Below are 144,179 nucleotides of genomic sequence, written 5' to 3'. Positions count from 1 at the left end.
GTAGAGAAATCTCTGGACAGTAATGTAGTGGAATTGCAAAGTAAACTAAATCTAGAGTATATCCAGGATCTAGGCTGGGAAGGAGGAAGGATAGCAACTGATAAGAACCTACGGCCACAATGAGAGTAGTGTCCACAAAACATGTAAATACCACAAAGGCTTCACTACAGGCTTGCTATGAATCATGCATTAATGTAGGTTCTAAATAAATAAAGAAGACCTGCTGAAGGAATGAACAATGATGATCACATAAATAGCTCAACAACTGAAGTAAAGGTGATGTGGAATATTGAGTTTGTTAATGGTAAGTTAAGTAGTGGCTGTCATGTCTTAAGAACTGAAAAATCTTGTACCACAGTCTAAACAGTTATGAGCACTTAGCATGTTACACTCAGTTGTGCCTAAATTAAAATTTCATATTCTGAGGAAACTCTCCAGTAAGGTGAATACCTTTAAATACAGAATAAAACCTCCAGAATGAATGGAATTAAATAAGGAAATTAAATTTGTTTTCACAGCACTTGACATACTTTCTCTGCCAAGCATTTCTATTTGCCAAACATTTCAACTCTTTAACATATATTTAACTGGTAAAGAAGCTGATCATTAAAGTAACACCATGCTCAGCATAAACCACCACACAAGAAAACACTTGTTTACAGTGCCAGTGCAGATTACACTGCTAAACTCACTGAGAAATCTACCTGTGATATAAACTACATTAAAAAAACACACACAGTCCACTCAGTCCATAAACATATGCACTTTTATTGCACAGTGTTCAATTTTCTATTCCTGTATGGTTCATTTAAATGTACAAGCTGAGCATGAATTGTAAAGTTAGATGAAAAATACATGTTTCATTCATGAAGCATTTTAAGAAATTAATTCTGCAAAAAGTAGTGTACAAGTTCAGTGAATCTGGCAAGATATATCTGCAGCAGTTACTGCTGTTATAGATGCAATGGACAAATGCACATACTAAATAGAGCTAATGTTCTATAACTGCCAGCTATGCTACATTCACTGAATGCCTCTGGAGTTACTGCTTCAAGTAATATAATCAGTTACTCAGTAAAAGTTAACTACATTTTCCTTTACTGATAATACATGCAATTTCAGCTCTCTCTTCTTCCTACATTTAATAGCTCATCTCAAAACTATGCTCAATATTTTATTTAAAATTCACTAAAATCTTTTTCTTCATTTCAGGGCAGCACCAACAGCATTAACAAACTTAACATTGTCAATAGAAAGCACTGTTACAAACTGCTGTACATGAGAATAAAAAGTTAACTAAAAATACTTACAACACTGTTCGGAATGTTACACCGGCTTTCGCGTGGTGTAATGAAGTCTTTCAGGAAATGTAAAACATCAAACTACCAAACTCTTGGCCTGTATACAGCACTGGATGAGCCACTGCTCTCGCTCTGGCCTGTTTTATTCAGTTCAGCACCATAGTGAGACCACAAAGTTGAGAATTTGGCCTTGCAGTCATCAGCGGTAATGCCTTGCAAGACCTCGGCCACTTTTGTTGCTACATGTTCCAAATACTCTTTCCTTGCATTCTAGAAAAAATACAAGATTTGTCGATAATACTTCTCTACACGTTTATGTATCTACTTGCACCTATAAGTAGTATAAAGATACAAGGACCACAAAGAACGTTACAGACGTTACAAGTTTACCTTGTTGGGGTACAGTGAATGTTCTGCATCTATTAGAACGTTTTTGCCCTGATATGCAGAAATCATGGCAATGATGAAATTCTTTGTCCATTCCATTTTTAAAAAATAACACGAAATTATAAAATACAAATAATTTATATTCATATATACTGTGACAATACCAAAATATGAGCAACATTTATTAACAATCGATGATGGATACTCACTATGAGAATTGTGCTCAAAAATGTTCTGTCTGTCTTTTGCTGTAAATCCACAACTGTAAACAAATATGGCACGCCTATTCCTTCTGTGCATGCGCAGTATTCCGCATTCTCCGAATTTTAGAACTCCGCACTCGGCATAGAAAATATTAGATACAGGCTCCCAGGTAGGCGTTTGATACAGTTCCGCACTGTCGCCTGATAAACAGAGTAAGAGTCTACAGAATATCAGAACAGCTGTGTGGCTGTAATGAAGAGATTTAGCAAACAGAACACAGCATGTTGTTCTCAATGGAGAGACGTCTACAGACATCTAAGTAATCTCTGGCATGCCACAGGGGAGTGTTATGGGCTCATTGCTTTTCACAATACATATAAATGACCTAGTAGATAGTGTCAGAAGTTCCATGTGGCTTTTCGCAGATGATGCTGTAGTATACAGAGAAGTTGCAGCATTAGAAAATTGCAGCGGAATGCAGGAAGATCTGCAGCAGAAAGGCACTTGGTGCAGGGAGTGGAAACTGACCCTTAACATAGAGAAATGTAATCTATTGTGAATACATAGAAAGAAGGATCCTTTATTGTATGATTATAAGATAGCGGAACAAACACTGGTAGCAGTTACTTCTGTAAAATATCTGGGAGTATGCGTACAGAACAATTTGAAGTGGAATGATCATATTATTTGGTAAGTGTGATAGCGTTACGGAGATGTTTAGCAAACTCGAGTGGCAGACTCTGCAAGAGAGGTGTTCTGCATCACAGTGTAGCTTGCTGTCCAGGTTTCGAGAGGGTGCATTTCTGGATGAGGTATCGAATATATTGCTTCCCCCTACTTATACCTCCCGAGGAGATCACGAATGTAAAATTAGAGAGATTCGAGTGCACACAGAGGTTTTCTGGCAGTCGTTCTTCCTGCGAACCATACACAACTGAAACAGGAAAGTGAGGTAATGACAGTGGCATGTAAAGTGCCCTCCACCACACACCGTTTGGTGGTTTGTGAATTATAAACGTAGATGCAGATGTAGGTGATCATTGACGTCACTGATCCGCTCGAGTCGTGGTTGGCTCCTGATTTACACGCAGACCCTCGAAGCACACACTCGAATCAAGTAGTCAATTTTCAGCGGAAAGTCGTCCGTGTAAAACAGGTTTTATTAACTGTGAAGCTGCTGGCATCATGTATTAGCTCAGCATAATAATGTTAACTGTGGAATCTCTTCCAGATGTGAATTATTCTAGGCATACTTTGGCCAAACTGTACTGGCCCTTCAAAGTTCTGTTGAAGCCTCTTAATAAATTAACATTGTTCTCTGACCCAGCAGAATTGTATTGGCTCTCTCATCCACAAAGTGTTACTGCCCTAGGTCTGCCACCCTGTGTCACTTGCAGCTAGTTGGCATCTACAGGCTGTTCAGAAATTCCTGTGACAAACTTCAAGGACCTGTAGGGGGAGTGGATAAACAATATTTTGAATATCAACCTGTCAGGAAACATATTGTTTCTGTTCTAAGACAGCTTGAGTGAAAGGAAGTGCAACTCATGATAATTGGAAATGGTCCTGCAACCTCAATCTTCCTAAAAACTTGTCAGACCAGTTCTTGAAAGCTGTATCACTGAATGTCTGTCACGAAATGTGGTTTCAGCATGATGGGCACCACTTCATCTCAGACATGCAGCTCACACACACATCAACAGACAATATGGTATAGTGAAAAATGGATAGGCTAAGTTGGTCCAACCGCTTAGCTGACACAATTGACAGATTTAATTCCTGTGGACTATTTTGCATGGGGTCATATGTAAAGTTTTTGACTCCCGTAGAGACAGGAGGAGGATCTACTGGCATGGGTTCTGGCTGTTGCACCAGAAACTGAAGAGACATTAGTGGGATGGAGCGTACAACATGCTTCAGAAGTACAATGTCAGTAACATTAGTGGTCACAACATTGAGTTGCTGTCATAATCCATCGGTACTGTCTTTTAAGTACATTATGCTTGGTTCTTTTTCGTTTCGGAATAATGTAAACACATAATGTAAAAAGTGTTAATACAAATGTGCTAAAGTGATAAATGGATGTTTTGTTAAGTTTCCTTTTGAATTTTTATCTAATAATTATACTGCATCACACCTAATTAAATTCATCTACCAGAAACAGAAGAGCTAGACATCTGAAATGAAACTATTGCACAATAGAAACAGCATGTTTCCAGACATGGGTTGCTATTCAAAATGTTACATACTCAATCCCCTCTAAAAGTTCTCAAAGTTTGTAATGGGAATTTTGATCCCCTACTCTTTCACAGTTTACTGTTCTGCAGACTCTGTATTCCATGCTCTTATGTCAAATATCTCTCCCTTCAGTCCAGACTAGAGTATAGACTTGATATAAAGAAACATCTCTGACACAGCCAATGTGTCTACTTCACAGCAAATTAAAAAAATTGTTGCTTACAAGAAATCATAATACTGAAATTAATTTCTGACAAATGAAGACATTTACATTTGTGGAAGAGTACTGAATACAAAACAGTACTGTATCAGTGTCACTGTTCTGTTGTTAACTTTAGAGGAAACTGTTTCTTCTACAGTACATGCCTAGTGTATAAGGAAGAACACTTTGATTCCAATTTTTGTGTATGGTTTCGAAAAGAAAAATTAAGTTTTGGTGAAATATATGAGAAAGGATCTGTGGCTTTGATTTTCGCTGGGTGTAGGCCAAGAGCCAAAGGTTTGGGTTGTCAATCCCCAGTCATTTTAAAAATTTTTCATTTGTTGCCCCTTTCACCTTTACCAGAGATTTATTAGTGGGGAAAATGTCCTTTTGCTCTGTGACGTGGTGTTCATATTTTGGTCACGGACAGTTTTCTGTTAATGGGTTCAATGAGGATTATGGAGTTAGCACAGTTGGCACAGAGAAGTGTAAATTGACATGGTTCAAAATTTATAGGTTTGAGTCTACCAGAAGACCTGGCATTGGACCTCATAATGGGCAACATCTACTTCACCAATGGTGAGGAGAGCTACATTGGAGTCTGCACAAAAACTGGGACAGAATGCACTGTGCTCATGAACGAGGATGTCCAGAAGCCCAGAGGAATGTCTCTTGTGACATGGAATAGGTAAGGGTGGAAGTGCTGCTCTTGCTATGTCACGTTACAGCTAGGGTGATATGTAGGTATCTCTTCAATGGATGTGAGGATACTATGAGATGTTTAGCACCTAACCTTCCTAATAAGGTACATGACGCACTCTTTTAACTGCCTGTCATGATGGGCAAAAAATGCCTCCAGATCACACTATGCAAGCATCTTCATCTCTCTATATGCTACGTCCATTTGAACATACTAAACTGTATTCAAGCCTTGGTCTCTCTTTTATTATTATGCTCTTACATTTCCTTCCAGTGCCAAATTACTCTGATGCCTCAGTATGATCCTTCCATGTAATCACTTTACAAATGCTAGAAACGTAGGTTTGAAACAAATACTAACAAAGAGATAGAGGGGCTGGCCAGTACTTACCTCAGCTCAGTACAGACAATAGATACACAAAACAGAACAGAACATTTTTATCCTATCTTTTGGAACTTTGTTCCTTCGTCAGGGAGGAGAGAGGGGAAAAGAAGGGGAAGAAGGAAAAGTGGATTCAGTTACTCACAACCCAGGTTATGAAGCAACAGGAGAAAGGTAAACAGGGAGGGTAGCAAAGATGGAGGCATGGGTGTCAGAGGGAAGCCATAGATATTCTACTGTATGTACTGTGCCAGCTTCAAACCAAAGAGGATGCATATACAAGTGAAGAGGTATATAGTAAAAGATAAACACAACTATGTAGGATGAAAAGATGTGTGAATGGCTAAAGAGGAAAGGGAAAGAGGAGAAGACTGAAGAGTAAATGGGAGTGAGGTTGGATAATGTAGGTTCAGTCCAGGGGTTTGGTGGGATGAAAGAATGTGTTGCAGTGCAAGTTCCCATCTCCGCATTTCCAAGGGACTGGTGTTGGGTGGGAGAAGCCAAATGGCATTTACAGTGTAGCAGGTTCCTAGGTCCCTAGAATTATGGTGGAGGGCATGCTCCACTACTAGGTATTGGACATCTCCTAGGCGGACAGTTCGTCTGCACCCGTTCATGCGCTCAGCCAGTTTAGTTGTCGTCATACCTATGTAAAAGGCTTGGCAGTGCAGGCATGTCAGCTGATAAATGACATGTGTTGTTTCACATGTGGCCCTGCCTTTAATTGTGTATGTTTTACCAGTAGCGAGGTTGGAGTAGTTGGTTGTGGGGGGATGCATGGGGCAGGTTTTGCAGCGGGGTCGGTTACAGGGGTAGGAACCGCTGGATAGAGAAGGTGGTCTGGGAATATTGTAGGGTTTGACAAGGATGTTACGGAGGTTAATTTGGGAAGTCATTTTGCTTAATTATCTTCTAGGAACCAGTGAAATGTTTTTGAAATGCTCTTCTGAAATAACTTTCTCTGCTTCCCTTGTTCAAGCACATGGCTTTCTTTAAATTGTTCAATGGCTTCTACTGACCTCATAATTGCCCTGTATGATGGAATGTACACCAATGTCCTTTCAGAGGTACTGAGAAAATACTAATCTCCAAAAACACACGAGAAAGTGGGGCATTGTTGCACAGAAACTTGAGGCTTCATAGTGTTTTCTGCACGCTGTTGAACTCTTCTCTCATGCTTCATTTTTACTCATCTCATTTGAACATCTGTTAAAATTTATTCACAGTGACGTTTTCAAACTTCTGATAATGCTACATTTGAATCTAAATTATTTTTAATTTACTATACATGCAAAAGATAAAAAATTTTCCATATTGCTAGATTTCTTGTTTTCAGATTCTTATAGTGTATTGAAAAGCAATCATTTTCCTATGGTCAATAAACACTTTTCCCAAAAACTATATAGTCATAATTTTTATCTACAGTGTTCAAATACTAAAATCAAGTTATTTTTACAATCCATTAAAATAGGTTTGGAGGCTTCGTTTTTCTGTTTATTAGATGCATACTTCTATTTAACTATCCAAGTTTAAAGCATACTTTCTCTAAACTTTCTGGTCTATTTTCAGAATCAGGATCTTTGGACCCCCCATGACCATGGACCTTGCCGTTGCTGGGGAGGCTTGTGTGCCTCAGCGATACAGATAGCCGTACCGTAGGTGCAATCACAACGGAGGGGTATCTGCTGAGAGGCCAGACAAACGTGTGGTTCCTGAAGAGGGGCAACAGCCTTTTCAGTAGTTGCAAGGGCAACAGTCTGGATGATTGACTGATCTGGCCTTGTAACAATAACCAAAATGGCCTTGCTGTGCTGGTACTGCGAACAGCTGAAAGCAAGCGGAAACTACGGCCGTAATTTTTCCCGAGGGCATGCAGCTTTACTGTATGATTAAATGATGATGGCGTCCTCTTGGGTAAAATATTCCGGAGGTAAAATAGTCCCCCATTCGGATCTCCGGGCGGGGACTACTCAAGAGGATGTCGTTATCAGGAGAAAGAAAACTGGCGTTCCACGGATCGGAGCGTGGAATGTCAGGTCCCTTAGTAGGGCAGGTAGGTTAGAAAATTTAAAAAGGGAAATGGATAGGTTAAAGTTAGATATAGTGGGAATTAGTGAAGTTCGGTGGCAGGAGGAACAAGACTTCTGGTCAGGTGACTACAGGGTTATAAACACAAAGTCAAACAGCTTAGTGAACGCATTATTGTGGCCAAGATAGATACGAAGCCCACACCTACTACAGTAGTACAAGTTTATATGCCAACTAGCTCTGCAGATGACAAAGAAATTGAAGAAATGTATGATGAAATAAAAGAGATTATTCAGATAGTGAAGGGAGACGAAAATTTAATAGTCATGGGTGACTGGAATTTGAGTGTAGGAAAAGGGAGAGAAGGAAACGTAGTAGGTGAATATGGATTGGGGCTAAGAAATGAAAGAGGAAGCCACCTGGTAGAATTTTGCACAGAGCACAACTTAATCATAGCTAACACTTGGTTTAAGAATCATGATAGAAGGTTGTATACATGGAAGAACCCTGGAGATACTAAAAGGTATCAGATAGATTATATAATGGTATGACAGAGAACCACTTGTATGAATATCAAGAACTCAGATGGCAACCCAGTTCTAAGCAAAGAAGGGAAAGCAGAAAGGTGGAAGCAGTATATAGAGGGTCTATACAAGGGTGATGTACTTGAGGACAATATTATGGAAATGGAAGAGGATGTAGATGAAGATGAAATGGGAGATACGATACTGCGTGAAGAGTTTCACAGAGCACTGAAAGACCTGAGTCGAAACAAGGCCCCCGGAGTAGACAACATTCCATTGGAACTACTGACGGCCATGGGAGAGCCAGTCCTGACAAAACTCTACCATCTGGTGAGCAAGATGTATGAAACAGGCGAAACACCCTCAGACTTCAAGAAGAATATAATAATTCCAATCCCAAAGAAAGCAGGTGTTGACAGATGTGAGAATTACCGAACAATCAGTTTAATAAGCCACAGCTGCAAAATACTAACACGAATTCTTTACAGACGAATGGAAAAACTAGTAGAAGCCGACCTCGGGGAAGATCAGTTTGGATTCCGCAGAAATACTGGAACACGTGAGGCAATACTGACCTTACGACTTATCTTAGAAGAAAGATTAAGGAAAGGCAAACCTACGTTTCTAGCATTTGTAGACTTAGAGAAAGCTTTTGACAATGTTGACTGGAATACTCTCTTTCAAATTCTAAAGGTGGCAGGGGTAAAATACAGGGAGCGAAAGGCAATTTACAATTTGTACAGAAACCAGATGGCAGTTATAAGAGTCGAGGGACATAAAGGGAAGCAGTGGTTGGGAAGGGAGTAAGACAGGGTTGTAGCCTCTCCCCGATGTTAATCAATCTGTATATTGAGCAAGCAGTAAAGGAAACAAAAGAAAAATTCAGAGTAGGTATTAAAATCCATGGAGAAGAAATAAAAACTTTGAGATTCGCAGATGACATTGTAATTCTGTCAGAGACAGCAAAGGACTTGGAAGAGCAGTTGAACGGAATGGACGGTGTCTTGAAGGGAGGATATAAGATGAACATCAACAAAAGCAAAACGAGGATAATGGAATGTAGTCGAATTACGTCAGGTGATGTTGAGGGAATTAGATTAGGAAATGAGACACTTCAAGTAGTAGAGGAGTTTTGCTATTTGGGGAGCAAAATAACTGATGATGGTCGAAGTAGAGAGGATATAAAATGTAGACTGGCAATGGCAAGGAAAGCGTTTCTGAAGAAGAGAAATTTGCTAACATCGAGTATAGATTTCAGTGTCAGGAAGTCATTTCTGAAAGTATTTGTATGGAGTGTAGCCATGTATGGAAGTGAAACATGGACGGTAAATAGTTTGGACAAGAAGAGAATAGAAGCTTTCGAAATGTGGTGCTACAGAAGAATGCTGAAGATTAGATGGGTAGATCACATAACTAATGAGGAGGTACTGAATAGGATTGAGGAGAAGAGGAGTTTGTGGCACAACTTGACCAGAAGAAGGGATCAGTTGGTAGGACATGTTCTGAGGCATCAAGGGATCACCAATTTAGTAGTGGAGGGCAGCGTGGAGGGTAAAAATCGTAGGGGGAGACCAAGAGATGAATACACTAAGCAGATTCAGAAGGATGTAGGTTGCAGTAGTTACTGGGAGATGAAGAAGCTTGCACATGATAGAGTAGCATGGAGAGCTGCATCAAATCAGTCTCAGGGCTGAAGACCACAACAACAACAACAACACCTTTGGTCCCTCTAAGTTTTCTATCTTCTAATTAACAGCTAAAATGTAATAGATGAGTATTTTGTGTATGTATAGTTTTTGTAATTCTTGCACCTATAAATAGGGATCATGCACAAAGCATAAGTCATCACACAGTTGTTGACGTACAAATCTATCAGAGTTGGGGCCTAGCAATGAACTTATGCACAATCTGTTTCTTCATATAACTCGTCAGTGCCCCAGAATAAAATTGTAAACATGTAGTTTTCAGAGAGTGTGAAGCTGGTATTCACTACGCCTTATAATGCCTGCGTTAACACTTTAAAAGCTGTGTTAAGCCTCTCAGATTATGTGAAGTGTTGACCTGTGGTATTTTATCTGGAAAGTACTATACACAATCCAATCTTAGGATTAGAGCACTGATGAATGAAAGTGAACTTGTAATACACCACTGGATTGTGAACAAACATCTTTTCAAGACTGACAACAAGAACTACAAAATGTGAAAAGTTAGGAATATTACAACATGAAGCAGAAACATTCTGCAGTACCCATGAATTTTCAGAAATTATCTTACTAGACTCTTTTTGTATATTTTTCCAGAACACAAACTTAAGGATGTAAATTCCCCTTACCTGTAATGTTTAACACAGAGTAGTTTTGAGTTTTCCAGTAGGTACACAGATGATAGCGTCCTGTGTAGTGTTTCAAATATTTTCTCAAATATTTGCTGAATCTGAATCTGAATCTGTATGAGTTGTTTTTTGAAGTCCACTGTTAATTTTTAAAGTTATCCTTAGACTAATCAGTTTGTGTTTAGTGTATTTATAAAAAAACTGCTTCGAATGGTGGCTTTTGCCTGTTAGTGACTACAACACTTTGCACACTTGCTGAAGGGTGTGACTTCTCCTGGAAAGCCCTATAAAAATGAAGCTAAACATATACCACATGTCTAAATGTCCAGTGTAAAGAAAGCACAAACCTGTATTTCTGTGATGAAAACCATAGCTAATAAACAAGTAACTATAAAACCTGCAACTCAGTGATATTTGTGTTAAAAATGTAAACAAAATGTATTTTATTATCAAATCTCATTAAAATTAAAAAAAGCAGCTGTTTCAAAGACTGACTACTACTTTTGTCTGTGATGTTTAAGAATTAAATCGCTTTGGTATTCTGACACGCTAGGTATTTGACATACGTATTTTCTTTTGTAATATATGGTTAAAAGTGAATTTCTCCTGTTCCTACTCAAAATCTCTTCCTCTCTGGGGAAACATTTAAGTGAAAAATAATTTAAAGTGTAGTCTGTAGAAGGTTGGCCATCTGGCTTTTGTTGTAATGATGCACAATCAGCCACTACAAAATATTTAATTAGATATTAAATATTGGCTTCACCCTCAAATTAACATTATAAATACTTTGCATATTTATAATTTTCAAGCATTAATATTTGCAAAGTTCATTTTATCAGAATTTTTATGGGCTTGCATGGACATATTTAACTGCAGTAAGCAACAAGACTTTGGTTTATTTCACAATGTCTGTGAGATCACAATTGAATTTATTTCTGTCACGGAAATGCTTAACATCAAATGCCATCTTGCTATGAATAAACTTATTTTTCATGAGTACAAATCTTTACTCTACATAGGTTGCCTCTCTTCACAACAACTAATTTAATTGGTAATAACAGTAAAAGTTTCGGGCTACTTCTGATATCCTCTAGCGAGTGGCAAGTTTTGCTAATGTAATTAAACCATTACAAGCAAAACTCTATCCATTTTTACTAATACTTGTGCCTCCATAGCAACCTTAATTACCATTAGCATAAATGTAAACTGTATTTGTGACTGTGCAGAATATATGTGGTGCCAACATTGTAATAAATATCCTTTACTTTTTTCGCCAACAATCCCGACCACATTTTAGATTAAAATCAGAACATCTTAATATGAAAGAAGAGAGGGAAAATATAAGGCTCTGTTTTATGATGGGATTTATGGAGCAGTGTTCAAGCAAATGAATGGAATGAATACTGCACAAGAGCCAGTATGTAACATGATCAATGAAAATTCATGACAACTCACTTCTTAGTGCTTTCTGACACTGGTGTTGCACTCTTTAATGCTGTGATCTATCTTCACTCTTATCTGAAATTTAAGCTATAAGAAGGCATTGGTAAAATAAAAACATTTCCTGCTTCCATACACTGATAGTACATCCTTAATTATGGAACATTTAATGTCATATGTTAATCATCTACTATGATATATTGCAGTAAGTAGTTGAGCTGTTTATTTTCAGTCACTGTGTCTTCCATTTGTGTATTTACAGTCTGAGTAACAGCTTTAATCATTAGTCACAACATGGAAGGATGGGATGGGTATTGTTTCAATTTTCTTGTCAGCAAAGAGGTAGTCACAGAAGCAAACAGTTCCATTTCTTCTGTAATTCTGTGTGTAAATTCCCTGTTTCCACTCCTGATTTATTACATTTCTAAGTGATAAGTGTATAAAATGTTCTCATAATTGAAAGGTGTCATTTTTTCAGTTTGAAACAGTATAGCAAATTATTTCAGTGAGTTCCAGAGTCTCAGCTGCAGAAAACTGACTGCACAGTTCTAAGGGTGTGTAACTGGTAACAGTATACCTGCACCATATATAAACAGTACCACTGGAACAGGTGGTGTTGAAGATACAAGCAAATCGTATGAAGTAATTCCTTCATATTTGGAGTCTCAAAATATCTGCATATCTCACTCATTTCAACAACAGTACACACATAATTTGTGACAAAATATGAGTGGGTGTGTAAGGGAGACAAGATGGGTGGCTCATTGTGGAAAGAAGTGCAGAATGTAAGAATGAGTAAATCATAGAGAGTGTCCATGTCTAAAGAGTAGTGTATTTGGGTTGGTCCAGTCTGTGGAAGTAAACAAGCTCAGTTAACACCACTGATTAAGATACATAAACATAGGAATTCCAAAGTTTATTTAATTGCATACAGACAAAGAAAAAAGAATGTTGTAAAGGACCTTGTAGCAGAACAAGGGAAAGAAATTTTTTAAAAGTACAAGATATGTTTCACACAGTATATTTTGTAGCTACAGCTTAACCATATTTGGTCTTCCAAAACCTTGTAGATTTGCAAAATGAAAACAGCCTCCACATGGACAAAGCACTGTTGGCTCAACAGATTACTACACAATAACTGCATTGCAGAAACTGAGAGACAAGCTCCGTTCACAATATCAAAGAATTCCAGTATGTGATGATGTATGTAGTTCACTGAACTTCAGAAAATATATGCAGAAACAATAGACCTCGAACTTTCGAAATTTCTAAGTATGGTTTTTCTTCAAGGTATTTGAATGACAAGTGGAGCATGTAGTGATGGTGTTAGTGTAATGCTAGATAAAAATTTTAGTGTTTTATAACTATTTAAGCACAAGTACAAAAAGGTATTCAAATGGCATTGTGCCAGTGCATTGAATTGATTAAAACAAGAAATTTCCTGTAAATAATGTGCATGTGTTGTTGACAAAATCTGAAAAGGAAAAATTAAACTGGCATCACAAATGCTATAAAACCGGTAAGATTGTCTCACCTTACTCTTACAATTTCTATTAGCAGCATGTGACGTGTGCCTAAGTATAAAAATTTCCATTATGAACCCCTAAAAAGGGATGCATAATTCACATGGAAATTATTCAGATTTTGGGTAATATGGTTGTGAATTGCAAGATCTATCCTACTATTACAGGCATGCATTCCCACAGACAATTATTGAAACATTCACTGGGAATGAGTTCTCCATCTCTTACTATTATCAACCATGTTTTTGTTAGCTAAGTATCTATAGACAGATTTTATAACATTTGCTATTGACATTGAGGGGGGGGGGGGATGGTTGTGTCTATATTCATTGGCAGTTACACTAGTTCTCCAATACGTGGCAACTTGGAGCCTCTGGACAGAGAGAATGACAGAGATCCTCTATTAACAGCAGCAGGAACTGCCATAAACTTTAATTAGCATGAGATATGGGCCTCACAAGACTTCATTCATGTGTATAAGTTATAAAAACACTCCATCCTTGGTACAATTGATTGTATGACTTACTGGTAGCTAAGCATGGAACATACTTGTATTAAAACTTGCAGTACCTGGTTTCAAGATAACAGTGCACTGAAAATTTCTGACATGTCATGATTACTGCTAAATGTCATTAACATTGCATCAATTTAATCTTCCAAAAGGTGCTATCATGACACAGGACACTAATTCACATGATGAGGTGCTAACATAATGGATAATGTCGTAGTTTATGCAGTTGACATAGGTTATTTTCCTGCTACATGAAAATATTTTGTTCTTAGTGTTAACACATTCTGGTACTTTATTAGGAATGTAATGAAGTATGTTCTGCAATATTAAATGTTATTTGTGTTTCCATCTGATTTGAAAACAGATAATGAAATAAATTTTTGGTAAATTCAGAGTATGGGGCTAGGCAGAAACCTGAGGACAGTTTAAGTTACTGTGAGTGAAAGAAACAACAATAAAATTTGTATTGTTCCTAGTTACAGAGTAGATCATAGCTCCTGCTGTTGTCAATGTTGAGTGTGATGTCATACTTGCAGAAATTCTTGTGAAATGGGTGCTACCCTATTTCCAATCACAAAGAGTAAAATGAAAACAGTGCTGTAATGATGCTCAGCCGTTGCATACACTCACTTAGCACCAGGCTGGCCATCTTGCAAAGCAGAGGTCAAAGAATAGACATTCACATATTCTGGAGTGTAACTAAAAATGATGAGTAAATTAAGTTGGTCAGTTTCCCACATCATGGATCCCTTAAATATGGTTACTTTCACATAAATTTTGGTGGATGTTATTCTTGAAGCTGTCATCTTGTTTGCACAACTCATTTACCTGGCATATTCAAAGATCAAATCCCATATAAACAATTTTATTGTATTCTCACTAGCCTGTAAGTATTTATGAAAAACTGTAGAGTTATTGATTTGTATTGTTTCTAACTGCATAGAAACTGTAATCTCATTTACTCAATGGAGTTAATAGTGTACAACCTAATATTTGGCAGAGATGTTGCTTTGATTTTTGTGCACAATACTTTGATGGCATAACTATCTTCAGGTTTCTGGGAGTTTGGCTGTTTTGTGTACTGGCCACCTGAAATCCAACAAGACTGAACTATTGAACAGGCAATACAGTCAAAGGCAAGAATGCTTGAGAAAGAAGAGACAGAGATTGAGGAAGTGCAAGTGTCCTAATTATATTTCCCAGAAACTTTTCTTGGTGTAAGAAGAGCAAAATAAGGGAAAGAATGTTGGCTATGTGTAGATACCTGAAAGTAGCTGAGTAAAAAACAGTTGTAGATGTAATTTACGTGTCGTAAAGCACACTAATCTCAGCCAAAATAGTAACACAGTAGCAAGTATTGCAGCCTGTTTTCCACCCTGTGATCAAAACCAGATTTTTTTCTTTACTTCTTCTTTTTCCATGAGGTATTCCCAAATGTGATAACCATTTGAGTAGTAAAAGAGTTACATTAATTGTAAAGTTCAACTGGATTTGCGTCACACATTTATTATACAGGGTGTTCATTTTAAGTGATGACATTGAAATATCTCAAACTACACATTAGATCAAAAAAGTTACAATTCCAGTTTGTTTAAGAGTGAATATCCAACAATACCCCACTCGATCTGCCCCCTTTTGTGTGTGAGTGGCAGGGACCTACTTTGCAATGATCTGCAGTTCCCACTGAATATTTCAGATTAAGATTCTAAAGCAAAATCTGCATACATTTTATCTCAAGCAATTTCTTCATTTTGTCGCTGATGGTGATATAATTGAAGGGATAAAAACGTGTATAGTCACAATTTATAACATGGTACTAAGTGGCCCTTCGGTGTTCAATGAATCATAAGGCCCCAACTACTTGCTGTGGGGGTAGCACAGGCCTAGATTAACTTTTAATTGGTAAACCCCTTAGCAGAATTTTATTCCTCAGACATAATGAACGAGGGACTACTTGATGTGCCACCATGACTGTGTAGCAAACTAAGACTTATCATAACTGTCAGTAACACCCAGTTAAATGTTTGTACAGTATTTGAAGGTGTTACAATCCTTTTAGTTTCATAATATAAGAATGAGATGTTTTATTCTCGTGTCTAGTCTTCAGAAAGACTTTGAGCACTCCCTTGAATGATGCTGACCACAGAAAAATTTGAAACACATTTTGAATACCATGAGCATTGCAAGAATGCAGGTTTGCCAGTGACATTTCTCCATATGAATTTCACTTACGAAACAGAATTAAGATTGAAGATTTCACACATGGGCAATAAATTGACTTGCAAACCATGTGTAATGGATCATCACTTTTCTAGAAACATCCATTTGTTAATCATTTTTGGTAAAGATACACAACATGATTTTCACAGAAAAGTTTCAAACAATTTTCTTATTGATTTATTCTTCTTCCTCAAATTTATTCAGCAGCAAACATGGCCAATGCTGTTTCAGTATGCAGTGGAATATATTTGTGTAGTAAACTTATGTGGGTCAGGGTAGAAAAACAAAAATACAAGTAAGTGGGGTTTCAAACACAGGGCACAAAATGTGAAGCTGTGATGCTTGCCACTCTGCCACCACTTCATGTATTACTTATGCACTAAAAGGTACATAATGTTCCTGAAACTTTGACTGTCATTTACTCAAAACAGTAGAGTGTCTACACAGGTAAGTAAAGTGTTCGCTTATTTTGACCACTCTTAAACTGAATGAAGTTTCTGGGAAATCAGGGTGTGGCACTTGCTATGTTCTCCTCGTAAGGTAGAAGCTATCCTTTGTAATATTGATGACCTAGGTCTCCAAAATCTGGATGCATATTATATTCCATGTGAATGTTGCATCTGTTAGCTGTGGCAGACTGCCTGAACAGGTAAAGAAAGGTGCAAGGAACACCAGTGACTGACTAAAACAGAGCAAAGCAGCTGTCACCAAGCAGAGCCTCGAATATAATTGTGAAACGAAATATGAAACTAGTATGGTGGTGGGAACAGTCACCGGAACAGCATAGTTTATATATTGAAATAAAGACATCAGGGAACCTGTTACACTAGACAGGGGGATCAATTTAAATAATGCTCGGTATATGGCAATCAGTGCCCATAACATTTTCCAGAGTTAGAAATTCTGAATTTGCAGTTGACAGGATCAATGCTAGCTCTTAAAAAAAAAAAAAAAAAAAAAAAAAAAAAAAAAAAAAAAAAAAAAAAAGGACATATCCATCAAATGGTATAGTACAGTTCAGGAATGTAACTCAGCTACAAGTAAGTGAGAGACTAAACAATACTTCAGTCTGGTCCAAGCAGTGAGCACACAACAGCAAAACTCTGAGCACCTGAAAGACAGCTGGGTCTATCAATGAAATATGGTGCACAGAATGGAAGCACAATTAATCATAAAACATTGGTACCTAGAAACATATTTGCTCAATTTTGTTTTCTTTACTTTTGTTTTTACTTCTTGTTTCTTTACTTTTGTTTTCTTTACTTTTTACACATTTCTAGCATTTGTAGACTTAGAGAAAGCTTTTGACAATGTTGACTGGAATACTCTCTTTCAAATTCTAAAGGTGGCAGGGGTAAAATACAGGGAGCGAAAGGCTATTTACAATTTGTACAGAAACCAGATGGCAGTTATAAGAGTCGAGGGACATGAAAGGGAAGCAGTGGTTGGGAAGGGAGTAAGACAGGGTTGTAGCCTCTCCGCGATGTTGTTCAATCTGTATATTGAGCAAGCAGTAAAGGAAACAAAAGAAAAATTCGGAGTAGGTATTAAAATTCATGGAGAAGAAATAAAAACTTTGAGGTTCGCCGATGACATTGTAATTCTGTCAGAGACAGCAAAGGACTTGGAAGAGCAGTTGAATGGAATGGACAGTGTCTTGAAAGGAGGATATAAGATGAACATCAACAAAATCAAAACAAGGATAATGGAATGTAGTCTAATTAAGTCGGGTGATGCTGAGGGAATTAGATTAGGAAATGAGGCACTTAAAGTAGTAAAGGAGTTTTGCTATTTGGGTAGCAAAATAACTGATGATGGTCGAAGTAGAGAGGATATAAAATGTAGGCTGGCAATGGCAAGGAAAGCATTTCTGAAGAAGAGAAATTTGTTAACATCCAGTATTGATTTAAGTGTCAGGAAGTCATTTCTGAAAGTATTCGTATGGAGTGTAGCCATGTATGGAAGTGAAACATGGACGGTAAATAGTTTGGACAAGAAGAGAATAGAAGCTTTCGAAATGTGGTGCTACAGAAGAATGCTGAAGATTAGATGGGTAGATCACATAACTAATGAGGAAGTATTGAATAGGATTGGGGAGAAGAGAAGTTTGTGGCACAACTTGACCAGAAGAAGGGATCGGTTGGTAGGACATGTTCTGAGGCATGAAGGGATCACCAATTTAGTATTGGAGGGCAGCGTGGAGGGTAAAAATCGTAGAGGGAGACCAAGAGATGAATACACTAAGCAGATTCAGAAGGATGTAGGTTGCAGTAGGTACTGGGAGATGAAGAAGCTTGCACAGGATAGAGTAGCATGGAGAGCTGCATCAAACCAGTCTCAGGACTGAAGACCACAACAACAACAACAACAACTTTGTTTTATTCACATTTTGTCAGTTGTGACTTCCTCTTACCAACAAATTTAATGACACTGTCATCACAGGGTAAGTGTTCCAGTTCCAGCTATGCCCAGGTCCATGGTTTGCTTTGTTGAGTAATACATTAGAGCCAATTATACTTAATTTAAGTGCTTCACTGTCCAAATGTTACACAGAAATTATTTTCATGTGTCCCCTTTTTGTTTGGAAGTGCACTTGGCTGTGATAATAAAACTTGTGGCTTTCTTGATTAACACATGTTATACTGATATCAAAATATAAGGTTAAAAATTCTTTCAGGATTGATACACCTCAACCAACAAAAATAATGTTCAATTCTGTAAGTTGGCAAGGTGGAACCAAAGTCCTACAAACTTAAACAGTTCTTTGTTCTTGTTTGAATCTAGGGTTTTCAAAGAAAAATGTTGGTTTGAAAGTCTTATCAGGATGACAAGACTTTATAGTATAAACAGATAGATAAAAAATTGACTCACCAAGCAGTGGCAGGGGAACAGACACACACAAAGGATTTACTTTTACAAGCCTTTGGAGCCAGTGGCTCCTTCTTCAGGCAGAAGGGTTGAAGGGGAAGGAAGAAGGGTGAAGGAAAAGTACTGGAGAGGTTTATAAAAGGGGTTCAGAAAAGTCACCCAGTACCCAAGGTGAGGGTAGATACTTTGGACAGGATGAAAAGGAAATACTTATTGTTGGGACTGCAACGGACAAGATTCGAAAACCGGAGAGCTTAAAGATGGAAGACAGGGTAATATGCAGACAGATTACTGCTTAATCATCATCCAGGAGTTAATAAGACTAAAAAGCCAAGTGCATTGTACATAACAGAGGTGGAGAGGGCAGTGAAAAATTGACAGGTCAGACAACGAAAGATGTAGAAAACCAAAATGGAGTGAAGCAAAGAGTAGTTACAGTGAACAAATGCTGAGACAGAAGAAATTAACATAAATTAAGGCCAGGCAGGTGATGAGAACCAAGGACATCTGCGGAGGTCTGAGAAACTGGTGTCTGGAGGAAGAATTCAGATGGTGCGTGTGGTGAAGCAGGTCCCCAGATCACGAATGTCATGTAGTAGAGCATGCTCTGCAACAGGATATTGTGAGTTGCCAGTATACACCTACGCCCATTCATCGTAATTGATAATTTGGTGGTAGTCTTGCCGATGTAGAAGACATTGTTTACTTAACAGCTGGTATATGACGTGTGTCGTTTCTCAGGTGGCTCTCCCTTTGATAGTGTATGCATTGCCTTGCCTTGCCTTGAGAAGACAAGGCTTTCTGATTACGAAATGTGCTGATGCTGTATACTTGGGTAAACCACTGTAACAAGTTCTATAGGGGTGCACTTAATAACAGGTGGGCCTCACACTCATGGCCTCTCACTGCTCAGTGACACGTGTGATCCAGTAGCCAGTACTGAGAGAGAATCGCAGACAGAAAAACAATTTCTCACATCTCTCATTTTGTTCAATTTTGAGTATGTTATTTGCAGGGAACAAGATGTTTTGCAAGAAGTAGCAACTGAAATATTCGAAAGGAAAACATGAATCACTAATATCACTGACGGCAACATTTTTAATGCACAAACATAACTGTACTGTTTGTAACTCGTAGTTATTGCTTAAGGATGTGGCTACAGTGCATACTTTGCACACTACTCTAGGTCAGACATACTGAGATAATATAGTGAGGCCAGTGACAAAAGTTAACTTATGATGCTGATACAGGAAACTTAACTCAAAGCTGCTATGCGGGGTCACTCCAAAAGAAATGCACACCATTTTCTTAATATCCATCTTTTATTCTACATGTTTGAAAGTTGTACACTGTGTAGATACATCCTTTAGGAAGAACATTTTCTTTTCTCCACATAATTTCCATCCCTCTCAACTGCCTTGCACCAGCTTGGAACCAGCACCTGTATACCCGCACAGTTAAATTCTGGACCCACCTGTTGGAGCCACTGTTTGGCAGTGTGCACGAGGGAGTCATCATCTTCAAACCTTGTTCCACGAAGAGAGCCTTCCAGTTTCCCAAAGAGATGATAGTCACATGGAGCCAGGTCAGGACTGTAAGGCGGATGTTTCAGTGTTGTCCCTCCCAGGTTTGTGATCGCTTCCACGGTTTTTTGTCTGACGTGGCCATGCATTCTCGTGCAACAGAAAAACATGCCGCTTTTGCCGATGTGGTCAAACACGACCCAATTGAGCTTGAAGTTTCTTCAGTGTCATCACATATACACCAAAATTTATGGTGGTTCCACTTGGCATGATGTCCACAAGCAAGAGTCCTTTGGAATCGAGAAATACCATAGCCATAACTTTTCCAGCAGAAGGAGGCGCTTTGGCGCTCGCTAAACGAACCTGTGACGAAACGCGCTGCTCTCCTCTGGAACTACTGAATAGTGGCTGGGAATCTTGTTATGAATATCAACAATAGACTGGCTGTAGAAATCGTCTTACTGATTTTGTGATTGATGAAATACAACAAGATTAGGTGGGATCCTAGCATCTTATGGTTCTTGTTATGCTGAGCTTTAAAACGTACGTAGTCATCCCACTATTGAGCAGTGTTTACGGTACAAGCGTTATAGCTCGCGAACGACGGAGAAGAAACTTATTGGGGCAACAGCTGTGAGGTGGGAGGTAATGAAAAAACACTAAAAATAAGTTACGAGAAGTGTGCGGTGGACGCACTGGACTTGCACATCTAAATCACTCGTAGCATCAGTGTGCGTCCCCGTGTACGTATTCTGGCAGACGACATTTCCAACGTTCATTCCCCTGTCTGCTGTCGTAGAGTTAGACTTGGCATCCCTGTCCGTGGATGTGTGACTAGTAGTGGTAGACTACATTCTGAACAAGTGGTTCTGTAGCCCCTGCTGTGACAGTGTTACAGTTGGAAGGTCTCTGACGCTGTTGGTGGATGATGCGGTCGTCTGTAAGGAAGCAGCGACGCCAGAAGGCGGTGCAGATTTGCTGAATCACCTGCAGAGGATTAATGAACATTGGAGGCTCTGCCAGTTGACGCTGAACGTAAATAAATGTAACATATTGTAAACATAGGAAAGGAAATCCACTGCTCTAAAACTGCATACCTGATGACAAATTTCTGCAAGCAGGAAGTGGAATCACCATCGAAACCAATTACTAGCAAAAGGGGATGCCACAAACATTCGTAGGGAGAATCTTAAGGAAACGCAAACCATGCACGAGACATGTGGCTCACAAGGCGCTTGTGCGACCGATTCTAGAGTACTGTTCATCAGTGTGGGACGCTCACCAGGTGGGACTGGAGGAAGAGGCAGGGGAGATCCAAAGAAGAACGGCGCGTTTCGTCACGGGACCTTTTGGTCTGCGCGAGAGAGAGCGTCACAGAGACGGCCAACAAACTCGAGCGGCAGACGCTGCAGGAGAGGCGCTGTGCATCAGGGAGAGGTCTGCTGCTGACATTCCGAGAGAGCATTTTCCGCTAAGACTCGCACTACACACTACCTCTCCCCCCTCACACATCTCGCGAAATGGTCACAGCGAGAAAGTTCGAGAAGTTAAGAGCTGATACTTGCTGCAACCATTTGTCCAGTGGTTGTTCTGTAATTTTGTAATCTTACAGTGACTGGTCTCCCTGTGTAGGTACTCGCACTACGTTACGCCTGTCCGTGTTGAGGGTCCGCTGCGGCTCCCTGCACCAAAGCCTGCACCCCCTGCAGTTTTCCACCGCCGCGACTCCCCTGTGTACAGCAGCGAAAGCATGAAGTAACTCCTGACGTCATCTACTACGTCATATATATATAGCGAAAAGTAACGGTCCTGTAGCACTCCCTTGGGGAACACCCTAAAAGCCAATACTACACTTATGCCCCTAAACCGTAGACCTACGCACCAGCGACCCAAGCGTGCATATCTGTAACTACAGGCTGGTTCACGTAGAGCTGTTACGCCATCCACGCGGGACATACCTGGCGCGCATGCGCAGTAGACAGTGGTAACGCGAGAAACGCAAACACGACTGTCTGATCTGTTGTCGAGTCGTTCGTTCTTCCACGTGAAACACGAGGGGGGCCGTGTGACGTATTGGAACGTCATCTGCTCGAATTATTCGTGTCACTCAAGGTTCCTCTTTCATAAGAAACTGTGTATCATTATTTATCAAGTAGTTGTTAATTTCTTATGTAGGTTACTACTGTTCTGAATTACAGACTCAACACTTAGTTTTACATTACGGCACTGGCTTACACAGCTATATGTGTTCATACAGCATTTTCCACATGCAGGACTCACTTGTTTTTGCAGCTGTTGCCCTGGCAGTGACAGTAAATCTTCGGACTGGGGCAGAACGGCGACGGAAACAGAAAGCCAGATGTTGTTGGTGAGTTCGATCCTGGTTGAAAAGAAGCGACAAAAGCATGGGATTAAATTCCCTGCTTACGAAAGAACCGAGGCTCGAAGTATACGCATGAATTACGGACCTTCGTGAGGATGGACATGGCCTATTTCGAGAAGCTGCTGTCTGTGATAGAAGATAGAATTAACAAGTGTGACACAATCATAAGGGAGGCTATCTCACATTCTTGAAACTAAGAATAAAATCATATGTTTATACATTTGGTGATTATACCAGCCTGCATCACCAATAAAATACCGGTAAATGCACTGTTACGATGCAGGCTGGATGTAACACTACGTTTCCTGCTGACTGGGGAATCTTTCAAGAGTCTGGCTATTAACCACATAATAACACAGCCCACCATTTAAAAACTTGTTGTCGATGTATGCTCTGCAATTTGCAGCACAACTTAAAGTTGTACTTGTGTTAATTTTCCAAGTTTGGAATGTATATATACACAGAGGGGTCCAAAAATGTATCCACTGTTTAAAAGTCCATAATCGGCAAACTAATTGACAGAGTTGTCTCATCTTTGGTAGTGTAATAGTTTGTAGTTCCGGCAATCGCCACACAAGCGTTGTATTGCGTCGTTTTGTTTTGTCAGATGGCAGTCGACAGATAGTCAGTGTTTTGTTCTTAGCTGCTCCTAGTTACCCGAGTAAACGTGGCTGGCGCAAGGCTTACATTCGATGAAAGGAAGTCAGTTTTGAAGAGGTATTTCAAGTAAGAAAACATTAATGATGTCCAACGGCAATGGCGAAATGAGTATCAAACAGAACCACCGACACGTTTAACGATTCGACGCATTCGAGACAAATGTGAAGCCGAGGGCTGTGTTACAGATGTACACAGACAACGACCTGGACGACCTGTAACAGTAACAAGTCCGGCTAACTCCCGCCGCGTGTTACAACAGTTCACTCGCTCACCACAGAAGCCTGTGAGGCAGCGTGCCCGTGAAGCTGGAGTGAGTCGCTCGAGTGTTTGGCGAATTTTGAAGACAGCAGAGTGGAATTGCAACATCCCACGATTGCTACACGCAATGAAAGAGGACGACGCAGACCGTAGAATGGAGTACTGTGAGTGGTTTACTAACATCGTGTGCAAGGATGAAGAGTTTGCAGAGATGATTGTGTGGTCTCATGAGTCACAGTTCAAACTCAGTGGCACAGTAAATCGCCACAATTGCATCTACTGGGCCGCCGAAAATATGAGACGTCAATGTAGACAAAGCCGTGAATTTGCCAGGAGTAAATGTGTGCTGTGGGTTGTCTCACCAGGGCTCGATAGGGCCATTCTTCTTTGACGGCGAGGTGTACCTTCAGAAGCTTCAGACATCCATTTTACCTGCCATCCGAGACTTGTATGGAGACAGAAGAGTTTACTTTCAACAAGATGGTGCCCAAGCCCACTACCAAAATCGTGTTAGGGCGTATCTCGTCGAAAATCTACCAGGAAGATGGATAGGCCGTAGAGGTGACGTGAAGTACCCACCACATTCCCCAGACCTAACTCCTCTGGACTTTTACCTGTGGGGAACACTAAAGGGCGTCGTTTATCGACAAAAGCCTCGCACATTGGATGAACTTGGAGAATCCATCGTACATCCATGTGCAAATATCCAACTGAACACGTTGCAGTCGGTAGTTGGTGCTGCAGTTCGGCGGCATCGTTTGTGTGTGGATGTTAATGGTGACCATTTCGAACACCTACAGTGATATCTTTAAGATGGACTTTACGCTACACTTTCACCAAAAATGAGACAACACCGTCAATTAGTTTGCAAGTTATGGACTTTTAAACAGTCGATACTTTTTTTTGGTCCCCTCTATATATACGATCTACTCAGAGTTTTGCAGTCCTCGTCTGTCGCACTGTGCCAAAATGCAACGACTTTCTCCCTTTCAATTCCAGTTTCTGTTTTCTGGCATGCTGAAATCGAGCAAGAGATGCTATCAAATCAAACCGGAACTTTCGTAAACTAGGAAATTACGATACAAATCGTAAATCGCCGTATATGCATATTACTCAGAAGAAAACGACTTCCGATGTAGCTTAATACGATACAGTGGGTCATAACTCACCTTCCTCGCTGTATGCCTGATTTAAGGCGCTTAACGCCTCTTTGCTGCATTTCATTTCTAGAATACGAAGCTATCAATAGAAAAATCCTTTCTCAAACGGCTAGTATGAAAGAGTCTACTGCATTTATGAAACCTGCTTACTGAAAAATAAAATGTGTAAGATCCCCAACGCGAAAACTTCCCAACACGAAAATCTGAATTTAGCCGCTGGACACCTAGCAGCAACCAAACAACAAGCAGTAAGCACTGTGGGTAATGTGTCCGCTAAATTTCGTAGTTTCACCCGTTCTACCGCTAGATGGCTGTCGCGCTAGACCAGTACCATTCGCGGCGAATCCTCGTGTAATGCCCGCTTAAGTTACTTTTACGTCCGAAGACTCCTCTCCGTTCAGGATGATACGCTGTGTTCCGTTTGCTGGGCGCTCTTCTGTCCAGTCACACAGCTGGTGTCATATTCCATACGCTTGTTATTTTGTTGATCAGGCGGCCGTGCAAAACTGTATGGAATGCCTTTCGTAAGACAATGAAAAATTTTGGGTGAAAAGTAGATGCTCTTGTCCCATAGTGGGCAATGATTTTGGAAGAAGGCATAGACATTCGAATCGCGCAGATTTATGGAACAACTTTATGATGTCCAGTAGTGAAATGAGGCGGATGGCTAAGTTTAGAAGAGGAGATAAGGATTACAATTTTTTATTCGTTTCACATAGTGATCAAGAAAACTAACAAGGGAATGTTCCAATAAGACAAGTCGAAACATAGCCCTCTAATTTTTTTCACAGGAAGAAGGCAACGAAAGAAATGCACTGTCAAAATATTAGCTGGTAAGAGACACTACCAAAAAAAAAAAAGGAAAAAAAGTTGAAAATTGCCAAATGCGTTGCGCGCCAGGCGGTGGTAGATATGTACACCCCTACTGATGCTGCAGCAGCTGCGCATGCGCAACACAGCCGACATCGGTGGTGCATTTATAAACAGGAAACACGACACAACCCCAACTGTAGTTTGTAAAGGACGTCTCAGGTAACCTTTCCTTGATAGTTTCTCGGACACTATAGTACAATGTTACTATTCTCTGGAATTAGCCACTCAAGAAACATGTATTACAAATTATCAGTTGTATTTTGCAGTATTGGGAACTACTGAGAATAAAGATAGAGCTGAGTTAATATTTAGTGAGATTCGGGAAGGCACGCCTACTAACAGAAGATTTTTTTTTGTTCTTCTTTCACAATAATGTGGATTCGAATTAACGTTCTCAATTTAGCAACGATGAAATATGGACAACGTGGCTTCCAGCCGAAATGACCTACTTCTCCTGAGGATGCGCATATTTGTCATTTGTCAGTTGATTTCCTTGACATTCATTCGAATGATGTCGACATTTCGTTTGAAACTGTGGATACGTGAGAAGAAATACGAAATAACGGTGGCGATTCCGTGAACTGTGGTTGGGACGACGTCTGCAGTGCCAGTAACAGTTGTGAAGGAGAATACCTCCCGAGTCTGGAAACAACACACGTACTGCAACAGCTTGCAGCGACAAACAGAAGGCAGCCAAGTATCGGTCAGACGAAGGACGGGAAAACGCTCGAAGTTACGCAGTGTGCGAAGGCGTTTCCGTTTCGTACAATCTGGGCGTGAACTGTGGAAGTGGAAGAAGGAATTAGAGGAAGTGAGGAATGTGTGGCAAACGGAGGCCCCAAACCAGCTGAGTGGAAAACCTGTCGGGGGGAGATGGGGGACTGGCCGGATGGAGAGGCTGTGCGCCGTCAGCGGCGGAGGTGTGCGGGGCTGCAGCCGGCGCGGCCACTGCCGGCTCTGGGCCTCTGGCCGGCCGGCTGCGCGGCTTCCAGGAGTCGCACAGAGCAGGAGGCCGCAGAACCACCGGGTTTACGTCACGTGACCGTGTGGAGCAGCTGCCGGTGGCGGGCAGTGCTGCACGGGAATTCGCGGCTGACTTGAAGGCGAAACCTGCCGCCGTCGCCGCAACTGGTGTTTACAGCGCCGATCAGTCGGGTTTGGTGAGAGAACTGCGTGCGGCCCGCTCTTTATCGTGTCGGGGTGGAAAAGAGGCGGAGGCGGCTGCCCACTCAGTGAATGCAACGACACATTCTTGTACGGTAATGTCGGCGGTAAGTGCGGGCGGTTTACTGTTTCTGCAGCTGTACATCTGTCTGCGAGAACCGCAACACAAAGTAGGGACCAAAAATAGAGAATCGACTGTCTAGTGCCAAAGATTTTGTGATCAATGTATCAAAATCTGTGACAATGGGAAAGAATAATTTCCACCATTTCGTTCGAGAAGTATTCCTACCAGCTGCAGAAACCAATGCATTGCTTTCGTTGCACTCATGTTCTGGACATAACGACGCGTCTGTTTTTGTGGTGGGTGACGAAAAATGTGTGGACGTAATGTGGATTCCGCCTGGAATCACTAGTGCGATTCGACCTCTCGATAAAGGATGTTTTCGACAGTGGAAAGCATTTTATCAGGAAATTACCGGACAACATCATTTCCGATACCTCTGTCTCGTTTCAGGTTTATCAGCGGAAGAGTATTCTTAAGCTACCGCCATTCGTGCATCGCCAGTTGTCTTGGCCACACTTTACGAATTACGTCAGTCACGCCTGGAATGAAGCGCAATATGCAGAACAATGCCCGGGACCACTTCTGACTCCATCCCAGTCCGGTCTAAATAAAACTAGTGGTCGCTGCATCAACATTTCCTTTGTCCGGTTTGTTTCTGACAATCAAGTGACACTTTGCATTTTTGTGACGACTACACAGAATAAACAAACAACTGTTACGCTGATAGTGAAATGTACAACATTCGATCATCATTGCAAGCAATGGCCTACAGGAAATGTTATAAAATGTGGTACTGCAAGACACATTCCAGTTCAACAAGTTACAAGTCCTCACTGATGGAAGTCGCCTGCCACATCAGACACGGCCATGATTTTATTCTCTCTGCTAGCCACTGATACACGTGCAAGAGTGCAACAGCCGGTATGAAGTTATTCAGACAGTTGTGTGCACAGTTCAAGGCAGGTTTCCACAGCGGCAGACGGGCTGACGAGCACGAGCGGCAGAGAACCCGCCCGGCAGGCCTCTTGCAGGTGTCTCTGGCGGCCGCACTGCAGCTGCTGGCGCCTCCCTGGCCCTCCCCTGTCACCTGATCGCAAAGTGGACACCTGCAGTTTGACGTGGAGTCCCAACCACGTGTCTTTCGTGGCCACTCCAACGTCTCAGGAAGTGCATGCTCGGTTAGAAATCACATTGAAAGCAGTTGTGGTCTGAACGGGATTTGATCCCGCTCTCTCTGGATCACGAAGCGGGCGCTTTGCCACTACATCATAGATCTTTTAGAGAAAAAAAAGGAACAAAAAAGAATGTGACCATTAGACGTTACAAACCTAGTGGAAACGCTAGCTGTGTCGCCTCCTCTTCAGATGATACTCGAAGTCGGTAACTGGCGGTCTGTTTGTAATTTCCCCTCAGTGGTAGTGAGAAGCCAGGGAAAGACGGCAGCCGACATACGAGGAAAACTTTGGACCAGTGGTAACGAGAGATGGAGATGCGACTCCGTTGCAAAGAGCACGATCTCCGCGCATGTCACGCTTCCGTACAAATTGAGACACTTAAATTCCTGCTTCCCTGCTCCATTTTGGATGCTCCGTCAAGAAGAGTGCGCTTGACACGCAAAATAATCCTCACTGAACACCAAAGTTTCGCGTCGTGGCTGTAGCAGGACGGAGCTGTATCCTGTGTGGCGAGTATTAGCTCCAGAGAGTAGAAACCAGTAAGACAGCGTTCACAGGCAGTTCTCCTCCGTACAGACGGTTCCAGCCGCACACCAGAGAACGGCCTCCCTCCAGGACGACAACGCGCCACCAGCAGCCCCCGCGTGGAGGCGGCGTCGGCGCCGCCCCCGACTGCAGGCGGACCGCGGCTTCGGCGGCGGCTGCCCCTGCGTAGCACAGACTTGTTCGTCTCTTACAATGCAGACTGACTATTCTGTATCCCGCCCGTTGCCTGCGACACGTATCAAAGTTGAGTAATCGTAATTGTGTTTCGCAATGAAATTGATTCGTACGAGTTGTTTGACTGTTTATGTCTAGCGAACCGAGTATGTAGGATTCCTAGACACAACGTAAGCCAGGCTTCAGGTGCTCAGAATTGCAGTCTGCGTGTCCAGCGCTAGCCGGGCAGGGCTGTACAAACCGCTGTCGTAAGCTGCTCTCGGCGCGGCAAAAAATGGTGCACCGTAACTTCAACATTTTTTTACAAAATACTTGCAGTGCTCCTTAGCAGCTAAAAGTTTGGCAATCCATTTCTTTCGATGTTTTCTTCCTCTGTAAAAAATTTCAGAGTGGATTTCGACATGTCTTACTGGACTGTTCCGTTGTAAGTCATAGTTTGTGTATACGCCCTGAATATGGAGCAGACTGCAGCAGAACTTCGAGACGGAAGACGTTACAGCAGTGGTGACCTGCAGCCAGCACAGGTCACGTGACCGGCTTGTAGAGGCAGGAATAAAGCGGGAAACAGGTACTCGTTTGGCGCTTCTAACCCGGAGCGTAAGAAACGGTCTGACAGATGTCCGTCAATTGTGTGTCTTCAAGGTGTAGCGCAAATATATTATAACAAAAGGTAGACACAATAGAATCCAAAACTCTTTGTTTCGTCATAAAAGGGTGAATCTTTCAGGGTACTAAATGTATTATATAGGAGAGAAGAACACGACGACAAGCTCACTAGGGTATACGCCATGGTGCGAAATCGCTCGCGATAAATTCTTCGCGGCTGTCCGTGTTGTGACGTCACCAAAGTCTGTCGTGGAGAGAGCACTTCCGCTATCCGTACTTACTGGTACAACGTCGCAAAAAAACCTGTACAAATACTCACTAAGGCTTTGAAAGGATTCTTCCCTACGTGTTGCACGGCAGCAAAACATTTTCGTATTGCGATCAGAAAGCCGGTGACCGAAATTTCGTATAACATCTCGTCGCATGGAAAAGCGCCACTATTTTAATCTCTGCCACCCCATCTGCGGTATCGTATCCGTGACACTCCCCCCACTAATTTCGCGATAGTGAAGAAGAACTCTGAAAATGACCAGTTGTTGCTCGATACAGTCTGGAGATGGTTATTACAACGTTTACAATCTCCCTGCCGCGCGGTTACACAAGAATATGTCAGCAGGATCGCAAAAGATGGGAGGTAAACTACACAGCGGTCTAAGCCGGCGTGTCGAGATTCCAGAAGCACTACGGCTGGTCCCGTGTAGCGGAATGACGACGAGAAGAACGCATCAGAAGCGCACAACACAGAAGGCGGGGTCCTCAAACAAAACTTATTTTCTGATCTGAGGGGAAAATGAAAAATTTCCGCAACAGGTATCGCGAGCTACGTAAGTGAACAAGGAGGTTGGAATGCACTCTAGCACGCAACCAAACCGACAGCGGAAACTGGTGTAACGAAACGTTAAAAGTTCACCGCCTCAGGCCTAGCTGTTTTGTGCATAAAAAGCCACACTGATGCGGTATCTGACTACCAAGTAGCAAATTTAAGGCATTTGCAGAAGACGGTAGGAAGGCGAATGAGGTGTGAAAAAGTTGCATTGGTGAGGCATTTGATTTTTTTAAAACAGGTTCCTTCAAACCACGCACTTAGTATAGGACATTTCGTGAGCAGAAAGTACTAGGAAGACAAGGGACGCGTGAAACAGTTTACCTTTTCAGAGCCTAAGCTGTTTTGCGCTTAAAAGGATGCGTCGGTGTGATATTAAGACGGCCGTTGTGGCCGAGCGGTTCTAGGCGCTCCAGTCCGGAACCGCGCTGCTGCTACGGTCGCAGGTTCGAATCCTGCCTCGGCCATGTATGTATGTGATGTCCTTAGGTTAGTTAGGTTTAAGTACTTCTAAGTTCTACGGGACTGATGACCTCAGATGTCAAGTCCCATAGTGCTCACAGCCATTTTTCGAACTTGATGCAAACAGGTGTGACGTCACACTCCTCGGCAGCAGTTTATTGTTATGAGGTACTCCACAGTCTTCGTCCTGAAGCCTTTGACACATTTTGGCGTTTATCAGTTCTTACCAGTCAAACTTACGGAAGTTTGACTGCAGACTAAAATAACGATAAATTCGCGGCATTTTAAATATACCACGTTTTTCCTAGTTTTCTTCCGGATGAAAAAATTCCCGGGTTTCTCGCGGATTTCCCAGTTGTCACGTATCGCATACACCGTGAAGACGCAATCGATACCTTCACTGCGCGATAGCAATGGTGATCTTTTTGATGACAGCGCCACGAAGGCAGAGTTACCAAACCGTTTTCCGAATTTCTTTCACAGGAGAGGACGAAGTAAACATTCCAGAACTCGAATCGAGAACAACTGCCAATATGAGTAATTCAGAAGCAGAAATTCTTGGTGCAGCAAAACAGCGTAAACCACAAGGAAGGCAAAGCTTGCGGTCCAGATTGTATACCAGTCTGTTACTCTCACAGTATGCTGATACAATAGCTCCACACTTAGCAACCATATACAACCGCTCGCTGGCAGAAAGCTCCGTACCCAGCAGAATGGAAGGTTGCGCAAGTCACACCAATAGCCAAGGAACGGGATAAGAGTAATCCACTGAATAACAGACCCACATCACTAACCTCGGTTTGCAGTAGCGTTTTGGAACATATACTGCACTCGAACACTATGAACCACCTCGAAGAATACGATTTATTTAGAAACAGCCAGCAGGCATTTAGAAAATAAAGCTCTTGTGAAACACAACTAGCTCTTTATTACCACGAACTAATGACTGCTATTGACAAGGGACGTCAATTTGATTACGTAGTTTTTAGGTTTCCATATCGCTTTTGCCACCGTCCCTTCTGGTTAAATTGCGCACCTGTGGAGTTGTGTGACTGGATTCGTGATTTCTCGTTGGAAAAGTCACAGTTCTTAGTAACTGCCGGAAAGTCATCGAGTAAAACAGAAGTAACGCCTGGCGTTCTCCAAAGTCAGAGTTAAGAGGCCCTCTGCTGTTGCTGGTCTCCGTACACCACTTACGAGACAATCTGAGCAGTGCTCTTAGACAGTGTCTAGCTGGTGCAGCCACTTACCGTCATGCAATGTCATCAGATGACCAAAACGAATTGCAAAATGACTTGGACAAGGTATCAGAATGGTGCAAGGAGTGGTAATTGACTACAAATCATGGAAAGTGTGAAGTCGTCCACATGAGCACGACAAAGAAACCACTAAGACGATAAATCACAAAAATCTGAGGGATATAAATTCAGCTAAATACTTAGAGTTTAAGTTGTTTATACCTTAAACTGCAACGATGACATGGATAATGTTGTGCAGAAAGCAAGCTAGAGACTACCATTTACTGACAGAAGAAGTAGAAAACGTGACAGGTACACTAAAGAGACCGCCTACACTACACTTGTGCGCCCTCTTCTCGAGTACTGCTGTGCAGTGTGGGACCCGCCTCAGACAGGATTCACGGAAGAGATCGAAAAAGTTCAAAGAAGGGCAGGTCGTCTTGTATTACCGCGAAATGGGCGAGACAGCGCTACGGATATGATACAGCAATTAACATGACAGCCGTCAAAACGAAGCCGTTTCTTGCTACGGCAGGACCTTCCCATGCAATTTCAGTCGCCAAGTTTGTCCTCAGAGTACGATAATATTTTTTTGGCGCCCACCTACACAGGTAGAAATGATCTTCATAATGAAATAAGGCAAGTCAGAGCTCACACGGGGAGATGTAAGTGTTTGTTTCTCCCGCAACTGTTCGAGAGTGGAACGGTAGGGGAGTAGCTTAAAGGTGGTTCGATCAACCCTCCGCCAGGCACCTAAGTGTGAATTGCAGAGTAATCATGTAGATGTAGATCAGGATCTGCACGGCCCCTCTCACACTGGACATGAGCCACACTCTCAGAAAGAATGTTACCTCCTGCCTGCTGCTACTTCCGTGGCATCGCGCAACACGCCCTTCAGCTGCCACCTTTCTGTTTAGCAGCGCGCAGTCTGTTTTCCGACTAATCGTCCAGTCACCTACGTTTACTGTTTACGTTATTCGCAGTCTGCTCCGAAGTATTTAACGGGTTCGTCTGCAGGCATCTGAGCAGAGTTATCGAAATGAAAGATATCGCATCCTCCAGCCACGCCACAGCACCCTCTAATGTAACAAATACGAGTCGCAGAGCGGGGACTTCGAGTACATCAATTACCACGTTACGTGTTTTACGGCGAAGCCCTCCAAGCTTTGGAGTCTTCTGCAAGTAGCGGAAACCGGTAAATACACCTGTTGCACATGAATAATAGTGGTAAACGAAATGAATGGTACTTATTCTCGGTAATTCCTGTAGTTCCCATCGCTAGTGGAACCAACACGACAATATCAGTCAGCTTTTAGAGTAATTTACCCGAGATTTTAGGGGCAGAGCGCACCGAAGTCAGGTTCCTGATACAGAGAACAATTTTTACCCGATGTCTTACTTCCGTTGTGGGAAAGTGTATTTGCTGCTTCTTAAAGGTCACGCATTTTCTTTGGCCTCCAGGATTCTCACCTCTTTTTTGGTTGATTCTTTTACTGGTAATTCAGGGTGTAAAAATATGCTTTCCCCCGGGTGAAAATACACTTTTTCCGTGCTAAGTGACGGTAGGTTTCCAGTAAATTTTCCCTCGGAACTGTAAAACTTATCAATCCTTTGAATGGTTTACGGTTTATACACTGGCGTGGAACTTCCTGGAAAAAATGGAACGGGGAGAGAAGTTTTTGAACGGCCTTTCATTTGCAGCAGCATATAGGCCTACGCTGCATATTTTCGTATTACGAAACTATAAATTTGAATTGCACCAAACACGGCACCCTAGTTTCCGGAGCTTTGAAATCGAGATTGCGACGTCATGGCACGTGACTTGGCCAGCCGATGACAGCAGACATTCAGAGCATAGGACACGCGCTGTATTAAGCCAATAGCAATCACCTACGTAGCGCGAACACACAAATAGGAAAAGTTAGGGGTTTACATTAAAATATGAAGTGTAGCAACAAGAAAAGCCAAACTTTCACATACAATATAGATGTTTATTGCGTGTGTTGTACTTTGAGGTACGTCGCACAAATTTGCCAGTAAATTTAAAATACTGACGTAAATGTCTGGTCTTCAGGGCTCGAAACGAGAGTCGAACGCTCTGTTTTTTTAAGACATTCATCCCACTTCCTCACACGCAACGTAATTCATCCTGCGTAGAAGCATATTTACTTTGAAAGTAACACTTTTCAAACCACCATTCACAAAACTATCCCGAGACGGTCTCAAATACCTTCGGCTTAGCAGTAGGCAGAGAGCGCCAGATAACAGGCATTACTGCGCGTGCGCAGCTGCAGTGACGTAGGAAGGCCGCGTGTTTGTGTGTATAAAGCACAAAGAGGTGTTACATTACGCCATAAAAGAAACAGGACGTCAGAGGATACTCCGAGTGCATCGGAATTTCGTAAACTATACTAACGTGAATACTTCGGTCTGAAGTGCACACTGTCCAGATTCACAATTAAGTAGATCCCACCTGACATTAAGCTTTTCGGTGTGGTTTTTGGGACGTAAGTTTTCTTTCAGTAGCAGTACTGTAGCATCTCATGTTTTTTTTTTCTCTTCATTATGACATAATGCCATACATGGAAACGTGCACTTTACATTCAACGAACAGCTGTGGAATGAAACACTTCGTTTCAAATAAATTGACTTCCTCAGCGAGAATAGTAACGCCAGATTTGTGTAGCAAACTGACAACAATAGCTTCATAGTTCTGCAAAGCAATTAATGCTTGACTGCCAAAAACTTTGAAATAAAATCCAGAAAAGTGAAACTAATAATATATTTTTGCCTTCAATAAATATGTTAATGTATTTTAATTCGCTTCATAGCTCCCGGCCACAGAAATACGTTTTGTGTTCATTAGACGTGGGAGCTGTATATGAAGAGGAAGCAGCCAAATCACTGAACGCAAACACGGGTCACGTGGACACTACCCTCCCCCCCCCCCTTTCGCTGCAACTCAGATAACTATGCGCATGCGCGAATGCGGCAGCCAGGGCGCGCAGTACAGCTAACGGCCGGAGCAGTCCGAGCAGCGGGGGGCGGGGGAAGGTAGTGCTCGCAGGCGAGTCAACTGCGCATGCGCATCAGCCCGCTGGCGACTGCCCAGATGAACCTGACGTAAGCAGCTGTGACGTCACGCTCACAGAAAGGAGTTTATTGTTACAAAGTATCACATCGTCTTCGCCCCAAGGCCTTTGACATATTTTTAGCTGTGTTTTCTTGTCGTAAATGGCGCATTTCCTTTGCACCTAAAGATTTATTTTTTTCCCTCCCGTTCATGTTTCATTGCTGCAGTGTTATTCTCCAGTAGCGGGATGGAATTTGCCACAGAATCAGTTCCCACCAGCCAAAATTACAAAAAATTATCTGAAAACTAAAACAATGAAAAAATTCACGGGTTCCTCCCAGATTTCCGGTTGTCCTGAGTCGTATACAGTCTGTAATTTTTGAACACCCGTTCTTTGTACAAATATTTACTCGTTACTTTTCTTCCGAACGCTTTTTTACGCGCAAGACCCCCATTTGGTACGAAATCTCCGTACATGTTTCTGAATGTAGCCACGACTGGGAAGAAAGCAATAATGACACCGTAACTTCCCTCCCGAGACTGCTGCACTTAACTATTTCCTGTACGATGTTAGTGAGCCGACGCACCGCAATCCCTCCTGCTTGTTCTTCGTACGTCTCTCGCTGATATGGCCACTTGGGCAGTTCTTGCAGCAGAACGGATAGCTATTTAGATGCAAGCAGGCGATCTGTGTGTACAATTTGGTGGTGAGAGTAGCTAACCGATTTGTAGTAAATTCCAAGACGCCATCACAGTACATTTATTAAAAAATGCAGTAAAACAGTTAGCATTTAAATAGATGAAACGGTTCACATGAAGTTACTGAAAATCGGGACGTGTGTGTGTGTGTGTGTGTGTGTGTGTGTGTGTGTGTGTGTGTGTGTGTGTGTGTGTGTGTGTCGCAGGAGTTTGAAGTCTGACATGTGCTGAGATGAAATCTTGTTCAGAGCCCAAAGGCGACACTGCAGTTCTGAAAATAACTCTTACAGTAAATGGCGAATATATAGATGTATGATTGAAAACAGGTTCCCCTTTTATGCTGAAACACTAATTTTCTTGTTACCTAACCATGTTTAGGCACCTCTGTGCCATACCCAGTGGACATCTGATTATTGTAAGCTGTAGAAAGTGAACATATTTTATGTTTTAATTGATCTAACAAAGACAGGCCTAAAGAAAGTTTTTTTTTCTTCTTACCGTGATTTTTACATTACGCAGTTTAGCAGGACTATCTGTATGGTGTCCTGCACTGCACACCTCTTGATTATTCAGCGACGTAATTTTGGCGTCAAAACATTTAGCGTATACATGTTATTGCTCAATTTTTTTGCGACATCATTCTTTTGCGTTCTGAGGGCACTGCACGCACAAACACACGTTGTGTTTTGCTAAAGCCGTTAGCGTTCAACTCTTCTCGAGAGTATTTGGCGACGAATTTGAATTTTGGTTACACTATCGGCCTCTCTCTCTCTCTCTCTCTCTCTCTCTCTCTCTCTGTGTGTGGGCCTGTTTCTTTTCTCCCTACTAATTTGTTGGTTTAATTTCTGGATCATATGGGACTTGCCACTATTTTCCTCTGGTATATGTTTTATTGTGTGTAGCTGCTTTGTGTGATGGTGTTTGCTTACGGATGTTCTGTTCAGTCTGTGGAGTCCGAATCTGAAGCTTGTGCAGCACCGGGTGATTCGGCGGTTTGTGAACGGCGATGCTTCGTGGCTGTCCGTTTCCCGACTATTGTGAAGCCATGGTGTCGTGTTTCTCTTTCGAACGGCGATATTCAGAAAATTTAGTGTGTTTTATGTTTCCGATCATAGCCTGGTGTGAATGTGTGGGTCTCAGTTGTTTGTCTCGCCGTGTAGCGGTTACACACGTGACCGCCTGCTGCGCCACAGGTGGGCCCTGGCGGCCGATGCTGACTGAGGGGAAGTTGCAGGTCCGTCTCGCAGCCGAGTACTGGAGGCTGGCGGGCGCGAGTCTCTGTCGCGGCCCCACGGCTGGCTCGCGAGCCTTCACCCCAGCCACTCACCGTCACGCCGCGCGGCGAATCCGCTGCCGGCGCATGCGCGGGGAACGCCTTCCCGCTCGCCGCCGCCACTGCTGCTGTATTCTGGACTGTTCCCTTAGCTGCAGCGTCACATTGAAACCTGAAATCTGGAAAAATCGATAAGGAAAGGAACCTCACACGCTCAATGCAGCCAGTTCCCTTTCGACGTCAACATTTTATGAGTCTTTCACATCGCTTGACACTTTATATAAGAACCTCTTCTGTGCACAGTGGACATGTATCTCTTCCCTATGTGTAACCACCAGGTATTCGCTCCAGTGTAGCACTGTTGTCGGAGGAACCGTGTTTTAAAAGTTAGTTGTCGTAGTGCGTTTCGTTTTTGAAATCCCCACTGCTCGTTCGGTCAATTTTATTAAACAACGTAGACTCAGGTGACGAAAGTTAGGAAATAACGACACGCTCATGTACAGATGGCGACAGTATGGGAAAGTGTGTAATTTACATCGAGAGTCAGATCTACATTTGAATTAACGTAACAGCAAGTCGCTCATTAGAATCTCACCAGCAGCTGGAAGCACTTGCTCGATTAGTGGGCCAAAGTAGAGAATTTTATTTATTTTAGTTTTCGTCATAGTGTCAACTCTACGAATCTGCCTGATGTGTGACTCGTTCCGTGTGCAGTGTTGCCTGGTATGTGGTGTAACTCTTGCTGGCAATGTGAGGCTGCAATTAAAGACGGCAAGTATTTGCGTACTGCAGATACATAAGTGAACTCGGCGTGAGATCGCAACTGAAGACACATTCTGACTGGACGACTTGTGTGCCAGTAATCTGAGTATGGTGCAGTTTATGCTGGTGTAACATAGCACCACGCACGCTAGCAGCATATAGTTTCCAGTAATGGGGTAATGCAGTGGTCTGGTCCGAACAACGAACGTTAGTGCAGCTGCGTGATGTGGTAGACAACCAACAATATTGCGCCATTCGTGTCTTCAAAGAGATTGAGTGCTGACGTTATCTTGAGAGAGACAGGTGGTGCTTAGTAATAGTGGAGTGTTTTTCAGTTGTTACTCAGCTTTTGCAAAAACTGATCGTGAAGTATTTTACAGACTGAAGGGCTCCTCACGTTAGTTTACAGGTATCTCTCGTCGTTGTCCCGGTGTTACCAGAGTTGTCATACACAGCACAAAATGGTATGTACAAATAAATGAACAAAGGATTGATTTTTTGTATTCTTTATTTGAAAGACCAACGCATATGGTGTAACTGCTTGTGCTTCCTGAATGCCGTATGTCAGCGTTGTGTCAGCATATCCACCAGCTCCTGGTTTCCCTCCTGCCTGGCGAGGTCCAGGGGGGTCCTGCCATCCTCATCCCGGGCCCCCCTGTCCGCCCCCGCCAGGAGGAGCTCAGCCGCCGTCTCTGCGTGACCCAACATTGCCGCCCTGTGCAGCGGCGTCCACCCCCATTGATCCCTGGCGTTGAGGTCAGCAGAGGCGCCGACCAGCAGCCGCACCACACCAGCGTGGCCACACTCTGCAGCCCAGTGCAGGGGCGTGCTCTGATACGGGCTGGTCCTGGCGTCGACCTCCGCGCCGGCGCCGACGAGGCAGCTGGCCGCCGCCACGTGACCCTTCTCTGCTGCCAGGTGCAGGGCGGTCCAGCTGCTCCCCCACTGCTCCTCCCTCGCCCCCACGTCCGCCCCCGCCGCCAGCAACTCGCGCAGCTGCTCCGCCGCGCCCTGCCCGGCCGCCTCTATCAGCCTCCTCCCTCTCTCCTGTTGAGAGAGGCTCCTGCACAAAACACCGACACTCTCTCACTCTACTACACACACACACACACACACACACACACACACACACACACACACACACACACACACCGAATGAAAGAAACCATCACAGACGCGAAACTTCCAGCAGCCCTCAATACACTTCTGCCTAGCCGTGAGTTACAAATGTAGAAATCTTCCCTCTACGATACAGATCAACCAGCGTATGACAGACACATACCAGTATCCCACTATCGAAATCTGCAGCCGCTTCCCGTTAAAAATTGGTGCGCTCCATCTCATTACCAGCTGTTTTAACTTTTTCTCCTAATTCACTCTGAGCAGTCACCTCCTGTGACCTCAGCATCCTGCTGGTAACCGATCTTTGAGCTTCAGAGAAACACACCTCTAATGGTTACTTGTGTGTGGAGCAATCCCTCCCGACACTCGGGAAGAAAACATAGGTAACTAATGGCATCTCTGAGTACAGAAATACAACTTCCTCGTCTGTTAACAAAACGTAGATCGCAACACAGGCCAGACCACATCGAAGGAAAGGCTTAAATTGTCCAGTACAGCTGCACTATGTTTTGTTTAAAAACCGTATCGGACGGAATGTATGCGCCAATTGTGGATGAAGTTGTACACGAACACGCATTCACACGAACAGGCATCCGCTTTTATATTTCTAAGAGATACGGCAACGCTGACATTTGATTCCTGTTCGCGTGTTAGTGCAATTTACTCCGTAATGTCGCGTTTTTCTGGACAGGGCAGTCGCTGAGGTGGGAGTGAGCGGCGCCAGGCTGTGTGGCCAGACTGGGTCGCCGGGACAGCACTGCGGAGCGGAGAGGGCGCACGACTTGACGGACACACTGTACCGCGTCCAGGGCAGAGGGCGGCCAGGGCAGGCGACCCTCACAAGCGACGCCCCCTACCGCCTGTCAGCGACTGTCCAACACACTTCAGTATGGGCTCAAAGTATTTAAATAAAGTGTATTCCGTCTACGTACAATTGCGAGTAGTTTGTAATTTCGACCTGAGACCAGGTGTTTCACCGTCAGGAAGCAACCGCGTGCCTTCAGGCAGAGACCAGGTCGAATGTTAGGCTGAGCCGTGCGACAGCCGTGTCTGCAGACGCAGGCGGCTGCGGCGTGGCGCACGCGAGCTGCAGGGAGGGCCGAGCGTCGGCCGGGCTGCCCCCTGTACTCGGCTGGCTCGCCTGCAAGGCCTGCCGCCGTCTTCTCTGATGGCCGCACGGCCGCAATCGACACACTTCGGCTGCGGGAAGGTAGTCGGCGCTACACCAGGATGTCGATATTTCTAAAAATATGGAGTGTCCAATACATCGATACTAATTAAAATGTCAATATCGACACTCGATTTCTTGAAAAAAGTGTGTATCGGCGGGCAAAATATCGGGACACTACTGCCTATAAAAATATCGGCTGCACATTGTAAATATACTGCTGGTTCTAGAGTTGTGCAACTATCGACTTATTATCACATGTTTTGTACATCAACAAGCTATACAGCGTGTATACGTGCACAAGGGGAAAAAAGTTCACGCATTTTTCCTCGGCTTCTCGGTTAAAAATAGTCTTTCTCCCGGGTCAAAATACACTTTTTCCGTGTTAAGCGACACTATACTCTTCCTCGCCATTGTAGAACTCAACAATTCTCTGACTGTTATACCGACGTACAATTTCCCGCCACATTAGAAAACGAAACTAAGCGGGGGAAAAAAAAAACGTTTTGCAAGACCTCTGATGTCGTCCATATGTTCCTATTATGGAGGATTCCACCAAACACCGCACGTCACTTTCCGATACATTGAAATCGAGATTGCGGTGAGCTTCTGTAAGCCAGCCATAGCTCAAGTCACGTGATCTCGCCAGCTGATGACAGCACACGACACGCGATGTAGTCAGCCAACAGCAACATCACTCGTAAGTAGCGCCAAGACGCAAATAAGAAAAGTTGACAGTTTAAATCAATACACACAGCATTCACATATAATATTTGTCTCAAAGATTAATAAGCTGCAAGAGAAGCTTGCACATATAATCTTGATCTTGTTTGCGCGTGTTACACTTCAACACATCACACAAACGTGTCAGTAAAATTTTTAATAACGCGATAAATGTCTGATCTTATGGACTGGAAATCCTTCTAAACGGTCCTCCTCAAAGAGTTATTTTTAAATGAGAGTCAAACGCTTTGTGATTTAATAAATTCATCGTACATTCTCGCACACAGTCCACCTCGCGTAAAAGGAAATTTGCTTTGAATGTAACGCTTCTCGAATCACCATTCGCAGTGTTTTCCCGCGACCTGCTAGAAATATGAGGTTCGTGTCAGCAGCTGACAGAGAGCGCCAGGTGGAAGGAGTCACCGCGCTTGCGCAGCTACGATGACGCAGGAGGCCCTCATGTTCCTACGTGTGAAACACTCTGAAAGATCTTACATTATGTCACGAAAGGAACAAGAGCATCGGGATTTCGTGCACCACACTCAAATGCACTATTCACCTTAAAGCGTGCATTCCTAAGTCGAGATTCCGATGTTAATTTTCTTGCAGCACCTGTACTGCATTACATCATGTTTAGTTCTTTATAATGCCATAAGTGCACTTGATGCGGAGCGAACAGTTGAAACTAGGCAATAGTGTGAAATTAAACACTGTTTCAAATAAATTGACTGCGTGAGCGGAAAAGATTATTAAAAGCTTAATCTCTTTAGCGAACCTTGAAAAATAACTTGACTCTTCTGCAAAGCGATTACTTCTTGCCTGTCAGAAAGGTGGAAATAGAATCTGAAACTAGTAACATACTTTAGCGAACGTATTTTAATTCAGTTGACAGCTCCCTGTCACAAAAATCCGTTTTCCTTTAATTTAATGTGAGCGCAATAAACGAGGAGGAGACAGTAAAACCGCTGAAGGTATACACAGGCCACGTGGAGGCGACCCACCCGCCCACCACAGCTCGGGCTGCTCTCTGCACCAGCCCCGGGTCCACCGCATTTCCCGAGGGCGGCGACGTCAGACTGCGGCTCCCAGCCACACTTCTGTAACCACAACAGGGAGGAGGGACCGCTCACACGCCACTCAACTGCGCATGCGCGAGAGACAGCCCGCAACTGTTCACACGAATCCAATTCAAACAGTCGTCACGTCACGCCCATCGGAAGCAATTTGTTGTTATCGAGCACTGCACAGTCTTCCTAAAGCCTTCGACATACTTTGCTGTTGGCAGAAGCTTGTATGAGCACTGTGTTTTGTTGTTGTATGTGGCGCATTTCCTTCGCAACTAAACTTTTATTTTCGTTTCTTTTCTGTCGTTCATGTTTTGTTGCTGCAGTATTATTCTGCAGTAGCAGGATGAGAGAATTGTTTCTCACCAATCAAAATGACGAAAATTTAACTGAAAACTAAAACAACGAAAACTTCCCCCAATTCTAAACAATTCCCGCTTTCCTCACAGATCAAAAAATTCCCGGGTTTTTCGCGGATCTCCCGGGTCGTATACACCCTGAGCTAGCAGCCTGCCTATCCCCTTTACAGCGAGACTTTAAAATAAAACGTTGGACGTTCAGGCATACCGATAAACACTTTGCTAAAAACGGTACCTGCACGCAGGTGGCACAATGAAAGGCATGTGATGGGTCCATCGTGGTGTTTAGTCACACTGCGGGTTTGTCCGGAACACTTCATGCCCGCTTCCCTGTTCTTTCATTTCTGCAAACCCCAGCGACCTACCAGCTGCGTTCTCTTCACCGTGAACCACCATCACCTAGTCGATTAGATCTGAGGTCATTCATCCAAACATACTCAACAGAAAGTTGCTGGCAGATTAAAATTGTGTGCCGGACCGAGACTCGAACTCGGGACCTATGCCTTTCGCTGGCAAGTGCTCTACCGACTGAGCTACCCAAGCACGACTCACGACCCACCCCCACAGCTTTAATTCCGCCAGTACCTCGTCTCCTACCTTCCAAACTTCACAGAAGCTCTCCTGCGAACCTTGCAGAAGGATATTGCGGAGACATGGCTTAGCCACAGCCTGGGGGATGTTTCTAGAATGAATTCTATATACTAAACAGGTTCTTTTGCTATTGACTGGTGACTGGCCACTGATGTAGAATTACTACACAAGACAAACGACTGCTACATCGGAATAATGATGATGTACTTTTCACTGCGGTTTGACTTGGGTTTATTCGTATTTGCATCATAGTGGTGAAATATTGCATTAGTTTCCTTCAGCATAGTTGTATATGCTTCACGGTCATCAGGCGTGTAGTCTTCGAATGCTACGTTTTTTTCGGGTTAGCAGTTTCATGAATTCATTGCTGGCACTGAAAACTGCTACCTTTGACAGAAATGGTGTCATTGTTAAACGTTAGTTCGGAACCGCCCATGTAGTGCTTTCGACTGTCAAATCTTAAGCCAAATACTGTACGACGACACCACCCGAGCATTTTGACACTTTCAGCCCAACATAAGGTGTTGTTTAGTTTCTAACAGCCTTCATGTCCTCCCGGTCTTCTTCCTCAATTTGCTACAACGAGGGCTCAAGCCTCTTACGTGTCTTTCGCGTGATCGCATCATCATCCACAAATAAACTTCTTTCAAAAGGTTATTCCTCAGTTGTAGGCGGAATAGGACACACATTGTCATAATTCCCTTCCTAAGGAACTAGCTCTTTCAACCTCTCGATTTTTCGCTATAGCACCAGTAACTTCTTTCTCTAAAGCATTCAGTTTATCCGTCACAGGCTGGATGCCTTTCTTATACTCCTCGTATTCTAATATCGGCTTCGTCTTCCACTCGTTGAACTAACTTTTCAGCTGTTCAAACGTCCTGTTTTCTTCGCTAGTTTAACAAGCTTTTAATCGTACTTTGCAAATATATTTAAGGAGAAATTTTAAAGTGTCACGTTTACTGTGATTTTTATCGTCGATAAACCGTAAGAATTTGACAGAATTCGATATCGTCAACGTCACAGCCATTGACATTCTTGTAACCTTTATATATCTTAAGTGTGCCTTTCAGCGTTTCATAGTCCTCGTAATTCGGCACATTGTTGTATCAATGTGGTAAAAGAATCTTACACTCGCAATGCATTTCCGTAACGAGTAAAGCAGAACACGTACTGCAGTAATTTACACGGCGCAAACCTCGGCGACATCTGTTGACGGAAGAGAGCAGCTGCTGACAACGCCGCCACATCCTGCTTCTCTTAGTGTGCCACAGATTACAACAGGGAATGCTTTGCAGCGGTTCGTGCGCACAAACAGTGTCACGAAAACTGAATTAGCAGAAACACGGATTAAAAAAATATATAACGTGTAACAAAATTTTCAACAATACTATTAAACATGGAAGGAGCAACACTTGGTAACCATTTGGTAGAGTATGACTGGTTTTAGAAACTGCAGATTTTGCTGACAACAGATTTTCAACCTACAGTCCATAATTCGTCATAGATTTACAAAGTCCAAAGATATACACTCCTGGAAATGGAAAAAAGAACACATTGACACCGGTGTGTCAGACCCACCATACTTGCTCCGGACACTGCGAGAGGGCTGTACAAGCAATGATCACACGCACGGCACAGCGGACACACCAAGAACCGCGGTTTTGGCCGTCGAATGGCGCTAGCTGCGCAGCATTTGTGCACCGCCGCCGTCAGTGTCAGCCAGTTTGCCGTGGCATACGGAGCTCCATCGCAGTCTTTAACACTGGTAGCATGCCGCGACAGCGTGGACGTGAACCGTATGTGCAGTTGACGGACTTGGAGCGAGGGCGTATAGTGGGCATGCGGGAGGCCGGGTGGACGTACCGCCGAATTGCTCAACACGTGGGGCGTGAGGTCTCCACAGTACATCGATGTTGTCGCCAGTGGTCGGCGGAAGGTGCACGTGCCCGTCGACCTGGGACCGGACCGCAGCGACGCACGGATGCACGCCAAGACCGTAGGATCCTACGCAGTGCCGTAGGGGACCGCACCGCCACTTCCCAGCAAATTAGGGACACTGTTGCTCCTGGGGTATCGGCGAGGACCATTCGCAACCGTCTCCATGAAGCTGGGCTACGGTCCCGCACACCATTAGGCCGTCATCCGCTCACGCCCCAACATCGTGCAGCCCGCCTCCAGTGGTGTCGCGACAGGCATGAATGGAGGGACGAATGGAGACGTGTCGTCTTCAGCGATTAGAGTCGCTTCTGCCTTGGTGCCAATGATGGTCGTATGCGTGTTTGGCGCCGTGCAGGTGAGCGCCACAATCAGGACTGCATACGACCGAGGCACACAGGGCCAACACCCGGCATCATGGTGTGGGGAGCGATCTCCTACACTGGCCGTACACCACTGGTGATCGTCGAGGGGACACTGAATAGTGCACGGTACATCGAAACCGTCATCGAACCCATCGTTCTACCATTCCTAGACCGGCAAGGGAACTTGCTGTTCCAACAGGACAATGCACGTCCGCATGTATCCCGTGCCACCCAACGTGCTCTAGAAGGTGTAAGTCAACTACCCTGGCCAGCAAGATCTCCGGATCTGTCCCCCATTGAGCATGTTTGGGACTGGATGAAGCGTCGTCTCACGCGGTCTGCACGTCCAGCACGAACGCTGGTCCAACTGAGGCGCCAGGTGGAAATGGCATGGCAAGCCGTTCCACAGGACTACATCCAGCATCTCTACGATCGTCTCCATGGGAGAATAGCAGCCTGCATTGCTGCGAAAGGTGGATATACACTGTACTAGTGCCGACATTGTGCATGCTCTGTTGCCTGTGTCTATGTGCCTGTGGTTCTGTCAGTGTGATCATGTGATGTATCTGACCCCAGGAATGGGTCAATAAAGTTTCCCCTTCCTGGGACAATGAATTCACGGTGTTCTTATTTCAATTTCCAGGAGTGTAGTTGTAATATTTATGTATTTTAAAAATGCATTTCACTCTGTTTATAGCGAAACACTTGATAAATGAACAGAGAATCTGGCATCAAACCTAAATTAGCAAACCTTATTCGTTGAAACGTTTGCAAACACCACATCAAAAGTAAATTTTCGGGGTGCTATATCGAAGGCATTCGGCATAAAAACAGGTGGAAGGAAATGTAATGGCTTGTCTCCACTCCTCTTAACTGTGCACTAGAGAAAAGAGTAAAACTAGTAAGAGAGTGGAAACAAAAACTGAAAGAGCAGAAGCTATCACCAGTCAGACTGGGAACTAAAAACAAAGGTATTGAAATTCACTGTTTAGCATTTGCCAATGATTTTGCCATTCTTTCTGAAAATCTAACAAATGCTGGAATACAAATCAGTCTCTTAGAAGAAATAGCCAACAAAGCAGGTTGAATATCTTAGACAAATAAAATTTATGACAAATATAAAAAAATGCTCTGGAATTCATAGCAACAGATATTGGCCAGATAAAGATGGTAAATAAATTTAAATATTTGCACTTGTGAAATAACAAGGAATATCTGCAACAAAAGATGCCTGTCTAAAAATTTGAAGACAGCACTACAACACAGTAGAAAAACCAGAGTTTCTTTATGGAAATTAATGTTTAGTACTGAACTACGAGTTATACAAAACTGAAGTCCTAGAAAGAAATTCGAAAAATATTTGGGCCACCAAAAAATACAGAGATATGGAAATCAAGAAGCAATGAAGAAGTTTATCGTAGCATTGAAAAAATGGAACACTACAAAAGAGGCAATTGCTATTTTTTGGACACTTACACAAAATGAACAGCAAGAGGTTAACCAAACAGATTTTTAGATATCTTTGGGACAAGAAGTCAACAATAGCCTGGACTCAGGAAGTTAGGAAAGATATGGAAAGAAACAACATGAGTGAGAAAGATGAAACAGAAAGATTTTCAAGAGGGAAGCGTAAAAAATTGAAGGATTCCAAGGCAAGAGGGAGAAAAAGACATGTCAAAATGGTCCCAGGATAGAAAAAGCATATGTAGTGAAAAGATGAAAGAATACTAAAGGAAAAAGAAAGAACAACAAAGAAGGAGGCACTGAAACTGGTGCGTGGTCCTTAGATGAGCCAAATGAAGAAAAAAACTTGAAGGTTAAAGAAAATAAAACTTAAGGAATTAAGAGCCCTTGCATAAGACCTCAGAATCAAAGGTTTGTACAAAATGAAGAAAGCAGCACTTGTTGAAGCTATAGAATGAGTTTCCTCAGCAGCAAATGATAGTGGTTTGTTTAACTACGGAGACTTTTCTCCGAAAACTTCTCGTGAACTGAAAAAAATAGCAAGGAAAAGTAGGGTCAAAGGTTACTCTGTAGTACATACAAAGAAAGGCCTACTGGACTTGGTGAACTCAGAAAAGGAACGTTTTGAAGCAATTCGGCACATTCAATTCTCTACAGAGGTTTTCGAAGAAAAATAACGGCGCGGCTCCACGAAAACAGGAAAACTAGGCCAAATATTTCTGTTCAAAAAAGAACTGTTCACTTCAGTGAAAGAAAAGAAGCTACCGCTCGAGATTCAATCCTGTGATCGTACAGTATTGTTAAGGAAATAACGTTTGGCAGACAGCTTATATCGTTACAATCAAAGACTCTAAGAAAGGTAATCCCGAGTAACTAATGAAAGCTGTTAGAAATGCTATACAAATGCAGTAAGAAAATTGTCCGATTTCAAGCAATGAGACGAAACGAAAATAGTTGCTGAAAACTATTTTAATCAATCAATTTCATCGAAAAGGAATTTAAATTCAACGATTCACACCTACTTGATCAGATTGAAAGAATAGTAACGTCCAATGATCCAATGAAAATATAAACACAAACACCACCAAATTTTACTTTGAGGTCTACGAAATAGGTGGAGGTAGAGGTTCAAAGTGAAACAAAAATAGTAAATATTACGAAAGATATAATTGGCAAGAGAAGTATAAACAAAATAAACAACAACGATAGCCTGTGCGGTCCTCGAGCAATGATCACTAGAAACATACTTGTGCGATGAACTGACAGATAATGACGCTCTCTACACTAGGAAAGGGAGAGCTCCGCAGGAAGGATTAGCAAAAGAGTTGTGAGCGAGACTCAAAGAACTGTGAAGAAGGTTTCAGTCTGGATGATATCGACGATGCAGCAGCTTTTTTTGAATGTTCAGATTAAAGTTGTTTCCGCTGTTAATTTTAACACAGTTATGCATTCCTCTGGCGGCGAAAAGGGACCAACACTATTTGTACTTAAATAATGACCACCACAATGGCTTCAACAATATGAAGAGTTTCTTTTAGGCAGAATGTCTATTGCAAGACGTGTGACGAATCCTGCAATCAGAATGACAAATACTTCTGCATAAAAGATACAGGAAAAATGTGCACCTTGTGTTTAAGACCAAAGCATAAAGGTAAACAGCCAAGGATTTAATGCAGAAAGTGCAAGACACACAGTAGAGTCTCGATAGTTCGAGGTAAATGGGACCGGAACCACCTCGAACTGTCAAAAACTCGGACGACCGAAATTTAAATGGGAAAAAGAAATATTATGATATTGTAAGTAATACAGGTCAAAATATGAACTTTATTAAAATAAAAGTATTTACACACGCATTTGCATTGGCAGAATTATTTATTTAGCCAAGTAATAGTAAAGTGTGTGCGACGTTTGCTCGCGGCAGTGTCGCCTCAGGCTGCTGTTCCACGGAGCACATGGCGGCCTCGAGGCCAGCGCAGCCATCCGTGTGACTCGTCACCGGTGCATCCGCTGCCTCGTCACCCTCGCACTGCCGTCGAATGTCAGCCGTGTAAATTACAGAAGAGTCTGTCACTTCCAACCGTTGGTCCGGATTTAACCACTCGCCTCCTGCCACCTCTTCACACCCTGGCAATCCACTGATTAAAGTACACAGTGGCTGATCGTCTTCATCTGCTGAATCTTCAGTTTCTGTGTCTGGCACACTTTCCTGTAGAATTTTACTCCAAGACTTAGAAATTGTTTCTGACTATTTGGCTCCAAGATTCACTAATCCAGTACACGACGTCCTTCAAAGTCACTTTCTTCAAAGCTCCTACAATGCTTTCGTTGTCTTCGGAATGCAGCATTGACTGTAGCAATCGCAATCGCCGTCGATACTTGTTTTAGACATTCCAGAACGCCCTGATCCGTGGGCTGAATGAGACAGGTGACGTTTGGTGGGAAAAACAAGGCGCGGATACCGTCACACTGCAGTTCTCCTGTACTCGGATGTGAGGACGCATTATCCGTGAGCAAAATTGCTTTGTATGGCAGTCCCCTTCCTTTTAAAAAATTCTTACCGTCAGGTACAAATGAGTTAAAAAACCAGTTCTTGAAGATTTCCTGATTCATCCAGGCATTATTCTGAAATGTATAGACAACCGGAAGAGCTGAGATGGATACATTCTCGAATGCTCTTGACTTGGTAAACTTCCCAATCACAAATAGTTTCAGTTTGTGGTTTTAAGTCGCATTTGAAGCTGCCATAACTGTGAGCCGCTCTCTCCCTTTTTGTGCCCAGGAGCAATTTTTTTCACAAGAAGCAAGTGTTCTAACTCTTAACATTTTAAAATTTAGCCCAGTTTCGTCAGTTATGATTTTTTTAAACTCTACGATAAATTTTGAAACGGCCCGAGCGTCACCAGAGAGTTTTTCCTCCACATACGTCTAGTTGACACACTCCATACCTCTTCTTCCACTTGTCGAGCCAGCCCACATTAGCGGCGAAATTGTCATCTGCTTCCTGCAGCTGGCTTCTGAAAAACAAAGCTTTTTCTTGCAAGATTGGGCCAGAAATCAGATGACCCTTCTGTCTCTGTTAGGTAAACCACATGAACAATGCCGCACTTGTTTTTTTTTAAGTCCTACGTCTTTATACTTCGACAGAGATTCGTGTGAGCATTTCTGTGAAGAAAACTGTTCCAATTCAAGTCGCTTTCTTCGCCAGTTAGCAACAGTAAACTTCACTTACACCATATTCGAGAGCAAGTTTTTTTTATTGTTTCTCCTTTGTCAAGTCTTCTTGGTGCTTCTAATTTTAGATGCAAAGGCACAAATTTCCTCTTTTTTGTTACAGCAGTTATCTTTGTAAGGTGTACAACGGAACACACAGTCAACAAACAAAACGACACACAGCACTGTACAGCACAGGTGCTGGGAACTACGGCGGCGTACGAACTGCCCAGTTTTGATCGGTAGCAGCCGGCAGCAGTCGGGGTATTTCGTGCCATACTGACGACAGATGTTCGTGAAACAGGGCAGCGAGCTAACCGTCGGTGTTGACTGCATTGTTGTCTGCTTTGTCACTAAGCTGTACTCTCCCTTTTATTATTTATCATGTCAGTGAAACAAAGTAGATCATTGCAACCTCTTTTTTTTCTTTTTTATGAAAGAGGCTCGCATTATTGGAAACTCGCACTATCGAGACTCTACTGTATTGCTTTGGTAAAGAATGCAAGGGTGATCGCAAGTGAGCGTGTGAAAAGATTTTAGAGTGCAAAAAGTGTAAAAGAAATAAGGCGGAAGCAGCCTCGGCAGACAACTCTGGCTTCTCTGATTGCCAAAATTGCGGCGATGAGCGTGTGAAGGTAAGTGAAAACAAATGCTACATGCAAAGGAGAAAAAGACGTGGTGCTTACTGCGATAATAAATATACTTGCAATGGGAGTGGCACTAAAAAATTTAAAAATGCACTTGCAAAGAAAGGAACTACTTTTCTGATTTCAAAGCAGAACAAGATACAGGCATACACACGCCACACTTGGCTGTGCGCGACGTCAAAGGAAACACATACGAATTTAGAAACAATGAATTTTGCGAATGGTTGCTGTCACACAGTAACACGGGCTATACGTGTATAGCACACAATACAAAGACTTATGATGTGTACTTTATTTTACAGTATTGTGTAAATAACTGAATGAAGATCAAAACCATTTACCAAGGAACGAAGATTATAGTGCCAAAAATACCTTCCCTAAGGCTCAGAATAACTGACAGCATAAACCTTACCATCTTCACTCGAACCCAGTCTAAGCCGCACTCGAAAAATGAGACTAAATCAACGAAAAAAAAAAATTTCCCAATCTAAGCTGCACCTGAAATGTGAGGTTCTAAATTCAAGGGGAGAGAAAAGTTTTAGACCACTCTAAAGTGAGAGACAATTTAGGTCGAATGGATGAAGATAGAGCTACAGTAGTTTGGTCCGAGTCGTAGGCTTAACAGTTAAGCTTTACCAAGTAGCCATTTCTATGTCAATTAATCAAAATGACAGTCACAGTCACATTATTTATTTTGTCGCCAACCGGTTTCAACCTGAGATGGGGTCATCTTCAGGGCAATTTACACTGTAAAGCTATATCAGTAAGTAATCATATACAAGCAATCGCTGCTATCTCCACGCAACTATTTTCTCTAAATATTCATTGCTGTGTGTCAGGCATTATACGGGTACTTTTCCTTTCTCACGTGCTTCGTCTGGTTTGAATCGATTGCTTATTTTGCTTTGATCTGATCTGATGATTGCTGTTCTCTTTGTTATAGGTGTTTAAGTCACTCTAAGCTGCAAAACCATTATTGTACTGTGTCATTCACTGTTTGTCGCATACTGACAATGAGTGTTTACAACCTGTCCCCGCTTGCGGCATGGCTTGCTTTTGTACGCGCTACCGTGGCTTACAATAAAAAAAAAAACAAAAAAAAAAAAAAGAGAGAAATTGTCTCTTACAGGAAACAATGGCAAGAGACTGCTATTTGTTGTTGCTTACACAGCTGCTTTCTTAGATAATGCCCAACAAAAACCAAATAATAGACAGCGTATGAGAGAAGATGTTGTGAACTGGAGTTTAACGAAAAATTTTCTCCCTTTGAAAATTTTCCAGACGCCTCTTTCGTGCATTGCGTTCTGCACAGAAATTAGTCACCTTAGATTTAAAAATCTAGTCACTTGCTGAGGTTCATTTCTGACTATCACTATTCAGCATAAGAATAATACGAATATAAACATGACATGATATGTATATTCTTCCGCATTTGCTGTTGTCTCACTCTAGCTTCGTAGTTTATTAGGTAGACAGAATTTAAATGACACAGCAGCAAACACAAAAGAATACATGGCATAATGTTTACATTCTTCTACATTTTCTTTTAATTTATTTACGGATGCACAGGTTTTGGCGCCAGTATTTCTCTTTGTACCTGCAAAGCATGCCTGTGTAGCGCTACATATATTTGACGGCAGAAGTTAGTTGTGGCGGCACCTACCAATATTTTTCAGAACTTCTGCTTACTTTGCACTCGATTCAAAGCCGCAGGCGGTTTTTTGAATTACAAAAACCGGAAAAAAAGTACGGCTTAGATCCCAGTAAATATGGTATCCAAGGCAATCTCGCGACGTTTTCCACGACATTCAGTCTGAAAGAGCTGAAAAAAGGTTACATTCCACACTTCTTCAATAAGCAAATCAAAATTACGTAGGGCGACTTCCAGCAAACAAGTACTACGGTGTTGACATTGTGATATGTAAGGCTAGAAAAGCATTCTTAGAATGGCACGCTCAGGAAGTGGGTGAAAATTAAGTGTTTGACTTCCAGAAGGAATTTTCAGAGTATTTCCATTCTGACGACATATTGCGCCGCAGCTGCCTTGAATTTAGGAGATATTTCCTGGATATTAGAAACATTGATCCTTTCCAGTACATAATAATTTCTAGTGTTTGTATGGCTATTTACAGGTCAGAATACATTGAACCTAATTGCTGTAGTCAAACATCAAAAGAAGGAAATGTTCAGCAAAAAGTAAATTGTGTGGTTGAATTCGTTTCCTAATGGCCAAAGGCATTCAACGGTGGAGAAGTTACAAAATGTGGCGTAAATGTCGACAGCTAGAACGCAAACACAAAAACACTTTACCAGTATCACAATTGCTTCTGGCACGGCTGTCCAGTGTGTTATTCGCCCGATACTATCGGCAACGGTCAACAATGAAACCATGATCTCTTAGAACCCACACAAGAGTTGGGGTACGCCGGTTGTAACTGTGTCGAAATATGGAGCTGTAAGTGGAATAGTTCAAAAGAGAACGTAAATGTCATAGAACCCCTGAATCCTAGAGATGTCTTTTTCGGCGCAAGAACCAACACTGATAAATTCAAGGTTTCAGGCAAGAAGCTGCGATATACAGACATGGGCAGGCTATATCCAACAGGGATGTTTTACGACGATTATCTGTTGGTCATCCCGTACAGATACTGAGGCCAAGAAAATATGACGACGAATGATTTCGTTTCGTTAAGTGCAAAGTGCATGTGCTTCACGGCTTGTACCACTCTGTGCTTCCAGTTAAGCAGGAAAAGCTTTCGTTTGCTCTACATTCGAAAAGTGTAGAAGAAAAGACTGATAGTAGTTGCAACCATAGTGACGATGAGTGAGCATTTGTACGAACTCTGGAAACTATAGAGCTCAACAAAGCCATCGAGAAGGCTGCACAATACAGGAAATTAACGAGGTGTGGCACTTTGAATGGGAAAGTAATTGACTGTTCACAAACTACGTTAAAACCTTCATGAAGGTCAAACTAGTCCTTGGCAAGGTAATTAGAAGTCTAAAGAAGAATACGGTTGAATTATCGAGGAAAAGTAAGACGTCAGGAATGACATTAACAATACTGAACCGAATGCTGGCAAGCGGGCTGTGTCCAAAATATGCAATTCCCTCTGGGGAACATTCGGCCAGTGACAGAACTAGTCACAAACAGAATTTATAGACAACATTGAGCAATGGTACGAGCTCTTACTCGAAATAAAAGAGAGACAACTAACGTCATACCGATCAACGAAGAAATAACACAGGTCTGAAAAAAAAATATTTTTTGGAAGTTGCTTGAAATTTGATAACTGAATGATGTACTTTCAACAACAATTTCAAAAATGCAATCCAATTTTTTTCTGTCACGTCAGGTTTTCTCACAAAAAAGGAGTATTTAAAGGTGTAGTAACAATAAAATTTTATTTTATTTATAAATAAGTTCTAAACTACATTTCCCGCACGCTTCCACTTCTCTTTAATCTCACAAGTCATTATAATAACGCTTTCCCTTTCAAAGGAAGCTCCTCTTATTGCTTCTCCAGCTGTGGGCTCGTTGAGGATCACGACTTTTTATCATCCAGTAGTAGTCCGCTATCATGTTGACGTTCAGTCTTCCTTGATATATTCTTTCCATTTCTTGGATGTCTTGATGGAATCTTTCGCCCTGTTCTTCACTTGCATCACCAAGGTTTGCAGGGAAGTAGTCAAGACGCGAGTGGAGGAAATGAACTTTAATGCTCATGTTACAGCCCATCTTCTTGAAGTTGTCGAGGATAGAGTCTCCTAGGAAACCTGTAACACCTAATTTAAAAGATGTCCATGCTGTCTTTTCTTAAGTTTCCATTTTGTCCACAAACTTGGGTTCTGTAATTAGTTTCCTAATGTCTGGTCCGACAGATTCCTTCCTTTAGCTTTGCCTCAGATAAACCAGGAAACTGTCCACAAAGCTACCTGAAACATTCCCCTTCTTTTGGCAATGCCTTAAATTGTTTCATCAGCCCCAACTTAATGTGAAGTGGTGGAAGTAACACCTTTTGGGATCCACAAGGCTTTTCCTCTAAACGTTCTTAACCCTTACCTGTAAGGTTATTCTGAAGGGCCAACCTTTTTTGATGGAGTGTTGCTTTCTATAGCCCTTTGTTGACCAAACGGCATTGAAATCACTTTTAAATCACCACGTAATGTCCATTTGTGGTCTGAATAGCTGTGTTTGCTTAAAGCCAGTTCAAGGCCTGCGTAACATTGTTTTAAGTAAACCGAATGTCCAACTGGTATAGAAACGTACTTATTGGCGTTGTGGGAAGTACTGCTTTAAGGCTTTTTTTTGTTTTGAAGAATCAATAAAAAGTCTCCACTCATCAGGAGCATATTCTATTTTGAAAAGGGCCATAAGTCCAGGGGGGGAACATCACCGCAAAACACCATGTCACCTTCTTGAGGGAAGAAAGATACAAACTCCTTTTCCCTCGATCAATACCAAGAAAAGGATTTACCCGGAGCCAATATATGTTTATCTTTTAATCTAGATCCTAAAACCTCTGCCGATTCTTTAGAAAGGCCTAGGTTTAAATCGTTCAGTTCAGTTTGTGAGAACGGAACGCGATCAGTTGTGCCAGAATCGTAGCAATCTCTATCTTCTTGCACTGCAAGAACAAAAATAGTAGTCTTCACTATGATTTCTGGGCTCCTCGAAACCATTGGTATTCCGAAATGTACGGACTGCTTTTTAGATTGAAACCATTGCCTCAGTTCTTCAACACACAATGAACAAACTTTGTGTGGGGCCCAAGGTTTATCTAGATCACCTAACTTTATACCAAAATAGGCAAAATATAACTTTTCAACAAAATCGGAAATGTTCCTTTGTTGCAATTTAACGGTATAGTTACCACAAATGTAGCACAAGCAACGTGGCGAATTTATATATCGTCTGGTAGCCATTGTCCATAGAACAACTTCACAGCACAAGGAAACAGTCACTAGTTTAAAGCAACAACAACAACAACAACACGTGAACATCACAGAGTGGAGAGGTACTGTGATCTGAAGGACAACAGCAGAAGCTCACTGCTCGGTGATGGCGGGGAAGGGGCAGCACGGCAGACAGGCACTGACCTGAAAATACTGCTGGTTTCTCCTGATTACTCTTATTTTGCGTACATCTAGTATAAAAATTCACTCACTATAGTGCTGAAATATCGAAAAAAGTGAAAACTTGAGAAGCAGTTTCTGAAATAACTGTACGTGATGGTATTTTTTCACTAATCTTCCCGAAATCAGTGTTGAAAACACTATGAAAACCACTTGATACATTTCGAACGATTTTTATGTCTCGGACCTGTGTAATCCAAGTTATATATCAGTACGATGTCTAAGATTGTACATGTACCAACCTATTTGTGTCCGCATTCACCACTTCCAACACTAGAACGAGGCCGTACGATATGCTCGATAGATTAGGTGATAAAATTGTGTCCTACGACACTCTTGTTTATATTGACGATGGTACAAATACCGTAGAAACAGGTTGCACACTTTGCGAATCGACTGACGAGTTTGCTAAAGATGATTACAGTACTGAATGGACAGGAACAGGACCAAACAGTTGCGCATACAAAACGTACAGAGGTAAACAGACTACCAAAATCACAAGGCTTCACTTAACTACTGCAGTGCTAAAGGTTTTGAATATGGAAACAATGGCTGAGCTGGTACATGGATCACAAGACAAAGTCATAATAACCAACGATATGATAACCACACACAAGAAAACAAAGAACTTTCTAAGTACAGCTATAGGAAAGGAATTTAACTGTAACTACGATAAGCTTATAACTTTAGAAGAGAATACAGAATGATCGATACACTTCCCTGGGGGTTATCAATTAATAATGAAATAAAATCTACATGTATAAATAGAATACAGCTATGCTTTCCGCGAGATTACAGAATGCATTGATGATACTGATTGTTGCTGGATAATAAAATAGAGATAACTGAAGAGACACCTATCAACCAGTAAATAATTGAGGTGTCTTGTAAGCACAACACAACTGTCTGATTTTAAAGGGTGGACACCATTTAAAATTTTCGAGTGTTGTTTCAGATAGTCATCGCAAAAATGGGCTCGCAAGAAACTGGTAGCTAAACAGCGACCACGGAAAAGTGCCTGCCGAGCGACGACTGAGTGCAGCCTGGAAATCTCAAGAAAGTGGCCGCAAAATGTCGTTGCAGGAAGGTGGCTGCCGTCTTTTCGTCTAAAACATGCGGGTTCGCGCCATACCGCTGCCCTTACTTAAAATCGCCAAGGTTTCCCAAAAAAGTGGCAGCCAAAAAGGGGCTGCCATCTTCTGCTCTGCGCAAAAAGACTTGTTCAAACGGACGACCACTTTTACGCAAAATGTTTTAAAATCTGCAGTGATAAGATGCGGAAAATTTTTATGCGGAAACTATGTTAATATTTTTACGTGGAAAACATGTGGAAATGATGAAAATAGTCTTTTCGATACAGTTTTCTTTAAGACAAACAGCGAATTTTTAAAAAGGAAATTGGAAATATTTAACAGAAAATTAAAGTGGAAATTTTATAAGACAAAAATATTTTTACAAAAAAATATGTGGAAACGTATATTCAGAAAAAACCGCGTCGAAATATTTTCAAGTCAGGAACACGTCGAAATATTTTCTAGTCAAAAACACGTCGAAATATTTTCTAGTCAAAAACACGTCGAAATATTTTCTAGTCAAAAACACGTCGAAATATTTTCTAGTCAAAAACACGTCGAAATATTTTCTAGTCAAAAACACGTCGAAATATATTCTAGTCAAAAACACGTTGAAATATTTTCAAGTCAAAAACATGTGGTGTCCCATGCCAACGCCTATACTACTGGCATAGTTTGACACAGTGCTATAAAACTGAAAGAAATCAGGCAACGAAATTTCAAATAAAGCATTGACTCGACAACGCACAGTTAACTGCAAGTTTGTAGGTGAGAAACTCGTCCCATCATTCAGTAAGGAATTTGTTTTTAACATCAACCATCCGTGATCTGAAGATAAAGTGGATAAAAGAGGGGTTAAGAGGGAATTGTAAGTTCCACAAGATGTATATCAAGGTTAACTACTACCAGTGCAGATTAAAACTGCGTGCCGGGCCGAGACTAGCTTGGGAACTTTTCCTTTCACGGAGAAGTGCTCTACCACGAGCTACCCAAACACGACTCGCACCCCGTCCTCACAGCTTTACTTCCGCCAGTATCTCGTCTCCTACCTTCCAAATTCACCACACTCCTCTGCAGAGTGAAAATCTCACTCTGGTAATATCAATGCCTTAACGCAGCAGTACGCAATTATGTCGAGTGTTAATCTGGTCGGTAAATTGGTTGGAAATCTATTTATTGTGCTGCGACAAGTTGGAGGTGCTCTGCCCCCTACGATTCTTTCTCGTGTGCGCCATGTTCAAAGGGCAGTAGGCAATAGTTACCTCAAAGCAAACAAGAGCAGGAAAATAGGCGTAAGAGAACTACAGCTGTAGTATGAGCACTGCTTCTCACCTATGGTTGGTTAAAGCAAGTTTCTTTTGGTCGTTCTTGGTCTGCGTATAAAAAATCATATTCCCTCAGAGCAAACTATCCCTCCTGAAAGCCTCCTGAAAGGATTGCGACATTGTGATTTGTATCATTGGAAGATTCAGCCTCTAGATGTTTTGTTTGCTCCGTGCCTATAAAACGTATTATCGCATTATCTGCACGTGCACCTCGAAGGAAGACCAGTTCCACGGTTTAAGGTCCACGACAGTGTTCACCTTCGATCTCGATGGTGTGAAGCTTTGTGACCACCGGGAAGCGCTGTTTTTCATTTGGTGCTTGTGGTTCAAGTTAATTATCTGTCCTGAACATTTCTCTAATGTCGACGATGTCTATTTTGTTATGTGTAATACGTGTGTCTCATAGGAGGTTTATCTCTGTACATCACGGACACTCACTTTCTGTAGCCCTCCTCATGAAGATGGTGAAACATTAGCAGCTAATATATTCCCCCATCACAACTGTTAATACTATCCAATGAGCCTCACTGAAGACTGAATGTGAGATCTCGCACTCAAGAGATTCCCTGTGAGAACTTCCAAACAGTTGTATACTCACTCATGTGACATGTAGGTTTCATTGAATAACAGTGCACTGACACCGTGGCTCCGAACCCACTTCCTTCGGAACTAATTTCTAAGATACGTAAACACCATCAAGAGCAGCAGGTACATTAAATACACATATAAAACGAAGAAATAATTTTTCCTGACAACTGTAAGCTAAGCTTTATCGAAAATTTCAAGAATGCTTAAATTAGATGTTTTTAGTGTAATATTTGGTTGACGCGGCACTGAGTGTTCAGGCCGGCAGCACTCACCGCAGGTGAGAGACGGTCGCGTCGTCTGGTGGCGGCGGAGTGTGGCGGGCAGCCGCGGCAGGAGAGCGTCCGGGGTCGCCGAGTGGCAGGGCTGGGCCTGCTGGAGCCACGGCCCGCGCTGCAAACAGGGGGCGGCTGTTCAGAGTGGGGCGCAAACCACAGCCCGAACGTAGGGGACAGCGACTGTGCTGCACTGACAGCACGACTGCCGGGCAGAGTTTTGGAAGCAGTTCAAGTCAGCTAGCTGTGACTTGCTTCTGAGGTTATTTGGAACCTAATGTATGGAAGCTGAATATCACTAACAGAGAGGAGGGGGAGAGGGAAGGGGATATAGGGGAAACAATCGGACAAGTTCTGTGAACTTACGAGGGTCGTTCATTAAGTAATGCCCCACTTTTTTTCCTCATAATGTATTTATTGTTAAGAGTCAGAATTTGGTGACATACATCGACACGTCTTGCTCGTGTCCACTGTAAGACTGACACACTCGTCCTCTTCAAAGTTGTGTTCCCAGTAGAAAATCTTTAAGCGCCCCAAAGAGATGGAAGTTCGAGGGTGCCAGGTCCAGAGTGCAGCGTGGATGAGGCAATGCGCTCCCGGGCTCTCGGACTTGTGTGTGGGCGTGCATTATCGTAATACAGCAAGATTTCTGCTGGATTCTTGTCCGATTGAACACGTCGGAAACGGTTCTCGTGTGAGTCTTCTCATATGACCCTGAATTGATGGTTGACCCTCTTGCCATCACATCCACAGAAATGACGCCATCACAATCCCAGAAGGCTGTCACCGTGACTTTTCCAGCAGAGGGGGTCGTCTCTAATTTCTTCTTTTGTCACGAATGAGGGTGGCGCCACTGCATAGACTGCCTTTTTGTTTCTGCCACGAAGTAGAGCTCCCAGCTTTCGTCCACCGTAACAATCCGTGAGAGAAAGGCGTCTCCGTCGGTCTCAAAACGCTCTAATAGTTCAGATGAAATGGCCCTTCTTTGACTCGTGTAACCCGCTGTGAGCGTTACTCGAATCCATCGGGAGCACCGCTATCTGAATAACCGAGATCCCTGATCATTGCAGACGCACTTCCAATGCTGACCGACAACTGTAGAGCCAATTGTCAAGTTTTGATGCACCGGGCGGCACGAATAATGGCATCTGCACGATTCAGCATGTCTGGAGCAGCGGCTGTGGCAGGACGTCCCAAGTGTGGCTGGTCGTGGAGCTTGTTTCTGCATTTCCAGAGCGTGCAACTTTCACTACCCGTTGCCCAACTGTGCTATCAACTGCAGCATTGCCACGCACTGCACACAAACGTTTATGGATGTTCACCACGGTTTCTCTTCTTGCGCACAAAAACTCAATAACAGCATGCTGCTTGTAGTGGAACTCGTATGCAGATGCCATTTTGACGCTGTACTACTGATCTGCCATCTGCCAAAACAGTTCGAAACTGCAATGGCACACAAAAAACATGAAATAGGAGGCACCAAAAAGGACTTTTGTCTATGTATATTAACGGCATTTTTTAAAATTTAAGGCATTACTTATTGAACGACCCTCGTACAATGAAAAACACATGAAGCTTGTCACAGATACACAGGAGTTGTTTAATAAACTGTCATTTAGATCAACAGTGGAAAACTAACATACAGTATTTTTTGACGCCTGAGGGAGTGAAGGAGATGATGGCCAGGAATTACAACAGCTATACTGTAAAACTTACAAAAGAGTTGTTTCAAAATTTGCTTCTGACTAAAGCAGACAGAACCATATATGCATGTAATGTCTCTTGATAGCAGAGGTGATCTACTTCTTCCTCAAACATAAATTTTCATGTTAAATTAAGCTGAACAAAACAGACAGAAGATTCCAGTACAGGCTACCGCTAGAAGAAAAAATGGATTACACAGGATAGGCAATATTGTTTCACGAACAATGTTTATAAATTGTCGAGTTACCAGTAGTGTAACACATTCAAGAAACTCCAAAAAGAAAAAGACTTAATATGAAGCATATGAATCAGAGAGAACATGCCGAACAAAATGAACACCCCGCCGTTCAAGATTGTTCCGAAGTTCCTCATCAGTTTGAGGGATGAAGTCCCTGTGAAAAATCACACCTTGAACCATATTTAGAGACTGGTGGGGGCGGAGGTAATGGACACAGGAATTGTGGTTACAGGCACGAAGGGCCGCAGACTGGGCAGCTGAAGCAGTTTTGATCAGCAACGAACCCGACCACATCTTGCTCAGGGAGTCCACTTCGCCAAACTTGTCTTCAATGTGTTCCACAAAAAAAGGTTTGGCATTGCTGAAGGTATCCACGTCAGTCCTGGTGCAAACCAGATAGCGGCGAAAAGGTTTCGCTACTAGCCGGTGGGCAACCCTCCTCCAAGGGTGTAGCCACGGGAGGGAAGGCTGAAGGGGCAGGAGAAGTAGCACTAAAAGAATCAGTTCCACGGGGAGAGACGGCCGCAAAAGAATGGCCTGAGTTCTGGATCCGTATTCAGTGTCCGCCCTGATACCACCCACTCCAATCAGGGGCTCTCCTCACGTGCACCACCCAGCCACAGCAAGGGCCGTCTGGCACAGCAGCCACTGCCGTGAGATCCAATGCTCCATGACGACAAGCAACCACTGCAGGTGTGTGATCCCTGTGTGTTCAGGGGGCTCGACCAAAAGGGTACTAGCGACCCCACCACACGGGCTGGCTACCGAGCAGGCTATGCACCCTAGCATCAGACGACGACGTGAAAGAACAGGTTGAATGAACTAGGAGGGCAAACGTTGGAGACACTAGGTAAGGTGCTCTTACCCAAATGGCTCACACGACGCAATAGAAATTTAGTAATGGAGGCCAATCCCCAGAGGGGTACCAGGGAATGCCAAAAGGATGAGGTGATTACGCAACAAAGCCAAATTACAAAACCAACATAACCAGGAGGATAGTGGGGCCAACATAAGCAAGGACACCAAGAGAGGGAGAGGAGAGGGCAAAGGAGCAAGGAGAGGAAATGAGGGGAAGGGCAAGGAAATGCAGCCCTGTAAAGAAGGATGGCTGCACTAGCTTGGCACCCCGTGCTCACCACGCACATACTCACGGAAGAATCGTGAGCCCCCTGGGGGTATCAGACTGGAAATCATACCCTGCTCTTTGGAGCTCAAGGTCTAGGAATATAGTCTTTAATTAGCAATCAAAAACGTCCTCTGTGCTGGGTTCATTTTGAATAAAAATTGTCAGCGTTGGCAGCCGAAGACTTCCGGCTTAAGATGTCACCATTACTCAGTCAACAGCTTTGTCAAAAGTGGGTGGAGGGGCAGACAGGTTCAGGACACTCTTGCCATTGGGTTTGGAAGCTTCCACTTAAGGCAGATGAATCAGCAATGATAAAAGGCATGAGGATGCAGAAGACAATGAAAACTACTGCATTAGACACGAAGTATCAGCAGGACATGTGGCCGGTAACTGACAAAAGTATCATCATGATCTTGGCAAGAGATTCCTGACTATAGTTCAATTCATTTATCTTGGCGGCTCGCGCATGCCCGCCCAGACGCGGGAGATTGCAGCGTTGCCAGTTGTACGCGCCAAGAGAAGCAGCGCCGTAGCAGTGTAGTTCTCAAACTTACATTTAGGGGGGAGCGCGCAGTAGTAAAGCCACCACGGCTGCACTAAACCTTTCGCTGCTACAGAGACGTGCTCCCCGCATTCCACACCGTGCGCGATTTTGTAACCACTGCACTGCTCGCCTGTGCAGACACATAGTGTTCCGACTGCTTTGACACACTTATCATTCGATTTCACAAAAACTATTTGGCCCAAAAATTTGATTTTGACACATCTTCTTGACTGATACCTTCCCTCCATAAATGACTTAATTTTGTTTCGCTTTTCAACGCAGTTATATTGCAGCATTAAATGTAGTAAACCATTGCACGAAATTTTGAAGAGTTTGCAGAGGTAAAGTTCATAGCGTATACTTTCCGTATGTTCGATTGTAGTTACCACAATGTTGAGAATGAAATGTGGACAAGATACCTAAATTTCATATAAAATTTACTGTATAACAACATCTCATTTAATTTAAGTATCAGATTGGTGTCGTATGTAAAATTGAGAAATATTCCGTCTTTTGCGACTGTAATAAAAGTTTTATTTACACCGGGCGCGTTTGACTTTATTTTAAAGCACTTCAATCAATCAAAAGGAAGTACACAAAATACGTTAAACAAAACTGTGGACTTACAAAAACATTAGGACTTGAATATACTGTGTATCAGTGCTCTGAGCTATGTCAAATATAATTTTTGTGTGTGGCACACACAAAAAGCATTTATTTGCTAAAACACTGATCGGCCGACACAAACGTTGAATATTGTGTTACCTCAGCACAAAACCATGAAAGGTGACTTGGCAATGGAGGAGACAAAATGCTGTCCAATGAAGATGCTTCAAAAGAGAAAAACGCGTCTGGTCTAAATAAGACGCTTATTACAGTTGCAGAAGAGGAATATATTTCAATACCATTGGTAAAATTGCAACTGTGGAACAAAAACAAGAAAGAGAACATGAGTATTATTGTGTATGTGCCTTACCCTTCATTGTTGTCAATCGCTGCAATAGTCTTCTGCATCGCTGTAGTCAGTGTCGCAGTCCGAATCATCAGGTCTTGAGAGTTATGACGATGGGTTCAAGCAGATTGTCAATTACAATTTCCCTGTCCATGTCCTCCCCCTGTAGCCTTTGTGCATGCCGAACACATTCAGCCCATGCTGAAGGAGTAATTCTGTCAAGTGCTTCGTGCAGAAGCCTTTCTGTATCGGCAATTTTAAATGTCACGTTTCGTTCTGCGACATACCCTTTCACTTGTGCCCAAATTAACTCTATCGGATTGTATTGGCAATGGTACGGTGGCAAACGCAAAACTGTGTGTCCATGTTCCTGTGCAATACAATCGATTTCATAAACTTTTGTGCGAGGCTTATGGAGCACTACAAGATTCAACATTTCAGCACAAGTTTGGTTGACAGTATGTGGAATATTTTTACTTGCAAGCCATAACATGATATCGGCTTTTTTTTGTACTTGTTGTGGGTGTCTTAACAACAACAGAGTGATAACTCGCATTGTCCATTACAATCACCGAGTTTGCAGGCAAGTAAGGGAGAAACTGATTCCTAAACCACAATTTAAATGTCTCAGAGTTCATTTCGGAATGATAATCCCCTGAATTTCTCTTTTTTGCCCGGAACACTAATTTGCTTTCTGGAATGAATCCAGAAGCAGAACCAGCGTGAAGCACAATTATTCGTCCACCTTTACCAACTGGTACTTTAAACCCACCCGAACCATCACTCATTTTCCAACACACTTTCCTTGTGTGATTTTGGTTCACCCATGTTTCGTCCAAGAAAAAAATGTTCTTATTCCTGGATTTTCTTACTTCAATAATACGTCTTAAAAACTGTGCCCTTGAAGCAGCGATATCACTACGTTCCATTAAAAACTTTCTTCAGTCATTGGTATGTACATATTTGAATCCAATGTTTTTAAGTATTCTATTCATTGAAGTCATGCTACCTTTAAAATTTATGGTTTCACGCATTTTCACAGTGATTTCTTTTACAGTAGGAAATTCGCCTGTGTTGTACATGTTGAGCACTTCTCGTCTTAGAACATCTTTGTCGAAATTATCTAAATTAGTTACAGTCCTCTCACGAGTGCGATATTTCCCTGGCGATCTGAAAAGTGGGCTTCCACAGGTCTCCGTAGATAACTTTCCTTCATTGGCAATCCGCTGAACGCTTCTCAAGCTAACGCCTGTCGCTTCTGCAGTGCGTTCCTGAGATCTGGCGACATCCGTGATAGGTCCACCATTTTCTGCTTCGCGCTTGAAAAAGCGTGAATCCGGTAAATTATGTCCCTCGCCTGTTTATGGAGAGTTTGTCGCTTACCACCATTATCAGCCATGACAACTTGCAACAAATGCGATAAAAATTCACCAAAGAATAACTACAATCACATTTAACACTCGCACTCGCCAAGACATTCCCAGCAGACCGTTCAGAAAACTACTGAACACTCATTGGCTGTCAGCGGATGTGTGACGTCAGGTGCGTAGAACGAGCCTTAAATCGACCGCAGAAGTTCATGGTTCCAACTATACAGTGTTCATTTTAATTGGAGACATTGAAATATCCGCAAATCTACACATCGGATCAAACAAATTTATAACTAAATTTTTTTTGTCTCAGAGGGGGACATCCAATGATACCAAATTCGACGAATTTGTAGTCAAATTTGTTATAATTGGATGTCCCCTTCCGGGAGGAACTAATTTTCATTAGGATTTCTTTTGGCTCTGTGTGTCGTTTTCAAGAGATTTCAATGTCCCCATAAAATGAACACCCTTTATAACATAAACAGTGTTTATAAATTGGGAAATATTCTATCTTTAGCAACTGTAACAAAACTTTCTTTATACCAGAGTCATTTCGCTTTTTTCTAAAACGTTCTGATTAAAACGAAGTTGGCGAAGTACACAAAACTGAATTTTGGACGTAATAAAACATAAAACTAAAATATATTGCCAGTGAGGCACAGTGCGCAAACATTTTGTTTTTGTCACAACAGACAGCAAATACTTGCCAAAACATAGATCAGTCGACGAAACCATTGAATATGATGTTGCCAAAGCAGCGAAGCAAAGAATTCCGTCAGACAATCAAATAGCTCGGCAACGTACGAGCCGAAATTCTGCTCTAAATAATACTTTTAATACTGCCGCAAAAGAATATATCTCAATATGAATAGTAAAATAGCGACTGCGGAAGAGGCGATATACAAACAAAACGGATAACATGAATATTGTATGTGTGCCTTTTCGTTGTTTTTAATTGCTGTGAAACAAAATATTGGATGAGAAAATTACAAAAACTGAAAACTTATTTGATTATAATGAAGCACAGGAAATTTCAAAACATTACATTCAAACGAATAAAATTCATTAAGTAAGACACTTCGCTATTGTTTTTAAATAAATGAAATATTAAGTATGCAACAAGCCTTGAACTCAGAATCTTCCGATTAGCAGCCCAACATCTGAACCATTACGCCAACGCAGCTACTCATTTCTCGCATCTCGTGGAGCACTCTATACGTCTGCAAAATACCGACAAACACTGTTGGGATGACTATGAATTACTCACATTGCGTCGAAGTACAACAGGAAATAAACAATTACCGCTGTTCTTTATTGCGAAAAAGCGGTTCGTGAGACTGATACAAACACCTTTCCTTGCTATCGCCTGAATTAGGAGGCTTATTGTTTGTTTGGTTTAATTAATTAATAGAATATGAAGCAATTGGTGTAAAGAATGCTTTTTCCAAACTTTCTATAAAAGAAAGTCTGCTATCAAGACATTGCATTTGTTCAATTACTTCATTTATGACTGAACATTTCTAAAATTGAAGACACTCGTCCGTGCTCTGCACTGCAGTCGAGATCTGGCAACGTCGTTCTCTGTTCATTGGCTGACTGTGATTTGTGACGTCAAATGCGCAGAACGAACCTAAACTCGGCCACCAAGATATATGACGCGTACCTTAGTGCCTATTTGGATACCTGGGGGAGACTGCCAGAAGTGACATGACCACGAGAAAAAGATTGAACGACCAACGAAAGGATGACATTATACGAGTCGAGGCGTGGAACGTAAGGAGTTTGAATGCAATCGGAAAGCCAGACAATAACAAAAGGGAAATGCTAAAGCTCGATTTGGATACGGTGGTGGTCACTGAAGTGAAATCGAAATAAGGCAAGGACTTCTGGCCAGACGAGAGTAGGGTAATATCAACAGCAGCAGAAAATGGCGGAACAGGAGTAGGATTCATTATGAATAGGAAGGTAGGGCAGACGGTGAGCTACTGTCAACAGTTCGGTGACAGGGTTCATCTGAACAGAATTAAGAGGAAACCAACACCAGCACAGACAACGAGAGTTCAGGTATACATGCCGACATGACAAGTTGACAATGAAGATGTAGAAAAACTATGAGGGTATTGAACACTTAATCCAGTATGTAAAGGGAGATGAAAATCTAAAAGTGGGGGGAATGCAGTTGTAGGGGTAACAGTAGAAGAAAGGGTTACAGGAGAAGATAGACTTGGTACTAGGAATGAAAGAGAAGAGAGACTAGTTGAGATGTATAAAAAATTTCAGCTAGCAATAGCAAATACTCTCTTCAAGACTCAGAGAGGGTACACTTGGAAAAGGATGCGAGATATGCGAAGATTTCAGTTACATAGCATCTTCAGGCAGAGAATCACAAATCGGATACTGGACTGTTAGGTTTACCCAGAAGCAGATACGGATGCAGATCACAATTTAGTAGTGATGAGTAGGCTGAAGTATAAGACACAGTCAGGAAGAATCGGTGTGCAAAAAAGTGGGATATAGTAGTACTAAGGGATGAAGAGTCTCTGTGGTTATAGATACTACCATAATGAACAGCTCAGGAGTTAGCATAGTTGAAGAGGAATGGAGATCTCTCCAAATAATCACAGAGGCTGGAAAGGTAGAAAGCAGCTAATTGCAAAGAAACCGTGGGCAACAGAAGAAATACTTCAGTTGATGAATGAAGGAAGTACATAAATGCTCAGGGAATTCAGAAATACAGATGAACAAGTCACTTAAAAATGAGAAATAGGAAGTGCACAGAAGCTAAGGCAATACGACCACAAAGAAGAGAAGAAATCTGTTGGGAGCACTCAACATACAGAAAAGCCGAACAAACTTTGGTGAAATTAAGAGCACAGAAGGTAACATTAAGACAGACTGTTAAATGCACAGAAGAGAGCAGTTAGTACGAAATTCCTGTATGATGGGGAAGACTTGGCTGTCGTAACAGAAGGAGAAACAGGAGTCGATATGGAGAAGATATGTGGTCTAGTATTAGAATCAGAATTTAAAAGAGCTTCAGAAAATTTAATATCAAATAAGGCAATATCAAAAGATACAACATTCCGTAAGATTTTCTAAAATGATTGGGAGAAGTGGTAACAAAGTAACTATTCACATTAGTGTGTAGAATGTGAGTCTGGCAATATACCAACTGACTTTCAGAAAAAGATTATCCAGACAATTCTAAAGATTGCAACAGTTGACTAGTGCGATAATTATCACATCATCAGCTTAACAGCTTATGCATCCAAGTTGCTGACAAGAATAATATACAGAAGAATGGAAAAGAAAATTGAAGTCGTGTTAAGTGTCAATTGATTTGACTTTAGGAAAGGTAGAAGCAGTAGAGGCAGTTCTGATGTCGCTGTTGATAATGGAAGCACAACTGAAGAAACATCAAAGCACGTTCATAGGATCTGTCAACCTGGAAAATGCGTTCAACAGTGATAACTTGTCAAAGATGTACGAAACTCTCAGAAAATTAAGGGTAAGCTGTAAGAAGCCACACAACATTCAATATGTACAAGAGCCAAGAGGGAACAATGAGACTGAAAGACCAAGAACAGAGTGCTCGGATTAAAAGTGTGGAAGACAGGGACACAGTCGTTTTCCCCTACTGTTCAATCTATACACCAAAGAAGCAATGACGGTGATAAATGAAAGGTTCAAGAGTCTAATTGAAACTCAACATGAAATGATATCAATGATAAGATCCACTGATGACATAACTATCCTCAGTGAATGTTAGGAAGAATTACACAGCATGCTGAATGGAATGAACAGGCTAATGAATACGGAATATGGATTGAGATTAAATCAAAGGGAGACAAACTTAGTGAGAAGTAGCAAAAATGAGAACAGCGATGAACTTGACATCAGGATTGATGACCACAAAGTAAATTAAATTAAGAAGTCCTGCTACCTACGCAGCAAAATAACCGCCAACAGAGGAAGCAAGGAGTACATCAAAAAACAGAGTACCACAGGTAAAATGGCATTTCTGGTCGAGAGAAGTCTACTAGCATCAAACACTGGCGTTAATGTGAGGAAGAAATTGGTGGAATTGTTCGTTTGGAGCACAACATTTTAAAGTAGTGAGACATGAACTATGGGAAAACTGGGAAAGAGAAGAATGGAAGCATTTGAGTTGTGGTGCTACAAAGAACGTTTAAAATTAGTTGGACAGGTAAAGCAATAAATGAGATGATCTCTCCACAGAATAGGCAAGGAAAGGAATATATGGAAAATATTGATAAGAGCAAGGTTGGTTGGTTGGTTGGTTGTTTGAAGTTAAAGGGACCAAACAGCAAGGTCATCAGTCCCTTGTTTCAAATAGACTCCATTCTGCTAACGGGACATCTCAGTATAGTCAGAAAAATAAAACAGAAAAAGGGGAAACGTAAAAGGGCAGTCACGGTGTCATTAGTAAAAACAAATGAAGGAAGTTGGCAAGAGAACGGACCCAACACTATGCTGAAGCAGCATAGGCAAGACCACCTGTGTCTTAAAAGGTACAACTGCTATAATGCAGAAAGTACGGATGGGAATAGAAAAACTAACCAAGCCTTAAAAAGAAGGGGTAAAAACAGAGTAAAAGGGAAAGAAAAGAGGATTCCGGTCAGGGAGGTGAATCGGGAATCTCTGAACACTGCCTACAGTGGGAGACACCCAAACACTCACCGCCCCGCCCCAACACCAGAGGGAGATTAAAAACTTTAAAACTGAGAATAAAAACCACTCTCCCGGAGGAAACCTAGAACCAGAGAGACCATCCGGGAATCGTCAGCCAACATCAAAGGTAAAGTGTGGGGGAGTCTGTACTTAGCACGCAGAGCCAAAAGAAGGGGGCATTCAACCAAAATGTGGGCCACTGACTGGAAGGCTCCACAACCACATAGTGGGGGTGGCTCATCACGCAAAAGGAAACCATGGGTCAGCCTGGTATGGCCAATGCGGAGACGACACAGTGTGGTCGAGTCCTTGCGGGAGAGGCTAAAGGAAGAACGCCATGGGCCTGGATTCACCTTAATGGCACGAAGTTTATTAGACAGTGGAGTAGCCTCCCAAGAATTGGCCCATGACTGTGCAAAGTGGGATTTGATGTGAAGCCGTAAATCCGCTGCAGGAGGGGTTACAGAAAACGGGGGGTAAGTAACTGCTCCCCCAGCCAAACGATCAGCGAGCTCATTACCCGGGATACCCACATGGCCCGGGACCCATAGGAAATCAATGGAACAAGCAGCATGGTGAAGATCAGCGAGATGGTCATGGATGGCAGAGACCAAGGGATGGCGCGAAAAACACCGGTCAATAGCAACAAGGCCACTCAACGAGTCCGTACATAACAAAACGCGGTTGTGTTGGGATTGTTTAATAAAGGTAAGGGCCCGGGAAATTGCCATCAATTCCGCAGTAAACACCCCACATGCGGGTGGCAGTAGATGATTTTCCGTTCCAACAAAGGACGTGAAGGCATACCCAACATGATCAGCAGATTTAGAGCCATCAGTGTAAAAAACAACAGCATCCCGAAACTCCCATAAAATTTGGCGGAAAAAGGAACGGAACACCACCGGGGGGATGGAATCTTTCGGACCGCGGCGGAGATCCATCCGAATTCGAGGCCGAGGAACTAACCAAGGAGGGGTGGAGGGGAGGGAGCGAGGAAGACAGGACAAAGAAGGAAGCCGAAAATCACGGGTAAGAGACGCAAGGCGCAGCCCAACCGGTAAACCCGCCCGAGGGCGGGAGTCAGGCGGGCGACGTCCATGGTCTGGGAATAGGATAGAATAGGAAGGATGAGCGGGAGAAGAACGGATAGTAAGGGCATAAGACACCAGAAGCTGGGACCGCCGAACAGAAAGGGGGGGGATCCCAGCTTCAACCAAGAGACTATCAACAGGGCTAGTAGGGAATGCACCGGTGGCCAAACGGATACCACGATGGTGGACTGGATCCAGCACGTGCAGCGTGGAAGGAGCAGCTGAACCATAAACTTGACAACCATAGTCCAAACGTGACAGAACTAGAGCACGATAAAGACGGAGGAGGAGGGAACGGTCCGCACCCCAAGAGGAGTGGGCAAGGAAGCGAAGGACATTGAGTTTTCGGAAACATCCTACCTTCAGGAGTCTGATATGGGGCAGCCAAGTGAGCTTGTTGTCGAAAAGAAGACCTAGGAAACGAAACTGTGGAACCACAGGCAATCTTTGTGCAGCGAGATAGAGCTCTGGATCAGGGTGGACCGTAGTACGGCGACAGAAGTGGACCACCCGCGATTTTAAAAGAGAGAATTGAAACCCGTGTGAGAGGGTCCATGCAGAGGCACGCCGTATAGCCACCTGGAGCTGCCGTTCTGCAGATGGCATCGAGGAGGAACTAACCCAAATGCAGAAATCATCCACATACAGGGCAGGGGCGACCAAGGGACCGACAGAGGCCACAAGTCCATCGATAGCAATGAGGAAAAGAAGGACACTCAAGACAGAACCCTGTGGGATGCCCGTCTCCTGGGTCCGTGGAGAACTAAAAGCAGTACCAACTCGAACTCTGAATGACCGATGGATCAGGAACTGGCGGATAAAAATCGGGAGTGGGCCCCGAAGACCCCACTGATGAAGGGTTAGTAAGATGTGATGGCGCCAGGCCGTGTCATAGGCCTTGCGAAGGTCAAAAAACACTGCAACCAAATGGCGGCGCTGGGAAAAAGCCTGCCGAACTGCGGATTCCAAGCGAAGCAAATGATCGATTGGAGATCGTCCCTCTCGAAAGCCACACTGGTAAGGGGACAATAGATCCCGAGATTCGAGGACCCAAGTGAGCCGACGGGCTACCAGCCGTTCAAGTAACTTACAACCAACATTGGTCAAACTAATTGGCCGATAGCTGTCAACAGATAGGGGGTTCTGACCAGGCTTAAGGACAGGAACCACAATGCTATCCCTCCACTGAGAAGGGAAGTCACCCTGGAGCCAGATACGGTTAAACACCCGAAGAAGATGGTGCCGTTGTGGAGCACTGAGATGTTGAAGCAGCTGGTTATGAATGGAATCTGGGCCAGGGGCCGTATCATGAGAAGAAGATAGAGCAGAAAGAAATTCCCATTCAGTGAAAGGTTCGTTGTAAGATTCTGACCCACAAGTGGTGAAACATAAGGTGACAGCTTCAGCCTGCTGTTTTTGATGAAGGAAAGCAGCTGGATAGGAGGCCGACGCTGATGCCACTGCAAAATGGGTCGCAAGATGTTCTGCGAGAACTAATGGGTCCGTACAAATGCCATCTGGGAGGTGAAGGCCTGGGAGGGTGGACTGCCGATGGCAACCTTGGAGAGAGCGAAGTGTAGCCCATACCCGTGACAGAGGGACAGTGGAACCAAGGGAAGAAACGAATCGTTCCCAACATATCCGTTTGCTCTGTTTAATGAAATAACGGGCTTTAGCGCGAAGGCGCTTAAAGGTAGAAAGGCTGGCTACAGATGGGTGCCTCTTAAAGTGTTGCAAAGCTCGACGGCGATCACGGATGGCAATGGCAATGGCCGTACTCCACCACGGGACTTGCCGACGACGAAATTGTCCAGATGAGCGCGGGACAGCAAGGTTAGCAGCGCGAACAATCGCGGCAGACACGTCACGTAGGACGTCATCAATACAACCCAACAAAGAGGGAGAAAACTCGACCTGTGCAGTATATAGAGGCCAATCGGCGCGGTGGAAAGACCAACGAGGTAACCTGTCCATCGGGGAGCGGGAAGGGAGCGTGATAATCAACGGGAAATGGTCACTATCACAAAGGTCGTCGTGTGGCGACCAGTGTAATGAAGGGAGGAGAGAGGGAGAAGAAAGAGAAAGATCAATGGCAGAAAAGGTACCATGACCAGCACTGAAATGAGTAGGGGAGCCATCATTAAGAAGGCATAGGTCGTGGTCTGCAATAAATTGGTCTATAAGAAGACCTCGTCTAGATGGAAAGGCACTGCCCCACAAAGGATGATGAGCATTAAAATCCCCAAGGAGGAGGAAGGGAGGAGGAAGTTGTTGAAGAAGGGTGGTTAAGGCAGCAGGTGTAAGAGTCCTGTCAGGAGGGAGATAAAGATTGCATACTGTGACTGCAGAGTCTAAGTGGACCCTAACAGCAACCGCTTCCAATGTAGTGTGGAGAGGAATCCACGTGCTAGCAATGTCTGTACGGACCAACGTACAAACGCCACCAGAAGCCCGCAAGGGTCCGACCCGATTTCGACAGAAAACACGGAACCCACGGAGGGTCGGTGAGTGAGCATCAGTAAAATGAGATTCCTGGAGAACCACACAAGCTGCTGAGTAGGACGAAAGAAGGGATTTCAATTCCGGAAGGTGACGATAGTAGCCATTACAATTCCACTGGAGAACCACAGAACGATGGTTTAAATGAGGGCTGAACACGCTAAATCCAGTCATACCGCCGGGTCCCCACCCGTCACCGACAAGGAGGGGGCGACATCCATAAACGACAGGTCAGAATCCGGTTGTGAAGCCGGGGAAGGGACCTCTGGTGACACCAGAGGCTCTTTGTCCCGGGACTTATGTTTCTTCTTCTTTTCAGGCTGAGATCGAGGAGGGCTGTGTGGCATAATGGAGCCAGCTGCAGCAAGATCAGGAACAGAAAGAGACCGGGCGACCGGGGGGCCGATAGACCGCGGCTCTCGCGGTCGCCGCGCTGCAGCAGACCTTTGACCTGGAAGGTGCCGGGAAGGGGCATCCCGGGAGAGGCGCCCTTGACCGGCAGACGCCGAAGGAGTGGGACACTTCTCCGGCTGGGGAGGGGGAGCAGCGCCCAGAGGAGAAGGTGTGGGAGCCGCAGGGGAGGGGGGAAGGAGAGGGGTCCGGGATGGGGGTAAGGAAGGGGGAGGAAGGGATGAAGATGTAACCAAGGCGTAACTAGATGTCATGGACACAGGGTGCAATCGTGCGTATTTCTTACGGGCCTCTGTGTAGCTTAAACGATCAAGAGACTTATACTCCTGTATCTTTTTTTCTTTCTTATAGACGGGGCAATCTGCTGAACGAGGAGAATGACTACCACGACAATTTACACATACAGGAGGGGGAACACAGGGACTCCCCTCATGGAGTGGACGTCCACAGTCACCACAGAGAGGGTCCTGGGTACAGCGAGAAGACATGTGGCCAAAACGCAAGCACTTAAAACACCGCATAGGAGGTGGGATGTACGGCTTCACATCACAGCGATAGACCATAATCTTAACTTTCTCAGGAAGGGTATCCCCTTCAAAGGCCAGGATAAAGGCACCAGTATCAATACGATTATCTTTAGGACCCTTCTGAACACGCCGAACAAAGTGAACACCCCGCCGTCCGAGATTGTCCCGAAGTTCCTCATCAGTTTGAAGGATGAGGTCTCTGTGAAAAATTACACCTTGTACCATATTTAGAGACTGGTGAGGGGTAATGGACACGGGAATTGTGCCAAGATGGGTACAGGCACGAAGGGCCGCAGATTGGGCAGCCGAAGCAGTTTTTATCAGTAACGAACCCGACCGCATCTTGCTCAGGGAGTCCACTTCGCCGAACTTGTCTTCAATGTGTTCCACAAAGAATAAAGGTTTGACACTGGTGAAAGTATCTCCATCAGTCCTGGTGCAAACTAGATAACGGGGGAAAGGTTTTGCCCCTAGACGACGCGCCTGACCCTCCTCCCAGGGGGTAGCCACGGAAGGGAAGGCCGAAGGGGCAAGAGAAGCAGCACTTGAGGAATCAGTACCACGCAGAGAGACGGCCGCAGAAGAGCGGCCAGAGTTTTGGACCCGTATGCGTTTCATCTGCATAGCGTCCGCCCTGATACCACCCACTCCGATCAGGGGCTCTCCTCACGGGCGCCACCCAGCCACAGCAAGGGCCGTCTGGCACGGCGGCCATTGCCGGGAGTTCCGATGCTCCAGGATGACGAGCAACCACTCCAAGGCATGCATGAGGAGGTCACAGCTCAGGTATCAGAAGTGTGATCCCTGTGTGTTCAGGGGGCTCAACCAAAAGGGTACATAGCGACCCCACCACACGGGCTGGCTACCGTGCTGGCTATGCACCCTAGCATCAGACAACGACGTAAAAGAAAAGGTGGAATGTACTATGAGGGCACACGTCGGAGACACTAGGTAAGGTGCTCTTCCCCAAATGGCTCACACTACGGAAGAGAAATTTTGAAATGGAGGTCAAACCCCAGAGGGGGACCAAGGAACGCCAAAAGGAGGAGATGATTACGCAAAAAAAGCCGGAGTGTAGAACCAACAGAACCAGGAGGATAGCGGGGGCCAACATAAGCAAGGACACCAATAGAGAGAGAGGAGAGGGCGAGGGGAAAGGGGTATGGAGGGGAAAGGAGGGGAAGGGAAAGGAAAGGGAATGCAGCCCGGGAGAGAAAGAAGGCTGCAATGGCTCGGGGCCCCGTGCTCGCCACGCACGTATCCACGAAAGAGTTGTGGACCCCCTGGGGGGATAAGAGCAAGGGATAGGATGATAGGACATCTATTAAAACTTCCATTGTGCTAGAGAGCTAAACAGAGCAAACACTGTAGAGGAAGACACAGATTGAAAAACAGCCAGAAAATAACTGAGCACGTAGGATGCAGGTGCTAGTCAGAAAACTGATTGGGGGGGGGGGGGGGGACATGTACAGCAGCTTCCTACGAATGTAGAGAAATGTAAGTTAATGCGGATGAGTAGCAAAAATATCTTATCAATATTGACGTTGTAGGAGATGTATCAGACTCCAACAGACGGGTTAGGAAATGAAATCTGCTGTACACTAGTAGAGGAAAACATGGTGGTATTCACTGAGTGGCCTCTGGTAATGCCAGAGACGATTTCAAGCAAGACAGGACATACATTTGGCACACGTTCCTGCAGCATGCACTCAAGTGATGTAAAAGTACACACCGTTCCTGCATGTTTGTAAGGGGAACATGCAGCACATATTCCAGGCACTGGCTGAACAGAGGGGAGAAGGAAATGTGGCTGGAAGGCCCAGCATTGTGTGCGACCATGTTGTCTTGTTTACTGCATTATTCTTTTGTTGTTTGGTTCAAGTGACTCTCAGCAGTATGGGACTGAACATCTGAGGTCATCAGTCCCCTAGACTTAGAACTACTTGAACCCAACTAACCGAAGGACATCACACACATCCACGCCCGAGGCAAGATTCGAACCTGCGACCGCAGCAGCAGCGCGGTTTGTTGTTTGGTCACGGAGTGTCTGGGGAGCCCCTGTGGTTAGACCATGTTGTTTACTGCACACACAACCATATGCTACTCTCTGGAGCCTGGCATATTTAATGTGGTGTGCCTTTTAAGTCATACCACCACTTTACTGTTTGAGGGTAGCAAAGTAAGTTTTGTACTGAAGTTGCTGGCCTATTGCAGACATATACTGAGGAAATGGAAGCCAATTACTGCCGTACTGTCCTATACTGTGTCGGACGCTCACTGTGGCACAGACGGTGACACCAGATCTCGATTACCCCGACTGACACATCGCACTTCTGAGTAGCCATTCTATGCTTGTGGGACAGACCTTTAATGCGAACGTCAGTACTGTTCCAAGGCCGTCACCTAAGTCAGTACCTCACGGGATTTTCGCGCAGCAGCTGGCAGTCGCAGCTTTCACAATCAACCTGTGCCCAGGTCTGGCTGTCAGAGCCGCCTCGGCCGCTGAATGCACGCTGCGAGGCGTCAGTGTGGCACTCGTGTTGCGACAGTAGTATGTTTACTACGCCTAGAAGGTAGGGTAGGTCAGTATCTGCCACACGGGTACAAGAGAAATGCGAAACTGAATACGTTGCTGTCCTCCTCGACGTGTCGCAGAATGCTAAAATCTTTCTGGTGCTGTGCAACATACATAATAGTCTTCAACTCCTCATTATGCAGCACGATGCCAGTTGGAGCTATCATACTGTCAACTGCAGCAGTGGCACCGGACAACTGATGGCTACTTTTAGTAAAGCTGCCCCACATCACAGCACGAGCATTCATCTGGTCGGCTACAAACTGCACCCGTCACTGTGTCCGTTTTGTGCCCACAGCAGTAGTCTCACTTGCTAGGTGCACTATCAAAGGATCTCTTGTTCAAAGGCTTGATGCCAAAATCTAGATGAATGGGCTCTACACATGCTTTATAAGAGAACTAATCAAATGAGGACGGATTTCTTCAACACTGAAATTATCCCCTCTATGATTTGTTTACTTAACATAACTGCTAACAAAAAGGGCTGAATATGGAGCTTTGATAAACCATTCATGACAGGACAATGACAGCATTGTGAGCTATAAGGAGAGACAATCACAAATATTGTACTGTTAGAAACACACACACACACACATTATTGGTAAACACAGAATAACGTCTTGCCCTGGGCTCACCTGGCTTCTGCTGGTGGTTCACTGAGCAGCCGACTGACTTCAATCAGATGCTCAGGGCAGCTACGCATAGCATCTGCCCAGCCCTGCGTCGCCATTACTTTGTGTGTTTGAGACCTTATGAAGTGGATGGCGGCCGCAGTTAGGCTGGGGCACGAGTGCCTCACCGCCAGCACAGCTGCAGCCGCCGCCGTCTCCACCTCCAGCTGCGCCGCCACCTGCTGTTCGCAGGCGGCCTTCAGGGCGGACAGGCCGTATCTGTCGGCTGCCGCCAGCAGCTCCGGGGCCGTGTCGGTCGTGTGGGGTGCCTGCAGGGTGTACACGTAAGACAGTAGCTGCCTCATCACCGGGCCCCCCACGTCCGCGATTCTGACCTCGCCGCAGCTGGCCTCCAGCGTGTCGTGCTGGAACATGGCTCGGAACACGGGGCTCCTGGCGGCCAGGACCGCGCGGTGCGCCGCCAGCCGCGTCTCTCCCGCCACCAGCGTGACGACCGCGCCGTCGCCCGCGTCCAGCAGGGCGCCCAGGTCCACGGCCGCCGTCCTCTGAACCTCAGCAGCTGCCGACATGGCGGAAGGTCCTGAAACACGGCGCCACCGAGCCCACCTTACACGGCACCCTCCACACTTGTACGACGCACGTGCAGACCAGTACAACAACAGCTGGTGAATGTTGTCCACCAGTGATCCATTACAATGTCACAATATCCTGTCTGCGTAAAACTCTTCCAACAGCACAGCTTTCGAGATTTCCCATACCGTTGCAGCACCCTGATTTTGGACAACGTGTCTTCAGAAGGGGTGCAGACCTCATTCCCCCAACTTCTTTCTATAGAGTAGGGTTGTTCAATCACGATGTGTTTCTAAATGGAGATAGTAACTGTCTCAACCTCTCTAGTTATTTACAGAAAGAATGACTTGACACTTGGTATGTGTATTCTCTGCTTTTAACAGCTATTTCTGCAAGTCTTGTAGGAGCTGCCTCACGCAGTGGACAGACAATCTGCTACAAGAGTTGGGGGTGACTTAATGGCAAACACTCCTACGGGGTAGTTGTGGCACCCAGACCGAATCCTCTGACATTTCCGACAGATTCCAGCAAGACAACACCAAACCGTCAACTGGTGAACTCTTAGCAATTCGTAGAGAATTGTCGGCAGTCCAACTTTTATTCGGCGCCCCTGCATTACCGTGTGTTCAGTGATGCTGCACACTGCGCGGGAACTCGATCCAATTCTGTTTTGAGTTGTGCGGCAGCCCAACCCTCCTAATGAAAGAAAAAGTTTAACAACAGCACGAAACTTTCTCTCCATTTTCAGTCGCATTCGGTACACTGACCAATTCTGTGAACTGTACGATGTGCACCGTTGAAATTCTTCAACGCCACCTTTGGAATAATCACACTTACGAAAGAGCAATAAAAAATGTTGCGCTCTTTCGTCGGAGTTTAGCAGACTCGTGAGACGCCCCCCGTACACAGAGGGTGGCCCGCAGGACGAGTCCCTCCCTCCCTCCTCCTGCTGGACTCCAGGCTGGACACCGCTGCCCTCCAGGCCGTCGCCGACTCTCCTCACGTCTCACTCACTGCTGCTGATTCGCGCCTTTAAGCCGCAATTTATGAATTTCATTTTAGATTCGTCGTCATTAACCGACACGAATTCGACGAATCTTCAGATAGCAGTTCCAGTCAACAAGCCGTCTTCAGTGTTCAGAACTCATGTTTGAAAGTAGGGAAGGACAAACACCTTTCTTGTTAAAAAGGATGTACGTTGTTATACTTTACGTTACTATCTAATAAACTGTTTTAGTATTTTTTACGGAATGAAGCGAATTATCCTACTTATAGGTGTATTCCTACAGCAAAACATGCTTCGGATAATTTACTGCACGAGAGACTCAGAAGTGAATTTTGTTAGCTTTACCGAGGTGCCACTTCATCGTCAGTTTGTAAATAAGTAGGTATTTATTCGAATTTATCCAAGTTTCTCACGCGATTTTCTTGAATGAGTTATCGAACATTCCCCTGAAAAAAGTTTACAGATTTTGTTTTTATTCATCGTTAACACCGAGTATTTTTGATAAATGAATCAATCCGGAATTTATGTTAAACAAGAAATTACGTAATTTTTAATAAAAAATAAATTATTAGCCCTATGTTTTTGTATTATGGGATCTGTAGTACCCGCACAGGGAGTTGGCTGGTTCTTTCATTTCCTTTCGAAAGACGAAATCATTTTTCATTAATTGCAAATGTGTTTGGTATATTTCATTAAAAAATATTGCACTAGTTTTCTTTCAAGTATTTTTCAATTCCTTGTGAAGCAGCATCGTAATCGCAACGATTCAATTCACGTAATCACAATCGACAAGAAAAATGAACAGGGCGACAAACAACGACGATTTTGTGGCAATCCCGATCAAATCACAGCGCTAGGGGAACAGAAACGACGACGACACACGGTGTGTCCGTTGCAGTCTGAGGCCATCTGCAGAACGTTTCCCAGAGACTGCCGCACTTCACGCCTCCTCTCGCTGCTGTCAATCCTACCCATCTACTGTTTGTGGGCCGTGGCGCCCTTCCATCGCCGATATCGATATCCCGTGTGACGGAAGAGTCTCCGGTCGGCGCTGGTCGAGCCAGCTAGCGTTGGAAGCCAGCCGGCGTCCCTACAGCCGTCGGCACACGGACCGTGAATCCCAACGTTGGGCGTGCCGAGTTTCTGACGTCATAGCGTGGAATAGCACGTTCTGGAGTATTTCCGAACGTGCGGAGCAGTATGTGGCATGTCAGATATTCTGAGCGTTGACCAATGAGATGACACAACGCCACCTACGTCACACGCACGCCGTGTCCATTCATTACAGAGTTGTGAGGCGCCATATTGGCATTCATTTCAAGCTTACATGTATATATGCCGTTTGTGAGCACCAGCAAATTGAGAATCACTGGAAAACCCGTTGTTGACTGTGTGGTTCGTTGCAATAAAATAATGAGAAATATATTCGTGGCAAAAGAATTGTTGTAACTTGCGTCTTATGAGAGTAGGCTATTTGAAGGCAGCGACACACTCAAGATCCACCCAGAACGCATTATTCTTGGTTAAATTTGTTATAATTAAATTTTAATTAGTAACATATCTACGATAAGGTTTTCTGCAAGGGGTAACATACTATCATTGCCTACTATGAATCTGTTGTTGGTCTAGCGCAACGAGCAGCGTCATTGTCTAGTATTGTTTGTTGGTTGGGCCGCGTCTTGACATTTCTAAATTTTATTTCCTAACATTCGCGTTTTTATTAGGTTCTGATACTTTATTATTAGTTTCATTTAAGTATATACTATAATATTTGATGTTATGTAAATACAAGTTCACCTTTTTCTGAGGGGGTGACTGTTCGATTGGCTTAATCTACAAGACAGCTTGCGCTACTTGTATAAAGATATTTTGCTCCTTTTTCTTTTACGCTTCGTAATTCACATGTTGCAAAGCTTTTGCTACTGGGTAGGAACCGTGATTAAGTAAGACTGATCTTGGGGTTGTACTAAAATGTGGGAATGTTTATGTTATGTGGAGAAGGATCCCAAATTTGTACCGCACTGTTTGTAATGCAACTTTCCTAAGCCTGTGTCCTTATTGATTGGACATGGTAATTCCCTTTTCGTGGACGATGGAGGAAACGTGCGTTTTAATAGAGCTAACGTGGGAATTTTACGCGCGCCCACTGAGTAAACAGTGTGATTTACGAACTAGAAACATCCCTCGACTGCCGCTGGAGTGCGTAGCGATCGCATATACCACGTTGGGGGCTCACGTACCGTGTGCACAAGTAGCATCGTTCCTGAGCGATCAGCAGCGCGTTGAACTCGGCACGCTCAACGTTCACGTTCGACAGCACGGTCCGCGTGGCGACGGCTTAACCGTGGTGCACGGGCCTCGCCGCGCTCGTCTTTTGTCGCGCCGGATGTACGGTGGCGATCACTGGGCGCCCCGACGTGCGAGTTTTTTGTGGATTCGTCGTCTCACGCTGAACAGCTTCCCAGCTCGTAACTTGCAAGCTCCAACTTATTCTGTCTTTAACTATGGCGGTTGTTGAAACTTATTGTGGCATGGGTAGCTGCCGGAGATGGTTCTCAACTTGGTTCCACAGTGGCTGTTTTAAGGAGGCTGATGTTCCTCATTTCGCTTCTCGTCGTCTGTGGATTGAGTGTTTTAAGTGGTTTTCATGCAAGTATTGTTTTAGGCCATAGTGGCCGCTTGGGGGCTGGTTGCCGTTGTGTAGGCGCCCGACAGCCGTACAGTTAATGGTTTAATTATTTGTCACGGCAGGATTTGGTGTGTGTATTTGATGCTGAAAGTGCCTCAAGGCAACTGGAAGTGATCTCTTAAGTTTCCAGCTAATTTAGTCGGAGACGGGTCCTTTAGAGTATTGCTCCACAAGAACTTGGGGGCACGCTTACTACATATTCGAGTGTGGCTGTGATTTGACCTTGTTTTCGTTGCAGTCTATTTGTGCTGCAGGCCATTTGTTGAGTCTGCTCGTTTCGTGGCGTCGGTGGAGTTTTGGATTCTCGTCAGGACAGCTCACTGTGAGGCTGGTCGGGCTATATATATAGACATACACCGCCTGCCAGTGAGCCCTTGCAGAAGCCGTGGGGAGTGAAGGCTCGGACTGCCTGCCTGCCGCAGCGGTATTGCTTCCGAATACTGCTGTGGGCTTTAACGATGTTCTCTAAAGTTAGGTGAGGCCACTTTGTCAATATTAGCGTTTCTGTAAGTCATTTTACAAGTTATTACTAGCCATGCTCATTCAACACTTGTGTTAATCATTTGTGTATATGCACCTCGCTATTTTCCTGTGTGCCAGTTTTGCGACCTTGGTTGGCCCACTTTGCGTTTTTAGTAGAAGCATGTTCACTGTGGACCTTTATGTGGCAAGTTCAGTTTTATGAAGCTTTAAGATCTTTGTTTCTTTTAATGAAGTTGTGGTATTATGCGGCTGTGTAACTTTGCGTTAGAAGTGTTTAGCGTTACTAGCCTTTTGAGATACGGTGAAACAAGAACGAATGTTTATGATTGATTATTCACCGTGCCTGCTATCCATATTTTGGTTGCGTATGCAAAATATGATTCTTATTCGTGTTTGTGCAATTCAATTAAAGTGAAAATTTTTATATTGCATCAGTAAGAGGGCGATTGTGTAAATGCAAGTTTATAACAAAGTCTGTTTCGAGTGAAATTAAAATTGTGAAACAATCGCAAGCTTGTCCACCACCAGTGATCCCGGGCTTCCTATTTCATTTAAGTAACTTTGGTGACATTGTAATTCTGATTTTCTAAAGAATTTAGTTCGGTTTGGTTTTGAGCATGGTTACCGACATGCATTCCAGTAACAGTGGTGTGGAGCCTTGCACGTGAGCTTGTATGAAATATACGTGTGTCTCGCTCTCCACGAGTATTTCCGTTTCCGCGTCATATGGCTACCACAGCAGAGGATCGGCGCGGAAGCCCGAGTTGTGAGTACTGCACGAGGCGCTGGCCTGCAGCTGCCCCTCTGCCACGGCTGGACTGGAGAACACAGTCTGCACACAGGACTCTGCCTCTGCCGCCTCGGCGCCCCCCTTCCGTCCCGTTCCGCAGCTGCCGGCAGAGTTGGACGGATGTCGCGTCACTTCTCACCGCTCCAAGTCTCTGCGTGTTGCAACTCATCGACAGGTATAACTACATTCGAATTTGCTACTACTGCAGTTGAACCTGTGTGGCTTTACAATGTGCTTTCGCGAAAACTTTTCAAAATTTTCGTTTGACATTTACACCATAGCAATGATCTTCACGAGACAATTCTGGTTGTACAATTTGAAGCGATTGAACTTTAGTCGATACTGCGACAGCGACCCCTGTGATTTTGTGACCCCTGTGGATCGCTGACCACACGCTGGACAACTCTGTTGTAGAGAAACGGAAACACTGGGTGTGCCCAGAAGTAGTAATTCAGACAGGACGCAATAGGGCGTGCACAGGACAGCACGTGGGTGGTGGAACCGCATTTCGGAATAGAAATCTAAACCATCCCTTCCCGGGCAGGTTTCAATTGACATTGTGTATAGTATTTCATATCGATCTCTGTCTCAATCACAGCGTTAGACCATTCATAGCTGTGTCCGTAGCGTTTCCTGTGTAACTGTTCTTGTGTCAGGAGCTGCAGCACGGGTAGTTCTCGCCAGTTTCTCAGCTCAATCTGTGTGCGGTAACAGGATACCTCTCAACGTGTTGTTCTAGGACAACATGTGCGACGTTTGACGTATCTGTTTTTTCTTGGCCTGTGGTTTCCTCTTTTCTATTTGTTACTAGTCTAATAGTGACGCCCCGGCTAGACTTGACGGATCCAGATGCCGACCGCGGTCGGAACAAGAGCAGAAAGGCAGCTGCGGTTTAGCTCGCCAGTCTATTAGGGAAACCAGAAAACTGACAGCCAATTTAGTCGCTGCTGGAACACTTGGAATTCCTGTTTTCATCTCACGCCACCTCAGGAATCGACCAGCCACAGAGGTGATCATGACAGGATTAAGTTTCAGTCATTTCGTGGAGCCGTCTCGTCGCCTCGGGGTTCTTTCCTTTAGCCACTACTACATGTATCGGGAACAGGGACGATACAGCCGGCCGCTGTGATCGAGTGGTTCTAGGCGCTTCAGTCCGGTACCGCGCTGCTGATACGGTCGCAGGTTTGAATCCTGCCTCGGGCATGGATGTGTGCGATGTCCTTACGTTAGTTAGGTTTAAGTAGTTCTAAGTTCCAGGATACTGATGACCTTAGATGTTAAGTCCCATAGTGCTCAGAGCCATTCGAACAGGAACGATACCTATTTTCCCACATTAAATACTCAAAATGGCGAACGGTCTTGTTTAACCTAGTTGCAGAGAGAGAGAGAGAGAGAGAGAGAGAGAGAGAGAGAGAACTGTCTCTGCTGGACGCAACTAAAAACATGAGTCATGAGGCAGGGCAGGGAATCGAACCCAGGCCTGTAGGGCGGTAATCCGTCACGCTCGCCACTTTTTTTCGTTTCCTTATTTTTGTTCGGCGGTGTTCATTGCGTTTTGGTCTGGGCGGACGTCACATAACGTCCGTTCAAGTCGATCGTTGACTCCTTTACTCACGTTGTTTTTCTTTATTACAGAGAGCCACCGGCCTTTCTGACCGAACACGCTAAGCTACCGTCCCGGCTACAAGTGTTTTCAGTAGTTCATGTTACTGTGTAAACTGATTCGAAAATACAAAGTGAAGTGGACTGACAAGGCAGCCAGTCCACAGTGACGGGTAGCCGATAGAAAGGCACGCGTACACACTCACGCCGACGGGCGTCAATTCTGGAACAGGATAACTATTGAATGGTAGCAAGAAAAGTACGTAGCTGCTTTATACTTAACTTTATTATTTGATGACTACAGCATTCTTCTTGAGACATTTATACTATAACTCTCAAAGTAGGTAAGGCTAATGGCGCCTTGCTAGGTCGTAGCCATGGACTTAGCAGAAGGCTATTCTAACTGGCTCTCGGCAAATGAGAGGAAGGCTTCGTCCGTATGGTCGCTAGCAATCTCCTCGTACAACTGGGGCGAGTGCTATATCGTCTCTCGAGACCTGCCTTGTGGTGGCGCTAGGTCTGCGATCACACAGTGGCGACACGCGGGTCCGACATGTACTAAATGGACCGCGGCCGATTTAAGCTACCACCTAGCAAGTGTGGTGTCTGGCGGTGACACCACACAAAGCACTGACGCAGTCCTAATGCCCTGCGTCACTTCAGCTTCTGAAGAAGCACAAATATCACTCATATGTCGGTTGCCCATGTTGTGGTCGATTAGCGGAGCTTGTTCCTTCAAGGACACCAGCCCCTGCACAACTGAATATACCACAAGCACAACCCATCTAGTACCAAGTTTCTTTATTTGTATGGTGGCTTGACAATCAAAATACACACCTGTATTAACATGCTGTCTGCTTTCACAGCACTGCAGTGCTTATTCATAAGTAGGGCCCGGATTTTAATGACAAGTCCTATTTTTTTCTGAACTATAGGGTGAATTTTAGAACAACTTATACACAAATCTAGGGATTTTAGTGTCCAAAAATGTATTTTGATTGTGCACAGTCATATTTCAACAATTTTGCGGCTAACTTTTGATATAGTAAGTCATATTTACGTCAACTTTTGCCAAAAATACATATACCGTTTTTCTCGTATCTTACGGGACACACGAATAAGAAAATGAATATGTTGCTCACGAGACGATATTTAACGTGCTATAATGAAAGATAAAGAGACAAATCAGTACACAGCTTTATTTCTCAGGACTGTAGCAGAAATCGGTGAACCACAACAGTCGTTTCGCAAACATAGAACATTGTTGTGCAGAGTCGACAATACGCTCTCAGAGCCAACAAAGGCAGCCTCTGCCGTAATGATCATCGCAGTCGCACAGGTGTTCCCAGTAACCAGATTGCACTGCAGCCTTCGCCTTGTTCAACATGCCTAAAGCAAAGTGCTCCGACAGCGTGAATTTGCGAGGATGTGTTCGAGAATTTGGAGAAAAGTTCTTTAGTGTTGTCGTTGTTGTTGTCTTCAGTCCTGAGATTGGTTTGATGCAGCTCTCCATTCTACTCTATTCTGTGCAATCTTCTTCATCTCTCAGTACCTACTGCAACCTACATTCTTCTGAATCTGCTTAGTGTATTCGTCTCTTGGTCTCCTACGATTTTTACCCTCCACGCTGCCCTCCACTGCTAAATTTGTGATCCCTTGATGCCTCAGAACATGTCCTACCAACCGGTCCCTTCTTCTGGTCAAGTTGTGCCGCAAATTTCTCTTCTCCCCAATTCTATTCATTACCTCCTCATTAGTTATGTGATCTACCCATCTAATCTTCAGCATTCTTCTGTAGTACCACATTTCGAAAGCTTCTACTCTCTTCTTGTCTAAACTATTTATCGTCCATGTTTCACTTCTGTACATGGCTACACACCATACAAATACTTTCAGAAACGACTTCCTGACACTTAATATTCGATGTTAACACATTTCTCTTCTTCAGAAACGCTTTCCTTGCCATTGCCAGTCTACATTTTATATCCTCTCTACTTCGGCCATCATCAGTTATTTTGCTCCCCAAATAACAAAACTCCTTTACTAGTTTAAGTGTCTCATTTCCCAATCTAATTCCCTCAGCATCACCCGACTTAATTCGGCTACATTCCATTATCCTCGTTTTGCTTTTATTGATGTTCATCTTATATCCTCCTTTCAAGACACTCTCCATTCCGTTCAACTGCTCTTCCAAGTCCTTTGCTGTTTCTGATGGAATTACAATGTCATCGGCGAACCTCAAAGTTTTTATTTCTTCTCCATGGATTTTAATACCTACTCCGAATTTTTCTTTTGTTTCCTTTACTGCTTGCTCAATATACAGATTGAATAACATCGGGCACAGGCTACAACCCTGTCTCACTCCCTTCCGAACCGCTGCTTCCCTTTCATGCCCCTCGACTCTTATAACTGCCATCTGCTTTCTGTACAAATTGTAAATAGCCTTTCGCTCCCTGTATTTTACCCCTGCCACCTTTAGAATTTGAAAGAGAGTATTCCAGTCAACATTGTCAAAAGCTTTCTGTAAGTCCAAAAATGCTAGAAATGTAAGTTTGCCTTGCCTTAATCTATTTTCTAAGGTAAGTCGTAGGGTCAGTATTGCCTCACGTGTTCCAACGTTTCTACGGAATCCAAATTGATCTTCCCCGAGGTTGGCTTCTATCAGTTTTTCCATTCGTCTGTAAAGAATTCGCGTTAGTATTTTGCAGCTGTGACTTATTAAACTGATAGTTCGGTACTTTCCACATCTGTCAACACCTGCTTTCTTTGGGATTGGAATTATTATATTCTTCTTGAAGTCTGAGGGTATTTCACCTGTTTCATACATCTTGCTCACCAGATGGTAGAGTTTTGTCTGGACTGGCTCTCCCAAGGCCGTCAGTAGTTCCAATGGAATGTTGTATACTCCCGAGGTCTTGTTTCGACTCAGGTCTTTCAGTGCTCTGTCAAACTCTTCACGCAGTATCGTATCTCACATTTCATCTTTATCTACATCCTCTTCCATTTCCATAAAATTGTCCTCAAGTACATCGCCCTTGTATAGACCCTCTATATACTGGTTCTTTAGTACTGATGGGAAAATATTTTGTAAATTGCTTGAAGTTAAAGTTAGTGCAGAAAAGCGCTTTAATGTGCAACAACACCGTAGTACTGCACTCCAGCACGGCGCGTTCGCGGCGAATTTATTTTTCAAGACTGCCGCATTACTGAGAAGCGACAGTAAAATTCAACACCTCTTGATACTTTCATCGTGGATAAAATTGTTGTGGGGGGGGGGGGGGGGCACCACACCAGGTAAGAAATTATTTCCTAGCAGTATTGCAGCCTTACGATAACTGCCGTTTTAGAACGAAATGTAGAGTGACGATTTTCTATTTCGTTACCATTTTATTGAAACGTTAAAGATAAAAACACAGAATTTCAGCGAATATTACTTGTCCTGCTTTCCGCTACAGGATGGACGCCAGGTACCATTTGTTTTGGAGTAATGCTGATCCGGAGTTGAAGCCTACCAGTGAGCTTGCGTGGGCGGATTTCGTCCTCTCCGTAGAGCAAAAGAGCAGCGAGTAAGTGTAAACATAGACACATTGCACACACGTGAAAATTTACATCGGAGCGCACACAAGTCTACGAGGCTAATTTTCCTAGGAAATCAATCACGGAAACGTCACACCGTAGGTGTGCCAAGTCCCCCGGCTGTGGCCGACCGAGTCTCCACACTGCCAACGTAACGCGAGAATCGATGAAACCGCCCAACACTTTGCAAGCTGAAAGGCGGTATGGCAACTCGGCCTAACTGCAGATTTTCTCCTCAAAACAGTACTGTATTATCGTACCGAAAATGCTGGGAAAATCATTGAGACGTTTATTTCTCTGCTCCTGCATCACGAATATTTTCTTCAGTCTTTTGCCAGGAATGTATTGCAATGTAGCCAACTCAATTTCTTCGTCGTGTTCAACGTTTTGAAGCACATTAATTGAACACACGTAGACTAGGAAGGCAGCCTGCACCCACCCGCTGGTGTGTGTGTGACCGCTCTGTAGTTCCTAACCCGACCATCGTGCTACTTTTTATCCCTTTTAAAGAAAGTACGTTTCATTTCAAGGCGAGGCTACGCACTAGAACTTTATTTTTCTTCAAAACAAATTTAATCAGGGTGTATACGTGGACAAGGAAAAAATTCCCGGATTTCCCGGTTAAACATACACTTTCTCCCGAGTGACAGTATATTTTCCCTTATCAATCGTTTGAATGATTATAGTTTTATACATGGGCATACAATTTCCAGGCACTTTAGAAAACGAAACTCATGGGAAACGACACTATTTGGAAATATCTTTGATGTGCAGCAACATGTACGCTGCGTATTTTCGTATTACGACAGCACACATTGGAATTCCACCAAACACCGCATGTTACTTTCCGAATCATTGAAATTGAGATTTCGATGCGCTTTTGTAAGCCGTTCGTAGCTCATGTCACGTGATCTCGCCAGCCGATGACAGCGGATATTCAGACCATAGGACAGGTGATGTAGTCAGCCAACAGCAACATCACTTAAGTAGCACGAACACACAGACAGGGAAAGTTGATAGTTTAAATTAATATACATAGTGTTGCTACAAGAAAAGAAAAGCTTTCACATATAATATTGGTCTCAAGCTGCAAGAGAAGCTAAGCTTTCGAATATCCTGTTGATCTTTTTTGCACGTGTTACACTTTACGATGTATCACACAAATTTGCCAGTAAAATTTTTAATGACATAAATGTCTTATCTTCAGGGTTCGAAATTCTTCTGACTGGCTCGTCATTAAAGAGTTGATTTTTAAATGAGAGTCAAACGCTCCGTGATTTAATAAGTTCATGGTACATTCTTGCACATAGCTCAACTTACGTAAAAGTATATTTACTTTGAAAGTAACGCTTTTCAAACCACCATTCGCAATATTTTCCCGCGACCTGTTAGAAATAGGTTCGTTTCAGCAGTTGCCAGACAGCGCAGATAACTGGCGATACCGCGCTTGGATAGTTATCACGCCGTAGAAGCCCGTATGTACGTACGTGTAAAACATTGAAAGATCAAACATTATGTCATAAAAGAAACAAGACATCAGAGGGTACTGCAAGAGCATCGGAATTTTGTGAACCATATTAAAATGTGCACATTTAAAGTGCATACTTAAAGGGCACATTCGTATGTCCAGATTCCCAATGAAATAGACCTCGACCTGATATTAAGCTTTTCAGTGTGGTTTTCGGGGTGTACACTTTCTTGGAGCACCAGTACTGTATTATATCATGTTTGGGTCTTTATTATGGCATAATGGCATCCGTGCTAGGAAATGAAAACGTGCACTTGAAATGCAGCGAACAGTTGAAACGAGCCAGTACTGTGGAATTAAAAATTTCGTTTCAAATACATTGACTGCATTTGCAGGAAAAGTTAACAAAAGCCTAATTTCTTTAGCAAACAGACAAAAATAACTTCATTGTTCCGGAAGGCGATTAATGCTTGACTGTCAGAAAGGTAGAAATAAAATAAAATCTGAAACTAATGACATTTCAGCCTCCCGTAATTATGTGAATGTGCTTTAATTCACTTGACAGCTCCCGGTCACAGATATTCGTTTTGTTTTCATTTGACATGAGAGTAAACGAAGGGGAAACAGCAAAATCACTGAATGTAAACACGGGTCACGTGGAGACTACCCACTGTAACTCGGACTGCTCTGCGCATCAGCCCCGGATCTACGATACTTGCGAACCGGGTCAATATTTCAAAAAAATCGAATTTTCAAAATGTGTCCATCTCGTAGCGCACATCTTTCTGAAAAGTCTGAAACATAAAACATACGTATTCGAGGAAATGTAAGGCATATTATTTGGTCTTAAGTATGGCAAAGTGCAGTGCCACGCCTCTTCAGAAAGCCTTTTTCTACCGCACGTCGAAACTATATTCAGAAGAGTGGAAATTTAAATGTCCTCTGGTGCCTCTCCTGCTCCCAGTCGGCCGGTTTGACAGCCTGCCCCTCCTTAAAAAAAATCTCAATTAATGGCGGATGGGATTATTTGCAATCAAGAAAACAAGGACTCTTCACAAAATCTGAACTCTTCATTGCCTAACAGCTAATAATTTGCTGTTTTGTGACATGAAATTAAATATGGGATATATAAAGCAGATACGGACAAGAGATAAGCAAGAAAGTACACATTTCTTCAAACCTTAGCTCTTAGAATTTTCTCTCTAGTCTTGCTACAGCTTTACATGGCGTGCTTTCCTTTCTGCGAAAGAATCTATTACCTCATCAAAGTTCGTCAAACGTTTTGCTACATGAAAAATCGAAATTTCGTTATCTAATATTAAAAAAGCTGTTAATACAAATAATAGCGGAGACTGGTGTGGTTTTCGATCTGATTACATCTAGTTTGTCACTCTCTGCTGGATAAAACAAAATACGCCTTTCTAATATGGCAGCAATTTTGTAACGCACCAAATAAACGAGACTGTTTTGGCACAAACGGCCATTTTTATAACACGACAGAATATAATCCAATAAGTAACAACATCAAATGCCTATTAGGCCTACTACAAGCAAAAAGCTTTATATTAGGAAACAGTTTCACATTTCATTCATACGCACCAGTTTCTCAAGCATGAGATCGAAAAGTAGTATTACGAAATTTTTATATAAATTTGGAATCGTCTTACTCTTTCATAATTTGTGTGATGTCCCCGTATCTTCTCCTTCCTCGTTCTAACAAACAATCTTGTCATCACCAATTCTGTAGCTATTCCTGCCATTGTCAAATTTTGTTCGGCGATTAACTTCACTAACCCTGCCAGAATCACAGGTTTATTTATCCAGCGATTATTTTCCCATTAGACCTTATTACGTTCCTAACAATACGTTTTCCGCGTTACTTCGAGAATAGAACTAAGGCGGCTGCTAGCCGGGGACTGTATAACGGTCCTTACTGGTATAGCGATCTGGTCAAAATTTTCTGTCAACATTTCGTTTTATCGGATACACTGAGAAGATAATACGTAATATTTCTCATCTGTTATTCCTGTCGGTCGTTTATTTCCATTCTGGTACACTGAATCTATGGATTTCGCTAGTAATTGTGACAACGCTGATCATTCGCAAACCCAATCAACCACATAATCAGACAGCGATTGGCATCCATCCGTTCGGCTTTACTCCCTTCAGCTCGTATAGCCCCATCCCCTGTTGTCTGCGGAAAGTTTATTTCTAGATGCGACGAGGATTCTCCTGGCAGAGACATCACGTACACTATGCACACATTCAAAAATCAACTTATGACTCGTTCATAAATCAATTTACAATGTGTTCAAAAATGTTTCAAGACAGCAGGGACGTGTTTCAAAATCATATGAATAATCTAGAGACCAACGAGAGTTGGATGCTAGGCGTCTTGTGAAAAAGTTTTTCTTGCTCAAGAGTATGAATATGGCGCCCCCTTTTCCCGGTAGCATGTAGCTGCTTGCTGCGACTGCCTGCACAGCCAACAGCCACATTCCTGTAGCCAGAAGCGGGAGAATCTACTACTCGAACTGCGCATGCGCATGAGCCCGCGCGTAACTGCTAAAACAAATCGAATGTAAACAGTTGCGACTTCACGCTCATTGGAGGCAATCTGTTGTTATGAAGCACTGCATAGTCTTCCTAAAGCCTTTGACACATTTTCAGTTGGCAGACGCTTGCATGAGCACTGTGTGTCGTCGTTGTAGATGGCGCATTTCCTTTGCAATTGAAGTTATTTTCGTTTTCTTCTGTCGTTTATGTTTTATTGTTGAAGTGTTATTCTGAAGTAGCGGGATACAGTAATATCCTTTGTTGGAGTAGCTGTTCTCACCAGTCAAAAATACAAAAATATAACTGAAAACTGCAACAATGAAAAATTCCCGGAATTCTGAAAATATCCCTGGTTTTTCCCGGTTTTCTCTCGGATGAAAAAATTTCCGGGTTTTTCCCGGATCTCCCGGGTCGTATACACCCTATTAATGGTTATTTCACATATTTCGAGTGTCTACTCTCAGATCACAAAACGATCTGGATGTATTCAGATCACAAGTAGGTCTACGAAATTCTTGGAACACGGACTGCGTAATAGGCTGTACCACTCCGAAAGACGCGAAACAATTTTTCGTTTTTATCGCCTTCAAACGGAACCGCCTTACACCCACCCCACACACACACACACACACACACACACACACACACACACACACACGGTCCTTGTGCCGAAGTCGCGACTGCAGGCGACGAAGCCCGCTGCTCAACTTGCCGAGAGGTATTCTTCCAGTGAAAGCACAGATACGCCTGCATCAGGCCTGCTCGTGTTTCTACGCACTACACGATCGTATTCCAGTAACAGATGCGTTTTGTTTTCGAAGAGCTGACATTAATTCAGTAGGCGTTTATGTTAGCGAACACTGAGAAATCTCTGCCAGGTCCTCTTACTACCGTGCTGAGGTTTTGCTATATGCGAAACTTATTTTCAGTCGCCATCTGCCTCATTCACGATGCACTTAAAATCGTTGGCTTGTCACGATATTAAATCGTAAAAGTAAAGAAAATAAAAAGAAAAAGCAGCCAAGCAGATAAAGTATATCGGAAAGTTTCAGTATTATTGCCTCAGTTTGACAGAATCTGTAGATTATATTTAAGTAAAAGGCAATACACAGAAGCGAAAGATGTATTGCTCACGACAGGAAACTTATCGAGAACTTACTGCAAATTCGTATTCCGCACATCAATGCTATTAATTCGGTCTCACAATCCAACAAGAAATACATCATCAATAGATTAGAAACGAGTTTAATTCTGTTACCAGGCTAACACAACCCACCATCCACTGGAATCGTGCGTGCCAAACGAACGGCATACACGACAAACTGAAGGCTTGGAGAAACGTGATGGTCAGTCGCTCTCCCACCGAAAGTCTGGCAGTTTTCCAGATCTCACATAAAACTTGATCAGCGTATATACTTCCCTCAAATAGACTATCTTGCACTGCAGTAAACGAATCCGTCACGTTACGTATTATTTCTGTGTTGTATTACAGGTCTCTACACTTTACGCAATACGTGAACAGCGCCAGAAATTGAGCTTCGAATTTTACGTACAGTGTTCACTTAATATCAGCTCACACTTGAAGAAGCCCGCTTTTAACGTTTCACTTTAACCGCGCTGCGGCAACGTTCCGCGTACTTTGTCACAGCCGCGATGATGACAAACCTTCCTCGATTCTCACAATTACTGCACTGCAAGTCGCAAATCTCAATTCTACCGTCGTTATAGGCTGCTCATAAAAATTTCCACTGCACTTTCATCGCGTCATTTGAACGTCAAGTGAAGAAGTCGGTAAGTGACAGCGTCAGAAACGGTAACATTCTTTCGCAACAAAAGATACGACTAATGCGCAAGCACGATTGCAACAACTTCTATGAAGCACTGCAGTACAGTCTGGTTAATTTGCACTCTGTTTTAAACAAAGCCATGTCTCTCTAGCGTCATATCCCTGAAGTGTGTGCCCTACGATGATATAACTTGGCCGGTACTTGCAATCGTGCGTGTGCATACTGTCTGCAGACTGTGTTGCGAATAGCGTCGGTACTGTGAAGAAATAAAACTCCACGTCTGATGCCGAAGTTGACACGGTGAGCCGCGAAAGTGTGGTAGGTGACGTTCTGTATTGTTTTTAGGGTTGGGGGAAAGACGTTAGCGAGAAAATATCCGAGTCTCTGAAAGCAAGTTGAGTACCGCAAATCTCTAAGCTGCCTCATTCTCAAATACTCGGTGAGTAATGTCCGCCGGCCGCTGTGGCCGAGCGGTTCAAGGCGCTTTAGTCCGGAATCGCGCTGCTGATAAGGTAGCAGGTTCTACTCCTGCCTCAGGCATGGATATATGATAGGTTAGTTAGGTTTAAGTAGTCCTAGGTCTAGGAGACTGATGACCTCAGATGTCAAGTCCCATGGTGCTTGGACCGAGCGAGGTGGCGCAGTGGTTAGCACACTGGACTCACATTCGGGAGGACGACGGTTCAATCACGCGTCCGGTCACCCTGATTTAGGTTTTCCGTGATTTCCCTAAATCGCTCCAGGCAAATGCCGGGATGGCTCCTTTGAAAGGGCACGGCCGACTTCCTTCCCCATCCTTCCCTAATCCGATGAGACCGATGACCATGCTGTTTGGTCTCTTCCCCCAAACAACCCCAAACCCATGGTGCTTAGAGCCATCTGAATAATGTCCTGGTTTTTCAACGCCTTCATTTCCGTTTCCTCGAGACAAGCTAAGCTTCCAACTGATACTTCTCTTACTGCGTGAAAACCGTACCCTAAGATTACACTACTTTACCAGTGGATTACCAAAGCATTTTGGATGTTTAAATTCGGTCAGTTTACGTGAAACATTTCTGCTGGAGGTTCCGTAATGGAGATGACTACCGCTGACGTAATCGGAGGCGTAAGACGCCGTGTCGCTCCAAAACTCATTTAATCCAAAGTGCTGCAGTTGGTGGCTTTCGCAAAGTTGTGTCCTATGAATATACGTTACTTCCCTGCAGTGGCATAATATACAACGTGTTTTCATTTTAAATATGTGTCGTACCAGAATTCTTAAGGAATCTCGACTCGCACATCGAAACAATGTCCGACTGAATGTGGCGCTATTTTCCGCTCGTTCAACGTTATTCCCTCTCAGGTTTTCAGCGCTTAAATGACTAGAACCGCGATAAATAACGAGCAATGAAACACTCGAATCAGTAATTTAAGACACTAATCCCCATCCGTAGCGATGCTAATTTTTTTCCCCCCCAAAGTAAGACACTGTATAAGAGAGGAGCAGTTTTCTGACGTTGCTCTCTCGTGAGTTTGGCGACGGCCGACTCAAAAGCGACCAAAACAAAGGAGCAGCCGCGGCTCCCGGAAACTGCAGTCGGGGCCAGCTGCCCGCCTTCCCCTGTACTCCCGCGCAGAAGAGATGCCCTGAGGACCTGCTGACACTGGCCGCCTGGCTCCTCCCCCACTCCACGACTGCCCCGCGCAAAGCGCCGGGGCGCGCCGCGTTGAGTCCTGGGAAGTTAGCACCCCCTTTTTTCCGAGAAATACAAATTTTTTGCGCGGTTCTTGTTAGATGTGCCACAGTTCTAGAGTTCTTTGCACAAAATTTCAATAGTTCTGCAGAATACGAGGTGTGGCTAGAAAAAAACCGGACTAGTACTGGTGAAACAATAAAACGAATGCAATAAGGCTGAAAGTCGCGTAGTCTGTCACGTGACTCTCGCTCCGCCTACTGCTCGAGTTTCATCTGCCTCCTGCACTCAGTCTGCCCGTGGCGTCTGTTTTAAGTAGTTGACGTTTTGTCTGTGCGTCGGAAAATGTTGAGTGTACAGAAAGAACAGCGTGTTAACATCAAATTTTGTTTCAAACTAGGAAAATCTGCAAGTGAAACGTTTGTAATGTTACAACAAGTGTACGGCGATGATTGTTCATCGCGGACACATGTGTTTGAGTGGTTTACACGATTTAAAGATGGCCGCGAAGACACCAGTGATGACACTCGCACTGGCAGACCATTGTCAGCAAAAACTGATGCAAACATTAAAAAAATCGGTAAACTTGTTCGACAAGATCGCCGTTTAACAATCAGAGCAGTGTCTGAGTTAACAGGAGTTGACAAGGAAAGTGTTAGGCAGATTCTTCATGAACAAAGTGTGTTCAAAAATGGTTCCAAAGTGTCTCACAATTGAACAGAAGGAACGCCGAAGAATGATTTGTTCTGACATCCTGGAAAACATTGAAAGTGATCCCACCTTCTTACAAAATGTTATTACTTGCGATGAATCGTGGTTTTTTTACTTACGATCCCGAAACTAAACGCCAATCGATGCATTGGAAAACTCCTGGTTCTCCACGACAAAAAAAAAAAAAGGCACGAATGTCAAAATCGAAATTGAAGGCAATGATGATTGTTTTTTTTATATCAAAGGGATTGTGCACATTGATTCGGTACCAGAGGGACAAACAGTGAATCAGCATTACTACATTAGCGTCCTCGCTACCCTACGTGAGCGAGTACGGAGAAAACGGAACGATTTGTGGAGAAAAAAGTCATGGATCCTTCACCAAGACAATGCCCCAGCTCACAGTGCGTTGTCAGTGAAGACGTTTTTGGCAAAACACAACATTCCCATCTTAGATCATCCACCCTACTCACCTGATTTGGCTCCCTGTGACTTTTTTCTTTTCCCTAAAGTCAAGTCAGCTTTGAAAGGAACTAGATTTGAGACTGTTGAAGCAGTAAAAGAAAAAGCGACGGAAGTTATGTATGGACTTGCCGAAAATGATCTGCAGCGTTGCTATGAACAGTGGAAAACTCGTATGGAGCGGTGTAGAGACCGAGGAGGAGAGTACATTGAAGGAGATAACATGAAATTGTAAATAATTGTAAATAAATGTTTTTTCCAGCATCAGTCCGGTTTTTTTCTAGCCGCACCTCATATAGCGACGAAAACAACAATGTATAACATAGCTGATTCAGGACCCTTTCCTTACGATACAATTCTCACTGTTGCCACGATAAATCGCTTCTGCACGGATTCCAACCGTATTGATCATTACAAAAATATAACCATTAACCAACGGCGCACACTTCTTGCGGCGTTGTACAAAGCATTCAGCTTATCCGCTGTGAAAATACCACACTTGACGCTATTGTAAAATTTACAACATCATCCGTTCATCTGCAGAGTCAGCATCTATCGAATTATCTTCACGCAAACGTGATGCCAGGATCACACACTTCCTCATTTTAGGTACAGAGGAAACCAGAGTTCAGTCTTGTGGAAGCCAAAACAGGGACTCTGGGCAGCACTTCCTATACTGATAGGAAACTCTTAAGAGAAATCTCACGCTTGTTTTTCTTCATCGTGCCAACAAAAGAAAAATTCTCCCTTCACAGCTCTATTATCATTCCAATACTAGTAAACCAGTTGTCCGCGTTCACATTTCGACCTGACTGATATATAAGTTTACACAGTCACAGACCATCAAAATGTTTATTGCTCAGTTGGTAAATCCTTCTGGTTGCAACACAGCGTATATTGCCAAATTTTACGGGTAAAATACTTAAGAATCCACGAAAGCATAGATTTTAAATCCATACTTGTTTGAAACTTCCTGGCAGATTAAAACTGTGTACCCGACCGAGACTCGAACTCGGGACCTTTGCCTTTCGCGGGCAAGTGCTCTACCATCTGAGCTACCGAAGCACGACTCACGCCCGGTATACACAGGAGACGAGATACCGGCAGAAGTAAAGCTGTGAGTACCGGGCGTGAGTCGTGCTTCGGTAGCTCAGTTGGTAGAGCACTTGCCCGCGAAAGGCAAAGGTCCCGAGTTCCGCCCTCCGAGACGCCTTCGACACGACGTGACCGGCGCCCTCCCACCCCAGTCGCTGAGGACGTCGCCCACCGGTCCCTCCAAAGCCCCGACGTCAAGTGTGGTGCAGTGCGTGAAAGTGTTGCGAAAACGCGCGCAAAGTGAAAGTGGGTACGTATAGCAGTGCCAAAGTGAGAGTTACGTGTGCCATTCGTAGTCAAAAGTGTCCAATAGTCAAATACAGCAGGCAAAAGGAAATAATCAGCCATAAATTTAGTGTAAAACATACAAAGAGGTGTTAAAAAAATCAAACAGTGTCTATCATGTCATTAATGTGTCCTATCACTCACATTCTCTCTCTCTCTCTCTCTCTCGCGCTCGCCACTCAAGGTACGTTTTTCCTTTCTCTTATCCTTTTTTTGTTTTGATTTCTTGTGTTGTCGTGTTTTATTAATGTGCTATATATATACATAAATTTCGGCCCATCATGTGCTTTAACGTAGCATTCCTCCTTGCCACTAACAAAATATTAACATTAGACATTCTTCGCAACAAATTCCGTGTAAACTGTTGCATCCACCCTTACGCAGTACATTAACAATCTCCTGCTTTCACGAATTTACCCACATAGGTGCTTTGGTATATATTCCATATTTCGCTTCAGCAAACTTGCCAAAATAGGCCCACTTAAATACCATAGATGAATAAAACTTTCCTTTTTTTGTATTTTAAATTTAAGAAAAAATACAAATAATAATAAAAAAAAATCAAAGTAACGAAGGTTTGTAATTAAAAAAGACATAAACAACTGACGTGGAAAATTTATCTGAAGGGCACTCAGCGAAAAGTGTTGTAATTCAACCAAAAGACTACTCAAAAGAACAATCAAAACACAAAACGAGAAAATGAAAATAACCGTTCAATAATCAACCACACCACTTCATGTAAAGATCTGTAATTGTTAAAAATTGTAAATAAAAGTTTATATACGTTAAAAAATAAATAAAAAGTTCGTGTCTCGGTCGGGCACACAGTTTTAATCTGCCAGGAAGTTTCATATCAGCGCACACTCCGCTGCAGAGTGAAAATCTCATTCTGGAACCAAACTTGTTTGTTTTGATACGTACATATTGGCGAAAACTGCACCTTCCACAGAATCCTTCCAGCTTCTTGTCTACTGTAACATTTTCTCCGCGGGTAGAAGATTTCTGGTAGTTGCGTACAAACACAGTAAACATTTCCCGAATTGCTGTTGGCTTGTCTAATTGTCTCCTTTCATCACGAATAGCGCGACTAAAATCTAAGGCACCCCACAATAAATTTGAAACGTTTTTATGTTCATTTGCGAGGTGAAATTTTACAATGCCATTCCCATCAGCTCCACACAGATCTTCCAGGCTTTATCCGCTACTTTTGTTAACAACAATTAAAAACAAGAGACTGATGAAGGCTTTCAATTCAATAACATCTATTGATTTTACCCTCCTCTCACGCTGAAATGAAGCTTTGACGCTCTCAAATTGCTGATTGGAATACAAAACTACAATAGACAAATATCGCCATCTATGAGGCAATTACAGCATCACAAATGCTGCTTTGGCTGCGCCTATTGGTCCAGGTAAATTTCGAATAATATTATCCTCTTCGAACAATATGCTTTGGATTTCTTCAACATGATCTAGTATGTTCCACTTAAAATAATAAAATTCCTATAAAATAACGCAACCAGGCGCAGTGTATTAATTTGATATTTGACGTTCAGACAACGGACACTGACCATTAGACAGTTCAGACAGAATTCAAGTGCATTTTACATTCTGGATCAGCTTTGTACTACTTACTACGTCAATAAACAAATTAATTGCTGAAATGAAATACGAAAAGGCACAGTTGATAAAAACGAGCAATCGGCCCATATCTCATCAGGAGAGCATAAGCGTCGATACTGAATCAAACAACAATGAGAGGCATACAGAGAAAGGAAGTTATAACGAGAAAGCGCCAGTGCTGCAAATTTTTGAAAAGTAATTTACAGAAAATTTCGGCATGTATCAATCTCAACAGCTGCAACCGATGGAAGGATAATAAAAACTATGACACGTCCCTGAGACCTCTCAAGACCAAAAAACAAACGAAGCACAGCAGCTATGCAAACGTCGTGGCACTACATCTGGAAACAATGAACACGTGAACTGCGTCTTTTAAACAATCGGCAAGTGACGTCAGCGTAGCAGTTACAATAGAGGTAGCATCAAAGCTAATGACAGCAACAGCTGCACTTTTTGGGTAATGTTGGCAGCTGTCTGAAACAGACACAGCCGACATGTAGTGTTCCCAATGGTGCCTACTTTTAATGATCATTTCTTTGGGGCGTCGGCCAACTTATTGAGTCCTTGCTGTAGCTAGTCCATTGGTAGCTCACAGTAACGCGCGCCGCGTCGTGTGAAGGCGCCCGCCACTGCTGCACTTCGCTCCTTTATCTGCCCCTAATGACTAAACGTAACAAAACTACTCACACTCATGCGAATGATCATTATGATCGTTCAGTCAGAGCTCTACTACGGTGGGTGCCCGTTGTGTAAGTGATATTTATGAACCGAAATACCCATAAAAATGTACAATCTACCAGAATTGAAACGTCTTCTCAGCATGGAGGAATTTAAAGTAATCGATGATAGAGGCATTCAATTGACTCCGTCTCATCCGGTCTTCCAAAACTGTCCGAAAATGTCTTCAAAGCATATTTACACAACAATTAAAGAAGATCGTCATGATCTGCTTACTTTTGTTAGAAACACCTGCAGGCTGGAATGTTTCGTTGAAGAAAAAGACGACGACAGCAAAGATGAGTCGTGGAATGTTTTGGTTCTTCGTGCAACAAGGACATGACAAAGCAATTTGACCTACTACTGTCAGCAGAAAAAATGGTCTACCGTAAAAACAACAAAGAGGTAACTTGGAAAGCTTTCAAGACTGGAAATAGGGAAATGGACCGATTTGATGGCTGATCAAATTTATGAAAATCACAAAATTCCATGTGCCTTTTCTTTCAAATACGCAAAAGTGTGTGTGGTAGTTCAAAGTACTTCTTGAAGACCAAATGAAGATGTACAGAATGTGGAGCCACGTTCAAAGGGATTGCTCTGAAGAAGCCAAAAAAGGACAACGATATTATTCTAAACTGCAGACTTTCAAACTTTTCGGACGATAGAAATCACCTGAAAAGAAGACAACTTCGTGGCACGAGAAGACAACAGGTAGCTGCTAAATTGGTTGCTAACAGGATGCCTGCAGCTCTTTGGCGAAATGATGAAGCGAAAAGTATGTCTTTCGGAGACATGATTCCTCCAAATTTACCCAATGCTGGTGTCTTGAGAAAGGCTAAAGAAGAGTAAAGGGACAAACGATTTGGTGTAACAACTTGTAAGCCTGATGAAAACCTGCAAACCGCAAAACATACAACCCATCGGGACGAAATTCACGCAATCGGATTGGACCCATTCTTCAGTATATATTGGCTCAAAGATCAAAGTCAGTTGCACAAATATTGTCATCAAATGAATAGCAGTGAATACGATTCAGTAGATGCTACGGGTGGCGTTGTATTTCGAGTTATTTCACGATTTGGGGATCTGTCAAACAGAGCTGACTGTGTGGAAATTAAGTCAAAGTACATATACCTGTACGAGTACATACGCATCCGCGAAGTAAACGTCACTTGTAAAGATCCAAATATCATCAATCGATCATGAATCATTTGCCCAACTTATCAGATGATATCCTCTAGGCATGATGCATCATTCTTGTCATTTTTCTTTATGGAAATCGTCAGATCTGGAACTCCCAAACCAAAAATCATGGTAACTGATTTTGGTAAGGCTTTGTTGGTTGCCATTTCTAAAGCAATAGCCAATTGTTCGGACTTAACGGATTATTTGAATAGGTGTTATATTGTTTTGCATTAACGAGTAATTCTACCCTCCTGTTGTTTGAGAATAGATTTAAACCATTTCAGGCTGCATTCACACTGCGCGCCGCACCGAACCCGGACGGCGAAATGGGGGAAAATCCACTTCTCCGATTTTCATGTTTTAAATATTCTTAGCGGTATATAAGACTTCGCCACATCGTTTTATGAACTTATTTTTTCCTTAAAAGCGTTACTTACGTCGTGAAAAAAGAAAAAGTCTACTTTTCATTTCGCGTGATTTCTTAGTTTTGTAACGCTTCCCAACCGATTTCGAAGAAAGTATGCGGCTAAAAAATCTGATTTTTCTATACGTGGTAGTGTAACATCTTGGCTTCGTATCGAATCATTTATCTTTCCATATTTCTTAACAGCCATTGTGAAATGATGCTATTTGTCAACGTTGTGCACTTGATTTACAAATCTTGTAGTGAAACAGTTATGTAGCGGGTAGCTTACTGTTAGATCCGTTTTAGACCATACATTGTTGCGAATGAAATGTAGCTAAAAGTACCAAAAAGTTTTTGAAATGATAATGACACTGATATCTGTCTCTGGTCGCAAGTAATGCGAGATATTCAGTGGCGTCAGTGCCGCGTCCGCAAGCCACGGAGTTCGCGCGGTTACAGCTTGGTTTAGTGTAGTCATATAATGCAGGACAGAAAAGAACCAATTACTAGTGATCAGCGCAGACCTAGTGTCGGTCCCTCGTATTATTTTAATGGTCTCATTCTCTAGATAAATCCAAATGTATAAGAATTTTTCCCTCGGCTACCGGACAATCATCTGCTATGCTTTTATAATTGGCCACACGTTGCATCACAAAAGACAATTATTTGTCATCAACATCCTACAATTAGTATAATGTACATTTCATACTTCGAACTAAAAGATAACTTAAGCGCAATTCTGTAGTCTCGTTGTCTACTTTGACAGAAAAAATATGGAGAGTTAATGAAACTACTGTGGATCGGCACAGATGCGCGTTTGATTGTTCTTCATTGTTTTTTTTTTTTCTTCCTTGGCGGGCGCTGCACTGGCTAAATGGCTGTTAGCTGCCGGAGACCAAATAAATAAATTTAAAAAATCCCCACCCTTCGACAGCTGACAAGCAAGTCAGTAGAAACGCAGCTGCAGTCAGCAGTTGCTCGCCTCGCCTTTAGCTAGTCTGTGCTGTCGTGTAGAACAATATGTCTTCACTCTTTTATTGGTATTGTTTTGACTCTGCAGTAACTCGTCGAGTTTTGAAGTACAGAAGAACTAGGACGTTATCAATTCATCCCATAAATAGCGACAGACATTTAGGAGAGTTTTTTTCTTTATATGAAGAACTTAAAAACTATCCCGAAAAATTTTATTCATATTACAGAATGAATCATAATACATTTCAGTATGTGCTGCAGAACATTCAATACAAAATTTCGAAACATAACACAAATTTTCGCAGAAGTATAACAGTGGTCTCGAGGTTCTAGGCGCTCAGTCCGCAACCGTGCGACTGCTACGGTCGCAGGTTCGAATCCTGCCTCGGGCATGGATGTGTGTGATGTCCTTAGGTTAGTTAGGTTTAAGTAGTTCTAAGTTCTAGGGGGCTGATGACCACAGCAGTTGAGTCTCATAGTGCTCACAGCCATTTGAACCATTTTTGAAATATAACAGCCGATGACATTGTAATTCTGTCAGAGACAGCAAAGGACTTGTCCGCCCCAGTAGCTGAGTGGTCAGCGTGACGGATTGCCGTCCTCTGGGCCCGGGTTCGATTCCCGGCTGGGTCGGAGATTTTCTCCGCTCAGGGACTGGCTGTTGTGTTGTGTTCATCATCATTTCATCCCCATCCGGCGTGCAGGTCGCCCAATGTGGCGCCGAATGTAATAAGACCTGCGATATGGCGGCCGGACCTGCCCCGCGAGGGGCCTCCCGGCCAATGACGCCAAACGCTCATTTCCATTTCCAGCAAAGGACTTGGAAGAGCAGTTGAACGGAATGGATGGTGTCTTGAAGGGAGGATATAAGATGAACATCAACAAAAGCAAAACGAGGATAATGGAATGTGGTCGAATTAAGTCGGGTGATGTTGAGGGTATTAGATTGCGAAATGAGACACTTTAAGTAGTAAAGGAGTTTTGCTATTTGGGGAGCAAAATAACTGATGATGGTCGAAGTAGAGAGGATATAAAATGTAGACTGGCAATGGCAAGGAAAGCGTTTCTGAAGAAGAGAAATTTGTTAACATCGAGTATAGATTTAAGTGTCAGGAAGTCATTTCTGAAAGTATTTGTATGGAGTGTAGCCATGTATGGAAGTGAAACATGGACGGTAAATAGTTTGGACGAGAAGAGAATAGAAGCTTTCGAAATGTGGTGCTACAGAAGAATGCTGAAGATAAGGTGGGTAGATCACGTAACTAAAGAGGAGGTATTGAATAGGATTGGGGAGAAGAGAAGTTTGTGGCACAACTTGACTAGAAGAAGGGATCGGTTGGTAGGACATGTTTTGAGGCATCAAGGGATCACAAATTTAGCATTGGAGGGCACCGTGGAGGGTAAAAATCGTAGTGGGAGACCAAGAGATGAATACACTAAGCAGATTCAGAAGGGTGTAGGTTGCAGTAGGTACTGGGAGATGAAGAAGCTTGCACAGGATAGAGTAGCGTGGAGAGCTGCATCAAACCAGTCTCAGGACTGAAGACCAGAACAACAACAACAACAACAGCAGCAGAAGAAAAATTGTGTATAACGATAAGGTAAGATTCGTTAGTACATACTTTTTGGTTGCAGTAGAACTTTGTACAGCATTCACTGCCTCCAATTAATTGTAGTCATGCTTTTGTGTTTTAAATTTCACAAACGCTACCTCTGAGGGGAAGAGAGTTTATGGGACTCCTGAGAATCATTAGGAAGTAATTAGCTTCGTCATTTCTTGCTGTGCCTTCAACGAAGAATCGCAGAAATACTTCTTCAGAATTTTCCAACTTTTTTCTTCTTCTTTTTTCATCATGATGCAGCGCTTGGCAGTGGTGATGGTTCATTATGTGGAGCCACTGATGACCTCAGAGAATTCTTTTAATTACCTTGTAAGATAGACAGATTGATAGGCGAAGAGTTTTGAGATAATGCCCTTTGACTCAGTGGTTCTATTTCCACTGATAAGGAACTGCCTCAGCATGACTTTACAATTCATTGTCATCTGGTAGGGACACATTTCCGTCCCTCAGTGACACTCATATCTGTCTCAGTTTTCAAGTAACTGCGAACTATTGAGTGGCGGCAGTGCCGCGATCGCTGGCAAGCTATTGTTGTAAATGCATGTAAATACGGCAGATTAAATAAATGAAATAAAAGTAATTTCGCATTTATCATTATAATAAACGTAATTTTTCCTCACCTACTATGAAATGTGGGGTAACATCTTAAAATAAAAGACGTCTGCAGCGCCACTTGTGCTGAAAGCAGATTGGAGACGTGCGGCGCGTGTACTGCAGAAGCTGCGGTGCTGCTCCACAGGCTCGCACCGGCAACATCAGACACTCGGGATGTCACCGCAGCCTTATGGTCATGATTTCGAGGTGGAAATGCTTCTCAAGAGGTAAATCACAAGTCAAACAACTTTACCTTCGAGTTTTGGCCATATTTACATGACAGATTTTCGTGATATTGAAAGTGCTTTGCGCTCACTTTTGGTTGTTGCATTGAGTGAACATCTTGGTATTGATGTGTGCGGTCAAGAATATTCATCAATGGAACATCAGCGCCACCTTGATATCATTATCAGAGGTGGTCCATGTCATTCATATATTGACGAAAAGAGAGATGATAAGAAAACTGAAGATGTTGAAAACAATGATGACTGTGTGAATGTATGCTTTCCCGGCGTATACAGCTGGCGAAGAGTTCTCGGGCTTTCAGCCGGGTGGCGGTGTCTTCAAACAGCGACGTTTCGACGAGTGACATACTCATCTTCTGGCGAAGTGCTGAGGCTTTGCGGATGCCGGTCCCTTTATACCTGCGGTGTGCCCCCCACCACCTGGCCGCGGGAGGCTGGGTCCAGTGGAGCCGGCGGGCGAGGTGGAGGGGGAAGCGGGTGCGCCGTTCGTGTCTCCGTCAGAGCATTCTGATTGCGTCTCGTGAGCTGGACGGTTCTTGTTGCGTTCCTGGCGTATTGCGGCTAATGCTGGATTCCAGGCCGCGCTCAGTTGATAGCCTTCGTCCCTGTTCACAAGGTTCTCGTGGACCCGTATTTCTATTGATTCTTTAATGACGCTATCCCAATAGCTCCCGGCTCGGCATAGCACCCTGGTGTTTTCGAAGTCAAAGGTGTGGTTTTCTTTGATGCTATGTTCAGCTATAGCAGATTTCTCTATCTGTCCAAGTCGAACATGCCTGATGTGTTCCTCGCACCTTTTAGAGATGCAGCGCTGCGTTTGACCAATGTACTGCACACCACATTCGCAGGCAATGTTGTATATGTAAGTAGGCTGTTTATGTTTTCTTATTGGCAACGTTACGTAGCGCTCAGTATGAAAATCACTGACTGTGCTGTGTGCAGTCTGTGGCTAGTTTGCATTGTTGTCTGCCATTGTAGTGTTGGGCAGCGGCAGCTGGATGTGAACAGCGCGTAGCGTTGCGCAGTTGGAGGTGAGCCGCCAGCAGTGGTGGATGTGGGGAGAGAGATGGCGGAGGTTTGCAATTTGTCATGAACTGATATATATATTATGACTTGTGATGATATCAAGGTAAATACATTGTTTGTTCTCTATTAATATCTTTCATTTGCTAACTATCCCTATCAGTAGTTAGTGCCTTCAGTAGTTTGAATCTTTTATTTAGCTGGCAGTAGTGGCGCTCGCTGTATTGCAGTAGCTTGAGCAGCGAAGATTTTTGTGAGGTAAGTGATTTGTGAAAGGTATAGTTTAATGTTTGTCAGGGCCATTCTTTCGTAGGGACTATTAAGTCAGATTGCGTTGCGCTAAAAATATTGTGTGTCAGGTTAAGCACAGTCCTGTAAAATTGTCAAAACCCCTTTTTCATATGTCGACCCTTAGCCTAGGATACCTCACTGGAATCTTCTGATTTTTTCTTGTAGTTTGTGTATTTAGTGTAGCTTTTGTTTATTGCTAGCGCGTAATTGTAGAGAGAATCTCCTTTGTAGTTGTAGTTTTTCATTGTTGTACAGTAAAACAGTTGTGGCATGCATGTAGATTTGCACCAAGTATTTCGCAGCTACGCTTGCAATTAACTAGATATTATTTTCAGTGCTATGTTAATGTGTTCTCCTATTTTTGCACTTCAAATTGTGCTTTTCTGTGTTATCGTGTGAAATATTGTGACAATTATGGCGTGTGAAAAACGTAACACTAGGCTCCAAACTAAACTGAGAAATAATAGTGATGACGAGCGTAGCTTATCAGCGCCGCCGAGTAATGAATTTACTAATGTTCAAAGTAGTAATTTGGTAACTGTGCACAGGGAAATGGAGCGGGCGTAAAACAATGGCGTGGACAGTGAAACAATTAGTGAAGAGGGAAGCATTATCGATCGATCGGTCGGCAATAGCTCGCCTCAGGAAGCCGAAATGACACGACACGATCTCGCAAATACTGTAGATTCAGGTTTTGGATCCTCACCGTTTTCTCAAATAAGTCAAGACACATTTTCTGCTTGTCAAAATGTGAATGTTTCCGGTGTAAATTCACTGCCGAAAAGCACTGAGGAACATGTTTCAGACACCAATGCATTGTTATTACAATTAATACAACAAATGGGACAAACACAGCAAAAGCTTCAAAAGTTAGACACAATGGAACAAAATCAGAGACAAATACAGCAAAAGTTAGACACAGTGGAACAAAATCTTCTAAAGTTAGACACAGTGGAACAAAATCTTCAAAAGTTAGACACAATGGAACAACACCAGGGACAAACACAGCAACAGTTAGACGCAATGGAACAAAATCTTCACACCACGCTTGAACAAACACGTGAAGATTTAACTACTGAGTTACATAACATTGAATCGAAATGTCAAAAAGTCTGTAATGACGTAAAAACACAAATTTGTGAGCATTTTCAACCTATTTTTTCGCGGCATGAAAATGCATTACAGAATCACGAAGCAGCCATAAAAGAACTGCAAGCCATTGTTCATGAAAATCATGAGACCTTGTGGGCTAAAATTGACTCAGTTGCATCTACCGATTCGGTTACACAACTTGCAAAAACTCAGGAAAACTTAAAAGACACAGTAGAAAGACACATGGAGGAAATTAGTTCATTATCAGAGAAAGTAGTTGAACTTTCGGATCAGCTAAATAACTTATCTACAAAGGTAGATGATGATCTGAATGACACAACACCTGTAGCCTTCACTGACACAGAAGAGTATGAACAAATTAGGAAATTCAAACAAAATCAGAATCAAATCAATACACAGTACAAAAGAGAAATCCGGGAAGTGCAAGATCAGTTGGCACAAGTAGTACAAGAATTACGTATTTCAGAGGACACTCGCGCCCCAATACGGGAAGAGGGACATACAAATACGGAACAGACACAAAATAACAACACAGGGCACTTCGGAAATTGTGAAAGAAATTGGCAAGGTACACCGAATTTTGAGATAGAACCACCGAACAGAATCAAAGAGCTTGTACCTTTCCCAAATACACGTAAACTTCGACACAAAGACATAATTGATTTGGCTCTTAAAAATATAAAATCTGCAGCAGACAAAAGGAGAAAACTACACGGTAAAGCAAATGCAAAGAAATTGTATATTGGTCAGAAGGTTCTCATTAAAGCTCATTCATTGTCACATAAGAAGAAACACTTGAGTCACAAATTCTTTCTAGTTTACAATGGACCTTACAGAATCCGACATATACCACATGATAATTGCGTTGAAGTTGAAACTCTGCGAACTAGGAAGAGTAAAGGTTTACACCACATTTCACATGTAAAACCGTTTATTGAAAGATAATCTGCTTTTTAACTTAGTCTTTGTCATAAAATTTTTCGCTTCACATTACTAATATGCTTTGTCAGATTTAGAATCTGTTAACATGTAACAATGTTTGAAGTGAAATATCCAGTCAAGAACCAAGAGAACTTATTTAAACAGAAATGACGAATGCATTGTTATAGTGAACAGACGTCACAGTGTTATTGTGTGTACATTCTTGCTTGTTTGTTGCACGATTATGGAACGACTATAAGGCTTACATACTTAGAACATTTACCAGTACTGCTAATGAGATTTTAATGCAACATTTTGGTTTATTTGAAAATACATTCTGAATTTAAAGTGCTTTCTGAGAGATACCAGATGACACAGAGGTTAGTTTATGTGACAGCTACACGATTTTTATCACGACGCTACTAATGAGTGACAATTTACAATGTTGCTTTTGCGGTGTATCTGTTTTATATCTGCACAGTTTTCTGAATTCTTCTGGAAAGAAAAACATGTTTTAGCAGTAACTTTTGTGGTATAGCAACAATGAGACAGCCTTTTTCGTGGCACAACATTACGTTACTGTACAGTACTTTCTTCATCACGCCAATAAGCATAATAACTACGACATCTATACGCAAAGCATTTCACTTTTGTTTATCATGTGGTAAGTACATTGACTTCTGCAGAACTTAGCTTTCGGAGGACGATAACTACGACACTTCCACAGAGATTATGTTGCGACAAGATGCACAGTTTAGCGCTACAGTACACGCATTTGAGTGATTAATCTTATACTTAAAACACTTATTTTAAAGATTTTTTTTTAATTACAAAGAAAGTTTTCCGTGATACATTTCGTTCCATTGCGGTAATTTGTAACACCTGGGAGTATAATTACATTAATCCTCAGGGGGTACACGCCTACTTTGTGTACCATGTGTGTGGCAACCACAAGGAACCCTAGCTAATATGGTATTTGCTTATACAACTTTACACATCGGTACCATATTTCTCTAACACACAAATTACACAGCTATCTGATTATTTAACTGAGAGAGACAAACATTTATTTTACTACATCAGTGACACATGTTTACGCAATTATACAGTTGGATAACTTCACACTTATGAAACTGTATTTTGTCTGTACTTTGTAAACTGTTCATATTTTTTCGGAACCATTGTGATACTATGAGAGCTTTGAATGATGTATTTGGTATGGATTCATGATTTTTAAAGTACTTTTGAGGCAGATGACACTTTTGACATGAGCAGAGAATTTTTTTTAATTATTGGAGGAAGCTACGACGATTTTGAGATTTGACTGAGGTGTTATGATGTTATTTTTACGACGACGATGTGTATTATGCTGCTGAGGTATGTTTATGATTAATAGGCTGAGGCTATATGAGTTATTTGAATATGCTTCATATTTATAATGACGAAATATTGACGAGTGTCGATGGATACGTATATGTGTAATAAGGTAAGGAGTAATGAATAGTGGGTAGGGACTCTTGACTTGTGAAAAAGGATGTTGGAAACCAAGAATCGTACTTTAAGAGTTATGACATGTGTGAATCATGTGTGAATGTATCACAATGCCACTGAACATTTTTTGGACACTGTTATATTCATAGGATTTTGTTTCTACACATTTGCAAAGTAAATTCTCGACCTGTGAAATTTTGTATATATGACTGTCACTGTAGCGGTAAATATTTCCGTACGAAAGTTAAGTGACCACCTGCACGTAATGCGTCGCGGGCACCCAGCTGTGCCAGACGCCTGGAGAAAAAGCCATTATTGCGAGCCCTTTTCAGCGGCACAGGTAGAAAAAAAAAAAAGGGGACGTGGGACGTGTCAAACACCTGGAGAACAAGCCATTAGGGTGTGCCTTTCATCGCTAATGCGACACCCTCGTTACTTGAAAACATATGATTACTCACACTTTGTGCTAATTACTGAAATGCTTATGAATTGATGGGAAATATTCGTACATCTGCACACCTGATTACGACAAGCGTCTTTCTACGAGAGTTGAGAGCTACTAACTTATGAAATGTCACATGACTACTGAATGATATTTTTATACTTTGCTTTTCGTAGTTGCTTATTTCACTTGATATCTGGTTTCCAGCTGTGTTGCAGCATTAGTTTTATAAAATGAAATGCATTTGCTAATGTGAACACTTTCTGTCAACAGATCTATTAAATAATTATTTTATGATCCACATTCTTTAAAAAAAGGAGCACTTGGAAAGGAAAGAACAATAAGAAGGGACTAATACCAGTAACTGCATCTATAATTTTCTTTTCAAGTACATGGTAATATTTCTTTTTACAATCAGTTGTTGTGGTGCACCACTTTAATTACATAGACATTAAGATGTGAATATACATTTCCCTTATCTGCATTGTTGTTTAGTGTAATATTTTTTCTGCTTGCGCTATGTCATGTTTAGGTATAAGTTGCTGCTGTTTGCCAGGCATAGTGTTATTGAATTTGACTTTTGCTCATTTATGCTGCTAGCTTTGCCAATGTGCATTTTTTTGCATTGCTGTTTGTGTTGACTTGTTATGCGATGCTGCATTGCCTCGTCCCTTAGTTTAGCATCTGAGCTCAGTAGATTTAAGTTAGCTTAAGAGGGGGTAGACTATATGAGAAACTGACTATGGAGAATAGGTAAAGAATGCATTGCGAAGTTATATAAAAAAGATTTGGGCCCAAATGAGTATTGTACAATCAGAAATAATTATTTTGAAAGAAATATGAACAGAATACAGAAAGCATGCTTGGATAAGATTTTTTTGGTGGAAGCAAAGGTTGAAATAAGACGAAAGATATATGAAGTTTTGGGTTGGACTGCAGTACCAAATGTTACACTGAAAACGAACCCTGTCCTTTCCTATTGGTGTTATCCCACTATATGTTTGTGTACCCTTGAGTATTTGTTTTCTTCCTGTCTCTGTGTACTGTTTCATAGAATTTTTTTCTCTTCTAATACTAAGCTATATTCACTATGAGGAGGAATACTGTTATCCTCAAATATAAGTTGCATTAATAATATGTTATTTTCTTTGTAAAGTTGTTTACAATTCTGTTCTGTTTCAATGTTCATGTGTGAAATTAATGTTTATTTTTGTAACACTGATGTATATGTTTATTTCTATTCTTTTGTAAAGCCTGTTTTACTACAAATGTTATCTGTATTGTTATGTTCTTTAATGATGTATTTTGTAGCTTTGTTATTGTATTCTTATGTTATAAAATTGCACTTGACACCAGTTCATCATATTATTAACTTGTAAGTTCCATTTCACTGCACACGTTTCTGTTGGTCATAGTATATGGACAATATGTGAGAAGTAGGGACTGATAGTGTTTGCACGTGTGTTAATGATTCAGCAAGGGACTGGATAACAGCATTGTTGGTTCTAAGGACAGTTCCAAAAACTTTGTGAGTGCACAAGTGGTGGTTTATGGACTTGCTATATTATCCGCAAGACTCTTCAATGGTGATTGTGCACCTGCACAGTCACAACAGATGGCTGCTGGCCATCTCTTCAAGGACTACAGTGGGTCTACATCTTTGATGATCCATCAATACCATTATTTCTACAAGGACTGCAGTGGGTCTGCACCTCTGGTGGCCCACCAATACCGTAATCTCTACCAGGACTACAGTGGGTCTGCTCTGTGATGACCTACCTACCAATATTCTTCAAAACGTCGAATGACTCTGCTGTGGGTTTGCTCTGTTGTGGAGCATTACCTGTCTGCATGTCAAGAGTCAGCACTGTTTTTCCATTGGAAGGACAACACTACTTCTTCAAGACTGCATGGAAATCCACTACTTCCGTGTGCATTTTCTTTTACTGCTCAGACTTTGAGACAAACACTGCTATTCTCCTGTTATGTACGATTAGGACTGTCTTTAGGGACTGTGAGAAAATTTGAGCTTTTGACCAACGTTGTATCAATAAGTGTGTGCATTTTATATCTTTGTTACTGTAATTGTGAAAAATTTTTGTCAAATCTGTATTGGCCAGTGCCCAACACCATTTGTAAAAAATTTTTGTGGGGAGCATGGGGGCTATGTAAGTAGGCTGTTTATGTTTTCTTATTGGCAACGTTACGTAGCGCTCAGTATGAAAATCACTGGCTGTGCTGTGTGCAGTCTGTGGCTAGTTTGCATTGTTGTCTGCCATTGTAGTGTTGGGCAGCGGCAGCTGGATGTGAACAGCGCGTAGCGTTGCGCAGTTGGAGGTGAGCCGCCAGCAGTGGTGGATGTGGGGAGAGAGATGGCGGAGGTTTGCAATTTGTCATGAACTGATATATATATTATGACTTGTGATGATATCAAGGTAAATACATTGTTTGTTCTCTATTAATATCTTTCATTTGCTAACTATCCCTACCAGTAGTTAGTGCCTTCAGTAGTTTGAATCTTTCATTTAGCTGGCAGTAGTGGCGCTCGCTGTATTGCAGTAGCTTGAGCAGCGAAGATTTTTGTGAGGTAAGTGATTTGTGAAAGGTATAGTTTAATGTTTGTCAGGGCCATTCTTTAGTAAGAAATTTTGAAAGTCAGATTGCGTTGCGCTAAAAATATTGTGTGTCAGGTTAAGCACAGTCCTGTAAAATTGTCAAAAGGGGACGTTTCATATATACCAGGTGTGTTTAGTTTGAGTGGGTCTTTAGCTGTGCCCAGCAGCTCTTTCGTCTTCGGCGGTGTTCGGAAGACGGTATTTATGTTAGATTTTCTTAATAGCCTCCCGATTTTGGCTGATGTGGGCCCCAAATATGGAAGAAAGGCGAGTCTCTTGTTAACTTCCTCTTCCTCTTCCTGAACTTTGTCAGCCTGTCTCCTCTTGAAGGCCCTGCCAATCTGTGTTTCACTGTACCCGTTTTTCCGAAATACCTCTCTTAGGTGGTGTAATTCGTCTGAGAGGCTTTCTTTGTCACAAATGACGTGCGCCCTATGCACCAAGGTGGTCAGTACTGACTGGCGTTGCGCCGGATGGTGGCAGCTGGTTGCATGGAGGTACAGGTCTGTGTGTGTCTTTTTTCTATATACTGAATGGCCCAGCGTGCCATCCGCTTTCTTCCTGATCAGTATGTCCAGGAATGGAATACAGCCATTCTCTTCTACTTCCATCGTGAAGGTTATATTCTCATGTATGCCGTTTAGGTGGTCCATAAACTCCTCCAGCGCCTGCCTGCCATGCTGCCAAATCACGAAAGTGTCGTCCACATAGCGGAAGAAGTGCCTGGGTTTACGGTGAGCAGTTTGTAGAGCCACCTCCTCAAAGTGTTCCATATAAAGATTCGCGATCCCTGGAGCAAGGGGAGATCCTATGGCCACTCCATCCACTTGTTCATAATGCTCTCCATTGCACTTGAAGTAGGTGGTCGTAAGTGCATATTCAAAGAGCTTCACTGTTTCAAGCTCGAAGTGCCGATTAAGGAGCGCCAAGGCGTCTTGTAGCGGTACTTTTGTGAACAAGGAGGTGACGTCGAAGCTCACGAGTAGGTCATCACTCTGTATTCGGATGTCCTTCAGTATTCTAACGAAATCCGCGGAGTTTTTCACGTGATGACTGCAGTGTCCCACCAGCGGTTTCAATAGTGTCGCCAGGTATTTGGCCAGTCCATAACTGTGCGAGTTGATAGTGTCCAGAATCGGACGTAGAGGCACCCCATCTTTGTGAATCTTGGGCAACCCATACAGGCGCGGTGTCGTTGGCGCTCTGGGATACAGCCGTTTCTGCACTGCCTCTGGTAGATCTGAGTCCTTCAGTAGCGCCACGGTTTTCCTGGTCATCGTCGATGTAGGGTCCCTGTTGAGCTTCCTGTAGGCTGGGTCTTGCAGCAGAGAGCAGATTTTCTGTTGGTAGTCGACTGTGCGAATCAGCACCGTCGCATTTCCCTTGTCTGCTGGGAGGACCATGATGTCAGCATCATCCCTCAGTGCGCGGATAGCCTCTCGCTCCTGCGCAGTAATGTTAGCTTTAGGGAGTAGTGACTTGTCGATGATCCTGCAGGTCTCCCTTCGGATCTGCTCAGCTTCCTCCTTGGGTAGGCCCCGGATTGCTTCCTCTACGCTGCTGATGATGTCCCGTTTCGGTATGGTCCTTGGTACAGGTGCAAAGTTCAACCCTTTCGTGAGGACACAAGTTGTGGCTGCATCTAGCACCTTATCTGTCAAATTTACAATAGCTCTGGTGCTATTTGTCACCTTCTGGGTCGACTGAGCTCCAGAGAGTCTGCCGAATTTGTTGATCTGTTTTGCGGCAACATGTCGTTTCTGCACCTCACTGTCGGCGTGAGAGCTGCAGTCAACCCACTCCCAAGTGTGTGCCGGTAATGCTTCTACCATTTTCAGGTGACATGCGATCAGGATGCGTGCATTCTTGTCCAGTTCTTGCCGTGTGTAGTGAATGCGTTCCCTGACAATGGCCATCCCTGCTTGCCGTAAAATACGTTCGGTTTTCTTCGTTTTCACAGGATGTCTTAATTCCGCAAATCGTGGCAAGATGTTCTTGTCTCGGCAACGTTGGAGGAAAGCCAGTGAGCTGAGCAATTTGGCTTTCCTGTTGCGTTCTTTCTACAGCAGCTTGAAGCTACAGAGCATCTCCTCCCCGTAGAGGTGTCGTAAATGTGAATGTATGCTTTCCCGGCGTATACAGCTGGCGAAGAGTTCTCGGGCTTCCAGCCGGGTGGCGGTGTCTTCAAACAGCGACGTTTCGACGAGTGACATACTCATCATCTTCAAGCGAAGCCAAAATCGGGAGGCTATTAAGAAAATCTAACATAAATACCGTCTTCCGACCACCGCCGAAGACGAAAGAGCTGCTGGGCACAGCTAAAGACCCACTCAAACTAAACACACCTGGTATATACAACATTGCCTGCGAATGTGGTGTGCAGTACATTGGTCAAACGCAGCGCTGCATCTCTAAAAGGTGCGAGGAACACATCAGGCATGTTCGACTTGGACAGATAGAGAAATCTGCTATAGCTGAACATAGCATCAAAGAAAACCACACCTTTGACTTCGAAAACACCAGGGTGCTATGCCGAGCCGGGAGCTATTGGGATAGCGTCATTAAAGAATCAATAGAAATACGGGTCCACGAGAACCTTGTGAACAGGGACGAAGGCTATCAACTGAGCGCGGCCTGGAATCCAGCATTAGCCGCAATACGCCAGGAACGCAACAAGAACCGTCCAGCTCACGAGACGCAATCAGAATGCTCTGACGGAGACACGAACGGCGCACCCGCTTCCCCCTCCACCTCGCCCGCCGGCTCCACTGGACCCAGCCTCCCGCGGCCAGGTGGTGGGGGGCACACCGCAGGTATAAAGGGACCGGCATCCGCAAAGCCTCGGCACTTCGCCAGAAGATGATGAGTATGTCACTCGTCGAAACGTCGCTGTTTGAAGACACCGCCACCCGGCTGGAAGCCCGAGAACTCTTCGCCAATGATGACTGTCTTTAGGAATCAATTTTGAACTCTAAGGAATCAACTGCAAACGCGTGGTTTGATAGGGGAAACGTATCTACAATGAAGCTGAAGTCATCGCGAATCAGACTAAGGATGACAATCTCTTTGATGTGAATCCGTACAACATTCCTAATACTGCAGAGATGCTGAAAGAGTTGATGTACTATATACCACTGTGAACAGCTCTGATGTATTCTTCTTTCCATATTCCTTTATCTATTCGTTCGTCAGCAGCGACTGAAGGACAATTTTCAAAATTAAAGACAATGGGCTTTGACAAGCTGCCTTTACGAGTAGACAAATTAATTAATCAACATTTGAATTGGCTGCGTGAGGAAACAAAACTGTTAGCGCCTCTAATGATGGAAAAAGAAGTTTCAAAGCAAGCTGAGAAGCACAAACCAACTGAAGAATCGTTGCCTTACCATAAAGAAGAAAACTGGAGAGGAAAAAATAAGAAGCTGAAGATAACAAACCCCCAAAAGCAATCATATACTCGATAATTCTGAGAGCACACTGAACAATACCTTGCGAAGTGGCAAAGAGAGAGACCGAGTGGGTCTCTCGTAAATGATGTTATCTCATTAACTGTTACCCCACAAAAAATGTTATTACAGTCTTTGGTAGAACTTTTTAGGGTCCTATTAAGCAATGCCATCAGACCTTTTGTACGAATTTATTACTTTCACATGACAAAAGTGAGTCCCACATTAATTACCTCATATAATGTCATCGTCACAAAAAATGGTATAGTTTTCAGTAGAAGTCTGTGGGTGCTATTCAGAACTGTCATCAGAACTATTCTACGAATTTTGTTTTCGTAGAGAAAGTGAGTATCAGATTAAAACTATTATCGCCACAAAAATGTTCTTATCATTTTCAATGCAACTCTTCCAGTGATATCCAGAACTGCCAACAGAACTGTCATACAAATTTATTTTTTTCCAAACTGACCATTTTTTACTATACCAAAATTTCGCCGAGTTATTGTTTTCTTCCCGAAATTCTGCATAACTATTCGTGTTTTGAGCAGGGAACTCTTAGAACTATTGCATACATATCAATAACTATGGAAAAATTTATATTTCTGGTAAAAGGGGTGCAAACTTCACGGGGAAATGCTCATAAGCATTCCTTATTAAATTCCGTTACTACGTAAACAATTACCTGCACAGAATATGTTACTAGTATTTTCGACAGCACTCTTACAATGCTATCCAGAACTGCCAACAGAACGTACGAATAGACATAATTTTTTGTAGAGTAAGTGAGCCCCACAACTAATGAATTACCTTACAAACTACTATAACCACAGAAAATGTTATGATTATCGATAGAAGTCTTGGGGTGTTATCCAGAAGTGTTCATCAAAACTGTTGTATGAATTTATTTTTTTCTGTGGAGACAGTGGGTCTAACATCAAAGCAGTTACTGTATAAACTATCATTGCCACAAAAAGATGTTATTAGGATTTTCGTTAGAGGTCTAAGTGTTCTGTTCAGAACTGTTGTACGAATTTACATTTTGCTAAAATTGACAGAGAATATTTCCGATACGAAAATTTTTCGACTATTGTTGTTTTCTTCGTTACATTCTGCAGAACTATTCAAACTTTGTACAAAGAACTCTAGAACTATGGCACATCTATGAAGAACTATGAAAGAAATGTGTATTTCTCGTGAGAGGGGTGCCAACTTGACACGACTGCGGCGTTGCCAGGTCGGCCACCGGCAGGCGAGGGAGCGGCTGCGGCAGAGCCGGCGAGGCGTCTACGTCGGTGTCCGCACTGCCGGACCGGACCGGACCGCCTGCCTCCACCCACACCGGTTTGTCTCGCACTGCCGTATACAGCTGGCAGCACGAACCCCGTCCCCGTTTACACGGGACTCCAAACACAGGATTTCGTAATCACATTTCCGAATACCGCTTCTGTGTAGTCATGTAAATCTATTCTGGAAATCCGCCTCCAGTTGCCGATTTTCCGAACTGCGCAATCAATTTTCACTCCCACGTAAACGCAACCGGTTTTGGAAAATCCTTGGGCTGCCAGGCTGCGTCTCGTTTTTAAAAATTTTCGGCTAATGTGGCCGGAGTGGGTTTATGTACAGTGAAGGACAAGCAGAAATATTAGACATGAGCTATTTACACCTCGTGTAACTGAAGGGAAATAGCTACTGTGCTGTCTAAATGAGAAACTGCAACAGCTGTTTTCCAGGCGACACATTTAACTGGGATGGCGAATCTGCTTCAGACCTTAACGTGTAAAAACGGCGGCGAAAAACAGTTTCCGAAATTCGGTTTTCGTCTTTCGGAAGACGTGTAGCATGTAAACTAGTGACAGGAGCCATTTTAAAGGGCGTTCACACTAGGGCCTATGCTAGCGTGAACAGGAGTCCGGTCTTTAAAAGGACTCCTTTTATTTCGTTCCGTGTCCCGTTGTCCCGCAGAATAGTAAAAAAAAAAAATGGTTCAAAGGGCTCTGAGCACTATGAGACTCAACTGCTGAGATCATTAGTCCCCTAGAACTTAGAACTAGTTAAACCTAACTAACCTAAGGACATCACAAACATCCATGCCCGAGGCAGGATTCGAACCTGCGACCGTAGCGGTCTTGCGGTTCCAGACTGCAGCGCCTTTAACCGCACGGCCACTTCGGCCGGCGCAGAATAGTCAACGGGTTGGCAAATGTTCCGGTTTTTCGTATCAGAAGTAACCTTATCTTTGATGCTTCACTTTCGTTTTTATTTACTTTTACCTTAATATAGTGTCATAGACAGTTTAACATTTTCTTCAGTCTTGCTTTGTCTTGAAGGCAAAGATTGAATGAAGGAGGTTTATTTTCATCACGGGATGAGGTGAGGTGAGAACAGAACATTTTCCGTCATCGTGTTTTCTGCCAGTCACCTACGCATGAGTTTCGCGATTCGTATCGATTATCGGCTACCGCAGAAATGACGGGCGGATGTAACACGTTTTCGTTAAAGAACGTTATACGACTATCAAGTTGTATTCGTGTTTACAAATTAGCTATTCCCTGCTAAATGACAAATTTGCAGTGGATGCAACCGACACGATGTCTTCGCACTGTTACACACAACAGTGAGAAGTTGGCGGCAGTTTCAACACTCGGTTTGGCGTGCTTGCCTCAGTCCGCTGTGTGTTAAACTACTTCCTGCCCGTTAATATGGGGAAAATAAAGTTTCTTTCTTGAAAAGAGGATTCCTTTACCTGATGGAAACCGCGAGTACGAAGGTGGTATCTACGCTCTGTCATTCAGTGTTTTCCACTGAACATTGAGATTGAGGACTTACCGATACAACGAAGCACAAAGAAAATGAAGCACCTGTTGGCAGTTTCTGAGAGGACTTGTAGCTGCGTCACTTCCTCTGTAAGAACGAATGAACTACAAACAGACGAAGACTAACGCGGAACAAGTGCTGTTTGGGTTCCATACCGCAAAACACAATCCTTCTTTCCATTCAATGAACTGCACGACTCTTCTCGTCAGAAACCTATTCGAGAAGAAATTCGCATGTTCAAGGACAAAATCAAATCACGAAAGGTTAAAGCTGGTGGCGATTCTAGCTACTCGTTTCACTCCTGCAAAAGGTGTTCGATGCAAAATAACCTGTCTTCCGAAGACTGGTTAGCTGTAGTCTGGATATTTTTAAATAGAAAAATATAGGTGACAAGATCGGCACATTTTGTGCACATATAACTGTAATACCAACTTTGGTTCTCGCAAGAGAGCAGGAACAAGCGATGTTTACTCCTAACTGAACAGTGTTCTCGAGATGAACTTTGAAAGCATCGGGCGTGCATCCCGCGTGGTACACAGAGAAGCTGAAACACGTGCACACGTTCTTCCCTTTGACACAGAAACAGTAGTGAATTACAATTTTTCAATATTCAATGAATCAGTGTTGAGAGCAGCTATGATGGTTAAATATACTGAACTGAATAGTCCCGGTGACCAATTGATCGACCTTACTGGCTACATGAATCCTACAGAAATCTAAAGACTTTTATTGTAAAATATGTACCATTAGTGCTACATAATGTGAAAGTTACGGTGCTACATAATGGACTCTTCGCACGTACAAAATATAAACTGCGTGCGGAATGTGCATTGTAAGTATCGAACAATCTGGACGCTAAATTAGCGACAGTAGAAAGGCCAAAACCTTTCAACGAACGACGAATCCACGAACTGTGTAGGTGCAAAAAGCGGTGAGTGCAGCCCCAGCAAGGAATAACAACTGTGATACACGGAAAAGACTGAACCTGTAAATAGTACGTAAATTTATGGCCCATGCCCGAAGCGTGTAGAAATATCTAAGCATTAATGTGAAGTTTCACGTACAAAATAGTTGTATGAAATGTACGAAGCTGTTGAAATATCACGTGCATAAAAATGTTGGATGTAGTGTCAAACTGCAGTGTGTAACGTGTAAACACGGGACATCTAGACGCTTTAAGTGACAGGTGGACAAACATACAACAGAAAACCCTAACGGAACACGACGACTGTATGAATGCAGTGCGTGTGTGACGGGAGGTGTTGAGAAGCTATGAGCTTTGCATTTTATTAAACAGTGCGGTAATTCGTCACGAAACGAAATAACAATGAAGCAAAAGACCTAATAAGATAACTATATAGAATGTATGTAGCAATGTAATTGTTCTTCTACTCGCTGCCCCAGGAAACCAAAAAGCAAACGCACGCTAATGCGGCCGCCTCGCATTGCGAGTTGTGAATTTTAAATAATATATGGTAATTTATGCTGACTGAGCATTTTTCTTTCATGTGCAGAAGTAAACATATTATTTGTTGGGTTTTCAGTACGCTGGATAAACAAGAACGGCCAAACAATCTATCATTCTTGGTACACATCTTGCACAGAAATAATTTCATTGTTAACTTCATCGCCGTCATCAACGCACGGTTTTTCAATATTCTCATCATAATTAGTAAAGACAAGAAAGCGCATAAATTAATTTATTTCGTATTAAAGCAAAAACTAACATTCAGTTCAGTACATTCACAGCTTCTCGGCAAAACAAAGATTATTCCGTTTAAAAAAGAAAATACTTTAATACAAAGGTTCCCTTTAATTAAATTTCTCTACGGTAGAGATATCCTGCAGCAATATTACAATGTGGTAACACGAAATATAATCCCTGAGATTACGTTTACGTTTTTTTCTCCATGAACGCTCCACGTGGACATCGATTTTAACGGATTCTAAATGCGGCTCACGCAACCCTATACTAACAAGGCGGCGAGTCGCGTGCTGTTAAATACTTGGTGCTCGGAGAACTATTTTACGGAAGTATATATTCCGGTCCCCCATATTATCATTCTTTCTTGTGTCCGCTCCGGCAAAGAAGTGCTCTATTCACACTCTTGCCGAGCGTAAGTAGCAATCAAGTTGGGCGTTAAGTTTTTCTTACAGTCTTTTCGTCACATTCGTTGAGTATACTTGAGACGGTGTCCGGATCTGGGCGGTAGCCGTACAACTGCAATCCGCTCATCGTAAGAATAAACCTGATGTAAACAAACACAAACGCTATGATCGGTCAGAAGCCGTAGCACTCTTACACTGGTGTTACGCTCTTTGAAGTAGATCCTACTTATGTGTTAGATATCTTGTTACTTAGTTACGTTAAACGGAACTTGGGATATTCAAATGTATCAACAGCCATCAACGTTTTTCTTTATCACGCCTTAGCTACGTAGTTTTTATTTAGAAAGTCGTGCAGTCACAGCCTGTGCAGCTGCGTTGTGCTCTGACTATCGCCTTGCTAATGCGCAGTACGAAAATGCCTGAGGCTACTTTCTGTTCCGTAGTGAAACGCGCGAGTAAAGCACAGTTATAAGCGCCGAGAAATAGGCTGTCCTTAATGATCTTCATAAATTTACGGAGAAAATCGGCTTTGAAGTTTTCCCAGCGTTCTATATTAGTCAGTTGATAACCACACACACACACACACACACACACACACACACACACACACACACACACACAATAAACGAGTACTGCAGTCGGTAGCGTGATTGTAAAAATGTGAACCAACTGCCGTTACTCGTGCGTTGTTTTGAATCTCCTTAGTATAATTTTTTTCTCGTTTAAGGTGAAATACCTACATCTCGTAATTTTAAATCTCATCATTTTTATGAGCAGTGCAAGTCTTCTTGTTTCTAATTACATATTGGACATGAAATTCCTGTTTTAATTTCAAGTACAAATTTTTAATTATCGATGTATTATGAAAGACTGTACATAAAAGTTGTTTAAGTGAAGGAAACAATATAATTTTTTTAAGGCAAAAATGAAAAACCAAATCTTCTTTATTTGGGCTATGTCCATCGTTTTATGCCACAGAAGTAGGTAAGTATCGTAGAATGATGAAAAACAATCATTTTCACAGCATCGAGCGCTTCACACACACGCTGCATCTTTACATTTGCTACTGTACCATTACAAAATGAACCCAACAGAACCGATCTGGAGCCAAGCTGCGGGATTTGACCCGACAAGTAACAAGACTGTCAAGCTGCCAGACTTACTGGAAATAACGCACGCAGCTTCTTCACACGTCACTGCCGAACGCTGGCGGGATATAGGACGGCTCGTCATAACAGAAAATGAGAAAATGCTGCGCATGGTTGGCTTCGTGGATTCTGTTGTCGATAGGCTGGTTATCAATTTAGCAGGTGACACTTCCAGAACTGAAATGTATTTCTCTGATTCGGATAAGGAAGGAGCTAAGAGATTACCAGACGACTGCCTAAATAATATCTTCAGTGGCTTCAGTATTTAACTATACGGTGAAACCCTTCAATACTCTTTCGTTACACACAGCTTAAGCAACAAAATTACCTTTCATCATTCTTGTTTTCAATTTAAATATTACGTTAGCTAAAAACGGTAACGTTGTGCGGTTTTCGTCTAGTCGTCTAAGGAGCATATTGTGGGAGATTTGCAGTGTATTGTTTCAGCCTGCTTAAAATTCAAATGACATAAGAAGCTGTATTGCTGCTCTGCTCGTCTCGTTTTACGTGAGACCTGCAGCTGTACCAGCTGGCCGGCCAGCGCTGTCCGAGTTAAATGCGCCGCTAAGACTGTTGTCCCGTATTACCGGCCAGCCGATGTGCGCGTGACACACAGCACAACGTGTGCCCTTATTGTCGTAGTTGGCAGTACTCGAGACAGCTTGGCTGCAGTCCCACGTGAGACGGGAATCCAACGAGGTTCCAGCAAACGCGGAAGAATACACAGTGCAATGTTTACATCGGGTTTATTCGTATGATGAACGGATTACAGTACAATACAGTATTAGCATTCCCTTCATGCATTCTGGAACGTCTGTTGGAAATAAGCACATCTTTCTTTCTGAGCCAGAGTGTCATTTTTAATTGTCTTCACGTGTGTTTCAACTTAAAACGTTAAATTGAATTCTGTTCGTCACTTATCATTAAAAACAGTGTTTCAGTTTTATTTTACCTCTTCTCCCGCCTGCTTACTTAAAAGTGGAGTGAAGTCCTGTTAAATTACAGTATCTTCACTTTCATTTTGTTGTCCATTCTCGACATTGTCATGACACCCTTCTTTTTTGAGTTCACTTACTCTAGATGACGTACTTTCTGTGAATAGGGCATCATCGATATATTGTTGTATCCGTCAGTTCCACCAAATTCTTCTACTAAACTGTGAACTTCATGCTCATATGCCTTGAGGTTGTTTTCTGCGTCACCATAGTTAGTCGCTGAAGCTCAGTCATTAAAAACGATGCCTTCCTCCTTGAAACAGTTGTGACTAGCGGGTGTTACTCGTTTTAAGGCTGAAGAAATCCACAGAACTACTAACGTATCTTTCAAGTTCATGTCCAGATTCAAGACTGTCAATTACAAACGAACCATGTCAACAATTTCTCTCTGTGAAACAATTAGAAATTTTGAATTCTCCTGATCGAGTGTTTGACAACTTTAAGCTGAGTTTGGCGGCAAAAATATTTTGACATTTTTTAGTGCAGCGTCGCAACGGGAAGTGGCATATCCATAAAAATGATCTCCTCCTCCGTGTTTCCATTCTACTATCAAATTGCAGCAACCATTCTGCCATTGTTACTCTCGTCATCCAAGATGGTTTCTGAGCAAACAATTCCACGTTCTATGTACCTAAGCCAATACCCTCAAAACAACCAGGTTTAGCGGCCTCACCAGTAACTGAAGGATTTTCAAATTTATTTTATTGACACACAATACAGCAGTTAGTCGATGTTTTGGTTTTTGCTTCGTGAATAGTTTTCAACTTTCAGGACCATTGTTTTACTAGGAAGAGCTCAAAGGCCCCGTCTCATTACAGTTAAAGATGTTTCCTGCTTCATAAACCTCACGAGTTCCTCTTACCCAAAACTTCCATTGTGAAACGATGTTTTCGTCCGCTGAGCTGTATCCACCACACACCGTTACACAAGAGATGTAATGGTAGTCCTTAAATTTTCCGGTCAACCTACTGGCTTTAAAATCGTTAAGCCGCAACTTCTTGGCGATTCCGAGTACTTTGTCGCGCATCAGATGTCCACCATGTGGCAAGTTATTGCTGCGAGCACCGCAGGACCATTGAGGTGTGAAATTGTCAGGTTTTGAGCCCGGTGTGTTGGGAAAAGCGCGTTTACTAGTAAAATTATCGTTTCCAGTCCACGATTTCGGAATGCCGTTTTTGTTTCTCAAAACGCCACTGATCTGTGTTTTCCTATAACAAACCTCGTAGCCATCTCTCTACACCAAGCTTTTTCCCTTTCCGCTCGAATTATCTCTACCTCTTCGTTCGCGGCACCTGAGCACAGCGGTACACGGACTCCCTCCCTGGCTGGGAGGCAGCAGCAGTGAGCTCTTCTGGCGGCCTTCCTCCACACGGAACACTGGTCTAGCCGCCTTCCTGACTCAGAGAGGAGGAGGCGCAGCAGTGGCGGCGACATCAAAGCCGTAACGCGCCTTCTGAAGGCCTGCACTGCCGGCAGACTCGCGACCTCCGCCGTTCCCACGCCGTCCGCTATTTGGGAGTTTTAACTCTTGGTGGAAGAGAGGTTTGTATCTCCGCCTCCGTTACTGAGAATGTTCGCTACCCCACACAAGGGCCAATGTCATTTGGCAGGGGAATTCTAGTTTTTATTTATCTCAGCGAAGCGATGCAGTCCTACACTGAAGGGCCGAACAAATTTGTACCCCTGCCTAATATCGTGTAGGACCCCGCGAGCATGCAGAAGTGCCGCAACACGACGTGGCATGGACTCTACTCAGGTCTGAAGTAGTGCTCGAGGGAACTGACACCGTGAATCGTGCAGCTCTGTCCATAAATCCGTGACAGTACGAGGGGGTGGATATCTCTGAAAAACATGTTGCAAGGCATCCCAGATATGCTCAGTAGTGTTCATTTCTCGGCAGTTTGGTGGCTAGCAGTGTTTAAACTCAGAATTGAGTTCCTGGAGGTACTCTGTAGCAACTCTGCACGTGTCGGGTGTCACATTGTCCTGCTGGAATTTCCCGTAGCAATGCACAGTGGACACGAAAGGCTGCAGGTGGTCAGAGAGGATGCTTACGTACGTATCCAGACGTATCACTCCAACTGCACCCGGCCCACACCTTTACAGAGCCTCCACCAGCTTGAACAGTCCCCTGCTGACAGCCAGGATCCACGGGTTGCTGTCGTTTCCATACCCGTATACGTCCGACTAGGTAACGTGTTTCCAGTCATCGACACTCTAATGTCGGTGTTGACGGGCCAGGACAGGCGTACAGGGTTGCTCCCTGGGCTCCAAAAGCTCATTTCGATGACGTTTCGTCGAATGGTTCGCACGCTGACACTTGTTGCTGGCCCATCATTGAAATCTGGAGCAATTTGCGGTAGGGTTGCACTTTTGTCACGTTGAATGATTCTCTTCAGTCGCCATTGGTCCCGTTCTTACAGCATCTTTTTTTCCGACCGCAGCGATGTCTTACTGGATTCCTGATACTCACGGTACAATCGTGAAATTGTCGTACGCGAAGAACCCCACTTCAACGCTTCCTCGGAGATGCTGTGTTCCATCGCTCCTACGCCTATTGTAACATCACGTCCAGATTCACTCAAATCTCGATAACCTGCCACTGTAGCAGCAGTAACCCATCAAACAACTGCGCCCCACACTTGTCTTATCTAGCCATTGGCGACCACAGCGCCGTATTCTGCCTGTTTACGTATCTCTGTATTTGAATACGCACGCCTATACCAGTTTCCTTCGTATTTCAGTATCTACGCAAAGGTTTTCTTTTTGCCTAGTGTCCCTTTCTGGAAAACTGAAACAACCAGAGGTCGTACAGAGTTTCAGGGAGACCATAAGGGAACAATTGACAGGAATGGGGGAAAGAAATACAGTAGAAAAAGAATGGGTAGCTTTGAGGAATGAAATAGGGAAGGCAGCAGAGGATCAAGTAGGTAAAAAGACGACGGCTAGTAGAAATCCTTGGGTAACAGAAGAGATACTGAATTTAATTGATGAAGGGAGAAAATACAAAAATGCAGTAAGTGAAGCACGCCAAAAAGAATACAAACGTCTCAAAAATGATATCGACAAGAAGTGCAATATGGCTAAGCAGGGATGGCTGGAGGACAAATGTAAGGATGTAGAGGCTTATCTCACTAGGGGTAAGATAGATACCGCCTACAGGAAAATTAAAGGGACCTTTGGAGAAAGGAGAACCACTCGCATGAATATCAAGAGCTTTGATGGAAACCCAGTTCTAAGCAAAGAACGGAAAGCAGAAAGGTGGAAGGAGTATATAGAGGGTCTATACAAGGGCGATGTACTTGACGACAATATTATGGAAATGGAAGAGGATGTGGATGAAGATGAAATGGGAGATATGATACTGCGTGAAGATGTGGTCACAACAGCCTAGGCCAACGCACGGCAGCAACTGCTTCGTTGGCCGGAACTTGGTTATCGTGTGCGGGCGGCAAATCGCAGCCGACGAAGCGTTTTGCCTCGGCTGGAGTTCGGTCCGCTGGCGATAGCGTCGAAGCGTTGGCGGTCGGCTGGCGTTGGGACCCCACTGCTCTGCTCTGTTCATCGTAAGAACATACCTGATGTAAGCAAACACACACGCGATGTTTGGTCGAGAGACGTAGCACACGTGTTCTTACGCTTTTTGAAGTAGGTCCTACTTCCGTACTGCTTATCTTATTGCTAAGTTATGTTGAACGAAACTAAGATAATCTAACGAACTACCAGCCACTGACATTTTTCTTAAGGGCCTATGTACTTTTTATTCCAGATATCGTGTACAGTCACAGTCTCTGTACTGGTGTCCTCTGATGTCACACCTTTAATAAGCAGTACGAAAATGGCTGACGCTGCTTCCTGCTATGCAGTGAAAAACGCGCGTGGAACACGGCTAAAAAGTGCCGAGAAATAGGTCGCTCTTAATGTTTTTCGTGAGAAAAAATTTGACGCAGTTGACATACAAATACACATTGAATGCATAGCGGATGGTTAGTTTGTTGCAGCTCATGGATCGCTCGTTCTAGTCCCGTATTGCTCATCCTCCTCTTCATCCAATTTGAAATACCTACATGTGGTAACTCCGAAATCCATCATTTTCACGAATAATGCACGTCTCCTTGCTTCTAATTACACACACCACGCACAATTCCTGTGTTCATTTCACATATATATTCTCAGTCGTCGATATTATGGAAGATCGTTAGTGAGGGCTGCTTAAATTAAGGAAACAAGTTGATTTTTTAGGACAAAAATGAAAAATCAAATATTGTTCATGCCACAGATGTAGTCTCACACGAACCAGGTAACTGTATTAGAAACATGAGAAACCATTTTCACAGCATCGAGCATGCCATACAAATGCTGCTGCATTTTTACATTTACCACTGCACCGTTAGCACATGCAACGACGTATCAACCACCCGTGGAGGGGGGGGGGGGGGGGTAGCGGCAAGGAGGGGCAGTCACTCCCCTCCCACTTCCAAATAAGGGGAGGGGGGACATACGGTTTCTTCCCATCCCCCCCTCCCCCCCAAACTAATTGGCTTGAAGACTCATTTCATTTCATATACGGACAGAGCCAGGGCAGACAGGAAGATCATTCGCGATCCGGTATAAGGAACATGAAGATGCGTTCGGTTTAGGAAATTATGACAAATCAGCTGTTGCGAACCATATATATGAAACAGGCCATCCTCTTAATAGCATAGAAGATAACGTAGAAATATTGCACGTAGAAAAGAAAGGGAGGAAACTTAATTTACTACAGGAATTCGAGATAGCTATCCATGAAAAGAAACGAAGCAATATTGTAAATGCACAAGCTAATTTTAAATAAATGATTTTTAGCGTGTTTTTAGAATTATTTTAGGGTAGGTATGCGACCTTAAACTTTTAGCATGTCACTGACGGAGTTGCGAGAGGCTAACGGTGGCAGACCAATGCAATAAGGAAATAAGGCGCCCAATAGCATAGCGTTACCGTCAAGCACACGGCTGTAACCACGCCACGACACCTACGCACGTCAGTCCACAACAGCTCCCGAGCCGGCATACTTGGTAGCTATGGGACGGCCATCGACTTGTGTCAACAACTTCAACGTAAGACGAGGACCCACAGTCCAATACACTTTTAATTCTGCTTTACTCTATGGACTTCCAACTATTTGTGATGGTATTTTGTCTTTCTAGTCCGTTTAATTTCATGACAGACTTTACAACCTGATGATGAGAGCACTGTCTCTTGAAACGAGTTGTTAAAATATATAAGAATCGCGGTTGAATACTAACAGTGATAACCAGTATAGCGAGAACTGCTACCTCGACTCCATAATGGATTACATTTTAAAAATGAATTAAATAAGCTGCGTCAAGAAATCTGAGCCGGCCGTTGTGACCGAGCGGTTCTAGGCGCTTGAGTCCGGAACCGCGCTGCTGCTACGGTCGCAGGTTCGAATCCTGCCTCGGCCATGAATGTGTTAGGTGTAAGTAGTACTAAGTTCTAGGGACTGATGACCTCAGATGTTCAGTCCCATAGTGCTCAGAGCCAATTCATCCAGGTTTTGTAACTATATTCTCCCACTTCTCAGACAGACCTTTATGGGAAGGGGGGGGGGGGGGGGTGGAGCTACGACGTACACGAAAGTTTTTACAAAAAGGTGTCATTATTTCAGATGCAGCGGAAATACTTTTGAGTTGAAGGGGGCACCAAATCTGAATCCAAACGGGAGAAAACCGTCGTTGGATCTACGTTGGGGTAATCAGAACTCTTGACCATCCGTATCAGCGGCAAACAGGTCAGGCCCAAGGATTCAAGCAGGAGAAAGCGAAGAAATGTTGCAGAAAAAATTAATAACGATTGGTGAATAAGCATTCCCTACCACTACAACGAAGCAAGCAGACGTAAAGATGTCGGTAACCAGTATGTAACGATATAAGAAATTCTTGCAGAAAGACGCAAACTATATACATGTAACAGTATCGAGAACTGTAATGGAATAATTCCTGTAAGTTGGAAGAAAATTAGTATTTGGACGCACGCGTTTGAGCCAGGTGTAGTATTGCATACAAATCCCTCCATAACCCATTGCAGCTGGTCATGAAATCAGGCATCATGACAGTACCCACGGATCATCCATTTATTCCACGGGAAGATATAGTCCACCGTTGTGGCAGGACCAGAAAAGTGAGACGTATGTTCGGAGATGTTACTATATAGCAGGCTGTCATGAAGCTCATGTCACGTGATCTCGCCGGCCGATGACAGCAGATATTCAGAGCGTAGGTCACGTGATGTAGTCAGCCAACAGCAACACCACTGTGAAGTAGCACGAACACACAAACAGGGAAAGTTAACAGTTTAAATTACTATACATAGTGTTGCTGCAAGAAAATCAAAGCTTTCACATATATTGATCTTTTTTGCGCGTGTTACACATTTATATGTATCACACAAATGTGCCAGAAATATTTTTAATAATGACAAATGTCCGATCTTCAAGGTTCGAAATTCTTCTAAATGGCTCGTCATCGAAGGGTTGGTTTTTAAATGAGAGTCAGAGGCTCTGTGATTTAATAAATTCATGGTACATTCTCGCACTTAGTTGAACTTACGTAAAAGGATATTTACTCTGAAAGTAACGCTTTTCAAACCATCATTCGCAATATTTTCCCGCGACCTGTTAGAAATAGGTTCGTTTCAGCAGTTGCCAGAGAGCGCAGATAACAGGAGAAACCGCGCTTGCGCAGCTACCATGATGTAGGAAGCCCTTTTATGTGCGTACGTGTAAAACACAGAAGGATCATACATTATGTCATCAAAGAAACAAGACATCAGAGGATACTCCTAGAGCATCGGAATTTCGTGAACCATACTAAAATGTGCACATTCGAAGTGCATGCTTGAAATGCACATTCGTGTGTGCAGATTCCCATTGAAGCAGACCTCGACCAGATATTAAGCTTTGCGGTGTGGTTTTCGGGGTGTAAATTTTCCTGGAGCACCAGTACTGTACTGTATCACATTTGGTTCATTATTATGACTTAATGCCGTACGTGCTAGGAGGGTGAAAACGTGCACCAGAAATGCAGCGAACAGTTGAAACTAGCCAGTACTGGGGAATTAAACGTTTCGTTTCAAATACATCGACTGCCTCTGCGGAAAAGGTTAATAAAAGTCAAATTTCTGTAGCGAGCAGACAAAAATAACTTCATTGTAAAACTTTGAACATAGCTGCTAAAGTTCAGTGACCGTTTCAGAATTATATTACAACAAATAAGCCCTCGGTCACAAATATTAAGTCAAAATTGACCAGGTTTCGACGCTACTATGAGCGTCGTCTTCAGAATTAAACTGTTCTATAACATAATAGGTATATAAAACATTAATAAACGAAAGTGTGCACTGACTGGAAAGAGATGCAGTACTTGGAACTCACATTCTAAAAAATCTAAGCAGGAAAGGCGACGTCATGAGAAGTTGCAAATACGATAAGATGGCGAGCCGCTAAGGGCTGCTCGTACCTGAGTGAACACGGCTTGCAACCAGCAGGCACGATTTGGTCAGTATACGTTTCTTTCCGAAAAATATTGCAAGTGATCTTGTCTTCTATTGTAACCGTCAAGTCTAACTAATGTAACTGGCGGTTTTCGTTTTCGAGTTCAATAGTGAAAGAATTTTTTTCATGGAGGTCGATAAAAAGTTTAAAAATATGATCAGTGCTATCGGCGGGTCGGTTATAGATGACTAGAATATCATCAACGTATCTTGTGTAAGAAATGATACGTAGTGAACCGGCTGAGAAACGGTTAAACATCTTTTTTCCCAAGGAATTGATAAAGATGTGGGCAAGGATGCCGGCTAAAGGGTTGCCCATAGCGAGCCCATCAGACTGCTGCTACAGTTGTCCGTTTAATTCCAAGTAGTTGTACTTGACAACGACATTAATGAGATTCATAAAATCGGTAATCTGTTTATTTGACAGATCTTTATTAAAGTGACGTAAATTTTCTTCCACAATGATGAGCGTCTCATGTACTGGCACATTGGTATAAAGATTTTTAATATCTCAGGAAAAGACCTTGGTGTGTGAACTGCATACTAGGTTTTTAATATTTAGAACCAAAACGTAGCTGTTTGGAACAGAATAATTATTTTCGAAAGCGAAAGATTTTTCAAAGTTTCGTGCAGAAATCGGGCCAAATTGTGATATGCGCTATTCATGCTATTGGAAATTGGACGTATTGGGTGATTAGGTTTATGAATTTTGAAGTGGGACCGAAGTTTAGTGGTCTGAGGGTTCATATTAATGAGTAGTTTCTTTTGGAAAGGTTTTATAAGAAATTTTGCATTGTTAATGGCTGACCTCACTTCTTTCTGTAATTTAGGAGTCGGATCATCATGCAGCTCCGATATGTTGTTTCCACTGAAGAAATTTTCAGTTTTAGAAATATACTCAGAAATATAAGCAATGACTAGACAACAACCTTTATCGGATTTAGTTATTAAAGCATTTGCTGTTTTAAGATTATTATTAATGGAAGTTACTAAAATTCTGACGTTATGCGTAGCATTAGGCAAAGTAGATGTATTTTTCTCTAGCATGCGGGTTACATCACACGCAATTCTGGCTTGAGAAGCATTATTAATCTTCTTATAATCGAGACCAAATTTTAAATCAACAAGCATATTTTCTCTCACATTTCTGTCTAAAAGGTTAGGCCTGACGTATTTTACTCCTTTTCCTAACAGGACTTTTTCATTCTGAGTAAAGATGATGGTTTTATTTAAAATTCTTTCATGAAAGATGTGACTGCTTTTACGAAATGTATTCTGAGGGCGTTTTCGTCAGAAAGCAGACAAAAAAGGTTGCTAGGCTTCTTCTCGTGTTCCTGCATTATATCTATTTTACAAATCTCTAGATGTTTGTTAGTTTTGTCCATGTCGTCAATATATGTTCATCTTGTAGCGCACGTCTTTATGAAAAACATAGAACATGTGTTCGAGGAAACGTAAGACATTATTTGGTCTGAAGTGTGCTAAATTGCAGTGCCACGCCTCTTCATAAAGCATTCTTCTACCGCACGTCACTGTATTTCGCTCTGTGGAATTGAAACGTGAATATTTTATAATGGATGCCACCAAACTATATTCAGGACAGTGGAAACTGAAATGTCCTCTGGTGCCTCTTCTGCTCCCAGTTTGACAGCCTGCCTCTCTTAAAAAAATCTCGCAATTAACAGAGAATGGGATTATTTGAAATAGGGAGAACAAGAACTCTCCAGATAATTTACACTCTTTATTCCCTATTAGTTAATAACTTGCTGTTTTGTGTGGCATAAAATTAAATATAGGATACATAAAACCAATAAAAACAAGAGGTAAGCAAGAAAGTATACATTTCTTCTAGCATTTTTTTCTCTCTAAACTTGCTCTGGCTTCACATGGCGTGCTTTCCTTTCCGTGAAAGAATCTCTTGCCTCAAAGTTCATCAAACGTTTTGCTACATAAAAAATCGAAATGTCGTTAGCTTATACTGAAAAAGCTTTAAACACAAATAATACCCAAGACTGGTATGGCTTTTCGATCTGATTACGTCTATTTTGACATTGTCTGCTAGATAAAACAAAATAGGCCTTTCTAATGTTTTGGCACAAATGGCCATTTTTTATAACACGAAAGAATATAATTTACAAAGTACCATTATCACACGTCTATTACACCTACTACAAGCAAAAAGCTTCATTTTAGGAAACAGTTTCACATTTTATTTATACGCACCGGATTCTCAAGCACGAGATCGAAAAGTAGTATTACGAAGTTTTTATATAAATCTGGATTCGTCTTATTCTTCTAAAATTGTGTGATGTCCCCGTTTCTTCTCCTTCCACGTTCTAACAAACAATCTTGTCATCACCAATTCTGTAGCTATTCCTGCTGTTCTCAAAATTTGTTCGCCGATTAACTCCACTAACCCTGCCAGAATCACAGGTTATTTATCCCGCGATTATTTTCCACTTAGGCGTTTTACGTTTTCCGCGTTACTTCGAGAATAGAACTTAGGCGGCTGCTAGCCGGGGACTGTACTACTGGTCCTTACTATTGTAGCGATCTGGCCAAAAATTTTTTGTCCAAATTTCATTTTCATGGATACACCGAGAAGATAATACGTAATGTTTCTCATCTGTTATTCCTGTCAGTCGTTTATTTCCATTCTGGTACTCTGAATCTATGGATTTCGCTAGTAATTGTAACAACGCTGATCTTTCGCAAACCCAATTAACCACATAATCAGACAGCGATTGGCATTCATTCGTTCCGCTTTACTCCGTTCAGCTCGTATAGCCCCATCCCCTGTTGTCTGCGGAAAGTTTATTTCTAGATGCGACGAGGATTCTCCTGGCAGACACATCACGTACACTACGCACACATTCAAAAATCAACTTATGACTCATTCATAAACCCATTTAAAATGTGTTCAAACATGTTGCAAGACCAACAGGGACGCGTTTCAAAATCATATGAGTAATCTTAGAGACCAACGAGAGCTGGATGCTAGGCGTTTTGTGAAGTTTTTCTTGCTCAAGAGTATGAATTTGGCGCCCCCTTTTCCCGGTAGCATCTAGCTGCTTGCTGCGACTGCTTGCACAGCCAACAGCCACATTCCTGCAGTCAGAAGCGGGAGAATCTACTACTCAAACCCGACTGAACTGCAACACACAGAAACACCATGTATCCAAAAAATTGTCTTCGGAACGAAATTTTAGAAAGGATTCGTTCGAAATTCTTGATCTCAATCTGAAAAAATGATCGAAGGGCAACCAAGAGGATTTAAAGAGACTATCCCATCTTTAAGCGGTGGTTATTACGTTCTCCCAAATACGTCCTCCATCTACAAGACGTTTGGAAGAATTGCTTTGAGTAAATACAACAGACTTCAACCTGGACAGGTTTTCTGCACAGCTCGAAATGATGCGAACCATTACGACTGGTATACAACCATGTAACGTACCCTATACTGAAAGAAAACTTACCGCTGAACCTGTTAGGGTTAAAGAACTCCTCCAGGAAGTTATTTGCCTCATCATTCTGGTTCTGCCCGTCACCATCCTCAGAGGTCATTCGGCGCTTTGATACGATTTAAAACTTGCCTCAGATGAACGCTGACTCAATCCAGTCACCCCCTTACTCCTCTTCCATATTCATCAAGACACGACTGGAATAATTAATCTTATCCATTTCATGAAAAAATTTGTTTCCCGAACCGTAGAAAGGAAAACTACATTTGCAAATTTTACCTACAAATTTTTAGTCTAAATAAAAACAAAATAAATGTCCATTTCAAAATACGTTTTTCTTCTTCCATTATGATGTGATGCACGGTGTTTATAAAATAATAATAATAATAAAAGGTTTCTCTACCCGATTGTTAACCATAATCTACAGTAAATAGGTATTCCTTTTCGTAAATGGTCTGAAGAAAGTAGGACCAAGGTCTTTTTAATTTTTAAAAATTAAAGCATCGAGACAATTTTACAGAGGACGAACCTTAAAACTGGGTCCATATTATTTAACGAGTTGTTTCTGTAGAACAGCGGTGAGTACCTAACACCTTCCCACACGGTCGGTATTTATGTTTTCTTAACGGTTTTGCAAAAAGACGAAATCAGCAAATGGGTTTCCATGAACCCCCTCCCCCTGCCCAAAGAAATGGTAAGTCACTGAACGGGTCGTTCTATTAAACAGCCTTGACGCCACATCAAGTCTTCTCTTCCGCGGTTTCCTTTACTTATTTATTTATTTATTTATTTATTTTTTTGTCTTCACAACACAGGACCACGTAAGCAGAACCGTTGTTCCAGCTCCACGTACTGGAAACCCTGTCTTATGCTCGTACCGCGTGCCTGGAGTGCATGGAAGCGAAGGTGGTTTTCGTTTTCCAGTATATGTCCATTAAAACGTACCACGAACTTAATTTCGTAGAGTACAATTTAATAAGCAATGACTCCGAAACAAGCCACCTAAACCTCGCGAAAATTGAATATAATCTGGCTTCTGTTCCGGCTGCTGTTTTCGGCCAATCACAGAACAGGACAACTGTTGCCATGAGAAGAGTCACTGACGTCACACTATTTGTTAATGACGGGGAAATTCTCCGTACAACTTCGTGTGCGTTATGTGGGTAACAATGAAATTTCCATCCCGACGACAAATTTATTACCGTCTATTCATCTACATACTGATCAGTGAACGTTCTCATCTGAATTCTGGCCTCCATATAACACTACACATTTGCAGTCGAAGATCATACGGTTAGAAACATGTAAGGAACGACTAGTAAAGATATTGTTCTCCGGCTTGGACAGAAAACGCATTAAACTGCACATGATTATTGATGCACGAATTTCGTGAAACAAAATGTACCAGTAGTACTCTACAAGGTGTGGCGATAATAGCCTTGTTAATACCACTACCCATCTAGTTTGACCGATCATCAAAACGCCGGAAAGTCACTCCCAAAACGCAGTATGCGTGAAATACCTATAACAACAAAACCTAATTTAGTCCCCTTACAAGACATTCACATGCTTTGCCAAGTAAAGCTTCCCTTTCAGTCTAAGGTACTTAAAAGTTTCAGCACACTGTGCCTTTCAAGCAAGAATGTAGGAGGAAAATAAATGTGGTCTGTCTGTGCACGCAGGACGTCCCGTGAAATTACGACACAGGTCAAAGTAAATATCTGACATCGGCAGGGCACTCATGGGAGAATTCTTTTATCGTTCTAACGTTTGCTGAAGTTACCTTGCATTTTAGGTTTTAATTTGGAAGGTATGATACACAGGGTGAGTCAGGAGGAAACGTACATGTTTTGACGGGTGATGGCATTAGTTATTCTGAACAAAAAACTTGATGTAGATATATGGCCTATTCATAATGGTTTCCGAGATAGAACACTTAAGGTACATTTCTATTTTCGTTCTGTATTATTGTCTTTTTACAATGTACCACATTTACACAGATGAAGTTGGGACGAGTTTTTTGGTACAGGACGCTTTCGGTCTATCAGGTGGGAAAACTGCCTCAAACTGGCCTACAAAAAGCTACAGCGCACGCGCCAGGTTTTCAATATTCTCGCGATGTCTCCGCGCAAACTGTTAGTCATAGACAAAAAATAAATAGGACCTTTTTGTAGCAAATTAAATTTAGTTTAATCGTGTACTAAGACACGTTCTCCTTGGAATACGAGGTGTTATTAAGAAGAACGTACGGAAGTAATAAACATTCTATCTCGGAAACCATTCGCAATATGGCAAACGTCCACATAAAGTTCTTTGTTCAGTATCACATACTACCGCATCTGAAAGCATGTACCTTTCCTCCTCACTCGCCCTGTATATGGCAAAGTGCCTTAATTACAGTGCAAATGTGGACATCAGCCGCTGCTGCATAGCAATCCGTTGCCCATTCACATCCAATAGATTACCCGTCTCCAACCATACCGTCTTATTCCAACCTAACCTAGAACACCTGTGCTACTGACCTATCAGCGTAACCAGGGTTTCAGGGACGTAGTGAGGAGGTTATATCACTCCTTGTACCTGGACGTTTGTCTACTGTTCGCATTCCTATTTTTTCGTTTACTTCAACAAAAGACGTTGAAATTACTCTTTGCGTATTAGTATCAAGAGATCCGCTTGCTGTGATATAAACTGCACTGCTTGCTCTACGTAATAATACACTTTACATTGTAGGCAACTACAGATATAAGAATGTATTCTAGTTAAAACCGCAGCAGCAGTTGATTAATCCTTTATTTAAGCTAATAAAGTGTTACTCAACAACTCCTGTGCCTTTGTTTAACAAGAATATATATGTGAATCCTCAGTTTCTACCAAGCGACAATTGTGTCGTAAAGACATTTAAAAAACTTGGAACGAGAAATGTATCTCGCGACGAAGTAAACGTACACGAACCTCGTGTATCACCGACCGCAAAGACGGCGTAAAATTTTATAGTAAATATTAAGTTTACTCTTCGTATCAAGGAGTAAACTTCTTAAATGTATGCAATTAATACGGGAGAATAACGCTCCTTGATTATTGTTGTAATAGGTAGAAGACATACTGTACCACGTAAGTTAGATGTTGCTAATACTGTACGTTAAAGTTTAAATGTGCGTTATTTCGATGTACAGTGAGCCATCATGTTCCTCGCATCGAATTAATTTTTCTTAAGACGTTTACAGCTCCATAATTTTAGCGGCCTCTGCTTAGACGCCATTACGCGTCGCCCTATAATGCGAAATAATGCGGAAGCTCAGATAGCCCGCTTTAACATTTAACAAATTTTTTCACAGCAGTCAGCTGCAGACGAGAGCAAGACTAGTTTTGAGATTTTACTTTCCAGCTTACGCCGAGAGCCAGGATTTGACTACCACATCCTGAACATGTTGCGTGGGTCCAGAATGATTTCAATATATGAGTCCATGCTCCGAAAGTACAAATACGTCGAAGCTAATAATGCATTCAACAAGTTTTGCATCTTGGGCCACAGAATTACACTCGCGCGTCTATTTGAAGACTCCGAACTAATGAGAAAAATAGAAATAAATAAATATACTACTCCGGAAGAGACACTTCACAACCTTTTGTGTCTATCAGTCCACGAGCGAACTGCCAGTTGGTGAGTCCAACGGACATACTGTGAACCAGAAGTTCGCCTGTGCACTGCTCCATCACGAATATGGATAATAGTTTACTGCAGTAACATCTGTAATCGTCACACCACGTATTTCTATATCGTTCTGACCAATGATTAAGACTTTTCAGAAAATACATTGAGGACGACTGGTTTTAGCAAAAAAATGTTTCAATTTAGGCGCTTAATGTACGGTATTGTTTTCCTCATTCAAATACTTACATTGTTAGAAAAAGGATTGCAGTTTGGTAAGAATAAGCCACAGTCAGTCTGAAGATACAAGATTATTAATCTACGTGACTACAGTACTAAACCCGTAAAGGCGAACATTTTGAGGTCAACGTAAGAATTCATTGATTTCTGCAATTACACAAATACAATAGAGACGAAATGGGGCACAACCTTATCTAACTGACTACCCAAGAGGCGGAATTGTCGCCGAAAACATTACTCCACAAAAGTAAAAATATCAACTTGCTGTTTGCAAATGCAGGACAGGGAGAAACAACCTCCATTCCGTTATGTTATTCCCCACCTACAAGCAGGGTAGTTCTTATATACATCAGACGTAACGAGTACAACGCAACATTTCGAGAAAACAATTCAACAAAATGGCGCGAAAACGACAAAAATATCTAGTCCGTGACTGTGCTTTTCATTCTTGCCTATAGTCAGTACAACAGCAGATTTAACTGGAATTTCGATAGCGCTTAAAAATACCAAGATTTTTAATACGTAATTCGCTAGCATTTTGAGAACATAGTAACCTTCATAGTTTGCTTTATACGCAATAGCCTCGATGGAGAACACAGAAACCGCACAACTACCACGGCCTTTCAAAAACAAACGTAAATAATTCAACATAGCGGGAACGAATGGAAATGGTCACCTTTACCTTATTAACGGAGAAGTAGATATCAACTCGGAAGCTGCAGCACAAAATGCGGATGCACGTCTTCACACTGGAAACAGCTCGCTACAAATGCGGCAGACAACAGAAGGCGCAGGGACTGCCACGCTGCCAGTGCTGCCAACTGCTGAGAGGGCGGCAGGTACCAACTGCAGCCAGCCTCTCACAGGGGGCTGTGGTCTACTCACGCAGTACTGGCTCTGGAATTTCTGTAACAATGAGACGCTAAAAAGAATAAACAGAGTAATACGTCTCGATTGTGTCACACAACGATGAAGTACATTATAATGGCGATAGGACTTTTAATAGCTTTTCGTATAAAATTATAAATATAGAACAGAGAAGAAACGTGAAGTGCAAAAATATTTTTTGTTATCCCGTTCTGGGAAACGAACGATATGTTAATATTCAATGTAACTGCTTCAATGGAAATATGAAACCTACTTAACAGTCCTACATACGGCTAATAAACACACTCTTCATAAAGCCATGTGCAAGGACCCCTTCTGGTTCGTCCTGTAAACAGTATCAAATCGGTTCTGGAAATGCGATTACCGATGCCGAATTTCCTACTGTGTTTTTAAGGTAAAAATCAATACGACGGCATTCCATCATTTTACCGTTTTAAGCACATTCATTTTATCAAAGATTAAGTATGTAACTCCCGAGAATGCGGTCAGCACCTTTGTCCCGTCACGTCTGGCATGTGTAACGGTGCTGGATGACAAAACCTCGCTCAACCAGCACTGCTCAAGTGATATAAGTTGCAGATACGTCACTGAATGACTTACAAACGTAATGACATTGTTCTGAATTCCATCGCATTTAACTGAACTAGCAGATCGTAGTAATGAAGAAGACGAATTTATTTTTGCGTGAATTCTCCTTGCCCTGCAGCCCACAGAGCTTTGTCGCTGCCTCAAGCGACTGACTGTTGCTGCTAGCGCTCCGGAATGTCGGCAGTTTAACTTCCTCTGGAACAATGTCCGTTTTATGAAGTAAATGAACACGTGAAAAAATGTTAATATATGTACAAACAGCATTGAGACTTTACATATAGCACGGTAATAAGCATGTAAACTTGTAAACGATAAATTACGTCGGTGGGACACACAAAATTGTGATTAGGCTGCATAAGGACACATTTAGAGGTATGGCTCCACAGACAAATTCGCAAAAGTTATCTTTCTTCCCAAATGAGGTTACGTATTGTATACTTTACTGACAAACGACACTGAGTTCCACTAATCACTTGTGGCGTCATGTTTGCATAACACTCCCACCTTCCTACAGCAAAGAGTTGTGTGCTCTATTGCGCAATCTGTCGGCCTATAAAAACAGTTCATTATTTTCGCAGTAGCCATGGACGGGATATAAAAACTTGTCATCTCCTGGCTTCTTAATTATCACGTCAGCATTCAAACGTGTTACTTGAGCGTCGACCAGCGGTTTGTTCACATGCCGTGATAATGATTTATTATTGTGAAACAGCGGCTAGAGCTCGCATGCAGACGTGGAAAGCGTATCGCAAAAGTCGTCGTTCATTCCAGCAGAAACTACCTGCCTTATTCGTCACTAGAAAATGATACTTACTGATGTAAGCGACAATAATTTTTCCCTCTGCAAAGTTAAATGTTTCGTCAGATCTTCATTGCAATTACATTTTTCCTCAGTTCAAGGGTTTTCAGTTCTTTAGCAATGCGTAAACGAACAATTAATAAGACGTGCAATTTATAAAACGCCGTGAAAACAGCACTGTGCCGAAAAATTCCGTTAAACTGCAAAAGGAATATTTCGCAGCGGCATTCTTGTGACGCACGCTTTCGGCGTTCTTGCCGCGTTAAACGTGAACAACGAATCAAGATCCGGACGAAACTCTCAGCCGTCTCTTTCTGGACCAGCTGACTGCAGCCGTGCTGCCAAAGAGGGTGTCTACATCTGCGACACTGCTTCCACCATGCTTGAAATGTAAACAAGTCTTGGAAGTGACCGTAGACTGTTAACACTGAAAGCCGTCAAACCAACATCGGAGGCGAATTTGCTTACGTAGAAATCTACTTATGAAATTTAACATATATTTTAGAATCGACAGAGCTTGGTCTGTTATTAGCCTCACTAAGAAAATACATTTAGCACTCGAAAAGTTTCCTCGTTTTACGAAGTTACGAATTTCAAGGGAGCACTTTTTGTTTGCCATTAGCATCAACACACTGTAACAACACCTCAGTGGTGTATACATAACCGGCTTATATATAATTTTTGTCGCCTTATTTGTGTTTTACAAGCTGACTGGTTGGCATGTTTTCCTTATTACGGCTCCTACCATTGCGAAGTGTTTCTGCGGCCCTTTACATATTCCATCCACATATTAATAGGCTGTTATAATTCAAAATGGTTCAAATGGCTCTGAGCGCTATGGGACTTAACATCTGTGGTCATCAGTCCCCTAGAACTTAGACCTACTTAAACCTAACCAACCTAAGGACATCACACACATCCATGCCCGAGGCAGGATTCGAACCTGCGACCGCAGCAGTCGCGCGGTTCCGGACTGAACGCCTAGAACCGCTTGACCACCGCGGCCGGATAATGGTCGTGCTGATAATGGAAATGAAAAAGTTGTTATTTTATCTCGTATTATCGAGACCTTCGTATTTCTGCAGTTTCTTTGCGACAGTGCCTGATTAGCTAAAGATCACGGCAGGCGTGTCTTGCTGCTACACTATGATGACGTCGTAACATCGAAACTCGCATCTCCTTCATTACGAACGGCTCTGCACTGCCACAAATGCTACCCCTGTAATCGAGAAAGCCTGGCCTTACATTCTTCTTATTAGAATATAAGTACCCTAAAAAGATCCGTGCTTATCTGAAGAGAAGAATTTTTTCCCATTTAATACGTCTCATTTTTTCGAGTATAGTTATTCATCCACTTTGAAAGCGTGTAAATGGCCGATATCTGTCCGATCGTGTGTAGCTCACCGGGCATCAGACGAGAAACTTGGAATTTTTATGCCTTTTTTTTCTCCTCGATAAACGGATCACGTGTCCTCTTTTCACAACATGCTAATAATATTTCTGTGGCGTCTTCCATCTCGAAGTTCTACAGTAGTGTGTTTCAGATTCCTGCTATATAATAAAACAGTCCCGCAATTTGTTTGACGACCACGAAAAACGATAGTAACCATTTTTATTTCATCTTATAAAGTGTGCTTTACGTCGGTGATATACGTACGTAGGGAAGCTTATCTGGTCCTCAGTCAGTTTCTGTGAAGGTCAAGTAGTTAGACTACAGGGGGTAGTCTCTGCAAACCGATCTGCCAGTGGCAATTCTGCACTCAAGTGGTAATGTGTCTTTACTCGATGAGAAGTTTGGTCGCCACCCCTGAACTCCTAAGGTTTTCCTGTGAAATATGCTTCCAGCACTTCTTTCCGGAACGAACGTTCTCCTGGTCGCTTAATGAGACCATGCGTGTAATAATCATGTAATGTAACAAGATCACTTACAGAAAAACGGTTTCCGGAATTTGCGTCACTATTTCATTACAGGCAAAAGGTAAATAAGTGGACTATGGTTTGGTTCCGGTCAAGAGAAGAAATGAGGGTTACTTGCTTCCATAGGTTACTGTGTCGTAGGTATATGACGAGATACAAAGAGCAGCTAATATCAGCCTAGCCGTCAGTCTCTCAGACATCACTTCCACATCGCAGACGCTATAAAATTATTTCACCTTTACTCCCGATTATAGGAGGGATGTGATCAACCCAATTAAAGTTTCGCTTCATTTTCACTGCTTAGACAGTTGACCGAAGGTGCGCAGTCTTTCCTCTCATTAACACCGATACTGTAGGCTCTCAGATGTCGCCGCATCGTAGCGGGACCGACACCCTTGTCACGACACTCACTTCTTTACTAGAGGACTTTTTGTAACCAAGAAACGTATTTTACATCTTACTTCATGGCAGCTTGGTTAAATGTATCGCATTTCCTTTTACATAGTTACCGTCTACTGAACTTTAACGTTATAAATCTCTACCAACACATTCTGTCATTTTGCTGTTTTCGACACTTTCTACCATAGACGAAGTGTATTACACCTCTGAGAATTCGACAATTAGTCTGTCGTGTCACGTCTGGTGGATACAGGGCGAGGAAAAAGAACTCGAGCAAAATTGCAGGGCAGAAAGAGAGCATCAAGCAAAGGGGTTTCGGCATTGCGAGTTGACGTGGCAGCTGAATATTTACGGCGCTATACCAACATCAAAACGGTGATCATACTGAACATTTGCTGCACATACCTATGTTAATCAAGTGTTGGCTCGTTTTTCACTCATTTTGACCCCTTAAAGACATGTTCAAACATGAAACGTGGACATTTGATTCTCTTCGTCTCTAAAGAAGTGCTGGATGTTACGTCAGCTTAGTACGATACACGTGTAAATAATGCCGTAACTTTATATTGTTGTCATCGTGGCGGTTGGTCAGTCCAAACAGCCTGATTAATCACACATTTTCTGTAAATTACCAATCATTTAGAGCAAAGACGTCCGTGTGTGAGATTTGAATTACGTCCCCGTAGCGCCGAAAAATACGCAGTTGCGACCCCCTAGTTGCTGTACTCAAATTCCTATGTTTCACGCTGCCTTTTCGCCGCACACTTTTGGTCAAATTGCTTCTCCGCAACCTGTATAACGAAGCTGGATTGCAAACCTCGCTCAACCAGCGGTGCTGAAATTACTCATTTTTTACGTACGCTACACAGACAGGGTGGGTCAGGAGGAGAGGTTCATGCTTTGAGGTGTGACAGTATTACTGATTCACAACAAAAAACTTCATACGGACGTATGCCCTATTCCGAATGGTTACCGAGATAG

At 42.9% G+C, this 144,179-nt stretch overlaps 2 protein-coding genes across 2 annotated transcripts in view; both read right to left on the bottom strand.

Moving 5' to 3' along the window:
• The window catches only part of LOC124719870, a 3,538-nt gene extending 2,094 nt beyond the window's left edge, over window positions 1-1,444 (bottom strand). The window contains exon 1 of the mRNA XM_047245052.1: window positions 1,311-1,444. The gene's annotated coding sequence lies outside the window, so the exon portion shown is untranslated. The remainder of the gene's footprint in view (window positions 1-1,310) is intronic.
• A 36,964-nt stretch (window positions 1,445-38,408) lies between these two features.
• LOC124720488 (protein roadkill-like) lies at window positions 38,409-139,342 on the bottom strand. The gene is made up of 4 exons (XM_047245850.1): window positions 139,290-139,342; window positions 77,182-77,758; window positions 58,818-58,935; window positions 38,409-38,838 (listed from the first exon to the last, which is right to left on the bottom strand). The coding sequence occupies exons 2-4, from the start codon at window positions 77,745-77,747 to the stop codon at window positions 38,533-38,535; spliced, it is 990 nt and encodes a 329-aa protein (XP_047101806.1). The 5' UTR covers window positions 77,748-77,758; window positions 139,290-139,342; the 3' UTR covers window positions 38,409-38,532.
• Window positions 139,343-144,179: the final 4,837 nt, after the last annotated feature.

This window comes from Schistocerca piceifrons, chromosome 11 (assembly GCF_021461385.2).
Source record: "Schistocerca piceifrons isolate TAMUIC-IGC-003096 chromosome 11, iqSchPice1.1, whole genome shotgun sequence".
In the NCBI taxonomy this organism is placed as follows: Eukaryota; Metazoa; Arthropoda; class Insecta; order Orthoptera; family Acrididae; genus Schistocerca; species Schistocerca piceifrons.
Note: the sequence above shows the minus strand (reverse complement) of the source record. Positions and strands in the feature narration are given on the sequence as shown.

Coding starts and splice junctions, on each gene's coding strand:
- LOC124720488 (XM_047245850.1), bottom strand. CDS start 77,747: ATGTCGGCAGCTGCTGAGGTTCAGAGGACGGCGGCCGTGGACCTGGGC. Junction 58,936..77,181: donor GAACCACCAGCAGAAGCCAG/GTGAGCCCAGGG, acceptor CCCTGTTTGCAG/CGCGGGCCGTGGCTCCAGCA. Junction 38,839..58,817: donor GCGACCGTCTCTCACCTGCG/GTGAGTGCTGCC, acceptor TGTTTTGTGCAG/GAGCCTCTCTCAACAGGAGA.